This window comes from Danio rerio, chromosome 18 (genome assembly GCF_052040795.2).
Source record: "Danio rerio strain M-AB ecotype USA chromosome 18, GRCz13ab, whole genome shotgun sequence".
Taxonomy (NCBI): Eukaryota; Metazoa; Chordata; class Actinopteri; order Cypriniformes; family Danionidae; genus Danio; species Danio rerio.
In genome coordinates, this window is record NC_141038.1 from 34,294,530 (window position 1) to 34,411,175 (window position 116,646).

A 116,646-nucleotide genomic window follows, 5' to 3' on the forward strand; every position below is an offset into this window, starting at 1 on the left:
CAGCTACTAAAATGCATCATTCTTTTTGTTTTAGACAACATTTCATGCACTGTTAAACATGTTAAAGCAAGTTGCAAGTGAAAATCTATGTCTCTGACTGAGTTTGCAATACTGCTTATTTTGACCTCTGCTGGCTGAGAACAGTTCATTTTCAACGTTCAATTCAGAATGTGATAAAACCAGATCCAGCCACAAAAATGCATCATTCGTTTTGTTTTAGACAACATTTCATGCACTGTTAAACATGTTAAAGCAAGTTGCAAGTGAAAATCTATGTCTCTGACTGAGTTTGCATTACTGCTTATTTTGACCTCTGCTGGCTTTGAAAAGCTCATTTTCAACGTTCAAATCAGAATGTGATAAAACCAGATCCAGCCACAAAAATGCATCATTCTTTTTGTTTTAGACAACATTTCATGCACTGTTAAACATGTTAAAGCAAGTTGCAAGTGAAAATCTATGTCTCTGACTGAGTTTGCATTACTGCTTATTTTGACCTCTGCTGGCTGAGAACAGCTCATTTTCAACGTTCAATTCAGAATGTGATAAAACCAGATCCAGCCACAAAAATGCATCATTCTTTTTGTTTTAGACAACATTTCATGCACTGTTAAATATGTGTAAGAAAGTTGCAAGTGAAAATCTATGTCTCTGACTGAGTTTGCATTACTGCTTATTTTGACCTCTGCTGGCTGAGTAAAGCTCATTTTCAACGTCCAATGCAGAATGTGATCAACCCAGATCCAGCCACAAAAATGCATCATTCTTTTTGTTTTAGACAACATTTCATGCACTGTTAAATATGTTTAAGAAAGTTGCAAGTGAAAATCTATGTCTATGACTGAGTTTGCATTACTGCTTATTTTGACCTCTGCTGGCTCTGAAAAGCTAATTTTCAACGTTCAATTCAGAATGTGATAAAACCAGATCCAGCCACTAAAAAGCATTTTCTTTTTGCTTTAGACAACATTTCATGCACTGTTAAATATGTTTAAGAAAGTTGCAAGTGAAAATCTATGTCTCTGACTGAGTTTGCATTACTGCTTGTTTTGACCTCTGCTGGCTGAGTAAAGCTCATTTTCAACGTCCAATGCAGAATGTGATAAAACCAGATCCAGCTACTAAAATGCATTATTCTTTTTGTTTTAGACAACATTTCATGCACTGTTAAACATGTTAAAGCAAGTTGCAAGTGAAAATCTATGTCTCTGACTGAGTTTGCATTACTGCTTATTTTGACCTCTGCTGGCTCTGAAAAGCTCATTTTCAACGTCCAATGCAGAATGTGATAAAACCAGATCCAGCTACTAAAATGCATCATTCTTTTTGTTTTAGACAACATTTCATGCTCTGTTAAACATGTTAAAGCAAGTTGCAAGTGAAAATCTATGTCTCTGACTGAGTTTGCATTACTGCTTATTTTGACCTCTGCTGGCTGAGAACAGCTCATTTTCAACGTTCAATTCAGAATGTGATAAAACCAGATCCAGCCACAAAAATGCATCATTCTTTTTGTTTTAGACAACATTTCATGCACTGTTAAACTTGTTAAAGCAAGTTGCAAGTGAAAATCTATGTCTATGACTGAGTTTGCATTACTGCTTATTTTGACCTCTGCTGGCTCTGAAAAGCTCATTTTCAACGTTCAATTCAGAATGTGATAAAACCAGATCCAGCCACTAAAAAGCATTTTCTTTTTGCTTTAGACAACATTTCATGCACTGTTAAACATGTTTAAGAAAGTTGCAAGTGAAAATCTATGTCTCTGACTGAGTTTGCATTACTGCTTGTTTTGACCTCTGCTGGCTGAGTAAAGCTCATTTTCAACGTCCAATGCAGAATGTGATAAAACCAGATCCAGCTACTAAAATGCATCATTCTTTTTGTTTTAGACAACATTTCATGCACTGTTAAATATGTTTAAGAACGTTGCAAGTGAAAATCTATGTCTATGACTGAGTTTGCATTACTGCTTATTTTGACCTCTGCTGACTCTGAAAAGCTCATTTTCAACGTTCAATTCAGAATGTGATAAAACCAGATCCAGCCACTAAAAAGCATTTTCTTTTTGCTTTAGACAACATTTCATGCACTGTTAAATATGTTCAAGAAATTTGCAAGTGAAAATCTATGTCTATTACTGAGTTTGCATTACTGCTTATTTTGACCTCTGCTGGCTGAGTAAAGCTCATTTTCAACGTCCAATGCAGAATGTGATAAAACCAGATCCAGCTACTAAAATGCATCATTCTTTTTGATTTAGACAACATTTCATGCACTGTTAGACATGTTAAAGCAAGTTGCAAGTGAAAATCTATGTCTCTGACTGAGTTTGCATTATTGCTTATTTTGACCTCTGCTGGCTGAGAACAGCTCATTTTCAACGTTCAATGCAGAATGTGATAAAACCAGATCCAGCTACTAAAATTCATCATTCTTTTTGTTTTAGACAACATTTCATGCACTGTTAAACATGTTAAAGCAAGTTGCAAGTGAAAATCTATGTCTCTGACTGAGTTTGCATTACTGCTTATTTTGACCTGTGCTGGCTGAGAAAAGCTCATTTTCAACGTTCAATTCAGAATGTGATAAAACCAGATCCAGCCACAAAAATGCATCATTTTTTTTGTTTTAGACAACATTTCATGCACTGTTAAACTTGTTAAAGCAAGTTGCAAGTGAAAATCTATGTCTATGACTGAGTTTGCATTACTGCTTATTTTGACCTCTGCTGGCTCTGAAAAGCTCATTTTCAATGTTCAATTCAGAATGTGATAAAACCAGATCCAGCCACTAAAAAGCATTTACTTTTTGCTTTAGACAACATTTCATGCACTGTTAAATATGTTTAAGAAAGTTGCAAGTGAAAATCTATGTCTCTGACTGAGTTTGCATTACTGCTTGTTTTGACCTCTGCTGGCTGAGTAAAGCTCATTTTCAACGTCCAATGCAGAATGTGATAAAACCAGATCCAGCTACTAAAATGCATCATTCTTTTTGTTTTAGACAACATTTCATGCACTGTTAAACATGTTAAAGCAAGTTGCAAGTGAAAATCTATGTCTCTGACTGAGTTTGCATTACTGCTTATTTTGACCTCTGCTGGCTCTGAAAAGCTCATTTTCAACGTTCAATTCAGAATGTGATAAAACCAGATCCAGCCACTAAAAAGCATTTTCTTTTTATTTTAGACAACATTTCATGCACTGTTAAATATGTTTAAGAAAGTTGCAAGTGAAAATCTATGTCTATGACTGAGTTTGGATTACTGCTTATTTTGACCTCTGCTGGCTCTGAAAAGCTCATTTTCAACGTTCAATTCAGAATGTGATAAAACCAGATCCAGCCACTAAAAAGCATTTTCTTTTTGCTTTAGACAACATTTCATGCACTGTTAAATATGTTTAAGAAAGTTGCAAGTGAAAATCTATGTCTCTGACTGAGTTTGCATTACTGCTTGTTTTGACCTCTGCTGGCTGAGTAAAGCTCATTTTCAACGTCCAATGCAGAATGTGATAAAACCAGATCCAGCTACTAAAATGCATCATTCTTTTTGTTTTAGACAACATTTCATGCACTGTTAAACATGTTAAAGCAAGTTGCAAGTGAAAATCTATGTTTCTGACTGAGTTTGCATTACTGCTTATTTTGACCTCTGCTGGCTCTGAAAAGCTCATTTTCAACGTTCAAATCAGAATGTGATAAAACCAGATCCAGCCACTAAAAAGCATTTTCTTTTTGTTTTAGACAACATTTCATGCACTGTTAAACATGTTAAAGCAAGTTGCAAGTGAAAATCTATGTCTCTGACTGAGTTTGCATTACTGCTTGTTTTGACCTCTGCTGGCTGAGTAAAGCTCATTTTCAACGTCCAATGCAGAATGTAATAAAACCAGATCCAGCTACTAAAATGCATCATTCTTTTTGTTTTAGACAACATTTCATGCACTGTTAAATATGTTAAAGCAAGTTGCAAGTGAAAATCTATGTCTCTGACTGAGTTTGCATTACTGCTTGTTTTGACCTCTGCTGGCTGAGTAAAGCTCATTTTCAACGTCCAATGCAGAATGTGATAAAACCAGATCCAGCTACTAAAATGCATCATTCTTTTTGTTTTAGACAACATTTCATGCACTGTTAAACATGCTTGCAAGTTGCAAGTGAAAATCTATGTCTCTGACTGAGTTTGCATTACTGCTTATTTTGACCTGTGCTGGCTGAGAACAGCTCATTTTCAACGTTCAATTCAGAATGTGATAAAACCAGATCCAGCCACTAAAAAGCATTTTCGTTTTGCTTTAGACAACATTTCATGCACTGTTAAATATGTTTAAGAAAGTTGCAAGTGAAAATCTATGTCTCTGACTGAGTTTGCATTACTGCTTGTTTTGACCTCTGCTGGCTGAGTAAAGCTCATTTTCAACGTCCAATGCAGAATGTGATAAAACCAGATCCAGCTACTAAAATGCATCATTCTTTTTGTTTTAGACAACATTTCATGCACTGTTAAACATGTTAAAGCAAGTTGCAAGTGAAAATCTATGTCTCTGACTGAGTTTGCATTACTGCTTATTTTGACCTCTGCTGGCTGAGAACAGCTCATTTTCAACGTTCAATTCAGAATGTGATAAAACCAGATCCAGCCACAAAAATGCATCATTCTTTTTGTTTTAGACAACATTTCATGCACTGTTAAACATGTTAAAGCAAGTTGCAAGTGAAAATCTATGTCTCTGACTGAGTTTGCATTACTGCTTATTTTGACCTCTGCTGGCTCTGAAAAGCTCATTTTCAACGTTCAATTCAGAATGTGATAAAACCAGATCCAGCCACTAAAAAGCATTTTCTTTTTGTTTTAGACAACATTTCATGCACTGTTAAACATGTTAAAGCAAGTTGCAAGTGAAAATCTATGTCTCTGACTGAGTTTGCATTACTGCTTATTTTGACCTCTGCTGGCTCTGAAAAGCTCATTTTCAACGTTCAATTCAGAATGTGATAAAACCAGATCCAGCCACTAAAAAGCATTTTCTTTTTGCTTTAGACAACATTTCATGCACTGTTAAATATGTTTAAGAAAGTTGCAAGTGAAAATCTATGTCTCTGACTGAGTTTGCATTACTGCTTATTTTGACCTCTGCTGGCTGAGAACAGCTCATTTTCAACGTTCAATTCAGAATGTGATAAAACCAGATCCAGCCACAAAAATTCATCATTCTTTTTGTTTTAGACAACATTTCATGCACTGTTAAACATGTTAAAGCAAGTTGCAAGTGAAAATCTATGTCTCTGACTGAGTTTGCATTACTGCTTATTTTGACCTCTGCTGGCTGAGAACAGCTCATTTTCAACGTTCAATTCAGAATGTGATAAAACCAGATCCAGCCACAAAAATGCATCATTCTTTTTGTTTTAGACAACATTTCATGCTCTGTTAAACATGTTAAAGCAAGTTGCAAGTGAAAATCTATGTCTCTGACTGAGTTTGCATTACTGCTTGTTTTGACCTCTGCTGGCTGAGTAAAGCTCATTTTCAACGTCCAATGCAGAATGTGATAAAACCAGATCCAGCTACTAAAATGCATCATTCTTTTTGTTTTAGACAACATTTCATGCACTGTTAAACATGTTAAAGCAAGTTGCAAGTGAAAATCTATGTCTCTGACTGAGTTTGCATTACTGCTTATTTTGACCTCTGCTGGCTCTGAAAAGCTCATTTTCAACGTTCAATTCAGAATGTGATAAAACCAGATCCAGCCACTAAAAAGCATTTTCTTTTTATTTTAGACAACATTTCATGCACTGTTAAATATGTTTAAGAAAGTTGCAAGTGAAAATCTATGTCTATGACTGAGTTTGGATTACTGCTTATTTTGACCTCTGCTGGCTCTGAAAAGCTCATTTTCAACGTTCAATTCAGAATGTGATAAAACCAGATCCAGCCACTAAAAAGCATTTTCTTTTTGCTTTAGACAACATTTCATGCACTGTTAAATATGTTTAAGAAAGTTGCAAGTGAAAATCTATGTCTCTGACTGAGTTTGCATTACTGCTTGTTTTGACCTCTGCTGGCTGAGTAAAGCTCATTTTCAACGTCCAATGCAGAATGTGATAAAACCAGATCCAGCTACTAAAATGCATCATTCTTTTTGTTTTAGACAACATTTCATGCACTGTTAAACATGTTAAAGCAAGTTGCAAGTGAAAATCTATGTCTCTGACTGAGTTTGCATTACTGCTTATTTTGACCTCTGCTGGCTCTGAAAAGCTCATTTTCAACGTTCAATTCAGAATGTGATAAAACCAGATCCAGCCACTAAAAAGCATTTTCTTTTTGTTTTAGACAACATTTCATGCACTGTTAAACATGTTAAAGCAAGTTGCAAGTGAAAATCTATGTCTCTGACTGAGTTTGCATTACTGCTTGTTTTGACCTCTGCTGGCTGAGTAAAGCTCATTTTCAACGTCCAATGCAGAATGTAATAAAACCAGATCCAGCTACTAAAATGCATCATTCTTTTTGTTTTAGACAACATTTCATGCACTGTTAAATATGTTAAAGCAAGTTGCAAGTGAAAATCTATGTCTCTGACTGAGTTTGCATTACTGCTTGTTTTGACCTCTGCTGGCTGAGTAAAGCTCATTTTCAACGTCCAATGCAGATTGTGATAAAACCAGATCCAGCTACTAAAATGCATCATTCTTTTTGTTTTAGACAACATTTCATGCACTGTTAAACATGCTTGCAAGTTGCAAGTGAAAATCTATGTCTCTGACTGAGTTTGCATTACTGCTTATTTTGACCTCTGCTGGCTCTGAAAAGCTCATTTTCAACGTTCAATTCAGAATGTGATAAAACCAGATCCAGCCACTAAAAAGCATTTTCTTTTTGTTTTAGACAACATTTCATGCACTTTTAAATATGTTTAAGAAAGTTGCAAGTGAAAATCTATGTCTATTACTGAGTTTGCATTACTGCTTATTTTGACCTCTGCTGGCTCTGAAAAGCTCATTTTCAACGTTCAATTCAGAATGTGATAAAACCAGATCCAGCCACTAAAAAGCATTTTCTTTTTGCTTTAGACAACATTTCATGCACTGTTAAATATGTTTAAGAAAGTTGCAAGTGAAAATCTATGTCTCTGACTGAGTTTGCATTACTGCTTATTTTGACCTCTGCTGGCTGAGAACAGCTCATTTTCAACGTTCAATTCAGAATGTGATAAAACCAGATCCAGCCACAAAAATTCATCATTCTTTTTGTTTTAGACAACATTTCATGCACTGTTAAACATGTTAAAGCAAGTTGCAAGTGAAAATCTATGTCTCTGACTGAGTTTGCATTACTGCTTATTTTGACCTCTGCTGGCTGAGAACAGCTCATTTTCAACGTTCAATTCAGAATGTGATAAAACCAGATCCAGCCACAAAAATGCATCATTCTTTTTGTTTTAGACAACATTTCATGCTCTGTTAAACATGTTAAAGCAAGTTGCAAGTGAAAATCTATGTCTCTGACTGAGTTTGCATTACTGCTTGTTTTGACCTCTGCTGGCTGAGTAAAGCTCATTTTCAACGTCCAATGCAGAATGTGATAAAACCAGATCCAGCTACTAAAATGCATCATTCTTTTTGTTTTAGACAACATTTCATGCACTGTTAAACATGTTAAAGCAAGTTGCAAGTGAAAATCTATGTCTCTGACTGAGTTTGCATTACTGCTTATTTTGACCTCTGCTGGCTCTGAAAAGCTCATTTTCAACGTTCAATTCAGAATGTGATAAAACCAGATCCAGCCACTAAAAAGCATTTTCTTTTTATTTTAGACAACATTTCATGCACTGTTAAATATGTTTAAGAAAGTTGCAAGTGAAAATCTATGTCTATGACTGAGTTTGGATTACTGCTTATTTTGACCTCTGCTGGCTCTGAAAAGCTCATTTTCAACGTTCAATTCAGAATGTGATAAAACCAGATCCAGCCACTAAAAAGCATTTTCTTTTTGCTTTAGACAACATTTCATGCACTGTTAAATATGTTTAAGAAAGTTGCAAGTGAAAATCTATGTCTCTGACTGAGTTTGCATTACTGCTTGTTTTGACCTCTGCTGGCTGAGTAAAGCTCATTTTCAACGTCCAATGCAGAATGTGATAAAACCAGATCCAGCTACTAAAATGCATCATTCTTTTTGTTTTAGACAACATTTCATGCACTGTTAAACATGTTAAAGCAAGTTGCAAGTGAAAATCTATGTCTCTGACTGAGTTTGCATTACTGCTTATTTTGACCTCTGCTGGCTCTGAAAAGCTCATTTTCAACGTTCAATTCAGAATGTGATAAAACCAGATCCAGCCACTAAAAAGCATTTTCTTTTTGTTTTAGACAACATTTCATGCACTGTTAAACATGTTAAAGCAAGTTGCAAGTGAAAATCTATGTCTCTGACTGAGTTTGCATTACTGCTTGTTTTGACCTCTGCTGGCTGAGTAAAGCTCATTTTCAACGTCCAATGCAGAATGTAATAAAACCAGATCCAGCTACTAAAATGCATCATTCTTTTTGTTTTAGACAACATTTCATGCACTGTTAAATATGTTAAAGCAAGTTGCAAGTGAAAATCTATGTCTCTGACTGAGTTTGCATTACTGCTTGTTTTGACCTCTGCTGGCTGAGTAAAGCTCATTTTCAACGTCCAATGCAGATTGTGATAAAACCAGATCCAGCTACTAAAATGCATCATTCTTTTTGTTTTAGACAACATTTCATGCACTGTTAAACATGCTTGCAAGTTGCAAGTGAAAATCTATGTCTCTGACTGAGTTTGCATTACTGCTTATTTTGACCTGTGCTGGCTGAGAACAGCTCATTTTCAACGTTCAATTCAGAATGTGAGAAAACCAGATCCAGCCACTAAAAAGCATTTTCGTTTTGCTTTAGACAACATTTCATGCACTGTTAAATATGTTTAAGAAAGTTGCAAGTGAAAATCTATGTCTCTGACTGAGTTTGCATTACTGCTTGTTTTGACCTCTGCTGGCTGAGTAAAGCTCATTTTCAACGTCCAATGCAGAATGTGATAAAACCAGATCCAGCTACTAAAATGCATCATTCTTTTTGTTTTAGACAACATTTCATGCACTGTTAAACATGTTAAAGCAAGTTGCAAGTGAAAATCTATGTCTCTGACTGAGTTTGCATTACTGCTTATTTTGACCTCTGCTGGCTGAGAACAGCTCATTTTCAACGTTCAATTCAGAATGTGATAAAACCAGATCCAGCCACAAAAATGCATCATTCTTTTTGTTTTAGACAACATTTCATGCACTGTTAAACATGTTAAAGCAAGTTGCAAGTGAAAATCTATGTCTCTGACTGAGTTTGCATTACTGCTTATTTTGACCTCTGCTGGCTCTGAAAAGCTCATTTTCAACGTTCAATTCAGAATGTGATAAAACCAGATCCAGCCACTAAAAAGCATTTTCTTTTTGTTTTAGACAACATTTCATGCACTGTTAAACATGTTAAAGCAAGTTGCAAGTGAAAATCTATGTCTCTGACTGAGTTTGCATTACTGCTTATTTTGACCTCTGCTGGCTCTGAAAAGCTCATTTTCAACGTTCAATTCAGAATGTGATAAAACCAGATCCAGCCACTAAAAAGCATTTTCTTTTTGTTTTAGACAACATTTCATGCACTGTTAAATATGTTTAAGAAAGTTGCAAGTGAAAATCTATGTCTATGACTGAGTTTGCATTACTGCTTATTTTGACCTCTGCTGGCTCTGAAAAGCTCATTTTCAACGTTCAATTCAGAATGTGATAAAACCAGATCCAGCCACTAAAAAACATTTTCTTTTTGCTTTAGACAACATTTCATGCACTGTTAAATATGTTTAAGAAAGTTGCAAGTGAAAATCTATGTCTCTGACTGAGTTTGCATTACTGCTTGTTTTGACCTGTGCTGGCTGAGTAAAGCTCATTTTCAACGTCCAATGCAGAATGTGATAAAACCAGATCCAGCTACTAAAATGCATCATTCTTTTTGTTTTAGACAACATTTCATGCACTGTTAAACATGTTAAAGCAAGTTGCAAGTGAAAATCTATGTCTCTGACTGAGTTTGCATTACTGCTTATTTTGACCTCTGCTGGCTCTGAAAAGCTCATTTTCAACGTTCAATTCAGAATGTGATAAAACCAGATCCAGCCACTAAAAAGCATTTTCTTTTTGTTTTAGACAACATTTCATGCACTTTTAAATATGTTTAAGAAAGTTGCAAGTGAAAATCTATGTCTATTACTGAGTTTGCATTACTGCTTATTTTGACCTCTGCTGGCTCTGAAAAGCTCATTTTCAACGTTCAATTCAGAATGTGATAAAACCAGATCCAGCCACTAAAAAGCATTTTCTTTTTGCTTTAGACAACATTTCATGCACTGTTAAATATGTTTAAGAAAGTTGCAAGTGAAAATCTATGTCTCTGACTGAGTTTGCATTACTGCTTATTTTGACCTCTGCTGGCTGAGAACAGCTCATTTTCAACGTTCAATTCAGAATGTGATAAAACCAGATCCAGCCACAAAAATTCATCATTCTTTTTGTTTTAGACAACATTTCATGCACTGTTAAACATGTTAAAGCAAGTTGCAAGTGAAAATCTATGTCTCTGACTGAGTTTGCATTACTGCTTATTTTGACCTCTGCTGGCTGAGAACAGCTCATTTTCAACGTTCAATTCAGAATGTGATAAAACCAGATCCAGCCACAAAAATGCATCATTCTTTTTGTTTTAGACAACATTTCATGCTCTGTTAAACATGTTAAAGCAAGTTGCAAGTGAAAATCTATGTCTCTGACTGAGTTTGCATTACTGCTTGTTTTGACCTCTGCTGGCTGAGTAAAGCTCATTTTCAACGTCCAATGCAGAATGTGATAAAACCAGATCCAGCTACTAAAATGCATCATTCTTTTTGTTTTAGACAACATTTCATGCACTGTTAAACATGTTAAAGCAAGTTGCAGGTGAAAATCTATGTCTCTGACTGAGTTTGCATTACTGCTTATTTTGACCTCTGCTGGCTGAGAACAGCTCATTTTCAACGTTCAATTCAGAATGTGATAAAACCAGATCCAGCCACAAAAATGCATCATTCTTTTTGTTTTAGACAACATTTCATGCACTGTTAAACATGCTTGCAAGTTGCAAGTGAAAATCTATGTCTCTGACTGAGTTTGCATTACTGCTTATTTTGACCTGTGCTGGCTGAGAACGTTCGAGGTTACAGAAGTAACCCTTCGTTCCCCGAGGAGGGGAACGGAAGTGCCATGAATGGGAGGATTCGGATCAGAAGCCGCTTATCTGGAGAGTATTGAACGGGCCAATGAATGAAATTAATTGGCAGCGTAAGCTTGCGCAGGTGTGCGACATCTGCAATCATCTCAGCATATAAGCACACCTGAAGCCAGCAGACGCCATCCTTTTAAGCTGAAGAGACTTTCAAACAGCTAAGGGACAGTCATTATGGCGACGGAATATGGCACTTCCGTTCCCCTCCTCGGGGAACGAAGGGTTACTTCTGTAACCTCGAACGTTCCCCTTCGGTTGGGGAACTTCAGTGCCATGAATGGGAGAATATGGAAAGCGCCATAATGACTGCACCTTACCAACACCCCCGATGAGGAGATAGTCAAGCAAGCGTGACGCACCCACATCATGGGGGGCGCGGTCCTCCAACGTGTCCCTGGCCCTAATTTATCCTACTTCAACAGAAGTTTTACGGATTTAGATATATTTTTTGGGAAGTCGTGAGCATCTAGATAATTCTAGGAAATACGACAGTACGTTGGGAAGCGTGCAATCCCGATAGGGAGGACGCTGCGGAGGCCATCCGTTACCCAAGGGGGGGATAGATGGCAGAATTACCTATGGACTAGCCCTAAAAGGGGGAGTACGCATAGCAAAGAGTGGTTAGCGGAGAGGGAAGACACGGGTCCGCCCAGGGGGGGGACTTAACCGTGGCGGAATAAGCATATGGGATCGCCTAGTGGGGATCACGCATAGCAGGCACCTATACCCAAAACGCGGGCTGACCAGCGGGCAGACCTACAACGTAGTGGACCAGCAAGTGACTCCTCCGCTGAGTCAGTGCTGGGGGCCACGGAGGAATCTGCAGGGCTCACCTGACGGGGAACTTTACTGACAGATAAAAAAGGCGCACGTACCTCCGTGTTAGGGAGAATGGCGCAGCAAGCGTGTTTCAACACCCTACCGAGTTGTCTCCTCAATCACCAAAGGGTTACCTAATACCCTTGAGGAAACCGGCTCCACTCGCAGATTGTAAAACCTTGCAAATGTGTTGGGTGTCGCCCAGCCCGCAGCTCTACAGATGTCTGTTAGAGAGGCGCCGCGTGCACGCGCCCAAGAGGATGCAACGCTCCGAGTGGAGTGTGCACGTACTCCCGGGGGACACGGCTGACCTCGACTCGAATAAGCGAGTGAAATGGCATCCACAATCCAGTGGGATAATCTTTGTTTCGATACGGCACTTCCCTGCTGCCGACCGCCATAACAGACAAAGAGCTGCTCAGATGATCTAAAATTCTGAGTACGGTCCACATAAATGCGCAGAGCGCGAACTGGACAAAGTAAAGAAAGGGCTGGGTCTGCCTCCTCCGGGGGCAGCGCTTGCAGGTTCACTACCTGATCTCTAAAGGGGGTGGTAGGAACCTTGGGCACATAACCGGGGCGGGGTCTCAGGATAACGTGAGAGTAATCCGGCCCGAATTCCAGGCACGAGTCACTGACCGAAAATGCCTCCAGGTCCCCGACCCTCTTGATGGAGGCCAACGCAACCAGCAGAGCTGTCTTCAGGGACAGAAATCTTAGAGATACTGATTCGAGTGGCTCAAAGGGATCGGATCGCAGACTCGTGAGAACGAGGGCGAGATCCCAAGAGGGCATGAGAGGGGGGCGAGATGGATTAATTCGCCTAGCACCCCTAAGGAACTGGATGACCAGGTTATGCTTTCCCACGGTGCCGCCAGCTACCGCGCTATGATAAGCGGAGATGGCGGCCACGTAAACCTTGAGAGTGGAGGGCGACAGCCTGCTGTCCAACTTCTCTTGAAGGAAAGAGAGCACAACACTAATCTGGCAATTTCGGGGGTCTTCTCTGCGAGAGACGCACCATTCAGTGAATAGACTCCACTTCAGGGCGTAGGCGCGCCTCGTGGAGGGGGCTCTAGCCTGAGTGATGGTATTAACCACCGCAGTCGGTAGGTTACCTAAGTCTTCCTCGCGTCTAGGGACCACACGTGGAGGTTCCAAAGATCGGGGCGAGGGTGCCAGATGGTGCCCTGTCCCTGAGAGAGTAGGTCCTCTCTCAAAGGGATCCGCCAGGGGAGGGCCGTCGCGAGGAGTGAGAGCTCTGATATCCAGGTCCGGTTGGGCCAAAGGGGCGCAACTAGCAGAACCTGTTCCTCGTCCTCCCTGACCTTGCACAGAAACTGCGCGAGCAGGCTCACTGGGGGAAACGCATACTTGCGCATGCCCCGAGGCCAGCTGTGGGCCAGTGCATCCGTGCCGAGAGAGCCCTCGGTCAGGGAAAAAAACAACTGGCAGTGAGCGTTCTCGGGGGAAGCAAACAGATCGATCTGGGCCTCCCCGAATCGCGCCCATATCAGCTGAACAGACTCGGGGTGGAGTCTCCATTCTCCAGGGCGTAACAGCTGTCGTGAGAGCGCATCGGCTGCACGATTGAGCGTGCCTGGGACGTGAATGGCGCGCAGCGATTTCAGCCGCGGGTGACTCCAGAGGAGCAGACGGCGGGCGAGCTGAGACATGCGGCGAGAGCGCATACCCCCCATGCGGTTGATATACGCCGCCGCCGCCGTACTGTCCGTCCTGACCAGCACGTGTTGCTGCTCCAGCACCGGTAAAAAGCGGTGGAGAGCGAGGAACACTGCCAACAGCTCTAGGCGATTGATATGCCAATGCAGCTGGGCACCCTTCCAGAGGCCCGCAGCCGCATGCCCGCGACACACGGCCCCCCAACCCGTGTTGGAAGCGTCTGTTGAAACAACAACATGGCTGGACGCCTGTCCTAGAGGCACACCGGCCTGTAGGAACGAGGGGTCGTTCCAAGGGCTGAGGGCGCGGCGACACAGCGCAGTAACCGAGACCCGGTGTGTGCCCGCGTGCCATGCGCGTCTGGGGACCCGATCGTGAAGCCAGTGCTGAAGTGGTCTCATATGGAGCAACCCGAGCGGCGTGACGGCGGCTGCGGATGCCATATGCCCCAGGAGCCTCTGAAAGAACTTCAGTGGGACCACTAGTTTGCTGTCGAGCTCCCTCAGACAGTTCAGCAACAGGCGAGCGCGTTCCTCGGAGAGGTGCGCTACCATGGTGATCGAGTCCAGCTCCATCCCGAGAAAAGAAATCCTCTGCACGGGGGCGAGTTTGCTCTTTTCTCGGTTGACCTGAAGCCCCAGTAGGCGGAGATGCCGAAGCACCTCGTCCCTGTGCATAATCAATTGCTCCCGCGAGTGGGCTAAAATCAGCCAGTCGTCGAGATAATTGAGTATGCGAATGCCCGCGAGCCGAAGGGGCGCTAGGGCACCCTCCGCGAGTTTGGTGAAGACCCGCGGAGACAGAGAGAGCCCGAAGGGGAGGACCTTGTACTGCCACGCTCGACCCTCGAACGCAAACCGCAGAAATTGGCGGTGGCGTGGAAGAATGGAGACATGGAAATACGCGTCCTTCAGGTCTATGGCTGCAAACCAATCCCGAGGACGAACGCATTGGAGAATGCGCCTCTGCGTGAGCATTCTGAACGGCAGCTTGTGCAGACAGCGGTTCAAAACGCGCAGATCTAGGATTGGCCGTGACCCACCGCTCTTTTTGGGTACGATGAAGTATGGGCTGTAAAACCCACTCTCCATCTCGGCTGGAGGAACCGGCTCGATTGCACCCTTCGCCAGGAGGGCAGCAATCTCCTCTCGCAAGACAGGGGCGGACAGGGGGTTGACCCTGGAGAAATACACGCCCGTAAACTTGGGGGGCCGTTTCGCGAACTGAATCGCGTAACCGAGTCTGATTGTGCGTATGAGCCACCGCGAGGGGCTGGCCCGCGCTAACCAGGCAGGCAGAGCCCTCGCTAATGGAGTCATCGCTACAATCGCTGACGTACCAGCGGTGGGGCAGCGCGGAGTGGGTGTGCTGATCCGGGAAGCACGAGGGTCCCGCGGAAAAGCTGGAGGAGAGCGATTCGCTCTGGCTCCGCACCCTGACTCCGGAGAGGGGGCTGGAGGGCTGAGGGAAGGGAGACCGTCCCCCCAGCGCTTGTGAGCCACTGGCGAAGCACGTAGAGTCTGCGAGCCGGAAGGCAGCGCGTCCCGGACTGGCAGAACTCGTGCAGTCACATCCGGGGAAGGGGAAAAGTGCTCTTTTACTGATGTTTTGGTGGCACTGAAAAGTACCGTTGTAATCGGGGCCCCGCCCTCCAGCGGGGAAAGAGCAAGTTTCCTCTTCTCCGGATGGCCTGTCTCAGGGACGCTTCGCGGTCCGTTTACCGGACTTAACGGCGCCCTGGGCAGGAGGGGCTGCCTGCTTTCGAGGTGAACGCCGCGCCCGCTTGGCCGGAGGCGCAGGCGGGGGCGGGGCAGCACTCGTTGGCGGGCGCCCTCGGCGAGGAACAGCGGAGGTGGATGGCTCGGCGGGCGGAGCGGGCTTACGGCCACGCCGATAGATGACATTGCCCATCGCATCCGACTGCTCTTTCACCGCCTTGAATTCCTGGGTGAATTCACCGACGGTGTCGCCGAACAGGCCAGCCTGGGATATGGGCGAATCAAGAAAGCGAACTTTGTCAACGTCGCGCATATCGGCCAGGTTTAGCCAGAGGTGGCGTTCCTGAACCACAAGTGTGGACATCGTCCTCCCCAGCGCACACGCGGCGGACTTAGTAGTCCGAAGAGCATAGTCGGTCGCGGTGCGCAGCTCATGTAATAAGCTTGGGTTGGACCCGCCCTCGTGCAGCTCGGCCAGCGCCTGCGCTTGGTAGCGCTGGTAGGTGGCCATCGCGTGCAAAGCAGAAGCAGCCTGGCCCGCAGCCTTATAAGCTCTGGCTCCGAGGGAGGCAGACAACCTACAGGCTTTGGACGGGAGGCGGGGCAAACCCCGCCACGTAGAGGCGCCGCGCGGACAAAGATTGACCGCGATAGCGCGCTCCACTGACGGGATCGCCTCATACCCCCTGGCAGCTCCGCCGTCAAGGGCGGTGAGGGCGGAGGCACTCGCAGCACGGGCAGAGAAAGGTGCCCTCCAGGACTGCGTGAGCTTACTGTGCACTTCCGGGAAGAAGGGGACGAGAGGCTTCGAAGGCTTCGCCTTCTGGTCCTCTACGTAGCACCCATCTAGTCGGTCCGGCCGCGGAGCTGGGGGATAAACCATCTCCAACCCCACGGCCGAAGCAGCCCGGGAAAGCACGGCTAACATGTCCGCTTCAGGATCCGATTTGACAGCGCTCACCTGCCCGGAGGGGGCGAGCGGGTCCGGATCTTCGTCAGACAGTGAAAGCCCACCCTCCGATGCCGCGGAGGACATCTGATCTCCGGTGTCAGCGAGTGTGAGAGCTACCATCTGGTTAGACGGATCACTCTCACCACCCGAAGCTTGGATGGAGCGCCGTGAGGAGCGAGAGGTCCGCGAGCCCGTGGGCGGCGGATTAGCTCCCGCTGAAACCCTCAGATCTGCCCGAGCGCCCGCTGCTTTTTTAGAACAGGAGGCAACTGGGGTGGCTCGCTCTCTTGCGAAAGTTAGCCGTGATCTTAGCTGTGCAACGGTCATGGCATCGCAATGACGACATGAACCGCCCGCGAGCACCGCATTAACATGCTGGACCCCCAAACATGCAATGCAGTGATCGTGTCCATCATCCGGAGACAGGAAACCCCCGCATCCAGAAACGCACAGTCGGAGCGCCATCCTGAAAAGGACGTGCTGCACGACTGTGTTGCTCTTTTAGGAAAGTTGCAACTATACGCACCGCTCTGGAGGACCGGACCCAAAGAACCGCAGGCAAGGGAGTAACCCAGCTCGACCGTCTGCCACCGCGAAGACCCACTCTGGACCGGGAGACACACTCGTTCGCTCTGAAGTGCTGATCAGCAAGAGGAACCCTCATCGACTCACTCAGAAAGGATCTGAAGCGAAAAGGATGGCGTCTGCTGGCTTCAGGTGTGCTTATATGCTGAGATGATTGCAGATGTCGCACACCTGCGCAAGCTTACGCTGCCAATTAATTTCATTCATTGGCCCGTTCAATACTCTCCAGATAAGCGGCTTCTGATCCGAATCCTCCCATTCATGGCACTGAAGTTCCCCAACCGAAGGGGAACAGCTCATTTTCAACGTTCAATTCAGAATGTGATAAAACCAGATCCAGCCACAAAAATGCATCATTCTTTTTGTTTTAGACAACATTTCATGCACTGTTAAACTTGTTAAAGCAAGTTGCAAGTGAAAATCTATGTCTATGACTGAGTTTGCATTACTGCTTATTTTGACCTCTGCTGGCTCTGAAAAGCTCATTTTCAACGTTCAATTCAGAATGTGATAAAACCAGATCCAGCCACTAAAAAGCATTTTCGTTTTGCTTTAGACAACATTTCATGCACTGTTAAATATGTTTAAGAAAGTTGCAAGTGAAAATCTATGTCTCTGACTGAGTTTGCATTACTGCTTGTTTTGACCTCTGCTGGCTGAGTAAAGCTCATTTTCAACGTCCAATGCAGAATGTGATAAAACCAGATCCAGCTACTAAAATGCATCATTCTTTTTGTTTTAGACAACATTTCATGCACTGTTAAACATGTTAAAGCAAGTTGCAAGTGAAAATCTATGTCTCTGACTGAGTTTGCATTACTGCTTATTTTGACCTCTGCTGGCTGAGAACAGCTCATTTTCAACGTTCCATTCAGAATGTGATAAAACCAGATCCAGCCACAAAAATGCATCATTCTTTTTGTTTTAGACAACATTTCATGCACTGTTAAACATGTTAAAGCAAGTTGCAAGTGAAAATCTATGTCTCTGACTGAGTTTGCATTACTGCTTATTTTGACCTCTGCTGGCTCTGAAAAACTCATTTTCAACGTTCAATTCAGAATGTGATAAAACCAGATCCAGCCACTAAAAAGCATTTTCTTTTTGTTTTAGACAACATTTCATGCACTGTTAAACATGTTAAAGCAAGTTGCAAGTGAAAATCTATGTCTCTGACTGAGTTTGCATTACTGCTTATTTTGACCTCTGCTGGCTCTGAAAAGCTCATTTTCAACGTTCAATTCAGAATGTGATAAAACCAGATCCAGCCACTAAAAAGCATTTTCTTTTTGTTTTAGACAACATTTCATGCACTGTTAAATATGTTTAAGAAAGTTGCAAGTGAAAATCTATGTCTATGACTGAGTTTGCATTACTGCTTATTTTGACCTCTGCTGGCTCTGAAAAGCTCATTTTCAACGTTCAATTCAGAATGTGATAAAACCAGATCCAGCCACTAAAAAACATTTTCTTTTTGCTTTAGACAACATTTCATGCACTGTTAAATATGTTTAAGAAAGTTGCAAGTGAAAATCTATGTCTCTGACTGAGTTTGCATTACTGCTTGTTTTGACCTGTGCTGGCTGAGTAAAGCTCATTTTCAACGTCCAATGCAGAATGTGATAAAACCAGATCCAGCTACTAAAATGCATCATTCTTTTTGTTTTAGACAACATTTCATGCACTGTTAAACATGTTAAAGCAAGTTGCAAGTGAAAATCTATGTCTCTGACTGAGTTTGCATTACTGCTTATTTTGACCTCTGCTGGCTCTGAAAAGCTCATTTTCAACGTTCAATTCAGAATGTGATAAAACCAGATCCAGCCACTAAAAAGCATTTTCTTTTTGTTTTAGACAACATTTCATGCACTTTTAAATATGTTTAAGAAAGTTGCAAGTGAAAATCTATGTCTATTACTGAGTTTGCATTAATGCTTATTTTGACCTCTGCTGGCTCTGAAAAGCTCATTTTCAACGTTCAATTCAGAATGTGATAAAACCAGATCCAGCCACTAAAAAGCATTTTCTTTTTGCTTTAGACAACATTTCATGCACTGTTAAATATGTTTAAGAAAGTTGCAAGTGAAAATCTATGTCTCTGACTGAGTTTGCATTACTGCTTATTTTGACCTCTGCTGGCTGAGAACAGCTCATTTTCAACGTTCAATTCAGAATGTGATAAAACCAGATCCAGCCACAAAAATTCATCATTCTTTTTGTTTTAGACAACATTTCATGCACTGTTAAACATGTTAAAGCAAGTTGCAAGTGAAAATCTATGTCTCTGACTGAGTTTGCATTACTGCTTATTTTGACCTCTGCTGGCTGAGAACAGCTCATTTTCAACGTTCAATTCAGAATGTGATAAAACCAGATCCAGCCACAAAAATGCATCATTCTTTTTGTTTTAGACAACATTTCATGCACTGTTAAATATGTTTAAGAAAGTTGCAAGTGAAAATCTATGTCTCTGACTGAGTTTGCATTACTGCTTATTTTGACCTCTGCTGGCTGAGAACAGCTCATTTTCAACGTTCAATTCAGAATGTGATAAAACCAGATCCAGCCACAAAAATTCATCATTCTTTTTGTTTTAGACAACATTTCATGCACTGTTAAACATGTTAAAGCAAGTTGCAAGTGAAAATCTATGTCTCTGACTGAGTTTGCATTACTGCTTATTTTGACCTCTGCTGGCTGAGAACAGCTCATTTTCAACGTTCAATTCAGAATGTGATAAAACCAGATCCAGCCACAAAAATGCATCATTCTTTTTGTTTTAGACAACATTTCATGCTCTGTTAAACATGTTAAAGCAAGTTGCAAGTGAAAATCTATGTCTCTGACTGAGTTTGCATTACTGCTTGTTTTGACCTCTGCTGGCTGAGTAAAGCTCATTTTCAACGTCCAATGCAGAATGTGATAAAACCAGATCCAGCTACTAAAATGCATCATTCTTTTTGTTTTAGACAACATTTCATGCACTGTTAAACATGTTAAAGCAAGTTGCAGGTGAAAATCTATGTCTCTGACTGAGTTTGCATTACTGCTTATTTTGACCTCTGCTGGCTGAGAACAGCTCAATTTCAACGTTCAATTCAGAATGTGATAAAACCAGATCCAGCCACAAAAATGCATCATTCTTTTTGTTTTAGACAACATTTCATGCACTGTTAAACATGTTAAAGCAAGTTGCAAGTGAAAATCTATGTCTCTGACTGAGTTTGCATTACTGCTTATTTTGACCTGTGCTGGCTGAGAACAGCTCATTTTCAACGTTCAATTCAGAATGTGATAAAACCAGATCCAGCCACAAAAATGCATCATTCTTTTTGTTTTAGACAACATTTCATGCACTGTTAAACATGTTAAAGCAAGTTGCAAGTGAAAATCTATGTCTCTGACTGAGTTTGCATTACTGCTTATTTTGACCTCTGCTGGCTCTGAAAAGCTCATTTTCAACGTTCAATTCAGAATGTGATAAAACCAGATCCAGCCACTAAAAAGCATTTTCTTTTTGTTTTAGACAACATGTCATGCACTGTTAAACATGTTAAAGCAAGTTGCAAGTGAAAATCTATGTCTCTGACTGAGTTTGCATTACTGCTTGTTTTGACCTCTGCTGGCTGAGTAAAGCTCATTTTCAACGTCCAATGCAGAATGTAATAAAACCAGATCCAGCTACTAAAATGCATCATTCTTTTTGTTTTAGACAACATTTCATGCACTGTTAAACATGCTTGCAAGTTGCAAGTGAAAATCTATGTCTCTGACTGAGTTTGCATTACTGCTTATTTTGACCTCTGCTGGCTCTGAAAAGCTCATTTTCAACGTTCAATTCAGAATGTGATAAAACCAGATCCAGCCACTAAAAAGCATTTTCTTTTTGTTTTAGACAACATTTCATGCACTGTTAAATATGTTTAAGAAAGTTGCAAGTGAAAATCTATGTCTATGACTGAGTTTGCATTACTGCTTATTTTGACCTCTGCTGGCTCTGAAAAGCTCATTTTCAACGTTCAATTCAGAATGTGATAAAACCAGATCCAGCCACTAAAAAACATTTTCTTTTTGCTTTAGACAACATTTCATGCACTGTTAAATATGTTTAAGAAAGTTGCAAGTGAAAATCTATGTCTCTGACTGAGTTTGCATTACTGCTTGTTTTGACCTGTGCTGGCTGAGTAAAGCTCATTTTCAACGTCCAATGCAGAATGTGATAAAACCAGATCCAGCTACTAAAATGCATCATTCTTTTTGTTTTAGACAACATTTCATGCACTGTTAAACATGTTAAAGCAAGTTGCAAGTGAAAATCTATGTCTCTGACTGAGTTTGCATTACTGCTTATTTTGACCTCTGCTGGCTCTGAAAAGCTCATTTTCAACGTTCAATTCAGAATGTGATAAAACCAGATCCAGCCACTAAAAAGCATTTTCTTTTTGTTTTAGACAACATTTCATGCACTTTTAAATATGTTTAAGAAAGTTGCAAGTGAAAATCTATGTCTATTACTGAGTTTGCATTAATGCTTATTTTGACCTCTGCTGGCTCTGAAAAGCTCATTTTCAACGTTCAATTCAGAATGTGATAAAACCAGATCCAGCCACTAAAAAGCATTTTCTTTTTGCTTTAGACAACATTTCATGCACTGTTAAATATGTTTAAGAAAGTTGCAAGTGAAAATCTATGTCTCTGACTGAGTTTGCATTACTGCTTATTTTGACCTCTGCTGGCTGAGAACAGCTCATTTTCAACGTTCAATTCAGAATGTGATAAAACCAGATCCAGCCACAAAAATTCATCATTCTTTTTGTTTTAGACAACATTTCATGCACTGTTAAACATGTTAAAGCAAGTTGCAAGTGAAAATCTATGTCTCTGACTGAGTTTGCATTACTGCTTATTTTGACCTCTGCTGGCTGAGAACAGCTCATTTTCAACGTTCAATTCAGAATGTGATAAAACCAGATCCAGCCACAAAAATGCATCATTCTTTTTGTTTTAGACAACATTTCATGCACTGTTAAATATGTTTAAGAAAGTTGCAAGTGAAAATCTATGTCTCTGACTGAGTTTGCATTACTGCTTATTTTGACCTCTGCTGGCTGAGAACAGCTCATTTTCAACGTTCAATTCAGAATGTGATAAAACCAGATCCAGCCACAAAAATTCATCATTCTTTTTGTTTTAGACAACATTTCATGCACTGTTAAACATGTTAAAGCAAGTTGCAAGTGAAAATCTATGTCTCTGACTGAGTTTGCATTACTGCTTATTTTGACCTCTGCTGGCTGAGAACAGCTCATTTTCAACGTTCAATTCAGAATGTGATAAAACCAGATCCAGCCACAAAAATGCATCATTCTTTTTGTTTTAGACAACATTTCATGCTCTGTTAAACATGTTAAAGCAAGTTGCAAGTGAAAATCTATGTCTCTGACTGAGTTTGCATTACTGCTTGTTTTGACCTCTGCTGGCTGAGTAAAGCTCATTTTCAACGTCCAATGCAGAATGTGATAAAACCAGATCCAGCTACTAAAATGCATCATTCTTTTTGTTTTAGACAACATTTCATGCACTGTTAAACATGTTAAAGCAAGTTGCAGGTGAAAATCTATGTCTCTGACTGAGTTTGCATTACTGCTTATTTTGACCTCTGCTGGCTGAGAACAGCTCAATTTCAACGTTCAATTCAGAATGTGATAAAACCAGATCCAGCCACAAAAATGCATCATTCTTTTTGTTTTAGACAACATTTCATGCACTGTTAAACATGTTAAAGCAAGTTGCAAGTGAAAATCTATGTCTCTGACTGAGTTTGCATTACTGCTTATTTTGACCTGTGCTGGCTGAGAACAGCTCATTTTCAACGTTCAATTCAGAATGTGATAAAACCAGATCCAGCCACAAAAATGCATCATTCTTTTTGTTTTAGACAACATTTCATGCACTGTTAAACATGTTAAAGCAAGTTGCAAGTGAAAATCTATGTCTCTGACTGAGTTTGCATTACTGCTTATTTTGACCTCTGCTGGCTCTGAAAAGCTCATTTTCAACGTTCAATTCAGAATGTGATAAAACCAGATCCAGCCACTAAAAAGCATTTTCTTTTTGTTTTAGACAACATGTCATGCACTGTTAAACATGTTAAAGCAAGTTGCAAGTGAAAATCTATGTCTCTGACTGAGTTTGCATTACTGCTTGTTTTGACCTCTGCTGGCTGAGTAAAGCTCATTTTCAACGTCCAATGCAGAATGTAATAAAACCAGATCCAGCTACTAAAATGCATCATTCTTTTTGTTTTAGACAACATTTCATGCACTGTTAAACATGCTTGCAAGTTGCAAGTGAAAATCTATGTCTCTGACTGAGTTTGCATTACTGCTTATTTTGACCTCTGCTGGCTCTGAAAAGCTCATTTTCAACGTTCAATTCAGAATGTGATAAAACCAGATCCAGCCACTAAAAAGCATTTTCTTTTTGTTTTAGACAACATTTCATGCACTGTTAAATATGTTTAAGAAAGTTGCAAGTGAAAATCTATGTCTATTACTGAGTTTGCATTACTGCTTATTTTGACCTCTGCTGGCTCTGAAAAGCTCATTTTCAACGTTCAATTCAGAATGTGATAAAACCAGATCCAGCCACTAAAAAGCATTTTCGTTTTGCTTTAGACAACATTTCATGCACTGTTAAATATGTTTAAGAAAGTTGCAAGTGAAAATCTATGTCTCTGACTGAGTTTGCATTACTGCTTGTTTTGACCTCTGCTGGCTGAGTAAATCTCATTTTCAACGTCCAATGCAGAATGTGATAAAACCAGATCCAGCTACTAAAATGCATCATTTTTTTATTTTAGACAACATTTCATGCACTGTTAAACATGTTAAAGCAAGTTGCAAGTGAAAATCTATGTCTCTGACTGAGTTTGCATTACTGCTTGTTTTGACCTCTGCTGGCTGAGTAAAGCTCATTTTCAACGTCCAATGCAGAATGTAATAAAACCAGATCCAGCCACAAAAATGCATCATTCTTTTTGTTTTAGACAACATTTCATGCACTGTTAAACATGTTAAAGCAAGTTGCAAGTGAAAATCTATGTCTCTGACTGAGTTTGCATTACTGCTTATTTTGACCTCTGCTGGCTGAGAACAGCTCATTTTCAACGTTCAATTCAGAATGTGATAAAACCAGATCCAGCCACAAAAATTCATCATTCTTTTTGTTTTAGACAACATTTCATGCACTGTTAAACATGTTAAAGCAAGTTGCAAGTGAAAATCTATGTCTCTGACTGAGTTTGCATTACTGCTTATTTTGACCTCTGCTGGCTGAGAACAGCTCATTTTCAACGTTCAATTCAGAATGTGATAAAACCAGATCCAGCCACAAAAATGCATCATTCTTTTTGTTTTAGACAACATTTCATGCTCTGTTAAACATGTTAAAGCAAGTTGCAAGTGAAAATCTATGTCTCTGACTGAGTTTGCATTACTGCTTGTTTTGACCTCTGCTGGCTGAGTAAAGCTCATTTTCAACGTCCAATGCAGAATGTGATAAAACCAGATCCAGCTACTAAAATGCATCATTCTTTTTGTTTTAGACAACATTTCATGCACTGTTAAACATGTTAAAGCAAGTTGCAGGTGAAAATCTATGTCTCTGACTGAGTTTGCATTACTGCTTATTTTGACCTCTGCTGGCTGAGAACAGCTCAATTTCAACGTTCAATTCAGAATGTGATAAAACCAGATCCAGCCACAAAAATGCATCATTCTTTTTGTTTTAGACAACATTTCATGCACTGTTAAACATGTTAAAGCAAGTTGCAAGTGAAAATCTATGTCTCTGACTGAGTTTGCATTACTGCTTATTTTGACCTGTGCTGGCTGAGAACAGCTCATTTTCAACGTTCAATTCAGAATGTGATAAAACCAGATCCAGCCACAAAAATGCATCATTCTTTTTGTTTTAGACAACATTTCATGCACTGTTAAACATGTTAAAGCAAGTTGCAAGTGAAAATCTATGTCTCTGACTGAGTTTGCATTACTGCTTATTTTGACCTCTGCTGGCTCTGAAAAGCTCATTTTCAACGTTCAATTCAGAATGTGATAAAACCAGATCCAGCCACTAAAAAGCATTTTCTTTTTGTTTTAGACAACATGTCATGCACTGTTAAACATGTTAAAGCAAGTTGCAAGTGAAAATCTATGTCTCTGACTGAGTTTGCATTACTGCTTGTTTTGACCTCTGCTGGCTGAGTAAAGCTCATTTTCAACGTCCAATGCAGAATGTAATAAAACCAGATCCAGCTACTAAAATGCATCATTCTTTTTGTTTTAGACAACATTTCATGCACTGTTAAACATGTTAAAGCAAGTTGCAGGTGAAAATCTATGTCTCTGACTGAGTTTGCATTACTGCTTATTTTGACCTCTGCTGGCTGAGAACAGCTCAATTTCAACGTTCAATTCAGAATGTGATAAAACCAGATCCAGCCACAAAAATGCATCATTCTTTTTGTTTTAGACAACATTTCATGCACTGTTAAACATGTTAAAGCAAGTTGCAAGTGAAAATCTATGTCTCTGACTGAGTTTGCATTACTGCTTATTTTGACCTGTGCTGGCTGAGAACAGCTCATTTTCAACGTTCAATTCAGAATGTGATAAAACCAGATCCAGCCACAAAAATGCATCATTCTTTTTGTTTTAGACAACATTTCATGCACTGTTAAACATGTTAAAGCAAGTTGCAAGTGAAAATCTATGTCTCTGACTGAGTTTGCATTACTGCTTATTTTGACCTCTGCTGGCTCTGAAAAGCTCATTTTCAACGTTCAATTCAGAATGTGATAAAACCAGATCCAGCCACTAAAAAGCATTTTCTTTTTGTTTTAGACAACATGTCATGCACTGTTAAACATGTTAAAGCAAGTTGCAAGTGAAAATCTATGTCTCTGACTGAGTTTGCATTACTGCTTGTTTTGACCTCTGCTGGCTGAGTAAAGCTCATTTTCAACGTCCAATGCAGAATGTAATAAAACCAGATCCAGCTACTAAAATGCATCATTCTTTTTGTTTTAGACAACATTTCATGCACTGTTAAACATGCTTGCAAGTTGCAAGTGAAAATCTATGTCTCTGACTGAGTTTGCATTACTGCTTATTTTGACCTCTGCTGGCTCTGAAAAGCTCATTTTCAACGTTCAATTCAGAATGTGATAAAACCAGATCCAGCCACTAAAAAGCATTTTCTTTTTGTTTTAGACAACATTTCATGCACTGTTAAATATGTTTAAGAAAGTTGCAAGTGAAAATCTATGTCTATTACTGAGTTTGCATTACTGCTTATTTTGACCTCTGCTGGCTCTGAAAAGCTCATTTTCAACGTTCAATTCAGAATGTGATAAAACCAGATCCAGCCACTAAAAAGCATTTTCGTTTTGCTTTAGACAACATTTCATGCACTGTTAAATATGTTTAAGAAAGTTGCAAGTGAAAATCTATGTCTCTGACTGAGTTTGCATTACTGCTTGTTTTGACCTCTGCTGGCTGAGTAAATCTCATTTTCAACGTCCAATGCAGAATGTGATAAAACCAGATCCAGCTACTAAAATGCATCATTTTTTTTATTTTAGACAACATTTCATGCACTGTTAAACATGTTAAAGCAAGTTGCAAGTGAAAATCTATGTCTCTGACTGAGTTTGCATTACTGCTTGTTTTGACCTCTGCTGGCTGAGTAAAGCTCATTTTCAACGTCCAATGCAGAATGTAATAAAACCAGATCCAGCTACTAAAATGCATCATTCTTTTTGTTTTAGACAACATTTCATGCACTGTTAAATATGTTAAAGCAAGTTGCTGGTGAAAATCTATGTCTCTGACTGAGTTTGCATTACTGCTTATTTTGACCTCTGCTGGCTGAGAACAGCTCATTTTCAACGTTCAATTCAGAATGTGATAAAACCAGATCCAGCCACAAAAATGCATCATTCTTTTTGTTTTAGACAACATTTCATGCACTGTTAAACATGTTAAAGCAAGTTGCAAGTGAAAATCTATGTCTCTGACTGAGTTTGCATTACTGCTTATTTTGACCTCTGCTGGCTCTGAAAAGCTCATTTTTAACGTTCAATTCAGAATGTGATAAAACCAGATCCAGCCACTAAAAAGCATTTTCTTTTTGTTTTAGACAACATTTCATGCACTGTTAAATATGTTTAAGAAAGTTGCAAGTGAAAATCTATGTCTATTACTGAGTTTGCATTACTGCTTATTTTGACCTCTGCTGGCTCTGAAAAGCTCATTTTCAACGTTCAATTCAGAATGTGATAAAACCAGATCCAGCCACTAAAAAGCATTTTCGTTTTGCTTTAGACAACATTTCATGCACTGTTAAATATGTTTAAGAAAGTTGCAAGTGAAAATCTATGTCTCTGACTGAGTTTGCATTACTGCTTGTTTTGACCTCTGCTGGCTGAGTAAAGCTCATTTTCAACGTCCAATGCAGAATGTGATAAAACCAGATCCAGGTACTAAAATGCATCATTTTTTTTTATTTTAGACAACATTTCATGCACTGTTAAATATGTTAAAGCAAGTTGCTAGTGAAAATCTATGTCTCTGACTGAGTTTGCAGTACTGCTTATTTTGACCTCTGCTGGCTGAGAACAGCTCATTTTCAACGTTCAATTCAGAATGTGATAAAACCAGATCCATTCACAAAAATGCATCATTCTTTTTGTTTTAGACAACATTTCATGCACTGTTAAACATGTTAAAGCAAGTTGCAAGTGAAAATCTATGTCTCTGACTGAGTTTGCATTACTGCTTGTTTTGACCTGTGCTGGCTGAGTAAAGCTCATTTTCAACGTCCAATGCAGAATGTGATAAAACCAGATCCAGCTACTAAAATGCATCATTCTTTTTGTTTTAGACAACATTTCATGCACTGTTAAACATGTTAAAGCAAGTTGCAAGTGAAAATCTATGTCTCTGACTGAGTTTGCATTACTGCTTATTTTGACCTCTGCTGGCTCTGAAAAGCTCATTTTCAACGTTCAATTCAGAATGTGATAAAACCAGATCCAGCCACTAAAAAGCATTTTCTTTTTGTTTTAGACAACATTTCATGCACTGTTAAATATGTTTAAGAAAGTTGCAAGTGAAAATCTATGTCTATGACTGAGTTTGCATTACTGCTTATTTTGACCTCTGCTGGCTCTGAAAAGCTCATTTTCAACGTTCAATTCAGAATGTGATAAAACCAGATCCAGCCACTAAAAAACATTTTCTTTTTGCTTTAGACAACATTTCATGCACTGTTAAATATGTTTAAGAAAGTTGCAAGTGAAAATCTATGTCTCTGACTGAGTTTGCATTACTGCTTGTTTTGACCTGTGCTGGCTGAGTAAAGCTCATTTTCAACGTCCAATGCAGAATGTGATAAAACCAGATCCAGCTACTAAAATGCATCATTCTTTTTGTTTTAGACAACATTTCATGCACTGTTAAACATGTTAAAGCAAGTTGCAAGTGAAAATCTATGTCTCTGACTGAGTTTGCATTACTGCTTATTTTGACCTCTGCTGGCTCTGAAAAGCTCATTTTCAACGTTCAATTCAGAATGTGATAAAACCAGATCCAGCCACTAAAAAGCATTTTCTTTTTGCTTTAGACAACATTTCATGCACTGTTAAATATGTTTAAGAAAGTTGCAAGTGAAAATCTATGTCTCTGACTGAGTTTGCATTACTGCTTATTTTGACCTCTGCTGGCTGAGAACAGCTCATTTTCAACGTTCAATTCAGAATGTGATAAAACCAGATCCAGCCACAAAAATGCATCATTCTTTTTGTTTTAGACAACATTTCATGCACTGTAAAACATGTTAAAGCAAGTTGCAAGTGAAAATCTATGTCTCTGACTGAGTTTGCATTACTGCTTATTTTGACCTCTGCTGGCTCTGAATAGCTCATTTTCAACGTTCAATTCAGAATGTGATAAAACCAGATCCAGCCACTAAAAAGCATTTTCTTTTTGTTTTAGACAACATTTCATGCACTGTTAAACATGTTAAAGCAAGTTGCAAGTGAAAATCTATGTCTCTGACTGAGTTTGCATTACTGCTTATTTTGACCTCTGCTGGCTCTGAAAAGCTCATTTTCAACGTTCAATTCAGAATGTGATAAAACCAGATCCAGCCACTAAAAAGCATTTTCTTTTTGTTTTAGACAACATTTCATGCACTGTTAAATATGTTTAAGAAAGTTGCAAGTGAAAATCTATGTCTATGACTGAGTTTGCATTACTGCTTGTTTTGACCTCTGCTGGCTCTGAAAAGCTCATTTTCAACGTTCAATTCAGAATGTGATAAAACCAGATCCATTCACTAAAAAACATTTTCTTTTTGCTTTAGACAACATTTCATGCACTGTTAAATATGTTTAAGAAAGTTGCAAGTGAAAATCTATGTCTATTACTGAGTTTGCATTACTGCTTATTTTGACCTCTGCTGGCTGAGAACAGCTCATTTTCAACGTTCAATTCAGAATGTGATAAAACCAGATCCAGCCACAAAAATGCATCATTCTTTTTGTTTTAGACAACATTTCATGCACTGTTAAACATGTTAAAGCAAGTTGCAAGTGAAAATCTATGTCTCTGACTGAGTTTGCATTACTGCTTATTTTGACCTCTGCTGGCTGAGAACAGCTCATTTTCAACGTTCAATTCAGAATGTGATAAAACCAGATCCAGCCACAAAAATGCATCATTCTTTTTGTTTTAGACAACATTTCATGCTCTGTTAAACATGTTAAAGCAAGTTGCAAGTGAAAATCTATGTCTCTGACTGAGTTTGCATTACTGCTTGTTTTGACCTCTGCTGGCTGAGTAAAGCTCATTTTCAACGTCCAATGCAGAATGTGATAAAACCAGATCCAGCTACTAAAATGCATCATTCTTTTTGTTTTAGACAACATTTCATGCACTGTTAAACATGTTAAAGCAAGTTGCAAGTGAAAATCTATGTCTCTGACTGAGTTTGCATTACTGCTTATTTTGACCTCTGCTGGCTGAGAACAGCTCATTTTCAACGTTCAATTCAGAATGTGATAAAACCAGATCCAGCCACAAAAATGCATCATTCTTTTTGTTTTAGACAACATTTCTTGCACTGTTAAACATGTTAAAGCAAGTTGCAAGTGAAAATCTATGTCTCTGACTGAGTTTGCATTACTGCTTATTTTGACCTCTGCTGGCTCTGAAAAGCTCATTTTCAACGTTCAATTCAGAATGTGATAAAACCAGATCCAGCCACTAAAAAGCATTTTCTTTTTGTTTTAGACAACATTTCATGCACTGTTAAATATGTTTAAGAAAGTTGCAAGTGAAAATCTATGTCTATGACTGAGTTTGCATTACTGCTTATTTTGACCTCTGCTGGCTCTGAAAAGCTCATTTTCAACGTTCAATTCAGAATGTGATAAAACCAGATCCAGCCACTAAAAAGCATTTTCTTTTTGCTTTAGACAACATTTCATGCACTGTTAAATGTGTTTAAGAAAGTTGCAAGTGAAAATCTATGTCTCTGACTGAGTTTGCATTACTGCTTGTTTTGACCTCTGCTGGCTGAGTAAAGCTCATTTTCAACATCCAATGCAGAATGTGATAAAACCAGATCCAGCTACTAAAATGCATCATTCTTTTTGTTTTAGACAATATTTCATGCACTGTTAAACATGTTAAAGCAAGTTGCAAGTGAAAATCTATGTCTCTGACTGAGTTTGCAGTACTGCTTATTTTGACCTCTGCTGGCTGAGAACAGCTCATTTTCAACGTTCAATTCAGAATGTGATAAAACCAGATCCATTCACAAAAATGCATCATTCTTTTTGTTTTAGACAACATTTCATGCACTGTTAAACATGTTAAAGCAAGTTGCAAGTGAAAATCTATGTCTCTGACTGAGTTTGCATTACTGCTTATTTTGACCTCTGCTGGCTCTGAAAAGCTCATTTTCAACGTTCAATTCAGAATGTGATAAAACCAGATCCAGCCACTAAAAAGCATTTTCTTTTTGTTTTAGACAACATTTCATGCACTGTTAAACATGTTAAAGCAAGTTGCAAGTGAAAATCTATGTCTCTGACTGAGTTTGCATTACTGCTTATTTTGACCTCTGCTGGCTCTGAAAAGCTCATTTTCAACGTTCAATTCAGAATGTGATAAAACCAGATCCATTCACAAAAATGCATCATTCTTTTTGTTTTAGACAACATTTCATGCACTGTTAAACATGTTAAAGCAAGTTGCAAGTGAAAATCTATGTCTCTGACTGAGTTTGCATTACTGCTTATTTTGACCTCTGCTGGCTCTGAAAAGCTCATTTTCAACGTTCAATTCAGAATGTGATAAAACCAGATCCAGCCACTAAAAAACATTTTCTTTTTGCTTTAGACAACATTTCATGCACTGTTAAATATGTTTAAGAAAGTTGCAAGTGAAAATCTATGTCTCTGACTGAGTTTGTATTACTGCTTGTTTTGACCTCTGCTGGCTGAGTAAAGCTCATTTTCAACGTCTAATGCAGAATGTGATAAAACCAGATCCAGCTACTAAAATGCATCATTCTTTTTGTTTTAGACAACATTTCATGCACTGTTAAACAATTTAAAGCAAGTTGCAAGTGAAAATCTATGTCTATTACTGAGTTTGCATTACTGCTTATTTTGACCTCTGCTGGCTCTGAAAAGCTCATTTTCAACGTTCAATTCAGAATGTGATAAAACCAGATCCAGCCACTAAAAAGCATTTTCTTTTTGTTTTAGACAACATTTCATGCACTTTTAAATATGTTTAAGAAAGTTGCAAGTGAAAATCTATGTCTATTACTGAGTTTGCATTACTGCTTATTTTGACCTCTGCTGGCTCTGAAAAGCTCATTTTCAACGTTCAATTCAGAATGTGATAAAACCAGATCCAGCCACAAAAATGCATCATTCTTTTTGTTTTAGACAACATTTCATGCACTGTAAAACATGTTAAAGCAAGTTGCAAGTGAAAATCTATGTCTCTGACTGAGTTTGCATTACTGCTTATTTTGACCTCTGCTGGCTCTGAATAGCTCATTTTCAACGTTCAATTCAGAATGTGATAACACCAGATCCAGCCACTAAAAAGCATTTTCTTTTTGCTTTAGACAACATTTCATGCACTGTTAAATATGTTTAAGAAAGTTGCAAGTGAAAATCTATGTCTCTGACTGAGTTTGCATTACTGCTTATTTTGACCTCTGCTGGCTGAGAACAGCTCATTTTCAACGTTCAATTCAGAATGTGATAAAACCAGATCCAGCCACTAAAAAGCATTTTCTTTTTGTTTTAGACAACATTTCATGCACTGTTAAACATGTTAAAGCAAGTTGCAAGTGAAAATCTATGTCTCTGACTGAGTTTGCATTACTGCTTGTTTTGACCTCTGCTGGCTCTGAAAAGCTCATTTTCAACGTTCAATTCAGAATGTGATAAAACCAGATCCAGCCACTAAAAAGCATTTTCTTTTTGTTTTAGACAACATTTCATACACTGTTAAATATGTTTAAGAAAGTTGCAAGTGAAAATCTATGTCTCTGACTGAGTTTGCATTACTGCTTGTTTTGACCTCTGCTGGCTGAGTAAAGCTCATTTTCAACATCCAATGCAGAATGTGATTAAACCAGATCCAGCTACTAAAATGCATCATTCTTTTTGTTTTAGACAATATTTCATGCACTGTTAAACATGTTAAAGCAAGTTGCAAGTGAAAATCTATGTCTCTGACTGAGTTTGCAGTACTGCTTATTTTGACCTCTGCTGGCTGAGTAAAGCTCATTTTTAACATCCAATGCAGAATGTGATAAAACCAGATCCAGCCACTAAAAAGCATTTTCTTTTTGTTTTAGACAACATTTCATGCACTGTTAAATATGTTTAAGAAAGTTGCAAGTGAAAATCTATGTCTATGACTGAGTTTGCATTACTGCTTATTTTGACCTCTGCTGGCTCTGAAAAGCTCATTTTCAACGTTTAATTCAGAATGTGATAAAACCAGATCCAGCCACTAAAAAACATTTTCTTTTTGCTTTAGACAACATTTCATGCACTGTTAAATATGTTTAAGAAAGTTGCAAGTGAAAATCTATGTCTCTGACTGAGTTTGCATTACTGCTTGTTTTGACCTGTGCTGGCTGAGTAAAGCTCATTTTCAACGTCCAATGCAGAATGTGATAAAACCAGATCCAGCTACTAAAATGCATCATTCTTTTTGTTTTAGACAACATTTCATGCACTGTTAAACATGTTAAAGCAAGTTGCAAGTGAAAATCTATGTCTCTGACTGAGTTTGCATTACTGCTTATTTTGACCTCTGCTGGCTCTGAAAAGCTCATTTTCAACGTTCAATTCAGAATGTGATAAAACCAGATCCAGCCACTAAAAAGCATTTTCTTTTTGCTTTAGACAACATTTCATGCACTGTTAAATATGTTTAAGAAAGTTGCAAGTGAAAATCTATGTCTCTGACTGAGTTTGCATTACTGCTTATTTTGACCTCTGCTGGCTGAGAACAGCTCATTTTCAACGTTCAATTCAGAATGTGATAAAACCAGATCCAGCCACAAAAATGCATCATTCTTTTTGTTTTAGACAACATTTCATGCACTGTAAAACATGTTAAAGCAAGTTGCAAGTGAAAATCTATGTCTCTGACTGAGTTTGCATTACTGCTTATTTTGACCTCTGCTGGCTCTGAATAGCTCATTTTCAACGTTCAATTCAGAATGTGATAAAACCAGATCCAGCCACTAAAAAGCATTTTCTTTTTGTTTTAGACAACATTTCATGCACTGTTAAACATGTTAAAGCAAGTTGCAAGTGAAAATCTATGTCTCTGACTGAGTTTGCATTACTGCTTATTTTGACCTCTGCTGGCTCTGAAAAGCTCATTTTCAACGTTCAATTCAGAATGTGATAAAACCAGATCCAGCCACTAAAAAGCATTTTCTTTTTGTTTTAGACAACATTTCATGCACTGTTAAATATGTTTAAGAAAGTTGCAAGTGAAAATCTATGTCTATGACTGAGTTTGCATTACTGCTTGTTTTGACCTCTGCTGGCTCTGAAAAGCTCATTTTCAACGTTCAATTCAGAATGTGATAAAACCAGATCCATTCACTAAAAAACATTTTCTTTTTGCTTTAGACAACATTTCATGCACTGTTAAATATGTTTAAGAAAGTTGCAAGTGAAAATCTATGTCTCTGACTGAGTTTGCATTACTGCTTGTTTTGACCTCTGCTGGCTGAGTAAAGCTCATTTTCAACGTCCAATGCAGAATGTGATAAAACCAGATCCAGCTACTAAAATGCATCATTCTTTTTGTTTTAGACAACATTTCATGCACTGTTAAACATGTTAAAGCAAGTTGCAAGTGAAAATCTATGTCTCTGACTGAGTTTGCATTACTGCTTATTTTGACCTCTGCTGGCTCTGAAAAGCTCATTTTCAACGTTCAATTCAGAATGTGATAAAACCAGATCCAGCCACTAAAAAGCATTTTCTTTTTGTTTTAGACAATATTTCATGCACTTTTAAATATGTTTAAGAAAGTTGCAAGTGAAAATTTATGTCTATTACTGAGTTTGCATTACTGCTTATTTTGACCTCTGCTGGCTCTGAAAAGCTCATTTTCAACGTTCAATTCAGAATGTGATAAAACCAGATCCAGCCACTAAAAAGCATTTTCTTTTTGCTTTAGACAACATTTCATGCACTGTTAAATATGTTTAAGAAAGTTGCAAGTGAAAATCTATGTCTCTGACTGAGTTTGCATTACTGCTTATTTTGACCTCTGCTGGCTGAGAACAGCTCATTTTCAACGTTCAATTCAGAATGTGATAAAACCAGATCCAGCCACAAAAATGCATCATTCTTTTTGTTTTAGACAACATTTCATGCACTGTTAAACATGTTAAAGCAAGTTGCAAGTGAAAATCTATGTCTCTGACTGAGTTTGCATTACTGCTTATTTTGACCTCTGCTGGCTGAGAACAGCTCATTTTCAACGTTCAATTCAGAATGTGATAAAACCAGATCCAGCCACAAAAATGCATCATTCTTTTTGTTTTAGACAACATTTCATGCTCTGTTAAACATGTTAAAGCAAGTTGCAAGTGAAAATCTATGTCTCTGACTGAGTTTGCATTACTGCTTGTTTTGACCTCTGCTGGCTGAGTAAAGCTCATTTTCAACGTCCAATGCAGAATGTGATAAAACCAGATCCAGCTACTAAAATGCATCATTCTTTTTGTTTTAGACAACATTTCATGCACTGTTAAACATGTTAAAGCAAGTTGCAAGTGAAAATCTATGTCTCTGACTGAGTTTGCATTACTGCTTATTTTGACCTCTGCTGGCTGAGAACAGCTCATTTTCAACGTTCAATTCAGAATGTGATAAAACCAGATCCAGCCACAAAAATGCATCATTCTTTTTGTTTTAGACAACATTTCTTGCACTGTTAAACATGTTAAAGCAAGTTGCAAGTGAAAATCTATGTCTCTGACTGAGTTTGCATTACTGCTTATTTTGACCTCTGCTGGCTCTGAAAAGCTCATTTTCAACGTTCAATTCAGAATGTGATAAAACCAGATCCAGCCACTAAAAAGCATTTTCTTTTTGTTTTAGACAACATTTCATGCACTGTTAAATATGTTTAAGAAAGTTGCAAGTGAAAATCTATGTCTATGACTGAGTTTGCATTACTGCTTATTTTGACCTCTGCTGGCTCTGAAAAGCTCATTTTCAACGTTCAATTCAGAATGTGATAAAACCAGATCCAGCCACTAAAAAGCATTTTCTTTTTGCTTTAGACAACATTTCATGCACTGTTAAATGTGTTTAAGAAAGTTGCAAGTGAAAATCTATGTCTCTGACTGAGTTTGCATTACTGCTTGTTTTGACCTCTGCTGGCTGAGTAAAGCTCATTTTCAACATCCAATGCAGAATGTGATAAAACCAGATCCAGCTACTAAAATGCATCATTCTTTTTGTTTTAGACAATATTTCATGCACTGTTAAACATGTTAAAGCAAGTTGCAAGTGAAAATCTATGTCTCTGACTGAGTTTGCAGTACTGCTTATTTTGACTTCTGCTGGCTGAGAACAGCTCATTTTCAACGTTCAATTCAGAATGTGATAAAACCAGATCCATTCACAAAAATGCATCATTCTTTTTGTTTTAGACAACATTTCATGCACTGTTAAACATGTTAAAGCAAGTTGCAAGTGAAAATCTATGTCTCTGACTGAGTTTGCATTACTGCTTATTTTGACCTCTGCTGGCTCTGAAAAGCTCATTTTCAACGTTCAATTCAGAATGTGATAAAACCAGATCCAGCCACTAAAAAGCATTTTCTTTTTGTTTTAGACAACATTTCATGCACTGTTAAACATGTTAAAGCAAGTTGCAAGTGAAAATCTATGTCTCTGACTGAGTTTGCATTACTGCTTATTTTGACCTCTGCTGGCTCTGAAAAGCTCATTTTCAACGTTCAATTCAGAATGTGATAAAACCAGATCCATTCACAAAAATGCATCATTCTTTTTGTTTTAGACAACATTTCATGCACTGTTAAACATGTTAAAGCAAGTTGCAAGTGAAAATCTATGTCTCTGACTGAGTTTGCATTACTGCTTATTTTGACCTCTGCTGGCTCTGAAAAGCTCATTTTCAACGTTCAATTCAGAATGTGATAAAACCAGATCCAGCCACTAAAAAACATTTTCTTTTTGCTTTAGACAACATTTCATGCACTGTTAAATATGTTTAAGAAAGTTGCAAGTGAAAATCTATGTCTCTGACTGAGTTTGTATTACTGCTTGTTTTGACCTCTGCTGGCTGAGTAAAGCTCATTTTCAACGTCTAATGCAGAATGTGATAAAACCAGATCCAGCTACTAAAATGCATCATTCTTTTTGTTTTAGACAACATTTCATGCACTGTTAAACAATTTAAAGCAAGTTGCAAGTGAAAATCTATGTCTCTGACTGAGTTTGCATTACTGCTTATTTTGACCTCTGCTGGCTCTGAATAGCTCATTTTCAACGTTCAATTCAGAATGTGATAAAACCAGATCCAGCCACTAAAAAGCATTTTCTTTTTGTTTTAGACAACATTTCATGCACTGTTAAACATGTTAAAGCAAGTTGCAAGTGAAAATCTATGTCTCTGACTGAGTTTGCATTACTGCTTATTTTGACCTCTGCTGGCTCTGAAAAGCTCATTTTCAACGTTCAATTCAGAATGTGATAAAACCAGATCCAGCCACTAAAAAGCATTTTCTTTTTGTTTTAGACAACATTTCATGCACTGTTAAATATGTTTAAGAAAGTTGCAAGTGAAAATCTATGTCTCTGACTGAGTTTGCATTACTGCTTATTTTGACCTCTGCTGGCTGAGAACAGCTCATTTTCAACGTTCAATTCAGAATGTGATAAAACCAGATCCAGCCACAAAAATGCATCATTCTTTTTGTTTTAGACAACATTTCATGCACTGTAAAACATGTTAAAGCAAGTTGCAAGTGAAAATCTATGTCTCTGACTGAGTTTGCATTACTGCTTATTTTGACCTCTGCTGGCTCTGAATAGCTCATTTTCAACGTTCAATTCAGAATGTGATAAAACCAGATCCAGCCACTAAAAAGCATTTTCTTTTTGTTTTAGACAACATTTCATGCACTGTTAAACATGTTAAAGCAAGTTGCAAGTGAAAATCTATGTCTCTGACTGAGTTTGCATTACTGCTTATTTTGACCTCTGCTGGCTCTGAAAAGCTCATTTTCAACGTTCAATTCAGAATGTGATAAAACCAGATCCAGCCACTAAAAAGCATTTTCTTTTTGTTTTAGACAACATTTCATGCACTGTTAAATATGTTTAAGAAAGTTGCAAGTGAAAATCTATGTCTATGACTGAGTTTGCATTACTGCTTGTTTTGACCTCTGCTGGCTCTGAAAAGCTCATTTTCAACGTTCAATTCAGAATGTGATAAAACCAGATCCATTCACTAAAAAACATTTTCTTTTTGCTTTAGACAACATTTCATGCACTGTTAAATATGTTTAAGAAAGTTGCAAGTGAAAATCTATGTCTCTGACTGAGTTTGCATTACTGCTTGTTTTGACCTCTGCTGGCTGAGTAAAGCTCATTTTCAACGTCCAATGCAGAATGTGATAAAACCAGATCCAGCTACTAAAATGCATCATTCTTTTTGTTTTAGACAACATTTCATGCACTGTTAAACATGTTAAAGCAAGTTGCAAGTGAAAATCTATGTCTCTGACTGAGTTTGCATTACTGCTTATTTTGACCTCTGCTGGCTCTGAAAAGCTCATTTTCAACGTTCAATTCAGAATGTGATAAAACCAGATCCAGCCACTAAAAAGCATTTTCTTTTTGTTTTAGACAACATTTCATGCACTTTTAAATATGTTTAAGAAAGTTGCAAGTGAAAATCTATGTCTATTACTGAGTTTGCATTACTGCTTATTTTGACCTCTGCTGGCTCTGAAAAGCTCATTTTCAACGTTCAATTCAGAATGTGATAAAACCAGATCCAGCCACTAAAAAGCATTTTCTTTTTGCTTTAGACAACATTTCATGCACTGTTAAATATGTTTAAGAAAGTTGCAAGTGAAAATCTATGTCTCTGACTGAGTTTGCATTACTGCTTATTTTGACCTCTGCTGGCTGAGAACAGCTCATTTTCAACGTTCAATTCAGAATGTGATAAAACCAGATCCAGCCACAAAAATGCATCATTCTTTTTGTTTTAGACAACATTTCATGCACTGTTAAACATGTTAAAGCAAGTTGCAAGTGAAAATCTATGTCTCTGACTGAGTTTGCATTACTGCTTATTTTGACCTCTGCTGGCTGAGAACAGCTCATTTTCAACGTTCAATTCAGAATGTGATAAAACCAGATCCAGCCACAAAAATGCATCATTCTTTTTGTTTTAGACAACATTTCATGCTCTGTTAAACATGTTAAAGCAAGTTGCAAGTGAAAATCTATGTCTCTGACTGAGTTTGCATTACTGCTTGTTTTGACCTCTGCTGGCTGAGTAAAGCTCATTTTCAACGTCCAATGCAGAATGTGATAAAACCAGATCCAGCTACTAAAATGCATCATTCTTTTTGTTTTAGACAACATTTCATGCACTGTTAAACATGTTAAAGCAAGTTGCAAGTGAAAATCTATGTCTCTGACTGAGTTTGCATTACTGCTTATTTTGACCTCTGCTGGCTGAGAACAGCTCATTTTCAACGTTCAATTCAGAATGTGATAAAACCAGATCCAGCCACAAAAATGCATCATTCTTTTTGTTTTAGACAACATTTCTTGCACTGTTAAACATGTTAAAGCAAGTTGCAAGTGAAAATCTATGTCTCTGACTGAGTTTGCATTACTGCTTATTTTGACCTCTGCTGGCTCTGAAAAGCTCAGGTAACGCTTTCTTTTACAACCCGCAAAGTACCGCGTAAGTACAGTGAAATTACAGTGTACTTTTCTGTACGTACTGTGTAAGTATAATGAACGTATGTGTAGGTATAAGGGAACAAACCGTAATGCTTGGGTAAAAAGGGGGTAACAGCCAGATGTTCATCACGAAAATTACCGCGTAAGTACAGTGAGATAACGGTGTACTTTTCTTTAAATTGCAAAAGAACAAACCATAATGTTTGCGTAATAGGGGAGTAACAATAAGATATTCATCACGCAAAGAAGTATATTACGTTTAAGATGCACTTTTCTTCAAGTATTGTATACATATAAAGAATTATGCAAGGATGGTGGCAACCTATTGCTATCTGCAAATGTACTGTACATGCACCTGCATGAGTACATTAGTACTCTTATTCAGTGCTTGGGTTTTATATGGGGTGTTTAATGAATAAAAGGTTTACAACCTGTGAAATTATGAACCCTTATAGTATACTGTATGTATTTTAAATCTGCAATTCAATATAAAATATATTTCCATACACTACTTACCTTATGTTTACTCGTCGATCTCACCAAAGTCATCAATGTCTCCATAACTCACTATCAACAAATAACTTTGCATGATATAGGCCTACCGTCAGGGTTCAATGCAGATTAAAACAGGCTCGCATCTTTACTGCTGTTTGCACAGGGGGGCTAACCGTTGCATTTCAGTAAATATATAGCTGATGCTTTATAGAAAAATCTAGTAATTTGGTCTTCAATCAATAAAAACTGCTGCTGTAGTTTACTCTGTTCTTAGTGTTCAAGTATACACTAGTGTGTTAAAGTTCAGCTTCTTCCCTCTTTGTTCCCTGTAGTTAAAGGGTAAATACAGTATTTGTTCCCTCCTTGTTCCCTGTACTTACAGGGTAAATACCACATTTGAGGGTTGTAAATTAAAGTGAAGCATTGTTCCTCCATTGTTACCCCCTTGTTCCCTGTACTTACAGGGTAAATACCACATTTGAGGGTTGTAAATTAAAGTGAAGCATTGTTCCTCCATTGTTACCCCCTTGTTCCCTGTACTTACAGGGTAAATACCACATTTGAGGGTTGTAAATTAAAGTGAAGCATTGTTCCTCCATTGTTACCCCCTTGTTCCCTGTACTTACAAGGTAAATACCACATTTGAGGGTTGTAAATTAAAGTGAAGCATTGTTCCTCCATTGTTACCCCCTTGTTCCCTGTACTTACAGAGTAAATACCACATTTGAGGGTTGTAAATTAAAGTGAAGCATTGTTCCTCCCTTGTTACCTGTAGTTTAAGGGTAAATACAACATTTGTTCCCCCCTTGTTCCCTTTAGTTTACAATGTAAAATCTTGAAGGCAGTAAAATAAATAAACAAACACACAATATATTTCTTCCTTACTTTGTAACCTTTATTTTAATTAATAAGCATTTTAAAACACTTCATCTTAATCAAACATTGTCTTGTCTTTCATTGCCTATACTCATTAATTTTCTCTTCGGCTTTGTCCTTTTGTTAATCTGGGGTCGTCACAGTGGAATGAACCACCAACTTATCCAGCATATGTTTTACGCAGTGGATGCACTTCCAGCTGCAACCCATCTTTGGGAAACATCCATACACACCCATTCACACTCATTCACTTTGGACAATTTAGTCTACCCAATTCACCTGTACCGCATGTCTTTGGACTGTGAGGGAAGCCGGAGCACCCGGAGGAAACCCACGCGAACGCAGGGAGAACTCCACGCAGAAACGCCAATTGACCCAGCCGAGGCTCGAACCAGCAACCTTCTTGGTGTGAGGAAACAGCACTACCTACTGTGCCACTGTGTTGCCACCCAGCTGCAACCCATCACTGGGAAACATCCATCCACACTCATTCACACACATACACTACGGACAATTTTAGCTTACCCAATGTCACCACATATTTTTGGACTTGTGGGAGCACCCGGAGGAAACCCACGCTAACATGGGGAGAACATGCAAACTCCACACAGAAATGCCAACTGACCCAGCCGAGGCTCGAACCAGCGACCTTCTTGCTGTGAGGCGATTGTGCTACCCACTGCGCCTGCCTATACTCAAACAGCAAAATAACACATTATTTCCTTCCCCCTTTTTTTCTGGCATCTCTTGCTTGGCTTCCTCTTCTGCTCTTCTCAGCTTCCAATGAGGACTCTGATGGTGAGTGGCTGATGAAATCCCATGGGTCTTGCTGCTCTGCATTTATATAAAATATATGAACAGACATAAAGGCTTTTAGTAAGCTATAGACATGTTTATTTTCCTGTTTAATGTGTGTGTGGTGGTTGTCCAACAATTTCACACTCTAAACATTTACAGATACCATACAGACACTATACATTACTATCGAACAAAAGTACTATCATCAGATCATATGGGAGATTGTGATCATTTTTTAGTGATAATAATTAAAGCACAAAGGGGAAAAGGCTTAAATAGTAGGCTACTGTGCTTAAGTCCTAGGCTAACGTTACTAGTAATTGGGGGGGGGGGGGGGGTGTATGTGTATTCATATATTAAACTGGCATGCTACAGAAAATATCAATTTACATTTCCAAACATTGTTTTTGTCATTAACTTTGCTGTAATTAACGTATACAGGGAGAAAATAGTCTGCACAGTGAGTATGACAGCAGCCACAGAGATCTGACCTAATCATCATCCAGTCTGTCTAGAATGAAATGAAAAAACTTAATCCAGAGGAACTTTGGCAACATCTATAAGATGTGCAAAGTAAACGACAGTAAACATTGGTAAATATTCGCTGCTGGCCGTTTAGATTCGGCCATGAACTAACGTTAATGTTACGCTAAAACAAATGAAACAAAATAAATATAATCTAGTTAATGCACAACTTCTAATCGTAACAATAGCCTTATTTACTAACGATTTACTCACATGTGTTACATGGTTACGAGACGGAGGAATTCCAAACGTCCCAAAAGTCTGAGCAAAACCTCGTGGGGTGCTGCTGCAGTTTGATTCGGATCTTTAGAGGCTTCTTGATTCACAACTCGTTTGAATCAACGAATCAGTAGGCGCAGACCTGAAGTGATACAATATCGCGAGATGGATTCAAATGCACACGGAGCTGTCTGTTGTTCTCGCGATGTTTTGATGTCACACTGATCGGTTTGTTGAAGACGAATCGATTCAACTCTCCGTCCTCCATTCCCAGAATTTCCTGTTCACGGCAGTACAAGGACGGCAGCGCGAGGTAAATAAAACAAGTATTTTTTATGACGTTATGTACATAGAAGTGTTTGTGTAGGTTTTTGTTTCTATCTGATGTTTGTACCTATTTTTAACGATAACGTTACACCCTTTTCACAATACTGTTATGACGCGTTTAACGATCATCAGCATCTAAAATCCTTGAGTTTTTATATAATTATTTTTATAAAATAACATTTGTTTGTATTTACGTATGTATTATATAATATGATTAACGTTACATGTGCGAGGTGTTTCAAACAGTGTCTATGGACATGAGTAAATTAGATGTTATTCTCTCTTCTTGCTGGCGTTATCAGTTTCACAATATTTTTTTTTTCTTTTTCTAATTGTCAAGACAACACCGTCATAAAGTTTTCATTTTATTTGAGCAAAGTAGATTGTTATAAAATGTGTTGTACTTTCCCATTCACTGCACTGAAATGTAAAAAGGGTCCATAACAGTAAATCAGTAAACAGTAAAAGTATTATGTTATCTTTCACTTTATTTAGGACTAATAATGGGTTAAGACATGTACATAATCAAAAACTAACCTTAGGGGTAGTTCACCCAAACCTTACATTTACTTACCATTTAATTTATAACACAGAATTTAAATATGTACACTGAACTGCAAATAATCTTTACTTCAAAGTCTATACTGCCTTCACATATATTTAAGCCTTTTCCCCTCTGCGCTTTAATTATTATCACTAAAAAATGATCACAATCTCCCATATGATCTGATGATAGTACTTTTGTTTGATAGTAATGTATAGTGTCTGTATGGTATCTGTAAATGTTTAGAGTGTGAAATTGTTGGACAACCACCACACACACATTAAACAGGAAAATAAACATGTCTATAGCTTACTAAAAGCCTTTATTTCTGTTCATATATTTTATATAAATGCAGAGCAGCAAGACCCATGGGATTTCATCAGCCACTCACCATCAGAGTCCTCATTGGAAGCTGAGAAGAGCAGAAGAGGAAGCCAAGCAAGAGATGCCAGAAAAAAAGGGGGAAGGAAATAATGTGTTATTTTGCTGTTTGAGTATAGGCAGGCGCAGTGGGTAGCACAATCGCCTCACAGCAAGAAGGTCGCTGGTTCGAGCCTCGGCTGGGTCAGTTGGCATTTCTGTGTGGAGTTTGCATGTTCTCCCCATGTTAGCGTGGGTTTCCTCCGGGTGCTCCCACAAGTCCAAAAATATGTGGTGACATTGGGTAAGCTAAAATTGTCCGTAGTGTATGTGTGTGAATGAGTGTGGATGGATGTTTCCCAGTGATGGGTTGCAGCTGGGTGGCAACACAGTGGCACAGTAGGTAGTGCTGTTTCCTCACACCAAGAAGGTTGCTGGTTCGAGCCTCGGCTGGGTCAATTGGCGTTTCTGCGTGGAGTTCTCCCTGCGTTCGCGTGGGTTTCCTCCGGGTGCTCCGGCTTCCCTCACAGTCCAAAGACATGCGGTACAGGTGAATTGGGTAGACTAAATTGTCCAAAGTGAATGAGTGTGAATGGGTGTGTATGGATGTTTCCCAAAGATGGGTTGCAGCTGGAAGTGCATCCACTGCGTAAAACATATGCTGGATAAGTTGGTGGTTCATTCCACTGTGACGACCCCAGATTAACAAAAGGACAAAGCCGAAGAGAAAATTAATGAGTATAGGCAATGAAAGACAAGACAATGTTTGATTAAGATGAAGTGTTTTAAAATGCTTATTAATTAAAATAAAGGTTACAAAGTAAGGAAGAAATATATTGTGTGTTTGTATATTTATTTTACTGCCTTCAATATTTTACATTGTAAACTAAAGGGAACAAGGGGGGAACAAATGTTGTATTTACCCTTAAACTACAGGTAACAAGGGAGGAACAATGCTTCACTTTAATTTACAACCCTCAAATGTGGTATTTACCCTGTAAGTACAGGGAACAAGGGGGTAACAATGGAGGAACAATGCTTCACTTTAATTTACAACCCTCAAATGTGGTATTTACCTTGTAAGTACAGGGAACAAGGGGGTAACAATGGAGGAACAATGCTTCACTTTAATTTACAACCCTCAATGGTGGTATTTACCCTGTAAGTACAGGGAACAAGGGGGTAACAATGGAGGAACAATGCTTCACTTTAATTTACAACCCTCAAATGTATTTACCCTGTAAGTACAGGGAACAAGGGGGTAACAATGGAGGAACAATGCTTCACTTTAATTTACAACCCTCAAATGTGGTATTTACCCTGTAAGTACAGGGAACAAGGAGGGAACAAATACTGTATTTACCCTTTAACTACAGGGAACAAAGAGGGAAGAAGCTGAACTTTAACACACTAGTGTATACTTGAACACTAAGAACAGAGTAAACTACAGCAGCAGTTTTTATTGATTGAAGACCAAATTACTAGATTTTTCTATAAAGCATCAGCTATACATTTACTGAAATGCAACAGTTAGCCCCCCTGTGCAACAGCAGTAAAGATGCGAGCCTGTTTTAATCTGCATTGAACCCTGACGGTAGGCCTATGTCATGCAAAGTTATTTGTTGATAGTGAGTTATGGAGACATTGATGGCTTTGGTGAGATCGACGAGTAAACATAAGGTAAGTAGTGTATGGAAATATATTTTATATTGAATTGCAGATTTAAAATACATACAGTATACAATAAGGGTTCATAATTTCACAGGTTGTAAACCTTTTATTCATTAAACACCCCATATAAAACCCAAGCACTGAATAAGAGTACTAATGTACTCACGCAGGTGCATATACAGTACATTTGCAGATAGCAATAGGTTGCCACCATCCTTGCATAATTCTTTATATGTATACAATACTTAAAGAAAAGTGCATCTTAAACGTAATATACTTCTTTGCGTGATGAATATCTTATTGTTACTCCCCTATTACGCAAACATTATGGTTTGTTCTTTTGCAATTTAAAGAAAAGTACACCGTTATCTCACTGTACTTACGCGGTAATTTTCGTGATGAACATCTGGCTGTTACCCCCTTTTTACCCAAGCATTACGGTTTGTTTCCTTATACCTACACATACGTTCATTATACTTACACAGTACGTACAGAAAAGTACACTGTAATTTCACTGTACTTACGCGGTAATTTGCGGGTTGTAAAAGAAAGCGTTACCAAAGCTCATTTTCAACGTTCAATTCAGAATGTGATAAAACCAGATCCAGCCACTAAAAAGCATTTTCTTTTTGTTTTAGACAACATTTCATGCACTGTTAAATATGTTTAAGAAAGTTGCAAGTGAAAATCTATGTCTATGACTGAGTTTGCATTACTGCTTATTTTGACCTCTGCTGGCTCTGAAAAGCTCATTTTCAACGTTCAATTCAGAATGTGATAAAACCAGATCCAGCCACTAAAAAGCATTTTCTTTTTGCTTTAGACAACATTTCATGCACTGTTAAATGTGTTTAAGAAAGTTGCAAGTGAAAATCTATGTCTCTGACTGAGTTTGCATTACTGCTTGTTTTGACCTCTGCTGGCTGAGTAAAGCTCATTTTCAACATCCAATGCAGAATGTGATAAAACCAGATCCAGCTACTAAAATGCATCATTCTTTTTGTTTTAGACAATATTTCATGCACTGTTAAACATGTTAAAGCAAGTTGCAAGTGAAAATCTATGTCTCTGACTGAGTTTGCAGTACTGCTTATTTTGACTTCTGCTGGCTGAGAACAGCTCATTTTCAACGTTCAATTCAGAATGTGATAAAACCAGATCCATTCACAAAAATGCATCATTCTTTTTGTTTTAGACAACATTTCATGCACTGTTAAACATGTTAAAGCAAGTTGCAAGTGAAAATCTATGTCTCTGACTGAGTTTGCATTACTGCTTATTTTGACCTCTGCTGGCTCTGAAAAGCTCATTTTCAACGTTCAATTCAGAATGTGATAAAACCAGATCCAGCCACTAAAAAGCATTTTCTTTTTGTTTTAGACAACATTTCATGCACTGTTAAACATGTTAAAGCAAGTTGCAAGTGAAAATCTATGTCTCTGACTGAGTTTGCATTACTGCTTATTTTGACCTCTGCTGGCTCTGAAAAGCTCATTTTCAACGTTCAATTCAGAATGTGATAAAACCAGATCCATTCACAAAAATGCATCATTCTTTTTGTTTTAGACAACATTTCATGCACTGTTAAACATGTTAAAGCAAGTTGCAAGTGAAAATCTATGTCTCTGACTGAGTTTGCATTACTGCTTATTTTGACCTCTGCTGGCTCTGAAAAGCTCATTTTCAACGTTCAATTCAGAATGTGATAAAACCAGATCCAGCCACTAAAAAACATTTTCTTTTTGCTTTAGACAACATTTCATGCACTGTTAAATATGTTTAAGAAAGTTGCAAGTGAAAATCTATGTCTCTGACTGAGTTTGTATTACTGCTTGTTTTGACCTCTGCTGGCTGAGTAAAGCTCATTTTCAACGTCTAATGCAGAATGTGATAAAACCAGATCCAGCTACTAAAATGCATCATTCTTTTTGTTTTAGACAACATTTCATGCACTGTTAAACAATTTAAAGCAAGTTGCAAGTGAAAATCTATGTCTATTACTGAGTTTGCATTACTGCTTATTTTGACCTCTGCTGGCTCTGAAAAGCTCATTTTCAACGTTCAATTCAGAATGTGATAACACCAGATCCAGCCACTAAAAAGCATTTTCTTTTTGCTTTAGACAACATTTCATGCACTGTTAAATATGTTTAAGAAAGTTGCAAGTGAAAATCTATGTCTCTGACTGAGTTTGCATTACTGCTTATTTTGACCTCTGCTGGCTGAGAACAGCTCATTTTCAACGTTCAATTCAGAATGTGATAAAACCAGATCCAGCCACAAAAATGCATCATTCTTTTTGTTTTAGACAACATTTCATGCACTGTAAAACATGTTAAAGCAAGTTGCAAGTGAAAATCTATGTCTCTGACTGAGTTTGCATTACTGCTTATTTTGACCTCTGCTGGCTCTGAATAGCTCATTTTCAACGTTCAATTCAGAATGTGATAAAACCAGATCCAGCCACTAAAAAGCATTTTCTTTTTGTTTTAGACAACATTTCATGCACTGTTAAACATGTTAAAGCAAGTTGCAAGTGAAAATCTATGTCTCTGACTGAGTTTGCATTACTGCTTATTTTGACCTCTGCTGGCTCTGAAAAGCTCATTTTCAACGTTCAATTCAGAATGTGATAAAACCAGATCCAGCCACTAAAAAGCATTTTCTTTTTGTTTTAGACAACATTTCATGCACTGTTAAATATGTTTAAGAAAGTTGCAAGTGAAAATCTATGTCTATGACTGAGTTTGCATTACTGCTTGTTTTGACCTCTGCTGGCTCTGAAAAGCTCATTTTCAACGTTCAATTCAGAATGTGATAAAACCAGATCCATTCACTAAAAAACATTTTCTTTTTGCTTTAGACAACATTTCATGCACTGTTAAATATGTTTAAGAAAGTTGCAAGTGAAAATCTATGTCTATTACTGAGTTTGCATTACTGCTTATTTTGACCTCTGCTGGCTGAGAACAGCTCATTTTCAACGTTCAATTCAGAATGTGATAAAACCAGATCCAGCCACAAAAATGCATCATTCTTTTTGTTTTAGACAACATTTCATGCACTGTTAAACATGTTAAAGCAAGTTGCAAGTGAAAATCTATGTCTCTGACTGAGTTTGCATTACTGCTTATTTTGACCTCTGCTGGCTGAGAACAGCTCATTTTCAACGTTCAATTCAGAATGTGATAAAACCAGATCCAGCCACAAAAATGCATCATTCTTTTTGTTTTAGACAACATTTCATGCTCTGTTAAACATGTTAAAGCAAGTTGCAAGTGAAAATCTATGTCTCTGACTGAGTTTGCATTACTGCTTGTTTTGACCTCTGCTGGCTGAGTAAAGCTCATTTTCAACGTCCAATGCAGAATGTGATAAAACCAGATCCAGCTACTAAAATGCATCATTCTTTTTGTTTTAGACAACATTTCATGCACTGTTAAACATGTTAAAGCAAGTTGCAAGTGAAAATCTATGTCTCTGACTGAGTTTGCATTACTGCTTATTTTGACCTCTGCTGGCTGAGAACAGCTCATTTTCAACGTTCAATTCAGAATGTGATAAAACCAGATCCAGCCACAAAAATGCATCATTCTTTTTGTTTTAGACAACATTTCTTGCACTGTTAAACATGTTAAAGCAAGTTGCAAGTGAAAATCTATGTCTCTGACTGAGTTTGCATTACTGCTTATTTTGACCTCTGCTGGCTCTGAAAAGCTCATTTTCAACGTTCAATTCAGAATGTGATAAAACCAGATCCAGCCACTAAAAAGCATTTTCTTTTTGTTTTAGACAACATTTCATGCACTGTTAAATATGTTTAAGAAAGTTGCAAGTGAAAATCTATGTCTATGACTGAGTTTGCATTACTGCTTATTTTGACCTCTGCTGGCTCTGAAAAGCTCATTTTCAACGTTCAATTCAGAATGTGATAAAACCAGATCCAGCCACTAAAAAGCATTTTCTTTTTGCTTTAGACAACATTTCATGCACTGTTAAATGTGTTTAAGAAAGTTGCAAGTGAAAATCTATGTCTCTGACTGAGTTTGCATTACTGCTTGTTTTGACCTCTGCTGGCTGAGTAAAGCTCATTTTCAACATCCAATGCAGAATGTGATAAAACCAGATCCAGCTACTAAAATGCATCATTCTTTTTGTTTTAGACAATATTTCATGCACTGTTAAACATGTTAAAGCAAGTTGCAAGTGAAAATCTATGTCTCTGACTGAGTTTGCAGTACTGCTTATTTTGACCTCTGCTGGCTGAGAACAGCTCATTTTCAACGTTCAATTCAGAATGTGATAAAACCAGATCCATTCACAAAAATGCATCATTCTTTTTGTTTTAGACAACATTTCATGCACTGTTAAACATGTTAAAGCAAGTTGCAAGTGAAAATCTATGTCTCTGACTGAGTTTGCATTACTGCTTATTTTGACCTCTGCTGGCTCTGAAAAGCTCATTTTCAACGTTCAATTCAGAATGTGACAAAACCAGATCCAGCCACTAAAAAGCATTTTCTTTTTGTTTTAGACAACATTTCATGCACTGTTAAACATGTTAAAGCAAGTTGCAAGTGAAAATCTATGTCTCTGACTGAGTTTGCATTACTGCTTATTTTGACCTCTGCTGGCTCTGAAAAGCTCATTTTCAACGTTCAATTCAGAATGTGATAAAACCAGATCCATTCACAAAAATGCATCATTCTTTTTGTTTTAGACAACATTTCATGCACTGTTAAACATGTTAAAGCAAGTTGCAAGTGAAAATCTATGTCTCTGACTGAGTTTGCATTACTGCTTATTTTGACCTCTGCTGGCTCTGAAAAGCTCATTTTCAACGTTCAATTCAGAATGTGATAAAACCAGATCCAGCCACTAAAAAACATTTTCTTTTTGCTTTAGACAACATTTCATGCACTGTTAAATATGTTTAAGAAAGTTGCAAGTGAAAATCTATGTCTCTGACTGAGTTTGTATTACTGCTTGTTTTGACCTCTGCTGGCTGAGTAAAGCTCATTTTCAACGTCTAATGCAGAATGTGATAAAACCAGATCCAGCTACTAAAATGCATCATTCTTTTTGTTTTAGACAACATTTCATGCACTGTTAAACAATTTAAAGCAAGTTGCAAGTGAAAATCTATGTCTATTACTGAGTTTGCATTACTGCTTATTTTGACCTCTGCTGGCTCTGAAAAGCTCATTTTCAACGTTCAATTCAGAATGTGATAAAACCAGATCCAGCCACTAAAAAGCATTTTCTTTTTGTTTTAGACAACATTTCATGCACTTTTAAATATGTTTAAGAAAGTTGCAAGTGAAAATCTATGTCTATTACTGAGTTTGCATTACTGCTTATTTTGACCTCTGCTGGCTCTGAAAAGCTCATTTTCAACGTTCAATTCAGAATGTGATAAAACCAGATCCAGCCACAAAAATGCATCATTCTTTTTGTTTTAGACAACATTTCATGCACTGTAAAACATGTTAAAGCAAGTTGCAAGTGAAAATCTATGTCTCTGACTGAGTTTGCATTACTGCTTATTTTGACCTCTGCTGGCTCTGAATAGCTCATTTTCAACGTTCAATTCAGAATGTGATAACACCAGATCCAGCCACTAAAAAGCATTTTCTTTTTGCTTTAGACAACATTTCATGCACTGTTAAATATGTTTAAGAAAGTTGCAAGTGAAAATCTATGTCTCTGACTGAGTTTGCATTACTGCTTATTTTGACCTCTGCTGGCTGAGAACAGCTCATTTTCAACGTTCAATTCAGAATGTGATAAAACCAGATCCAGCCACTAAAAAGCATTTTCTTTTTGTTTTAGACAACATTTCATGCACTGTTAAACATGTTAAAGCAAGTTGCAAGTGAAAATCTATGTCTCTGACTGAGTTTGCATTACTGCTTGTTTTGACCTCTGCTGGCTCTGAAAAGCTCATTTTCAACGTTCAATTCAGAATGTGATAAAACCAGATCCAGCCACTAAAAAGCATTTTCTTTTTGTTTTAGACAACATTTCATACACTGTTAAATATGTTTAAGAAAGTTGCAAGTGAAAATCTATGTCTCTGACTGAGTTTGCATTACTGCTTGTTTTGACCTCTGCTGGCTGAGTAAAGCTCATTTTCAACATCCAATGCAGAATGTGATTAAACCAGATCCAGCTACTAAAATGCATCATTCTTTTTGTTTTAGACAATATTTCATGCACTGTTAAACATGTTAAAGCAAGTTGCAAGTGAAAATCTATGTCTCTGACTGAGTTTGCAGTACTGCTTATTTTGACCTCTGCTGGCTGAGTAAAGCTCATTTTTAACATCCAATGCAGAATGTGATAAAACCAGATCCAGCCACTAAAAAGCATTTTCTTTTTGTTTTAGACAACATTTCATGCACTGTTAAATATGTTTAAGAAAGTTGCAAGTGAAAATCTATGTCTATGACTGAGTTTGCATTACTGCTTATTTTGACCTCTGCTGGCTCTGAAAAGCTCATTTTCAACGTTCAATTCAGAATGTGATAAAACCAGATCCAGCCACTAAAAAACATTTTCTTTTTGCTTTAGACAACATTTCATGCACTGTTAAATATGTTTAAGAAAGTTGCAAGTGAAAATCTATGTCTCTGACTGAGTTTGCATTACTGCTTGTTTTGACCTGTGCTGGCTGAGTAAAGCTCATTTTCAACGTCCAATGCAGAATGTGATAAAACCAGATCCAGCTACTAAAATGCATCATTCTTTTTGTTTTAGACAACATTTCATGCACTGTTAAACATGTTAAAGCAAGTTGCAAGTGAAAATCTATGTCTCTGACTGAGTTTGCATTACTGCTTATTTTGACCTCTGCTGGCTCTGAAAAGCTCATTTTCAACGTTCAATTCAGAATGTGATAAAACCAGATCCAGCCACTAAAAAGCATTTTCTTTTTGCTTTAGACAACATTTCATGCACTGTTAAATATGTTTAAGAAAGTTGCAAGTGAAAATCTATGTCTCTGACTGAGTTTGCATTACTGCTTATTTTGACCTCTGCTGGCTGAGAACAGCTCATTTTCAACGTTCAATTCAGAATGTGATAAAACCAGATCCAGCCACAAAAATGCATCATTCTTTTTGTTTTAGACAACATTTCATGCACTGTAAAACATGTTAAAGCAAGTTGCAAGTGAAAATCTATGTCTCTGACTGAGTTTGCATTACTGCTTATTTTGACCTCTGCTGGCTCTGAATAGCTCATTTTCAACGTTCAATTCAGAATGTGATAAAACCAGATCCAGCCACTAAAAAGCATTTTCTTTTTGTTTTAGACAACATTTCATGCACTGTTAAACATGTTAAAGCAAGTTGCAAGTGAAAATCTATGTCTCTGACTGAGTTTGCATTACTGCTTATTTTGACCTCTGCTGGCTCTGAAAAGCTCATTTTCAACGTTCAATTCAGAATGTGATAAAACCAGATCCAGCCACTAAAAAGCATTTTCTTTTTGTTTTAGACAACATTTCATGCACTGTTAAATATGTTTAAGAAAGTTGCAAGTGAAAATCTATGTCTATGACTGAGTTTGCATTACTGCTTGTTTTGACCTCTGCTGGCTCTGAAAAGCTCATTTTCAACGTTCAATTCAGAATGTGATAAAACCAGATCCATTCACTAAAAAACATTTTCTTTTTGCTTTAGACAACATTTCATGCACTGTTAAATATGTTTAAGAAAGTTGCAAGTGAAAATCTATGTCTCTGACTGAGTTTGCATTACTGCTTGTTTTGACCTCTGCTGGCTGAGTAAAGCTCATTTTCAACGTCCAATGCAGAATGTGATAAAACCAGATCCAGCTACTAAAATGCATCATTCTTTTTGTTTTAGACAACATTTCATGCACTGTTAAACATGTTAAAGCAAGTTGCAAGTGAAAATCTATGTCTCTGACTGAGTTTGCATTACTGCTTATTTTGACCTCTGCTGGCTCTGAAAAGCTCATTTTCAACGTTCAATTCAGAATGTGATAAAACCAGATCCAGCCACTAAAAAGCATTTTCTTTTTGTTTTAGACAACATTTCATGCACTTTTAAATATGTTTAAGAAAGTTGCAAGTGAAAATCTATGTCTATTACTGAGTTTGCATTACTGCTTATTTTGACCTCTGCTGGCTCTGAAAAGCTCATTTTCAACGTTCAATTCAGAATGTGATAAAACCAGATCCAGCCACTAAAAAGCATTTTCTTTTTGCTTTAGACAACATTTCATGCACTGTTAAATATGTTTAAGAAAGTTGCAAGTGAAAATCTATGTCTCTGACTGAGTTTGCATTACTGCTTATTTTGACCTCTGCTGGCTGAGAACAGCTCATTTTCAACGTTCAATTCAGAATGTGATAAAACCAGATCCAGCCACAAAAATGCATCATTCTTTTTGTTTTAGACAACATTTCATGCACTGTTAAACATGTTAAAGCAAGTTGCAAGTGAAAATCTATGTCTCTGACTGAGTTTGCATTACTGCTTATTTTGACCTCTGCTGGCTGAGAACAGCTCATTTTCAACGTTCAATTCAGAATGTGATAAAACCAGATCCAGCCACAAAAATGCATCATTCTTTTTGTTTTAGACAACATTTCATGCTCTGTTAAACATGTTAAAGCAAGTTGCAAGTGAAAATCTATGTCTCTGACTGAGTTTGCATTACTGCTTGTTTTGACCTCTGCTGGCTGAGTAAAGCTCATTTTCAACGTCCAATGCAGAATGTGATAAAACCAGATCCAGCTACTAAAATGCATCATTCTTTTTGTTTTAGACAACATTTCATGCACTGTTAAACATGTTAAAGCAAGTTGCAAGTGAAAATCTATGTCTCTGACTGAGTTTGCATTACTGCTTATTTTGACCTCTGCTGGCTGAGAACAGCTCATTTTCAACGTTCAATTCAGAATGTGATAAAACCAGATCCAGCCACAAAAATGCATCATTCTTTTTGTTTTAGACAACATTTCTTGCACTGTTAAACATGTTAAAGCAAGTTGCAAGTGAAAATCTATGTCTCTGACTGAGTTTGCATTACTGCTTATTTTGACCTCTGCTGGCTCTGAAAAGCTCATTTTCAACGTTCAATTCAGAATGTGATAAAACCAGATCCAGCCACTAAAAAGCATTTTCTTTTTGTTTTAGACAACATTTCATGCACTGTTAAATATGTTTAAGAAAGTTGCAAGTGAAAATCTATGTCTATGACTGAGTTTGCATTACTGCTTATTTTGACCTCTGCTGGCTCTGAAAAGCTCATTTTCAACGTTCAATTCAGAATGTGATAAAACCAGATCCAGCCACTAAAAAGCATTTTCTTTTTGCTTTAGACAACATTTCATGCACTGTTAAATGTGTTTAAGAAAGTTGCAAGTGAAAATCTATGTCTCTGACTGAGTTTGCATTACTGCTTGTTTTGACCTCTGCTGGCTGAGTAAAGCTCATTTTCAACATCCAATGCAGAATGTGATAAAACCAGATCCAGCTACTAAAATGCATCATTCTTTTTGTTTTAGACAATATTTCATGCACTGTTAAACATGTTAAAGCAAGTTGCAAGTGAAAATCTATGTCTCTGACTGAGTTTGCAGTACTGCTTATTTTGACTTCTGCTGGCTGAGAACAGCTCATTTTCAACGTTCAATTCAGAATGTGATAAAACCAGATCCATTCACAAAAATGCATCATTCTTTTTGTTTTAGACAACATTTCATGCACTGTTAAACATGTTAAAGCAAGTTGCAAGTGAAAATCTATGTCTCTGACTGAGTTTGCATTACTGCTTATTTTGACCTCTGCTGGCTCTGAAAAGCTCATTTTCAACGTTCAATTCAGAATGTGATAAAACCAGATCCAGCCACTAAAAAGCATTTTCTTTTTGTTTTAGACAACATTTCATGCACTGTTAAACATGTTAAAGCAAGTTGCAAGTGAAAATCTATGTCTCTGACTGAGTTTGCATTACTGCTTATTTTGACCTCTGCTGGCTCTGAAAAGCTCATTTTCAACGTTCAATTCAGAATGTGATAAAACCAGATCCATTCACAAAAATGCATCATTCTTTTTGTTTTAGACAACATTTCATGCACTGTTAAACATGTTAAAGCAAGTTGCAAGTGAAAATCTATGTCTCTGACTGAGTTTGCATTACTGCTTATTTTGACCTCTGCTGGCTCTGAAAAGCTCATTTTCAACGTTCAATTCAGAATGTGATAAAACCAGATCCAGCCACTAAAAAACATTTTCTTTTTGCTTTAGACAACATTTCATGCACTGTTAAATATGTTTAAGAAAGTTGCAAGTGAAAATCTATGTCTCTGACTGAGTTTGTATTACTGCTTGTTTTGACCTCTGCTGGCTGAGTAAAGCTCATTTTCAACGTCTAATGCAGAATGTGATAAAACCAGATCCAGCTACTAAAATGCATCATTCTTTTTGTTTTAGACAACATTTCATGCACTGTTAAACAATTTAAAGCAAGTTGCAAGTGAAAATCTATGTCTATTACTGAGTTTGCATTACTGCTTATTTTGACCTCTGCTGGCTCTGAAAAGCTCATTTTCAACGTTCAATTCAGAATGTGATAACACCAGATCCAGCCACTAAAAAGCATTTTCTTTTTGCTTTAGACAACATTTCATGCACTGTTAAATATGTTTAAGAAAGTTGCAAGTGAAAATCTATGTCTCTGACTGAGTTTGCATTACTGCTTATTTTGACCTCTGCTGGCTGAGAACAGCTCATTTTCAACGTTCAATTCAGAATGTGATAAAACCAGATCCAGCCACTAAAAAGCATTTTCTTTTTGTTTTAGACAACATTTCATGCACTGTTAAACATGTTAAAGCAAGTTGCAGGTGAAAATCTATGTCTCTGACTGAGTTTGCATTACTGCTTGTTTTGACCTCTGCTGGCTCTGAAAAGCTCATTTTCAACGTTCAATTCAGAATGTGATAAAACCAGATCCAGCCACTAAAAAGCATTTTCTTTTTGTTTTAGACAACATTTCATACACTGTTAAATATGTTTAAGAAAGTTGCAAGTGAAAATCTATGTCTCTGACTGAGTTTGCATTACTGCTTATTTTGACCTCTGCTGGCTCTGAAAAGCTCATTTTCAACGTCCAATGCAGAATGTGATAAAACCAGATCCAGCTACTAAAATGCATCATTCTTTTTGTTTTAGACAATATTTCATGCACTGTTAAACATGTTAAAGCAAGTTGCAAGTGAAAATCTATGTCTCTGACTGAGTTTGCAGAACTGCTTATTTTGACCTCTGCTGGCTGAGAACAGCTCATTTTCAACGTTCAATTCAGAATGTGGTAAAACCAGATCCAGCCACTAAAAAGCATTTTCTTTTTGTTTTAGACAACATTTCATGCACTGTTAAACATGTTAAAGCAAGTTGCAAGTGAAAATCTATGTCTCTGACTGAGTTTGCATTACTGCTTATTTTGACCTCTGCTGGCTCTGAAAAGCTCATTTTCAACGTTCAATTCAGAATGTGATAAAACCAGATCCATTCACAAAAATGCATCATTCTTTTTGTTTTAGACAACATTTCATGCACTGTTAAACATGTTAAAGCAAGTTGCAAGTGAAAATCTATGTCTCTGACTGAGTTTGCATTACTGCTTATTTTGACCTCTGCTGGCTCTGAAAAGCTCATTTTCAACGTTCAATTCAGAATGTGATAAAACCAGATCCAGCCACTAAAAAGCATTTTCTTTTTGTTTTAGACAACATTTCATGCACTGTTAAACATGTTAAAGCAAGTTGCAAGTGAAAATCTATGTCTCTGACTGAGTTTGCATTACTGCTTATTTTGACCTCTGCTGGCTCTGAAAAGCTCATTTTCAACGTTCAATTCAGAATGTGATAAAACCAGATCCAGCCACTAAAAAACATTTTCTTTTTGCTTTAGACAACATTTCATGCACTGTTAAATATGTTTAAGAAAGTTGCAAGTGAAAATCTATGTCTCTGACTGAGTTTGCATTACTGCTTGTTTTGACCTCTGCTGGCTGAGTAAAGCTCATTTTCAACGTCTAATGCAGAATGTGATAAAACCAGATCCAGCTACTAAAATGCATCATTCTTTTTGTTTTAGACAACATTTCATGCACTGTTAAACATGTTAAAGCAAGTTGCAAGTGAAAATCTATGTCTCTGACTGAGTTTGCATTACTGCTTATTTTGACCTCTGCTGGCTCTGAAAAGCTCATTTTCAACGTTCAATTCAGAATGTGATAAAACCAGATCCAGCCACTAAAAAGCATTTTCTTTTTGTTTTAGACAACATTTCATGCACTTTTAAATATGTTTAAGAAAGTTGCAAGTGAAAATCTATGTCTATTACTGAGTTTGCATTACTTCTTATTTTGACCTCTGCTGGCTCTGAAAAGCTCATTTTCAACGTTCAATTCAGAATGTGATAAAACCAGATCCAGCCACTAAAAAGCATTTTCTTTTTGTTTTAGACAACATTTCATGCACTGTTAAATATGTTTAAGAAAGTTGCAAGTGAAAATCTATGTCTATGACTGAGTTTGCATTACTGCTTATTTTGACCTCTGCTGGCTCTGAAAAGCTCATTTTCAACGTTCAATTCAGAATGTGATAAAACCAGATCCAGCCACTAAAAAGCATTTTCTTTTTGCTTTAGACAACATTTCATGCACTGTTAAATATGTTTAAGAAAGTTGCAAGTGAAACTCTATGTCTCTGACTGAGTTTGCATTACTGCTTGTTTTGACCTCTGCTGGCTGAGTAAAGCTCATTTTCAACATCCAATGCAGAATGTGATAAAACCAGATCCAGCTACTAAAATGCATCATTCTTTTTGTTTTAGACAATATTTCATGCACTGTTAAACATGTTAAAGCAAGTTGCAAGTGAAAATCTATGTCTCTGACTGAGTTTGCAGTACTGCTTATTTTGACCTCTGCTGGCTGAGAACAGCTCATTTTCAACGTTCAATTCAGAATGTGATAAAACCAGATCCATTCACAAAAATGCATCATTCTTTTTGTTTTAGACAACATTTCATGCACTGTTAAACATGTTAAAGCAAGTTGCAAGTGAAAATCTATGTCTCTGACTGAGTTTGCATTACTGCTTATTTTGACCTCTGCTGGCTCTGAAAAGCTCATTTTCAACGTTCAATTCAGAATGTGATAAAACCAGATCCAGCCACTAAAAAGCATTTTCTTTTTGTTTTAGACAACATTTCATGCACTGTTAAACATGTTAAAGCAAGTTGCAAGTGAAAATCTATGTCTCTGACTGAGTTTGCATTACTGCTTATTTTGACCTCTGCTGGCTCTGAAAAGCTCATTTTCAACGTTCAATTCAGAATGTGATAAAACCAGATCCAGCCACTAAAAAGCATTTTCTTTTTGTTTTAGACAACATTTCATGCACTGTTAAATATGTTTAAGAAAGTTGCAAGTGAAAATCTATGTCTCTGACTGAGTTTGCATTACTGCTTGTTTTGACCTCTGCTGGCTGAGTAAAGCTCATTTTCAACGTCTAATGCAGAATGTGATAAAACTAGATCCAGCTACTAAAATGCATCATTCTTTTTGTTTTAGACAACATTTCATGCACTGTTAAACATGTTAAAGCAAGTTGCAATTGAAAATCTATGTCTCTGACTGAGTTTGCATTACTGCTTATTTTGACCTCTGCTGGCTCTGAAAAGCTCATTTTCAACGTTCAATTCAGAATGTGATAAAACCAGATCCAGCCACTAAAAAGCATTTTCTTTTTGTTTTAGACAACATTTCATGCACTTTTAAATATGTTTAAGAAAGTTGCAAGTGAAAAGCTATGTCTCTGTCTGAGTTTGCATTACTGCTTATTTTGACCTCTGCTGGCTGAGTAAAGCTCATTTTCAACGTCCAATGCAGAATGTGATAAAACCAGATCCAGCTACTAAAATGCATCATTCTTTTTGTTTTAGACAACATTTCATGCACTGTTAAACATGCTTGCAAGTTGCAAGTGAAAATCTATGTCTCTGACTGAGTTTGCATTACTGCTTATTTTGACCTCTGCTGGCTCTGAAAAGCTCATTTTCAACGTTCAATTCAGAATGTGATAAAACCAGATCCAGCCACTAAAAAGCATTTTCTTTTTGTTTTAGACAACATTTCATGCACTGTTAAATATGTTTAAGAAAGTTGCAAGTGAAAATCTATGTCTATTACTGAGTTTGCATTACTGCTTATTTTGACCTCTGCTGGCTCTGAAAAGCTCATTTTCAACGTTCAATTCAGAATGTGATAAAACCAGATCCAGCCACTAAAAAGCATTTTCGTTTTGCTTTAGACAACATTTCATGCACTGTTAAATATGTTTAAGAAAGTTGCAAGTGAAAATCTATGTCTCTGACTGAGTTTGCATTACTGCTTGTTTTGACCTCTGCTGGCTGAGTAAAGCTCATTTTCAACGTCCAATGCAGAATGTGATAAAACCAGATCCAGCTACTAAAATGCATCATTCTTTTTATTTTAGACAACATTTCATGCACTGTTAAACATGTTAAAGCAAGTTGCAAGTGAAAATCTATGTCTCTGACTGAGTTTGCATTACTGCTTGTTTTGACCTCTGCTGGCTGAGTAAAGCTCATTTTCAACGTCCAATGCAGAATGTAATAAAACCAGATCCAGCTACTAAAATGCATCATTCTTTTTGTTTTAGACAACATTTCATGCACTGTTAAACATGTTAAAGCAAGTTGCAAGTGAAAATCTATGTCTCTGACTGAGTTTGCATTACTGCTTATTTTGACCTCTGCTGGCTCTGAAAAGCTCATTTTCAACGTTCAATTCAGAATGTGATAAAACCAGATCCAGCCACTAAAAAGCATTTTCTTTTTGTTTTAGACAACATTTCATGCACTTTTAAATATGTTTAAGAAAGTTGCAAGTGAAAATCTATGTCTATTACTGAGTTTTCATTACTGCTTATTTTGACCTCTGCTGGCTCTGAAAAGCTAATTTTCAACGTTCAATTCAGAATGTGATAAAACCAGATCCAGCCACTAAAAAGCATTTTCTTTTTGTTTTAGACAACATTTCATGCACTGTTAAATATGTTTAAGAAAGTTGCAAGTGAAAATCTATGTCTATGACTGAGTTTGCATTACTGCTTTATTTTGACCTCTGCTGGCTCTGAAAAGCTCATTTTCAACGTTCAATTCAGAATGTGATAAAACCAGATCCAGCCACTAAAAAGCATTTTCTTTTTGCTTTAGACAACATTTCATGCACTGTTAAATATGTTTAAGAAAGTTGCAAGTGAAAATCTATGTCTCTGACTGAGTTTGCATTACTGCTTGTTTTGACCTCTGCTGGCTGAGTAAAGCTCATTTTCAACATCCAATGCAGAATGTGATAAAACCAGATCCAGCTACTAAAATGCATCATTCTTTTTGTTTTAGACAATATTTCATGCACTGTTAAACATGTTAAAGCAAGTTGCAAGTGAAAATCTATGTCTCTGACTGAGTTTGCAGTACTGCTTATTTTGACCTCTGCTGGCTGAGAACAGCTCATTTTCAACGTTCAATTCAGAATGTGATAAAACCAGATCCATTCACAAAAATGCATCATTCTTTTTGTTTTAGACAACATTTCATGCACTGTTAAACATGTTAAAGCAAGTTGCAAGTGAAAATCTATGTCTCTGACTGAGTTTGCATTACTGCTTATTTTGACCTCTGCTGGCTCTGAAAAGCTCATTTTCAACGTTCAATTCAGAATGTGATAAAACCAGATCCAGCCACTAAAAAGCATTTTCTTTTTGTTTTAGACAACATTTCATGCACTGTTAAACATGTTAAAGCAAGTTGCAAGTGAAAATCTATGTCTCTGACTGAGTTTGCATTACTGCTTATTTTGACCTCTGCTGGCTCTGAAAAGCTCATTTTCAACGTTCAATTCAGAATGTGATAAAACCAGATCCATTCACAAAAATGCATCATTCTTTTTGTTTTAGACAACATTTCATGCACTGTTAAACATGTTAAATCAAGTTGCAAGTGAAAATCTATGTCTCTGACTGAGTTTGCATTACTGCTTGTTTTGACCTCTGCTGGCTGAGTAAAGCTCATTTTCAACGTCTAATGCAGAATGTGATAAAACTAGATCCAGCTACTAAAATGCATCATTCTTTTTGTTTTAGACAACATTTCATGCACTGTTAAACATGTTAAAGCAAGTTGCAATTGAAAATCTATGTCTCTGACTGAGTTTGCATTACTGCTTATTTTGACCTCTGCTGGCTCTGAAAAGCTCATTTTCAACGTTCAATTCAGAATGTGATAAAACCAGATCCAGCCACTAAAAAGCATTTTCTTTTTGTTTTAGACAACATTTCATGCACTTTTAAATATGTTTAAGAAAGTTGCAAGTGAAAATCTATGTCTCTGACTGAGTTTGCATTACTGCTTATTTTGACCTCTGCTGGCTGAGTAAAGCTCATTTTCAACGTTCAATTCAGAATGTGATAAAACCAGATCCAGCTACTAAAAAGCATTTTCTTTTTGCTTTAGACAACATTTCATGCACTGTTAAATATGTTTAAGAAAGTTGCAAGTGAAAATCTATGTCTCTGACTGAGTTTGCATTACTGCTTGTTTTGACCTCTGCTGGCTGAGAACAGCTCATTTTCAACGTCCAATGCAGAATGTGATAAAACCAGATCCAGCTACTAAAATGCATCATTCTTTTTGTTTTAGACAACATTTCATGCACTGTTAAACATGCTTGCAAGTTGCAAGTGAAAATCTATGTCTCTGACTGAGTTTGCATTACTGCTTATTTTGACCTCTGCTGGCTCTGAAAAGCTCATTTTCAACGTTCAATTCAGAATGTGATAAAACCAGATCCAGCCACTAAAAAGCATTTTCTTTTTGTTTTAGACAACATTTTATGCACTGTTAAATATGTTTAAGAAAGTTGCAAGTGAAAATCTATGTCTATTACTGAGTTTGCATTACTGCTTATTTTGACCTCTGCTGGCTCTGAAAAGCTCATTTTCAACGTTCAATTCAGAATGTGATAAAACCAGACCCAGCCACTAAAAAGCATTTTCGTTTTGCTTTAGACAACATTTCATGCACTGTTAAATATGTTTAAGAAAGTTGCAAGTGAAAATCTATGTCTCTGACTGAGTTTGCATTACTGCTTGTTTTGACCTCTGCTGGCTGAGTAAAGCTCATTTTCAACGTCCAATGCAGAATGTGATAAAACCAGATCCAGCTACTAAAATGCATCATTCTTTTTATTTTAGACAACATTTCATGCACTGTTAAACATGTTAAAGCAAGTTGCAAGTGAAAATCTATGTCTCTGACTGAGTTTGCATTACTGCTTGTTTTGACCTCTGCTGGCTGAGTAAAGCTCATTTTCAACGTCCAATGCAGAATGTAATAAAACCAGATCCAGCTACTAAAATGCATCATTCTTTTTGTTTTAGACAACATTTCATGCACTGTTAAATATGTTTAAGCAAGTTGCTAGTGAAAATCTATGTCTCTGACTGAGTTTGCATTACTGCTTATTTTGACCTCTGCTGGCTGAGAACAGCTCATTTTCAACGTTCAATTCAGAATGTGATAAAACCAGATCCAGCCACAAAAATGCATCATTCTTTTTGTTTTAGACAACATTTCATGCACTGTTAAACATGTTAAAGCAAGTTGCAAGTGAAAATCTATGTCTCTGACTGAGTTTGCATTACTGCTTATTTTGACCTCTGCTGGCTTTGAAAAGCTCATTTTCAACGTTCAATTCAGAATGTGATAAAACCAGATCCAGCCACTAAAAAACATTTTCTTTTTGTTTTAGACAACATTTCATGCACTGTTAAACATGTTAAAGCAAGTTGCAAGTGAAAATCTGTCTATGACTGAGTTTGCATTACTGCTTATTTTGACATCTGCTGGCTTTGAAAAGCTCATTTTCAACGTTCAAATCAGAATGTGATAAAACCAGATCCAGCCACTAAAATGCATCATTCTTTTTGTTTTAGACAACATTTCATGCACTGTTAAACATGTTAAAGCAAGTTGCAAGTGAAAATCTATGTCTCTGACTGAGTTTGCATTACTGCTTATTTTGACCTCTGCTGGCTGAGTAAAGCTCATTTTCAACGTCCAATACCGAATGTGATAAAACCAGATCCAGCCACTAAAATGCATCTTTCTTTTTGTTTTAGACAACATTTCATGCACTGTTAAATATGTTTAAGAAAGTTGCAAGTGAAAATCTATGTCTCTGACTGAGTTTGCATTACTGCTTGTTTTGACCTCTGCTAGCTGAGTAAAGCTCATTTTCAACGTCCAATGCAGAATGTGATAAAACCAGATCCAGCTACTAAAATGCATCATTCTTTTTGTTTTAGACAACATTTCATGCACTGTTAAACATGTTAAAGCAAGTTGCAAGCGAAAATCTATGTCTCTGACTGAGTTTGCAATACTGCTTATTTTGACCTCTGCTGGCTGAGAACAGTTCATTTTCAACGTTCAATTCAGAATGTGATAAAACCAGATCCAGCCACAAAAAGGCATCATTCTTTTTGTTTTAGACAACATTTCATGCACTGTTAAACATGTTAAAGCAAGTTGCAAGTGAAAATCTACGTCTCTGACTGAGTTTGCATTACTGCTTATTTTGACCTCTGCTGGCTGAGTGAAGCTCATTTTCAACGTCCAATACAGAATGTGATAAAACCAGATCCAGCTACTAAAATACATCATTCTTTTTGTTTTAGACAACATTTCATGCACTGTTAAACATGTTAAAGCAAGTTGCAAGTTAAAATCTATGTCTCTGACTGAGTTTGCATTACTGCTTATTTTGACCTCTGCTGGCTGACAACAGCTCATTTTCAACGTTCAATTCAGAATGTGATAAAACCAGATCCAGCCACTAAAATGCATCATTCTTTTTGCATTAGACAACATTTCATGCACTGTTAAACATGTTTAAGAAAGTTGCAAGTGAAAATCTATGTCTCTGACTGAGTTTGCAATACTGCTTATTTTGACCTCTGCTGGCTGAGAACAGTTCATTTTCAACGTTCAATTCAGAATGTGATAAAACCAGATCCAACCACAAAAAGGCATCATTCTTTTTGTTTTAGACAACATTTCATGCACTGTTAAACATGTTAAAGCAAGTTGCAAGTGAAAATCTATGTCTCTGACTGAGTTTGCATTATTGCTTATTTTGACCTCTGCTGGCTGAGAACAGCTCATTTTCAACGTTCAATTCAGAATGTGATAAAACCAGATCCAGCCACAAAAATGCATCATTCTTTTTGTTTTAGACAACATTTCATGCACTGTTAAACATGTTAAAGCAAGTTGCAAGTGAAAATCTATGTCTCTGACTGAGTTTGCATTACTGCTTATTTTGACCTCTGCTGGCTGAGTGCAGCTCATTTTCAACGTCCAATACAGAATGTGATAAAACCAGATCCAGCTACTAAAATGCATCATTCTTTTTGTTTTAGACAACATTTCATGCACTGTTAAACATGTTAAAGCAAGTTGCAAGTGAAAATCTATGTCTCTGACTGAGTTTGCATTACTGCTTATTTTGACCTCTGCTGGCTGAGAACAGCTCATTTTCAACGTTCAATTCAGAATGTGATAAAACCAGATCCAGCCACTAAAATGCATCATTCTTTTTGTTTTAGACAATATTTCATGCACTGTTAAACATGTTTAAGCAAGTTGCAAGTGAAAATCTATGTCTCTGACTGAGTTTGCATTACTGCTTATTTTGACCTCTGCTGGCTCTGAAAAGCTAATTTTCAACGTTCAATTCAGAATGTGATAAAACCAGATCCAGCCACTAAAAAGCATTTTCTTTTTGCTTTAGACAACATTTCATACACTGTTAAATATGTTAAAGCAAGTTGCAAGTGAAAATCTATGTCTCTGACTGAGTTTGCATTACTGCTTATTTTGACCTCTGCTGGCTCTGAAAAGCTCATTTTCAACGTTCAATTCAGAATGTGATAAAACCAGATCCAGCCACTAAAAAGCATTTTCTTTTTGTTTTAGACAACATTTCATGCACTTTTAAATATGTTTAAGAAAGTTGCAAGTGAAAATCTATGTCTATTACTGAGTTTGCATTACTGCTTATTTTGACCTCTGCTGGCTCTGAAAAGCTCATTTTCAACGTTCAATTCAGAATGTGATAAAACCAGATCCAGCCACTAAAAAGCATTTTCTTTTTGCTTTAGACAACATTTCATGCACTGTTAAATATGTTTAAGAAAGTTGCAAGTGAAAATCTATGTCTCTGACTGAGTTTGCATTACTGCTTATTTTGACCTCTGCTGGCTGAGAACAGCTCATTTTCAACGTTCAATTCAGAATGTGATAAAACCAGATCCAGCCACAAAAATGCACCATTCTTTTTGTTTTAGACAACATTTCATGCACTGTTAAACATGTTAAAGCAAGTTGCAAGTGAAAATCTATGTCTCTGACTGAGTTTGCATTACTGCTTATTTTGACCTCTGCTGGCTGAGAACAGCTCATTTTCAACGTTCAATTCAGAATGTGATAAAACCAGATCCAGCCACAAAAATGCATCATTCTTTTTGTTTTAGACAACATTTCATGCTCTGTTAAACATGTTAAAGCAAGTTGCAAGTGAAAATCTATGTCTCTGACTGAGTTTGCATTACTGCTTGTTTTGACCTCTGCTGGCTGAGTAAAGCTCATTTTCAACGTCCAATGCAGAATGTGATAAAACCAGATCCAGCTACTAAAATGCATCATTCTTTTTGTTTTAGACAACATTTCATGCACTGTTAAACATGTTAAAGCAAGTTGCAGGTGAAAATCTATGTCTCTGACTGAGTTTGCATTACTGCTTATTTTGACCTCTGCTGGCTGAGAACAGCTCATTTTCAACGTTCAATTCAGAATGTGATAAAACCAGATCCAGCCACAAAAATGCATCATTCTTTTTGTTTTAGACAACATTTCATGCACTGTTAAACTTGTTAAAGCAAGTTGCAAGTGAAAATCTATGTCTATGACTGAGTTTGCATTACTGCTTATTTTGACCTCTGCTGGCTCTGAAAAGCTCATTTTCAACGTTCAATTCAGAATGTGATAAAACCAGATCCAGCCACTAAAAAGCATTTTCTTTTTGCTTTAGACAACATTTCATGCACTGTTAAATATGTTTAAGAAAGTTGCAAGTGAAAATCTATGTCTCTGACTGAGTTTGCATTACTGCTTGTTTTGAACTCTGCTGGCTGAGTAAAGCTCATTTTCAACGTCCAATGCAGAATGTGATAAAACCAGATCCAGCTACTAAAATGCATCATTCTTTTTGTTTTAGACAACATTTCATGCACTGTTAAACATGTTAAAGCAAGTTGCAAGTGAAAATCTATGTCTCTGACTGAGTTTGCATTACTGCTTATTTTGACCTCTGCTGGCTGAGAACAGCTCATTTTCAACGTTCAATTCAGAATGTGATAAAACCAGATCCAGCCACAAAAATGCATCATTCTTTTTGTTTTAGACAACATTTCATGCACTGTTAAACATGTTAAAGCAAGTTGCAAGTGAAAATCTATGTCTCTGACTGAGTTTGCATTACTGCTTATTTTGACCTCTGCTGGCTCTGAAAAGCTCATTTTCAACGTTCAATTCAGAATGTGATAAAACCAGATCCAGCCACTAAAAAGCATTTTCTTTTTGTTTTAGACAACATTTCATGCACTGTTAAATATGTTTAAGAAAGTTGCAAGTGAAAATCTATGTCTATGACTGAGTTTGCATTACTGCTTATTTTGACCTCTGCTGGCTCTGAAAAGCTCATTTTCAACGTTCAATTCAGAATGTGATAAAACCAGATCCAGCCACTAAAAAGCATTTTCTTTTTGCTTTAGACAACATTTCATGCACTGTTAAATGTGTTTAAGAAAGTTGCAAGTGAAAATCTATGTCTCTGACTGAGTTTGCATTACTGCTTGTTTTGACCTCTGCTGGCTGAGTAAAGCTCATTTTCAACATCCAATGCAGAATGTGATAAAACCAGATCCAGCCACAAAAATGCATCATTCTTTTTGTTTTAGACAATATTTCATGCACTGTTAAACATGTTTAAGCAAGTTGCAAGTGAAAATCTATGTCTCTGACTGAGTTTGCATTACTGCTTATTTTGACCTGTGCTGGCTGAGAACAGCTCATTTTCAACGTTCAAATCAGAATGTGATAAAACCAGATCCAGCCACTAAAATGCATCATTCTTTTTGTTTTAGACAACATTTCATGCACTGTTAAACATGTTAAAGCAAGTTGCAAGTGAAAATCTATGTCTCTGACTGAGTTTGCATTACTGCTTATTTTGACCTCTGCTGGCTGAGTAAAGCTCATTTTCAACGTCCAATACCGAATGTGATAAAACCAGATCCAGCCACTAAAATGCATCTTTCTTTTTGTTTTAGACAACATTTCATGCACTGTTAAATATGTTTAAGAAAGTTGCAAGTGAAAATCTATGTCTCTGACTGAGTTTGCATTACTGCTTGTTTTGACCTCTGCTAGCTGAGTAAAGCTCATTTTCAACGTCCAATGCAGAATGTGATAAAACCAGATCCAGCTACTAAAATGCATCATTCTTTTTGTTTTAGACAACATTTCATGCACTGTTAAACATGTTAAAGCAAGTTGCAAGCGAAAATCTATGTCTCTGACTGAGTTTGCAATACTGCTTATTTTGACCTCTGCTGGCTGAGAACAGTTCATTTTCAACGTTCAATTCAGAATGTGATAAAACCAGATCCAGCCACAAAAAGGCATCATTCTTTTTGTTTTAGACAACATTTCATGCACTGTTAAACATGTTAAAGCAAGTTGCAAGTGAAAATCTATGTCTCTGACTGAGTTTGCATTACTGCTTATTTTGACCTCTGCTGGCTGAGTGAAGCTCATTTTCAACGTCCAATACAGAATGTGATAAAACCAGATCCAGCTACTAAAATACATCATTCTTTTTGTTTTAGACAACATTTCATGCACTGTTAAACATGTTAAAGCAAGTTGCAAGTTAAAATCTATGTCTCTGACTGAGTTTGCATTACTGCTTATTTTGACCTCTGCTGGCTGACAACAGCTCATTTTCAACGTTCAATTCAGAATGTGATAAAACCAGATCCAGCCACTAAAATGCATCATTCTTTTTGCATTAGACAACATTTCATGCACTGTTAAACATGTTTAAGAAAGTTGCAAGTGAAAATCTATGTCTCTGACTGAGTTTGCAATACTGCTTATTTTGACCTCTGCTGGCTGAGAACAGTTCATTTTCAACGTTCAATTCAGAATGTGATAAAACCAGATCCAACCACAAAAAGGCATCATTCTTTTTGTTTTAGACAACATTTCATGCACTGTTAAACATGTTAAAGCAAGTTGCAAGTGAAAATCTATGTCTCTGACTGAGTTTGCATTATTGCTTATTTTGACCTCTGCTGGCTGAGAACAGCTCATTTTCAACGTTCAATTCAGAATGTGATAAAACCAGATCCAGCCACAAAAATGCATCATTCTTTTTGTTTTAGACAACATTTCATGCACTGTTAAACATGTTAAAGCAAGTTGCAAGTGAAAATCTATGTCTCTGACTGAGTTTGCATTACTGCTTATTTTGACCTCTGCTGGCTGAGTGCAGCTCATTTTCAACGTCCAATACAGAATGTGATAAAACCAGATCCAGCTACTAAAATGCATCATTCTTTTTGTTTTAGACAACATTTCATGCACTGTTAAACATGTTAAAGCAAGTTGCAAGTGAAAATCTATGTCTCTGACTGAGTTTGCATTACTGCTTATTTTGACCTCTGCTGGCTGAGAACAGCTCATTTTCAACGTTCAATTCAGAATGTGATAAAACCAGATCCAGCCACTAAAATGCATCATTCTTTTTGTTTTAGACAATATTTCATGCACTGTTAAACATGTTTAAGCAAGTTGCAAGTGAAAATCTATGTCTCTGACTGAGTTTGCATTACTGCTTATTTTGACCTCTGCTGGCTCTGAAAAGCTAATTTTCAACGTTCAATTCAGAATGTGATAAAACCAGATCCAGCCACTAAAAAGCATTTTCTTTTTGCTTTAGACAACATTTCATACACTGTTAAATATGTTAAAGCAAGTTGCAAGTGAAAATCTATGTCTCTGACTGAGTTTGCATTACTGCTTATTTTGACCTCTGCTGGCTCTGAAAAGCTCATTTTCAACGTTCAATTCAGAATGTGATAAAACCAGATCCAGCCACTAAAAAGCATTTTCTTTTTGTTTTAGACAACATTTCATGCACTTTTAAATATGTTTAAGAAAGTTGCAAGTGAAAATCTATGTCTATTACTGAGTTTGCATTACTGCTTATTTTGACCTCTGCTGGCTCTGAAAAGCTCATTTTCAACGTTCAATTCAGAATGTGATAAAACCAGATCCAGCCACTAAAAAGCATTTTCTTTTTGCTTTAGACAACATTTCATGCACTGTTAAATATGTTTAAGAAAGTTGCAAGTGAAAATCTATGTCTCTGACTGAGTTTGCATTACTGCTTATTTTGACCTCTGCTGGCTGAGAACAGCTCATTTTCAACGTTCAATTCAGAATGTGATAAAACCAGATCCAGCCACAAAAATGCACCATTCTTTTTGTTTTAGACAACATTTCATGCACTGTTAAACATGTTAAAGCAAGTTGCAAGTGAAAATCTATGTCTCTGACTGAGTTTGCATTACTGCTTATTTTGACCTCTGCTGGCTGAGAACAGCTCATTTTCAACGTTCAATTCAGAATGTGATAAAACCAGATCCAGCCACAAAAATGCATCATTCTTTTTGTTTTAGACAACATTTCATGCTCTGTTAAACATGTTAAAGCAAGTTGCAAGTGAAAATCTATGTCTCTGACTGAGTTTGCATTACTGCTTGTTTTGACCTCTGCTGGCTGAGTAAAGCTCATTTTCAACGTCCAATGCAGAATGTGATAAAACCAGATCCAGCTACTAAAATGCATCATTCTTTTTGTTTTAGACAACATTTCATGCACTGTTAAACATGTTAAAGCAAGTTGCAAGTGAAAATCTATGTCTCTGACTGAGTTTGCATTACTGCTTATTTTGACCTCTGCTGGCTGAGAACAGCTCATTTTCAACGTTCAATTCAGAATGTGATAAAACCAGATCCAGCCACAAAAATGCATCATTCTTTTTGTTTTAGACAACATTTCATGCACTGTTAAACATGTTAAAGCAAGTTGCAAGTGAAAATCTATGTCTCTGACTGAGTTTGCATTACTGCTTATTTTGACCTCTGCTGGCTCTGAAAAGCTCATTTTCAACGTTCAATTCAGAATGTGATAAAACCAGATCCAGCCACTAAAAAGCATTTTCTTTTTGTTTTAGACAACATTTCATGCACTGTTAAATATGTTTAAGAAAGTTGCAAGTGAAAATCTATGTCTATGACTGAGTTTGCATTACTGCTTATTTTGACCTCTGCTGGCTCTGAAAAGCTCATTTTCAACGTTCAATTCAGAATGTGATAAAACCAGATCCAGCCACTAAAAAGCATTTTCTTTTTGCTTTAGACAACATTTCATGCACTGTTAAATGTGTTTAAGAAAGTTGCAAGTGAAAATCTATGTCTCTGACTGAGTTTGCATTACTGCTTGTTTTGACCTCTGCTGGCTGAGTAAAGCTCATTTTCAACATCCAATGCAGAATGTGATAAAACCAGATCCAGCCACAAAAATGCATCATTATTTTTGTTTTAGACAATATTTCATGCACTGTTAAACATGTTTAAGCAAGTTGCAAGTGAAAATCTATGTCTCTGACTGAGTTTGCATTACTGCTTATTTTGACCTGTGCTGGCTGAGAACAGCTCATTTTCAACGTTCAATTCAGAATGTGATAAAACCAGATCCAGCCACAAAAATGCATCATTCTTTTTGTTTTAGACAACATTTCATGCACTGTTAAACTTGTTAAAGCAAGTTGCAAGTGAAAATCTATGTCTATGACTGAGTTTGCATTACTGCTTGTTTTGACCTCTGCTGGCTCTGAAAAGCTCATTTTCAACGTTCAATTCAGAATGTGATAAAACCAGATCCAGCCACTAAAAAGCATTTTCTTTTTGCTTTAGACAACATTTCATGCACTGTTAAATATGTTTAAGAAAGTTGCAAGTGAAAATCTATGTCTCTGACTGAGTTTGCATTACTGCTTGTTTTGACCTCTGCTGGCTGAGTAAAGCTCATTTTCAATGTCCAATGCAGAATGTGATAAAACCAGATCCAGCTACTAAAATGCATCATTCTTTTTGTTTTAGACAACATTTCATGCACTGTTAAACATGTTAAAGCAAGTTGCAAGTGAAAATCTATGTCTCTGACTGAATTTGCATTACTGCTTATTTTGACCTCTGCTGGCTGAGAACAGCTCATTTTCAACGTTCAATTCAGAATGTGATAAAACCAGATCCAGCCACAAAAATGCATCATTCTTTTTGTTTTAGACAACATTTCTTGCACTGTTAAACATGTTAAAGCAAGTTGCAAGTGAAAATCTATGTCTCTGACTGAGTTTGCATTACTGCTTATTTTGACCTCTGCTGGCTCTGAAAAGCTCATTTTCAACGTTCAATTCAGAATGTGATAAAACCAGATCCAGCCACTAAAAAGCATTTTCTTTTTGTTTTAGACAACATTTCATGCACTGTTAAATATGTTTAAGAAAGTTGCAAGTGAAAATCTATGTCTATGACTGAGTTTGCATTACTGCTTATTTTGACCTCTGCTGGCTCTGAAAAGCTCATTTTCAACGTTCAATTCAGAATGTGATAAAACCAGATCCAGCCACTAAAAAGCATTTTCTTTTTGCTTTAGACAACATTTCATGCACTGTTAAATGTGTTTAAGAAAGTTGCAAGTGAAAATCTATGTCTCTGACTGAGTTTGCATTACTGCTTGTTTTGACCTCTGCTGGCTGAGTAAAGCTCATTTTCAACATCCAATGCAGAATGTGATAAAACCAGATCCAGCTACTAAAATGCATCATTCTTTTTGTTTTAGACAATATTTCATGCACTGTTAAACATGTTAAAGCAAGTTGCAAGTGAAAATCTATGTCTCTGACTGAGTTTGCATTACTGCTTATTTTGACCTCTGCTGGCTGAGAGCAGCTCATTTTCAACGTTCAGTTCAGAATGTGATAAAACCAGATCCATTCACAAAAATGCATCATTCTTTTTGTTTTAGACAACATTTCATGCACTGTTAAACATGTTAAAGCAAGTTGCAAGTGAAAATCTATGTCTCTGACTGAGTTTGCATTACTGCTTATTTTGACCTCTGCTGGCTCTGAAAAGCTCATTTTCAACGTTCAATTCAGAATGTGATAAAACCAGATCCAGCCACTAAAAAGCATTTTCTTTTTGCTTTAGACAACATTTCATGCACTGTTAAATATGTTTAAGAAAGTTGCAAGTGAAAATCTATGTCTCTGACTGAGTTTGCATTACTGCTTGTTTTGACCTCTGCTGGCTGAGTAAAGCTCATTTTCAACGTCCAATGCAGAATGTGATAAAACCAGATCCAGCTACTAAAATGCATCATTCTTTTTATTTTAGACAACATTTCATGCACTGTTAAACATGTTAAAGCAAGTTGCAAGTGAAAATCTATGTCTCTGACTGAGTTTGCATTACTGCTTGTTTTGACCTCTGCTGGCTGAGTAAAGCTCATTTTCAACGTCCAATGCAGAATGTAATAAAACCAGATCCAGCTACTAAAATGCATCATTCTTTTTGTTTTAGACAACATTTCATGCACTGTTAAACATGTTAAAGCAAGTTGCAAGTGAAAATCTATGTCTCTGACTGAGTTTGCATTACTGCTTATTTTGACCTCTGCTGGCTCTGAAAAGCTCATTTTCAACGTTCAATTCAGAATGTGATAAAACCAGATCCAGCCACTAAAAAGCATTTTCTTTTTGTTTTAGACAACATTTCATGCACTTTTAAATATGTTTAAGAAAGTTGCAAGTGAAAATCTATGTCTATTACTGAGTTTGCATTACTGCTTATTTTGACCTCTGCTGGCTCTGAAAAGCTAATTTTCAACGTTCAATTCAGAATGTGATAAAACCAGATCCAGCCACTAAAAAGCATTTTCTTTTTGTTTTAGACAACATTTCATGCACTGTTAAATATGTTTAAGAAAGTTGCAAGTGAAAATCTATGTCTATGACTGAGTTTGCATTACTGCTTTATTTTGACCTCTGCTGGCTCTGAAAAGCTCATTTTCAACGTTCAATTCAGAATGTGATAAAACCAGATCCAGCCACTAAAAAGCATTTTCTTTTTGCTTTAGACAACATTTCATGCACTGTTAAATATGTTTAAGAAAGTTGCAAGTGAAAATCTATGTCTCTGACTGAGTTTGCATTACTGCTTGTTTTGACCTCTGCTGGCTGAGTAAAGCTCATTTTCAACATCCAATGCAGAATGTGATAAAACCAGATCCAGCTACTAAAATGCATCATTCTTTTTGTTTTAGACAATATTTCATGCACTGTTAAACATGTTAAAGCAAGTTGCAAGTGAAAATCTATGTCTCTGACTGAGTTTGCAGTACTGCTTATTTTGACCTCTGCTGGCTGAGAACAGCTCATTTTCAACGTTCAATTCAGAATGTGATAAAACCAGATCCATTCACAAAAATGCATCATTCTTTTTGTTTTAGACAACATTTCATGCACTGTTAAACATGTTAAAGCAAGTTGCAAGTGAAAATCTATGTCTCTGACTGAGTTTGCATTACTGCTTATTTTGACCTCTGCTGGCTCTGAAAAGCTCATTTTCAACGTTCAATTCAGAATGTGATAAAACCAGATCCAGCCACTAAAAAGCATTTTCTTTTTGTTTTAGACAACATTTCATGCACTGTTAAACATGTTAAAGCAAGTTGCAAGTGAAAATCTATGTCTCTGACTGAGTTTGCATTACTGCTTATTTTGACCTCTGCTGGCTCTGAAAAGCTCATTTTCAACGTTCAATTCAGAATGTGATAAAACCAGATCCATTCACAAAAATGCATCATTCTTTTTGTTTTAGACAACATTTCATGCACTGTTAAACATGTTAAAGCAAGTTGCAAGTGAAAATCTATGTCTCTGACTGAGTTTGCATTACTGCTTGTTTTGACCTCTGCTGGCTGAGTAAAGCTCATTTTCAACGTCTAATGCAGAATGTGATAAAACTAGATCCAGCTACTAAAATGCATCATTCTTTTTGTTTTAGACAACATTTCATGCACTGTTAAACATGTTAAAGCAAGTTGCAATTGAAAATCTATGTCTCTGACTGAGTTTGCATTACTGCTTATTTTGACCTCTGCTGGCTCTGAAAAGCTCATTTTCAACGTTCAATTCAGAATGTGATAAAACCAGATCCAGCCACTAAAAAGCATTTTCTTTTTGTTTTAGACAACATTTCATGCACTTTTAAATATGTTTAAGAAAGTTGCAAGTGAAAATCTATGTCTCTGACTGAGTTTGCATTACTGCTTATTTTGACCTCTGCTGGCTGAGTAAAGCTCATTTTCAACGTTCAATTCAGAATGTGATAAAACCAGATCCAGCTACTAAAAAGCATTTTCTTTTTGCTTTAGACAACATTTCATGCACTGTTAAATATGTTTAAGAAAGTTGCAAGTGAAAATCTATGTCTCTGACTGAGTTTGCATTACTGCTTGTTTTGACCTCTGCTGGCTGAGAACAGCTCATTTTCAACGTCCAATGCAGAATGTGATAAAACCAGATCCAGCTACTAAAATGCATCATTCTTTTTGTTTTAGACAACATTTCATGCACTGTTAAACATGCTTGCAAGTTGCAAGTGAAAATCTATGTCTCTGACTGAGTTTGCATTACTGCTTATTTTGACCTCTGCTGGCTCTGAAAAGCTCATTTTCAACGTTCAATTCAGAATGTGATAAAACCAGATCCAGCCACTAAAAAGCATTTTCTTTTTGTTTTAGACAACATTTTATGCACTGTTAAATATGTTTAAGAAAGTTGCAAGTGAAAATCTATGTCTATTACTGAGTTTGCATTACTGCTTATTTTGACCTCTGCTGGCTCTGAAAAGCTCATTTTCAACGTTAAATTCAGAATGTGATAAAACCAGACCCAGCCACTAAAAAGCATTTTCGTTTTGCTTTAGACAACATTTCATGCACTGTTAAATATGTTTAAGAAAGTTGCAAGTGAAAATCTATGTCTCTGACTGAGTTTGCATTACTGCTTGTTTTGACCTCTGCTGGCAAAGTAAAGCTCATTTTCAACGTCCAATGCAGAATGTGATAAAACCAGATCCAGCTACTAAAATGCATCATTCTTTTTATTTTAGACAACATTTCATGCACTGTTAAACATGTTAAAGCAAGTTGCAAGTGAAAATCTATGTCTCTGACTGAGTTTGCATTACTGCTTGTTTTGACCTCTGCTGGCTGAGTAAAGCTCATTTTCAACGTCCAATGCAGAATGTAATAAAACCAGATCCAGCTACTAAAATGCATCATTCTTTTTGTTTTAGACAACATTTCATGCACTGTTAAATATGTTTAAGCAAGTTGCTAGTGAAAATCTATGTCTCTGACTGAGTTTGCATTACTGCTTATTTTGACCTCTGCTGGCTGAGAACAGCTCATTTTCAACGTTCAATTCAGAATGTGATAAAACCAGATCCAGCCACAAAAATGCATCATTCTTTTTGTTTTAGACAACATTTCATGCACTGTTAAACATGTTAAAGCAAGTTGCAAGTGAAAATCTATGTCTCTGACTGAGTTTGCATTACTGCTTATTTTGACCTCTGCTGGCTTTGAAAAGCTCATTTTCAACGTTCAATTCAGAATGTGATAAAACCAGATCCAGCCACTAAAAAACATTTTCTTTTTGTTTTAGACAACATTTCATGCACTGTTAAACATGTTAAAGCAAGTTGCAAGTGAAAATCTGTCTATGACTGAGTTTGCATTACTGCTTATTTTGACATCTGCTGGCTTTGAAAAGCTCATTTTCAACGTTCAAATCAGAATGTGATAAAACCAGATCCAGCCACTAAAATGCATCATTCTTTTTGTTTTAGACAACATTTCATGCACTGTTAAACATGTTAAAGCAAGTTGCAAGTGAAAATCTATGTCTCTGACTGAGTTTGCATTACTGCTTATTTTGACCTCTGCTGGCTGAGTAAAGCTCATTTTCAACGTCCAATACCGAATGTGATAAAACCAGATCCAGCCACTAAAATGCATCTTTCTTTTTGTTTTAGACAACATTTCATGCACTGTTAAATATGTTTAAGAAAGTTGCAAGTGAAAATCTATGTCTCTGACTGAGTTTGCATTACTGCTTGTTTTGACCTCTGCTAGCTGAGTAAAGCTCATTTTCAACGTCCAATGCAGAATGTGATAAAACCAGATCCAGCTACTAAAATGCATCATTCTTTTTGTTTTAGACAACATTTCATGCACTGTTAAACATGTTAAAGCAAGTTGCAAGCGAAAATCTATGTCTCTGACTGAGTTTGCAATACTGCTTATTTTGACCTCTGCTGGCTGAGAACAGTTCATTTTCAACGTTCAATTCAGAATGTGATAAAACCAGATCCAGCCACAAAAAGGCATCATTCTTTTTGTTTTAGACAACATTTCATGCACTGTTAAACATGTTAAAGCAAGTTGCAAGTGAAAATCTATGTCTCTGACTGAGTTTGCATTACTGCTTATTTTGACCTCTGCTGGCTGAGTGAAGCTCATTTTCAACGTCCAATACAGAATGTGATAAAACCAGATCCAGCTACTAAAATACATCATTCTTTTTGTTTTAGACAACATTTCATGCACTGTTAAACATGTTAAAGCAAGTTGCAAGTTAAAATCTATGTCTCTGACTGAGTTTGCATTACTGCTTATTTTGACCTCTGCTGGCTGACAACAGCTCATTTTCAACGTTCAATTCAGAATGTGATAAAACCAGATCCAGCCACTAAAATGCATCATTCTTTTTGCATTAGACAACATTTCATGCACTGTTAAACATGTTTAAGAAAGTTGCAAGTGAAAATCTATGTCTCTGACTGAGTTTGCAATACTGCTTATTTTGACCTCTGCTGGCTGAGAACAGTTCATTTTCAACGTTCAATTCAGAATGTGATAAAACCAGATCCAACCACAAAAAGGCATCATTCTTTTTGTTTTAGACAACATTTCATGCACTGTTAAACATGTTAAAGCAAGTTGCAAGTGAAAATCTATGTCTCTGACTGAGTTTGCATTATTGCTTATTTTGACCTCTGCTGGCTGAGAACAGCTCATTTTCAACGTTCAATTCAGAATGTGATAAAACCAGATCCAGCCACAAAAATGCATCATTCTTTTTGTTTTAGACAACATTTCATGCACTGTTAAACATGTTAAAGCAAGTTGCAAGTGAAAATCTATGTCTCTGACTGAGTTTGCATTACTGCTTATTTTGACCTCTGCTGGCTGAGTGCAGCTCATTTTCAACGTCCAATACAGAATGTGATAAAACCAGATCCAGCTACTAAAATGCATCATTCTTTTTGTTTTAGACAACATTTCATGCACTGTTAAACATGTTAAAGCAAGTTGCAAGTGAAAATCTATGTCTCTGACTGAGTTTGCATTACTGCTTATTTTGACCTCTGCTGGCTGAGAACAGCTCATTTTCAACGTTCAATTCAGAATGTGATAAAACCAGATCCAGCCACTAAAATGCATCATTCTTTTTGTTTTAGACAATATTTCATGCACTGTTAAACATGTTTAAGCAAGTTGCAAGTGAAAATCTATGTCTCTGACTGAGTTTGCATTACTGCTTATTTTGACCTCTGCTGGCTCTGAAAAGCTAATTTTCAACGTTCAATTCAGAATGTGATAAAACCAGATCCAGCCACTAAAAAGCATTTTCTTTTTGCTTTAGACAACATTTCATACACTGTTAAATATGTTAAAGCAAGTTGCAAGTGAAAATCTATGTCTCTGACTGAGTTTGCATTACTGCTTATTTTGACCTCTGCTGGCTCTGAAAAGCTCATTTTCAACGTTCAATTCAGAATGTGATAAAACCAGATCCAGCCACTAAAAAGCATTTTCTTTTTGTTTTAGACAACATTTCATGCACTTTTAAATATGTTTAAGAAAGTTGCAAGTGAAAATCTATGTCTATTACTGAGTTTGCATTACTGCTTATTTTGACCTCTGCTGGCTCTGAAAAGCTCATTTTCAACGTTCAATTCAGAATGTGATAAAACCAGATCCAGCCACTAAAAAGCATTTTCTTTTTGCTTTAGACAACATTTCATGCACTGTTAAATATGTTTAAGAAAGTTGCAAGTGAAAATCTATGTCTCTGACTGAGTTTGCATTACTGCTTATTTTGACCTCTGCTGGCTGAGAACAGCTCATTTTCAACGTTCAATTCAGAATGTGATAAAACCAGATCCAGCCACAAAAATGCACCATTCTTTTTGTTTTAGACAACATTTCATGCACTGTTAAACATGTTAAAGCAAGTTGCAAGTGAAAATCTATGTCTCTGACTGAGTTTGCATTACTGCTTATTTTGACCTCTGCTGGCTGAGAACAGCTCATTTTCAACGTTCAATTCAGAATGTGATAAAACCAGATCCAGCCACAAAAATGCATCATTCTTTTTGTTTTAGACAACATTTCATGCTCTGTTAAACATGTTAAAGCAAGTTGCAAGTGAAAATCTATGTCTCTGACTGAGTTTGCATTACTGCTTGTTTTGACCTCTGCTGGCTGAGTAAAGCTCATTTTCAACGTCCAATGCAGAATGTGATAAAACCAGATCCAGCTACTAAAATGCATCATTCTTTTTGTTTTAGACAACATTTCATGCACTGTTAAACATGTTAAAGCAAGTTGCAGGTGAAAATCTATGTCTCTGACTGAGTTTGCATTACTGCTTATTTTGACCTCTGCTGGCTGAGAACAGCTCATTTTCAACGTTCAATTCAGAATGTGATAAAACCAGATCCAGCCACAAAAATGCATCATTCTTTTTGTTTTAGACAACATTTCATGCACTGTTAAACTTGTTAAAGCAAGTTGCAAGTGAAAATCTATGTCTATGACTGAGTTTGCATTACTGCTTATTTTGACCTCTGCTGGCTCTGAAAAGCTCATTTTCAACGTTCAATTCAGAATGTGATAAAACCAGATCCAGCCACTAAAAAGCATTTTCTTTTTGCTTTAGACAACATTTCATGCACTGTTAAATATGTTTAAGAAAGTTGCAAGTGAAAATCTATGTCTCTGACTGAGTTTGCATTACTGCTTGTTTTGACCTCTGCTGGCTGAGTAAAGCTCATTTTCAACGTCCAATGCAGAATGTGATAAAACCAGATCCAGCTACTAAAATGCATCATTCTTTTTGTTTTAGACAACATTTCATGCACTGTTAAACATGTTAAAGCAAGTTGCAAGTGAAAATCTATGTCTCTGACTGAGTTTGCATTACTGCTTATTTTGACCTCTGCTGGCTGAGAACAGCTCATTTTCAACGTTCAATTCAGAATGTGATAAAACCAGATCCAGCCACAAAAATGCATCATTCTTTTTGTTTTAGACAACATTTCATGCACTGTTAAACATGTTAAAGCAAGTTGCAAGTGAAAATCTATGTCTCTGACTGAGTTTGCATTACTGCTTATTTTGACCTCTGCTGGCTCTGAAAAGCTCATTTTCAACGTTCAATTCAGAATGTGATAAAACCAGATCCAGCCACTAAAAAGCATTTTCTTTTTGTTTTAGACAACATTTCATGCACTGTTAAATATGTTTAAGAAAGTTGCAAGTGAAAATCTATGTCTATGACTGAGTTTGCATTACTGCTTATTTTGACCTCTGCTGGCTCTGAAAAGCTCATTTTCAACGTTCAATTCAGAATGTGATAAAACCAGATCCAGCCACTAAAAAGCATTTTCTTTTTGCTTTAGACAACATTTCATGCACTGTTAAATGTGTTTAAGAAAGTTGCAAGTGAAAATCTATGTCTCTGACTGAGTTTGCATTACTGCTTGTTTTGACCTCTGCTGGCTGAGTAAAGCTCATTTTCAACATCCAATGCAGAATGTGATAAAACCAGATCCAGCCACAAAAATGCATCATTCTTTTTGTTTTAGACAATATTTCATGCACTGTTAAACATGTTTAAGCAAGTTGCAAGTGAAAATCTATGTCTCTGACTGAGTTTGCATTACTGCTTATTTTGACCTGTGCTGGCTGAGAACAGCTCATTTTCAACGTTCAATTCAGAATGTGATAAAACCAGATCCAGCCACAAAAATGCATCATTCTTTTTGTTTTAGACAACATTTCATGCACTGTTAAACTTGTTAAAGCAAGTTGCAAGTGAAAATCTATGTCTATGACTGAGTTTGCATTACTGCTTGTTTTGACCTCTGCTGGCTCTGAAAAGCTCATTTTCAACGTTCAATTCAGAATGTGATAAAACCAGATCCAGCCACTAAAAAGCATTTTCTTTTTGCTTTAGACAACATTTCATGCACTGTTAAATATGTTTAAGAAAGTTGCAAGTGAAAATCTATGTCTCTGACTGAGTTTGCATTACTGCTTGTTTTGACCTCTGCTGGCTGAGTAAAGCTCATTTTCAATGTCCAATGCAGAATGTGATAAAACCAGATCCAGCTACTAAAATGCATCATTCTTTTTGTTTTAGACAACATTTCATGCACTGTTAAACATGTTAAAGCAAGTTGCAAGTGAAAATCTATGTCTCTGACTGAATTTGCATTACTGCTTATTTTGACCTCTGCTGGCTGAGAACAGCTCATTTTCAACGTTCAATTCAGAATGTGATAAAACCAGATCCAGCCACAAAAATGCATCATTCTTTTTGTTTTAGACAACATTTCTTGCACTGTTAAACATGTTAAAGCAAGTTGCAAGTGAAAATCTATGTCTCTGACTGAGTTTGCATTACTGCTTATTTTGACCTCTGCTGGCTCTGAAAAGCTCATTTTCAACGTTCAATTCAGAATGTGATAAAACCAGATCCAGCCACTAAAAAGCATTTTCTTTTTGTTTTAGACAACATTTCATGTACTGTTAAATATGTTTAAGAAAGTTGCAAGTGAAAATCTATGTCTATGACTGAGTTTGCATTACTGCTTATTTTGACCTCTGCTGGCTCTGAAAAGCTCATTTTCAACGTTCAATTCAGAATGTGATAAAACCAGATCCAGCCACTAAAAAGCATTTTCTTTTTGCTTTAGACAACATTTCATGCACTGTTAAATGTGTTTAAGAAAGTTGCAAGTGAAAATCTATGTCTCTGACTGAGTTTGCATTACTGCTTGTTTTGACCTCTGCTGGCTGAGTAAAGCTCATTTTCAACATCCAATGCAGAATGTGATAAAACCAGATCCAGCTACTAAAATGCATCATTCTTTTTGTTTTAGACAATATTTCATGCACTGTTAAACATGTTAAAGCAAGTTGCAAGTGAAAATCTATGTCTCTGACTGAGTTTGCAGTACTGCTTATTTTGACCTCTGCTGGCTGAGAACAGCTCATTTTCAACGTTCAATTCAGAATGTGATAAAACCAGATCCATTCACAAAAATGCATCATTCTTTTTGTTTTAGACAACATTTCATGCACTGTTAAACATGTTAAAGCAAGTTGCAAGTGAAAATCTATGTCTCTGACTGAGTTTGCATTACTGCTTATTTTGACCTCTGCTGGCTCTGAAAAGCTCATTTTCAACGTTCAATTCAGAATGTGATAAAACCAGATCCAGCCACTAAAAAGCATTTTCTTTTTGCTTTAGACAACATTTCATGCACTGTTAAATATGTTTAAGAAAGTTGCAAGTGAAAATCTATGTCTCTGACTGAGTTTGCATTACTGCTTGTTTTGACCTCTGCTGGCTGAGTAAAGCTCATTTTCAACATCCAATGCAGAATGTTATAAAACCAGATCCAGCTACTAAAATGCATCATTCTTTTTGTTTTAGACAATATTTCATGCACTTTTAAACATGTTAAAGCAAGTTGCAAGTGAAAATCTATGTCTCTGACTGAGTTTGCAGTACTGCTTATTTTGACCTCTGCTGGCTGAGAACAGCTCATTTTCAACGTTCAATTCAGAATGTGATAAAACCAGATCCATTCACAAAAATGCATCATTCTTTTTGTTTTAGACAACATTTCATGCACTGTTAAACATGTTAAAGCAAGTTGCAAGTGAAAATCTATGTCTCTGACTGAGTTTGCATTACTGCTTATTTTGACCTCTGCTGGCTCTGAAAAGCTCATTTTCAACGTTCAATTCAGAATGTGATAAAACCAGATCCATTCACAAAAATGCATCATTCGTTTTGTTTTAGACAACATTTCATGCACTGTTAAATATGTTTAAGAAAGTTGCAAGTGAAAATCTATGTCTATGACTGAGTTTGCATTACTGCTTATTTTGACCTCTGCTGGCTCTGAAAAGCTCATTTTCAACGTTCAATTCAGAATGTGATAAAACCAGATCCAGCCACTAAAAAGCATTTTCTTTTTGCTTTAGACAACATTTCATGCACTGTTAAATATGTTTAAGAAAGTTGCAAGTGAAAATCTATGTCTCTGACTGAGTTTGCATTACTGCTTGTTTTGACCTCTGCTGGCTGAGTAAAGCTCATTTTCAACATCCAATGCAGAATGTTATAAAACCAGATCCAGCTACTAAAATGCATCATTCTTTTTGTTTTAGACAATATTTCATGCACTGTTAAACATGTTAAAGCAAGTTGCAAGTGAAAATCTATGTCTCTGACTGAGTTTGCATTACTGCTTATTTTGACCTCTGCTGGCTCTGAAAAGCTCATTTTCAACGTTCAATTCAGAATGTGATAAAACCAGATCCAGCCACTAAAAAGCATTTTCTTTTTGTTTTAGACAACATTTCATGCACTGTTAAACATTTTAAAGCAAGTTGCAAGTGAATATCTATGTCTATGACTGAGTTTGCATTACTGCTTATTTTGACCTCTGCTGGCTTTGAAAAGCTCATTTTCAACCTTCAAATCAGAATGTGATAAAACCAGATCCAGCAACAAAAATGCATCATTCTTTTTGTTTTAGACAACATTTCATGCACTGGTAAACATGTTAAAGCAAGTTGCAAGTGAAAATCTATGTCTCTGACTGAGTTTGCATTACTGCTTATTTGGACCTCTGCTGGCTGAGAACAGCTCATTTTCAACGTTCAATTCAGAATGTGATAAAACCAGATCCAGCCACAAAAATGCATCATTCTTTTTGTTTTAGACAACATTTCATGCACTGTTAAATATGTGTAAGAAAGTTGCAAGTGAAAATCTATGTCTCTGACTGAGTTTGCATTACTGCTTATTTTGACCTCTGCTGGCTGAGTAAAGCTCATTTTCAACGTCCAATGCAGAATGTGATCAACCCAGATCCAGCCACAAAAATGCATCATTCTTTTTGTTTTAGACAACATTTCATGCACTGTTAAACATGTTAAAACAAGTTGCAAGTGAAAATCTATGTCTCTGACTGAGTTTACATTACTGCTTATTTTGACCTCTGCTGGCTCTGAAAAGCTCATTTTCAACGTTCATTTCAGAATGTGATAAAACCAGATCCAGCCACTAAAAAGCATTTTCTTTTTGTTTTAGACAACATTTCATGCACTGTTAAATATGTTTAAGAAAGTTGCAAGTGAAAATCTATGTCTATGACTGAGTTTGCATTACTGCTTATTTTGACCTCTGCTGGCTCTGAAAAGCTAATTTTCAACGTTCAATTCAGAATGTGATAAAACCAGATCCAGCCACTAAAAAGCATTTTCTTTTTGCTTTAGACAACATTTCATGCACTGTTAAATATGTTTAAGAAAGTTGCAAGTGAAAATCTATGTCTCTGACTGAGTTTGCATTACTGCTTGTTTTGACCTCTGCTGGCTGAGTAAAGCTCATTTTCAACGTCCAATGCAGAATGTGATAAAACCAGATCCAGCTACTAAAATGCATTATTCTTTTTGTTTTAGACAACATTTCATGCACTGTTAAACATGTTAAAGCAAGTTGCAAGTGAAAATCTATGTCTCTGACTGAGTTTGCATTACTGCTTGTTTTGACCTCTGCTGGCTGAGTAAAGCTCATTTTCAACGTCCAATGCAGAATGTGATAAAACCAGATCCAGCTACTAAAATGCATCATTCTTTTTGTTTTAGACAACATTTCATGCACTGTTAAACATGTTAAAGCAAGTTGCAAGTGAAAATCTATGTCTCTGACTGAGTTTGCATTACTGCTTGTTTTGACCTCTGCTGGCTGAGTAAAGCTCATTTTCAACGTCCAATGCAGAATGTGATAAAACCAGATCCAGCTACTAAAATGCATCATTCTTTTTGTTTTAGACAACATTTCATGCACTGTTAAACATGTTAAAGCAAGTTGCAAGTGAAAATCTATGTCTCTGACTGAGTTTGCATTACTGCTTATTTTGACCTCTGCTGGCTGAGAACAGCTCATTTTCAACGTTCAATTCAAAATGTGATAAAACCAGATCCAGCCACAAAAATGCATCATTCGTTTTGTTTTAGACAACATTTCATGCACTGTTAAACATGTTAAAGCAAGTTGCAAGTGAAAATCTATGTCTCTGACTGAGTTTGCATTACTGCTTATTTTGACCTCTGCTGGCTCTGAAAAGCTCATTTTCAACGTTCAATTCAGAATGTGATAAAACCAGATCCAGCCACAAAAATGCATCATTCGTTTTGTTTTAGACAACATTTCATGCACTGTTAAACATGTTAAAGCAAGTTGCAAGTGAAAATCTATGTCTCTGACTGAGTTTGCATTACTGCTTATTTTGACCTCTGCTGGCTCTGAAAAGCTCATTTTCAACGTTCAATTCAGAATGTGATAAAACCAGATCCAGCCACTAAAAAGCATTTTCTTTTTGTTTTAGACAACATTTCATGCACTGTTAAACATGTTAAAGCAAGTTGCAAGTGAAAATCTATGTCTCTGACTGAGTTTGCATTACTGCTTGTTTTGACCTCTGCTGGCTGAGTAAAGCTCATTTTCAACGTCCAATGCAGAATGTGATAAAACCAGATCCAGCTACTAAAATGCATCATTCTTTTTGTTTTAGACAACATTTCATGCACTGTTAAACATGTTAAAGCAAGTTGCAAGTGAAAATCTATGTCTCTGACTGAGTTTGCATTACTGCTTATTTTGACCTCTGCTGGCTGAGAACAGCTCATTTTCAACGTTCAATTCAGAATGTGATAAAACCAGATCCAGCCACAAAAATGCATCATTCTTTTTGTTTTAGACAACATTTCATGCACTGTTAAACATGTTAAAGCAAGTTGCAAGTGAAAATCTATGTCTCTGACTGAGTTTGCATTACTGCTTATTTTGACCTCTGCTGGCTCTGAAAAGCTTATTTTCAACGTTCAATTCAGAATGTGATAAAACCAGATCCTGCCACTAAAAAGCATTTTCTTTTTGTTTTAGACAACATTTCATGCACTGTTAAATATGTTTAAGAAAGTTGCAAGTGAAAATCTATGTCTATGACTGAGTTTGCATTACTGCTTATTTTGACCTCTGCTGGCTCTGAAAAGCTCATTTTCAACGTTTAATTCAGAATGTGATAAAACCAGATCCAGCCACTAAAAAGCATTTTCTTTTTGCTTTAGACAACATTTCATGCACTGGTAAATATGTTTAAGAAAGTTGCAAGTGAAAATCTATGTCTCTGACTGAGTTTGCATTACTGCTTGTTTTGACCTCTGCTGGCTCTGAAAAGCTCATTTTCAACGTTCAATTCAGAATGTTATAAAACCAGATCCAGCTACTAAAATGCATCATTCTTTTTGTTTTAGACAATATTTCATGCACTGTTAAACATGTTAAAGCAAGTTGCAAGTGAAAATCTATGTCTCTGACTGAGTTTGCATTACTGCTTATTTTGACCTCTGCTGGCTCTGAAAAGCTCATTTTCAACGTTCAATTCAGAATGTGATAAAACCAGATCCAGCCACTAAAAAGCATTTTCTTTTTGTTTTAGACAACATTTCATGCACTGTTAAACATGTTAAAGCAAGTTGCAAGTGAATATCTATGTCTATGACTGAGTTTGCATTACTGCTTATTTTGACCTCTGCTGGCTTTGAAAAGCTCATTTTCAACCTTCAAATCAGAATGTGATAAAACCAGATCCAGCAACAAAAATGCATCATTCTTTTTGTTTTAGACAACATTTCATGCACTGGTAAACATGTTAAAGCAAGTTGCAAGTGAAAATCTATGTCTCTGACTGAGTTTGCATTACTGCTTATTTGGACCTCTGCTGGCTGAGAACAGCTCATTTTCAACGTTCAATTCAGAATGTGATAAAACCAGATCCAGCTACTAAAATGCATCATTCTTTTTGTTTTAGACAACATTTCATGCACTGTTAAACATGTTAAAGCAAGTTGCAAGTGAAAATCTATGTCTCTGACTGAGTTTGCATTACTGCTTATTTTGACCTCTGCTGGCTGAGAACAGCTCATTTTCAACGTTCAATTCAGAATGTGATAAAACCAGATCCAGCCACAAAAATGCATCATTCTTTTTGTTTTAGACAACATTTCATGCACTGTTAAACATGTTAAAGCAAGTTGCAAGTGAAAATCTATGTCTCTGACTGAGTTTGCATTACTGCTTATTTTGACCTCTGCTGGCTCTGAAAAGCTCATTTTCAACGTTCAATTCAGAATGTGATAAAACCAGATCCAGCCACTAAAAAGCATTTTCTTTTTGTTTTAGACAACATTTCATGCACTGTTAAATATGTTTAAGAAAGTTGCAAGTGAAAATCTATGTCTATGACTGAGTTTGCATTACTGCTTATTTTGACCTCTGCTGGCTCTGAAAAGCTCATTTTCAACGTTCAATTCAGAATGTGATAAAACCAGATCCAGCCACTAAAAAGCATTTTCTTTTTGCTTTAGACAACATTTCATGCACTGTTAAATGTGTTTAAGAAAGTTGCAAGTGAAAATCTATGTCTCTGACTGAGTTTGCATTACTGCTTGTTTTGACCTCTGCTGGCTGAGTAAAGCTCATTTTCAACATCCAATGCAGAATGTGATAAAACCAGATCCAGCCACAAAAATGCATCATTCTTTTTGTTTTAGACAATATTTCATGCACTGTTAAACATGTTTAAGCAAGTTGCAAGTGAAAATCTATGTCTCTGACTGAGTTTGCATTACTGCTTATTTTGACCTGTGCTGGCTGAGAACAGCTCATTTTCAACGTTCAATTCAGAATGTGATAAAACCAGATCCAGCCACAAAAATGCATCATTCTTTTTGTTTTAGACAACATTTCATGCACTGTTAAACTTGTTAAAGCAAGTTGCAAGTGAAAATCTATGTCTATGACTGAGTTTGCATTACTGCTTGTTTTGACCTCTGCTGGCTCTGAAAAGCTCATTTTCAACGTTCAATTCAGAATGTGATAAAACCAGATCCAGCCACTAAAAAGCATTTTCTTTTTGCTTTAGACAACATTTCATGCACTGTTAAATATGTTTAAGAAAGTTGCAAGTGAAAATCTATGTCTCTGACTGAGTTTGCATTACTGCTTGTTTTGACCTCTGCTGGCTGAGTAAAGCTCATTTTCAATGTCCAATGCAGAATGTGATAAAACCAGATCCAGCTACTAAAATGCATCATTCTTTTTGTTTTAGACAACATTTCATGCACTGTTAAACATGTTAAAGCAAGTTGCAAGTGAAAATCTATGTCTCTGACTGAATTTGCATTACTGCTTATTTTGACCTCTGCTGGCTGAGAACAGCTCATTTTCAACGTTCAATTCAGAATGTGATAAAACCAGATCCAGCCACAAAAATGCATCATTCTTTTTGTTTTAGACAACATTTCTTGCACTGTTAAACATGTTAAAGCAAGTTGCAAGTGAAAATCTATGTCTCTGACTGAGTTTGCATTACTGCTTATTTTGACCTCTGCTGGCTCTGAAAAGCTCATTTTCAACGTTCAATTCAGAATGTGATAAAACCAGATCCAGCCACTAAAAAGCATTTTCTTTTTGTTTTAGACAACATTTCATGCACTGTTAAATATGTTTAAGAAAGTTGCAAGTGAAAATCTATGTCTATGACTGAGTTTGCATTACTGCTTATTTTGACCTCTGCTGGCTCTGAAAAGCTCATTTTCAACGTTCAATTCAGAATGTGATAAAACCAGATCCAGCCACTAAAAAGCATTTTCTTTTTGCTTTAGACAACATTTCATGCACTGTTAAATGTGTTTAAGAAAGTTGCAAGTGAAAATCTATGTCTCTGACTGAGTTTGCATTACTGCTTGTTTTGACCTCTGCTGGCTGAGTAAAGCTCATTTTCAACATCCAATGCAGAATGTGATAAAACCAGATCCAGCTACTAAAATGCATCATTCTTTTTGTTTTAGACAATATTTCATGCACTGTTAAACATGTTAAAGCAAGTTGCAAGTGAAAATCTATGTCTCTGACTGAGTTTGCAGTACTGCTTATTTTGACCTCTGCTGGCTGAGAACAGCTCATTTTCAACGTTCAATTCAGAATGTGATAAAACCAGATCCATTCACAAAAATGCATCATTCTTTTTGTTTTAGACAACATTTCATGCACTGTTAAACATGTTAAAGCAAGTTGCAAGTGAAAATCTATGTCTCTGACTGAGTTTGCATTACTGCTTATTTTGACCTCTGCTGGCTCTGAAAAGCTCATTTTCAACGTTCAATTCAGAATGTGATAAAACCAGATCCAGCCACTAAAAAGCATTTTCTTTTTGCTTTAGACAACATTTCATGCACTGTTAAATATGTTTAAGAAAGTTGCAAGTGAAAATCTATGTCTCTGACTGAGTTTGCATTACTGCTTGTTTTGACCTCTGCTGGCTGAGTAAAGCTCATTTTCAACATCCAATGCAGAATGTTATAAAACCAGATCCAGCTACTAAAATGCATCATTCTTTTTGTTTTAGACAATATTTCATGCACTTTTAAACATGTTAAAGCAAGTTGCAAGTGAAAATCTATGTCTCTGACTGAGTTTGCAGTACTGCTTATTTTGACCTCTGCTGGCTGAGAACAGCTCATTTTCAACGTTCAATTCAGAATGTGATAAAACCAGATCCATTCACAAAAATGCATCATTCTTTTTGTTTTAGACAACATTTCATGCACTGTTAAACATGTTAAAGCAAGTTGCAAGTGAAAATCTATGTCTCTGACTGAGTTTGCATTACTGCTTATTTTGACCTCTGCTGGCTCTGAAAAGCTCATTTTCAACGTTCAATTCAGAATGTGATAAAACCAGATCCATTCACAAAAATGCATCATTCGTTTTGTTTTAGACAACATTTCATGCACTGTTAAATATGTTTAAGAAAGTTGCAAGTGAAAATCTATGTCTATGACTGAGTTTGCATTACTGCTTATTTTGACCTCTGCTGGCTCTGAAAAGCTCATTTTCAACGTTCAATTCAGAATGTGATAAAACCAGATCCAGCCACTAAAAAGCATTTTCTTTTTGCTTTAGACAACATTTCATGCACTGTTAAATATGTTTAAGAAAGTTGCAAGTGAAAATCTATGTCTCTGACTGAGTTTGCATTACTGCTTGTTTTGACCTCTGCTGGCTGAGTAAAGCTCATTTTCAACATCCAATGCAGAATGTTATAAAACCAGATCCAGCTACTAAAATGCATCATTCTTTTTGTTTTAGACAATATTTCATGCACTGTTAAACATGTTAAAGCAAGTTGCAAGTGAAAATCTATGTCTCTGACTGAGTTTGCATTACTGCTTATTTTGACCTCTGCTGGCTCTGAAAAGCTCATTTTCAACGTTCAATTCAGAATGTGATAAAACCAGATCCAGCCACTAAAAAGCATTTTCTTTTTGTTTTAGACAACATTTCATGCACTGTTAAACATTTTAAAGCAAGTTGCAAGTGAATATCTATGTCTATGACTGAGTTTGCATTACTGCTTATTTTGACCTCTGCTGGCTTTGAAAAGCTCATTTTCAACCTTCAAATCAGAATGTGATAAAACCAGATCCAGCAACAAAAATGCATCATTCTTTTTGTTTTAGACAACATTTCATGCACTGGTAAACATGTTAAAGCAAGTTGCAAGTGAAAATCTATGTCTCTGACTGAGTTTGCATTACTGCTTATTTGGACCTCTGCTGGCTGAGAACAGCTCATTTTCAACGTTCAATTCAGAATGTGATAAAACCAGATCCAGCCACAAAAATGCATCATTCTTTTTGTTTTAGACAACATTTCATGCACTGTTAAATATGTGTAAGAAAGTTGCAAGTGAAAATCTATGTCTCTGACTGAGTTTGCATTACTGCTTATTTTGACCTCTGCTGGCTGAGTAAAGCTCATTTTCAACGTCCAATGCAGAATGTGATCAACCCAGATCCAGCCACAAAAATGCATCATTCTTTTTGTTTTAGACAACATTTCATGCACTGTTAAACATGTTAAAACAAGTTGCAAGTGAAAATCTATGTCTCTGACTGAGTTTACATTACTGCTTATTTTGACCTCTGCTGGCTCTGAAAAGCTCATTTTCAACGTTCATTTCAGAATGTGATAAAACCAGATCCAGCCACTAAAAAGCATTTTCTTTTTGTTTTAGACAACATTTCATGCACTGTTAAATATGTTTAAGAAAGTTGCAAGTGAAAATCTATGTCTATGACTGAGTTTGCATTACTGCTTATTTTGACCTCTGCTGGCTCTGAAAAGCTAATTTTCAACGTTCAATTCAGAATGTGATAAAACCAGATCCAGCCACTAAAAAGCATTTTCTTTTTGCTTTAGACAACATTTCATGCACTGTTAAATATGTTTAAGAAAGTTGCAAGTGAAAATCTATGTCTCTGACTGAGTTTGCATTACTGCTTGTTTTGACCTCTGCTGGCTGAGTAAAGCTCATTTTCAACGTCCAATGCAGAATGTGATAAAACCAGATCCAGCTACTAAAATGCATTATTCTTTTTGTTTTAGACAACATTTCATGCACTGTTAAACATGTTAAAGCAAGTTGCAAGTGAAAATCTATGTCTCTGACTGAGTTTGCATTACTGCTTGTTTTGACCTCTGCTGGCTGAGTAAAGCTCATTTTCAACGTCCAATGCAGAATGTGATAAAACCAGATCCAGCTACTAAAATGCATCATTCTTTTTGTTTTAGACAACATTTCATGCACTGTTAAACATGTTAAAGCAAGTTGCAAGTGAAAATCTATGTCTCTGACTGAGTTTGCATTACTGCTTGTTTTGACCTCTGCTGGCTGAGTAAAGCTCATTTTCAACGTCCAATGCAGAATGTGATAAAACCAGATCCAGCTACTAAAATGCATCATTCTTTTTGTTTTAGACAACATTTCATGCACTGTTAAACATGTTAAAGCAAGTTGCAAGTGAAAATCTATGTCTCTGACTGAGTTTGCATTACTGCTTATTTTGACCTCTGCTGGCTGAGAACAGCTCATTTTCAACGTTCAATTCAAAATGTGATAAAACCAGATCCAGCCACAAAAATGCATCATTCGTTTTGTTTTAGACAACATTTCATGCACTGTTAAACATGTTAAAGCAAGTTGCAAGTGAAAATCTATGTCTCTGACTGAGTTTGCATTACTGCTTATTTTGACCTCTGCTGGCTCTGAAAAGCTCATTTTCAACGTTCAATTCAGAATGTGATAAAACCAGATCCAGCCACAAAAATGCATCATTCGTTTTGTTTTAGACAACATTTCATGCACTGTTAAACATGTTAAAGCAAGTTGCAAGTGAAAATCTATGTCTCTGACTGAGTTTGCATTACTGCTTATTTTGACCTCTGCTGGCTCTGAAAAGCTCATTTTCAACGTTCAATTCAGAATGTGATAAAACCAGATCCAGCCACTAAAAAGCATTTTCTTTTTGTTTTAGACAACATTTCATGCACTGTTAAACATGTTAAAGCAAGTTGCAAGTGAAAATCTATGTCTCTGACTGAGTTTGCATTACTGCTTGTTTTGACCTCTGCTGGCTGAGTAAAGCTCATTTTCAACGTCCAATGCAGAATGTGATAAAACCAGATCCAGCTACTAAAATGCATCATTCTTTTTGTTTTAGACAACATTTCATGCACTGTTAAACATGTTAAAGCAAGTTGCAAGTGAAAATCTATGTCTCTGACTGAGTTTGCATTACTGCTTATTTTGACCTCTGCTGGCTGAGAACAGCTCATTTTCAACGTTCAATTCAGAATGTGATAAAACCAGATCCAGCCACAAAAATGCATCATTCTTTTTGTTTTAGACAACATTTCATGCACTGTTAAACATGTTAAAGCAAGTTGCAAGTGAAAATCTATGTCTCTGACTGAGTTTGCATTACTGCTTATTTTGACCTCTGCTGGCTCTGAAAAGCTTATTTTCAACGTTCAATTCAGAATGTGATAAAACCAGATCCTGCCACTAAAAAGCATTTTCTTTTTGTTTTAGACAACATTTCATGCACTGTTAAATATGTTTAAGAAAGTTGCAAGTGAAAATCTATGTCTATGACTGAGTTTGCATTACTGCTTATTTTGACCTCTGCTGGCTCTGAAAAGCTCATTTTCAACGTTTAATTCAGAATGTGATAAAACCAGATCCAGCCACTAAAAAGCATTTTCTTTTTGCTTTAGACAACATTTCATGCACTGGTAAATATGTTTAAGAAAGTTGCAAGTGAAAATCTATGTCTCTGACTGAGTTTGCATTACTGCTTGTTTTGACCTCTGCTGGCTCTGAAAAGCTCATTTTCAACGTTCAATTCAGAATGTTATAAAACCAGATCCAGCTACTAAAATGCATCATTCTTTTTGTTTTAGACAATATTTCATGCACTGTTAAACATGTTAAAGCAAGTTGCAAGTGAAAATCTATGTCTCTGACTGAGTTTGCATTACTGCTTATTTTGACCTCTGCTGGCTCTGAAAAGCTCATTTTCAACGTTCAATTCAGAATGTGATAAAACCAGATCCAGCCACTAAAAAGCATTTTCTTTTTGTTTTAGACAACATTTCATGCACTGTTAAACATGTTAAAGCAAGTTGCAAGTGAATATCTATGTCTATGACTGAGTTTGCATTACTGCTTATTTTGACCTCTGCTGGCTTTGAAAAGCTCATTTTCAACCTTCAAATCAGAATGTGATAAAACCAGATCCAGCAACAAAAATGCATCATTCTTTTTGTTTTAGACAACATTTCATGCACTGGTAAACATGTTAAAGCAAGTTGCAAGTGAAAATCTATGTCTCTGACTGAGTTTGCATTACTGCTTATTTGGACCTCTGCTGGCTGAGAACAGCTCATTTTCAACGTTCAATTCAGAATGTGATAAAACCAGATCCAGCTACTAAAATGCATTATTCTTTTTGTTTTAGACAACATTTCATGCACTGTTAAACATGTTAAAGCAAGTTGCAAGTGAAAATCTATGTCTCTGACTGAGTTTGCATTACTGCTTGTTTTGACCTCTGCTGGCTGAGTAAAGCTCATTTTCAACGTCCAATGCAGAATGTGATAAAACCAGATCCAGCTACTAAAATGCATCATTCTTTTTGTTTTAGACAACATTTCATGCACTGTTAAACATGTTAAAGCAAGTTGCAAGTGAAAATCTATGTCTCTGACTGAGTTTGCATTACTGCTTGTTTTGACCTCTGCTGGCTGAGTAAAGCTCATTTTCAACGTCCAATGCAGAATGTGATAAAACCAGATCCAGCTACTAAAATGCATCATTCTTTTTGTTTTAGACAACATTTCATGCACTGTTAAACATGTTAAAGCAAGTTGCAAGTGAAAATCTATGTCTCTGACTGAGTTTGCATTACTGCTTATTTTGACCTCTGCTGGCTGAGAACAGCTCACTTTCAACGTTCAATTCAAAATGTGATAAAACCAGATCCAGCCACAAAAATGCATCATTCGTTTTGTTTTAGACAACATTTCATGCACTGTTAAACATGTTAAAGCAAGTTGCAAGTGAAAATCTATGTCTCTGACTGAGTTTGCATTACTGCTTATTTTGACCTCTGCTGGCTCTGAAAAGCTCATTTTCAACGTTCAATTCAGAATGTGATAAAACCAGATCCAGCCACTAAAAAGCATTTTCTTTTTGTTTTAGACAACATTTCATGCACTGTTAAATATGTTTAAGAAAGTTGCAAGTGAAAATCTATGTCTATGACTGAGTTTGCATTACTGCTTATTTTGACCTCTGCTGGCTCTGAAAAGCTCATTTTCAACGTTCAATTCAGAATGTGATAAAACCAGATCCAGCCACTAAAAAGCATTTTCTTTTTGCTTTAGACAACATTTCATGCACTGTTAAATATGTTTAAGAAAGTTGCAAGTGAAAATCTATGTCTCTGACTGAGTTTGCATTACTGCTTGTTTTGACCTCTGCTGGCTGAGTAAAGCTCATTTTCAACATCCAATGCAGAATGTTATAAAACCAGATCCAGCTACTAAAATGCATCATTCTTTTTGTTTTAGACAATATTTCATGCACTGTTAAACATGTTAAAGCAAGTTGCAAGTGAAAATCTATGTCTCTGACTGAGTTTGCATTACTGCTTATTTTGACCTCTGCTGGCTCTGAAAAGCTCATTTTCAACGTTCAATTCAGAATGTGATAAAACCAGATCCAGCCACTAAAAAGCATTTTCTTTTTGTTTTAGACAACATTTCATGCACTGTTAAACATGTTAAAGCAAGTTGCAAGTGAATATCTATGTCTATGACTGAGTTTGCATTACTGCTTATTTTGACCTCTGCTGGCTTTGAAAAGCTCATTTTCAACCTTCAAATCAGAATGTGATAAAACCAGATCCAGCAACAAAAATGCATCATTCTTTTTGTTTTAGACAACATTTCATGCACTGGTAAACATGTTAAAGCAAGTGGCAAGTGAAAATCTATGTCTCTGACTGAGTTTGCATTACTGCTTATTTGGACCTCTGCTGGCTGAGAACAGCTCATTTTCAACGTTCAATTCAGAATGTGATAAAACCAGATCCAGCCACAAAAATGCATCATTCTTTTTGTTTTAGACAACATTTCATGCACTGTTAAATATGTGTAAGAAAGTTGCAAGTGAAAATCTATGTCTCTGACTGAGTTTGCATTACTGCTTATTTTGACCTCTGCTGGCTGAGTAAAGCTCATTTTCAACGTCCAATGCAGAATGTGATCAACCCAGATCCAGCCACAAAAATGCATCATTCTTTTTGTTTTAGACAACATTTCATGCACTGTTAAACATGTTAAAGCAAGTTGCAAGTGAAAATCTATGTCTCTGACTGAGTTTACATTACTGCTTATTTTGACCTCTGCTGGCTCTGAAAAGCTCATTTTCAACGTTCATTTCAGAATGTGATAAAACCAGATCCAGCCACTAAAAAGCATTTTCTTTTTGTTTTAGACAACATTTCATGCACTGTTAAATATGTTTAAGAAAGTTGCAAGTGAAAATCTATGTCTATGACTGAGTTTGCATTACTGCTTATTTTGACCTCTGCTGGCTCTGAAAAGCTAATTTTCAACGTTCAATTCAGAATGTGATAAAACCAGATCCAGCCACTAAAAAGCATTTTCTTTTTGCTTTAGACAACATTTCATGCACTGTTAAATATGTTTAAGAAAGTTGCAAGTGAAAATCTATGTCTCTGACTGAGTTTGCATTACTGCTTGTTTTGACCTCTGCTGGCTGAGTAAAGCTCATTTTCAACGTCCAATGCAGAATGTGATAAAACCAGATCCAGCTACTAAAATGCATTATTCTTTTTGTTTTAGACAACATTTCATGCACTGTTAAACATGTTAAAGCAAGTTGCAAGTGAAAATCTATGTCTCTGACTGAGTTTGCATTACTGCTTGTTTTGACCTCTGCTGGCTGAGTAAAGCTCATTTTCAACGTCCAATGCAGAATGTGATAAAACCAGATCCAGCTACTAAAATGCATCATTCTTTTTGTTTTAGACAACATTTCATGCACTGTTAAACATGTTAAAGCAAGTTGCAAGTGAAAATCTATGTCTCTGACTGAGTTTGCATTACTGCTTGTTTTGACCTCTGCTGGCTGAGTAAAGCTCATTTTCAACGTCCAATGCAGAATGTGATAAAACCAGATCCAGCTACTAAAATGCATCATTCTTTTTGTTTTAGACAACATTTCATGCACTGTTAAACATGTTAAAGCAAGTTGCAAGTGAAAATCTATGTCTCTGACTGAGTTTGCATTACTGCTTATTTTGACCTCTGCTGGCTCTGAAAAGCTCATTTTCAACGTTCAATTCAGAATGTGATAAAACCAGATCCAGCCACAAAAATGCATCATTCGTTTTGTTTTAGACAACATTTCATGCACTGTTAAACATGTTAAAGCAAGTTGCAAGTGAAAATCTATGTCTCTGACTGAGTTTGCATTACTGCTTATTTTGACCTCTGCTGGCTCTGAAAAGCTCATTTTCAACGTTCAATTCAGAATGTGATAAAACCAGATCCAGCCACTAAAAAGCATTTTCTTTTTGTTTTAGACAACATTTCATGCACTGTTAAACATGTTAAAGCAAGTTGCAAGTGAAAATCTATGTCTCTGACTGAGTTTGCATTACTGCTTGTTTTGACCTCTGCTGGCTGAGTAAAGCTCATTTTCAACGTCCAATGCAGAATGTGATAAAACCAGATCCAGCTACTAAAATGCATCATTCTTTTTGTTTTAGACAACATTTCATGCACTGTTAAACATGTTAAAGCAAGTTGCAAGTGAAAATCTATGTCTCTGACTGAGTTTGCATTACTGCTTATTTTGACCTCTGCTGGCTGAGAACAGCTCATTTTCAACGTTCAATTCAGAATGTGATAAAACCAGATCCAGCCACAAAAATGCATCATTCTTTTTGTTTTAGACAACATTTCATGCACTGTTAAACATGTTAAAGCAAGTTGCAAGTGAAAATCTATGTCTCTGACTGAGTTTGCATTACTGCTTATTTTGACCTCTGCTGGCTCTGAAAAGCTTATTTTCAACGTTCAATTCAGAATGTGATAAAACCAGATCCTGCCACTAAAAAGCATTTTCTTTTTGTTTTAGACAACATTTCATGCACTGTTAAATATGTTTAAGAAAGTTGCAAGAGAAAATCTATGTCTATGACTGAGTTTGCATTACTGCTTATTTTGACCTCTGCTGGCTCTGAAAAGCTCATTTTCAACGTTTAATTCAGAATGTGATAAAACCAGATCCAGCCACTAAAAAGCATTTTCTTTTTGCTTTAGACAACATTTCATGCACTGTTAAATATGTTTAAGAAAGTTGCAAGTGAAAATCTATGTCTCTGACTGAGTTTGCATTACTGCTTGTTTTGACCTCTGCTGGCTCTGAAAAGCTCATTTTCAACGTTCAATTCAGAATGTTATAAAACCAGATCCAGCTACTAAAATGCATCATTCTTTTTGTTTTAGACAATATTTCATGCACTGTTAAACATGTTAAAGCAAGTTGCAAGTGAAAATCTATGTCTCTGACTGAGTTTGCATTACTGCTTATTTTGACCTCTGCTGGCTCTGAAAAGCTCATTTTCAACGTTCAATTCAGAATGTGATAAAACCAGATCCAGCCACTAAAAAGCATTTTCTTTTTGTTTTAGACAACATTTCATGCACTGTTAAACATGTTAAAGCAAGTTGCAAGTGAATATCTATGTCTATGACTGAGTTTGCATTACTGCTTATTTTGACCTCTGCTGGCTTTGAAAAGCTCATTTTCAACCTTCAAATCAGAATGTGATAAAACCAGATCCAGCAACAAAAATGCATCATTCTTTTTGTTTTAGACAACATTTCATGCACTGGTAAACATGTTAAAGCAAGTTGCAAGTGAAAATCTATGTCTCTGACTGAGTTTGCATTACTGCTTATTTGGACCTCTGCTGGCTGAGAACAGCTCATTTTCAACGTTCAATTCAGAATGTGATAAAACCAGATCCAGCTACTAAAATGCATTATTCTTTTTGTTTTAGACAACATTTCATGCACTGTTAAACATGTTAAAGCAAGTTGCAAGTGAAAATCTATGTCTCTGACTGAGTTTGCATTACTGCTTGTTTTGACCTCTGCTGGCTGAGTAAAGCTCATTTTCAACGTCCAATGCAGAATGTGATAAAACCAGATCCAGCTACTAAAATGCATCATTCTTTTTGTTTTAGACAACATTTCATGCACTGTTAAACATGTTAAAGCAAGTTGCAAGTGAAAATCTATGTCTCTGACTGAGTTTGCATTACTGCTTGTTTTGACCTCTGCTGGCTGAGTAAAGCTCATTTTCAACGTCCAATGCAGAATGTGATAAAACCAGATCCAGCTACTAAAATGCATCATTCTTTTTGTTTTAGACAACATTTCATGCACTGTTAAACATGTTAAAGCAAGTTGCAAGTGAAAATCTATGTCTCTGACTGAGTTTGCATTACTGCTTATTTTGACCTCTGCTGGCTGAGAACAGCTCATTTTCAACGTTCAATTCAAAATGTGATAAAACCAGATCCAGCCACAAAAATGCATCATTCGTTTTGTTTTAGACAACATTTCATGCACTGTTAAACATGTTAAAGCAAGTTGCAAGTGAAAATCTATATCTCTGACTGAGTTTGCATTACTGCTTATTTTGACCTCTGCTGGCTCTGAAAAGCTCATTTTCAACGTTCAATTCAGAATGTGATAAAACCAGATCCAGCCACAAAAATGCATCATTCGTTTTGTTTTAGACAACATTTCATGCACTGTTAAACATGTTAAAGCAAGTTGCAAGTGAAAATCTATGTCTCTGACTGAGTTTGCATTACTGCTTATTTTGACCTCTGCTGGCTCTGAAAAGCTCATTTTCAACGTTCAATTCAGAATGTGATAAAACCAGATCCAGCCACTAAAAAGCATTTTCTTTTTGTTTTAGACAACATTTCATGCACTGTTAAATATGTTTAAGAAAGGTGCAAGTGAAAATCTATGTCTCTGACTGAGTTTGCATTACTGCTTGTTTTGACCTCTGCTGGCTGAGTAAAGCTCATTTTCAACGTCCAATGCAGAATGTGATAAAACCAGATCCAGCTACTAAAATGCATCATTCTTTTTGTTTTAGACAACATTTCATGCACTGTTAAACATGTTAAAGCAAGTTGCAAGTGAAAATCTATGTCTCTGACTGAGTTTGCATTACTGCTTATTTTGACCTCTGCTGGCTGAGAACAGCTCATTTTCAACGTTCAATTCAGAATGTGATAAAACCAGATCCAGCCACAAAAATGCATCATTCTTTTTGTTTTAGACAACATTTCATGCACTGTTAAACATGTTAAAGCAAGTTGCAAGTGAAAATCTATGTCTCTGACTGAGTTTGCATTACTGCTTATTTTGACCTCTGCTGGCTCTGAAAAGCTTATTTTCAACGTTCAATTCAGAATGTGATAAAACCAGATCCTGCCACTAAAAAGCATTTTCTTTTTGTTTTAGACAACATTTCATGCACTGTTAAATATGTTTAAGAAAGTTGCAAGTGAAAATCTATGTCTATGACTGAGTTTGCATTACTGCTTATTTTGACCTCTGCTGGCTCTGAAAAGCTCATTTTCAACGTTTAATTCAGAATGTGATAAAACCAGATCCAGCCACTAAAAAGCATTTTCTTTTTGCTTTAGACAACATTTCATGCACTGTTAAATATGTTTAAGAAAGTTGCAAGTGAAAATCTATGTCTCTGACTGAGTTTGCATTACTGCTTGTTTTGACCTCTGCTGGCTCTGAAAAGCTCATTTTCAACGTTCAAATCAGAATGTGATAAAACCAGATCCAGCCACTAAAAAGCATTTTCTTTTTGATTTAGACAACATTTCATATACTGTTAAATATGTTTAAGAAAGTTGCAAGTGAAAATCTATGTCTATGACTGAGTTTGCATTACTGCTTATTTTGACCTCTGCTGGCTCTGAAAAGCTCATTTTCACCGTTCAATTCAGAATGTGATAAAACCAGATCCAGCCACTAAAAAGCATTTTCTTTTTGCTTTAGACAACATTTCATGCACTGTTAAATATGTTTAAGAAAGTTGCAAGTGAAAATCTATGTCTCTGACTGAGTTTGCATTACTGCTTGTTTTGACCTCTGCTGGCTGAGTAAAGCTCATTTTCAACGTCCAATGCAGAATGTGATAAAACTAGATCCAGCTACTAAAATGCATCATTCTTTTTGTTTTAGACAACATTTCATGCACTGTTAAACTTGTTTAAGAAAGTTGCAAGTGAAAATCTATGTCTCTGACTGAGTTTGCATTACTGCTTATTTTGACCTCTGCTGGCTCTGAAAAGCTCATTTTCAACGTTCAATTCAGAATGTGATAAAACCAGATCCAGCCACAAAAATGCATCATTCGTTTTGTTTTAGACAACATTTCATGCACTGTTAAACATGTTAAAGCAAGTTGCAAGTGAAAATCTATGTCTCTGACTGAGTTTGCATTACTGCTTATTTTGACCTCTGCTGGCTCTGAAAAGCTCATTTTCAACGTTCAATTCAGAATGTGATAAAACCAGATCCAGCCACTAAAAAGCATTTTCTTTTTGTTTTAGACAACATTTCATGCACTGTTAAATATGTTTAAGAAAGGTGCAATTGAAAATCTATGTCTCTGACTGAGTTTGCATTACTGCTTATTTTGACCTCTGCTGGCTGAGTAAAGCTCATTTTCAACGTCCAATGCAGAATGTGATAAAACCAGATCCAGCTACTAAAATGCATCATTCTTTTTGTTTTAGACAACATTTCATGCACTGTTAAACATGTTAAAGCAAGTTGCAAGTGAAAATCTATGTCTCTGACTGAGTTTGCATTACTGCTTATTTTGACCTCTGCTGGCTCTGAAAAGCTCATTTTCAACGTTCAATTCAGAATGTGATAAAACCAGATCCAGCCACAAAAATGCATCATTCGTTTTGTTTTAGACAACATTTCATGCACTGTTAAATATGTTTAAGAAAGTTGCAAGTGAAAATCTATGTCTCTGACTGAGTTTGCATTACTGCTTGTTTTGACCTCTGCTGGCTGAGTAAAGCTCATTTTCAACGTCCAATGCAGAATGTGATAAAACCAGATCCAGCTACTAAATCGCATTATTCTTTTTGTTTTAGACAACATTTCATGCACTGTTAAACATGTTAAAGCAAGTTGCAAGTGAAAATCTATGTCTCTGACTGAGTTTGCATTACTGCTTGTTTTGACCTCTGCTGGCTGAGTAAAGCTCATTTTCAACGTCCAATGCAGAATGTGATAAAACCAGATCCAGCTACTAAAATGCATCATTCTTTTTGTTTTAGACAACATTTCATGCACTGTTAAACATGTTAAAGCAAGTTGCAAGTGAAAATCTATGTCTCTGACTGAGTTTGCATTACTGCTTGTTTTGACCTCTGCTGGCTGAGTAAAGCTCATTTTCAACGTCCAATGCAGAATGTGATAAAACCAGATCCAGCTACTAAAATGCATCATTCTTTTTGTTTTAGACAACATTTCATGCACTGTTAAACATGTTAAAGCAAGTTGCAAGTGAAAATCTATGTCTCTGACTGAGTTTGCATTACTGCTTATTTTGACCTCTGCTGGCTCTGAAAAGCTCATTTTCAACGTTCAATTCAGAATGTGATAAAACCAGATCCAGCCACAAAAATGCATCATTCGTTTTGTTTTAGACAACATTTCATGCACTGTTAAACATGTTAAAGCAAGTTGCAAGTGAAAATCTATGTCTCTGACTGAGTTTGCATTACTGCTTATTTTGACCTCTGCTGGCTCTGAAAAGCTCATTTTCAACGTTCAATTCAGAATGTGATAAAACCAGATCCAGCCACTAAAAAGCATTTTCTTTTTGTTTTAGACAACATTTCATGCACTGTTAAATATGTTTAAGAAAGGTGCAAGTGAAAATCTATGTCTCTGACTGAGTTTGCATTACTGCTTGTTTTGACCTCTGCTGGCTGAGTAAAGCTCATTTTCAACGTCCAATGCAGAATGTGATAAAACCAGATCCAGCTACTAAAATGCATCATTCTTTTTGTTTTAGACAACATTTCATGCACTGTTAAACATGTTAAAGCAAGTTGCAAGTGAAAATCTATGTCTCTGACTGAGTTTGCATTACTGCTTATTTTGACCTCTGCTGGCTGAGAACAGCTCATTTTCAACGTTCAATTCAGAATGTGATAAAACCAGATCCAGCCACAAAAATACATCATTCTTTTTGTTTTAGACAACATTTCATGCACTGTTAAACATGTTAAAGCAAGTTGCAAGTGAAAATCTATGTCTCTGACTGAGTTTGCATTACTGCTTATTTTGACCTCTGCTGGCTCTGAAAAGCTCATTTTCAACGTTCAATTCAGAATGTGATAAAACCAGATCCTGCCACTAAAAAGCATTTTCTTTTTGTTTTAGACAACATTTCATGCACTGTTAAATATGTTTAAGAAAGTTGCAAGTGAAAATCTATGTCTATGACTGAGTTTGCATTACTGCTTATTTTGACCTCTGCTGGCTCTGAAAAGCTCATTTTCAACGTTCAATTCAGAATGTGATAAAACCAGATCCAGCCACTAAAAAGCATTTTCTTTTTGCTTTAGACAACATTTCATGCACTGTTAAATATGTTTAAGAAAGTTGCAAGTGAAAATCTATGTCTCTGACTGAGTTTGCATTACTGCTTGTTTTGACCTCTGCTGGCTCTGAAAAGCTCATTTTCAACGTTCAAATCAGAATGTGATAAAACCAGATCCAGCCACTAAAAAGCATTTTCTTTTTGATTTAGACAACATTTCATATACTGTTAAATATGTTTAAGAAAGTTGCAAGTGAAAATCTATGTCTATGACTGAGTTTGCATTACTGCTTGTTTTGACCTCTGCTGGCTCTGAAAAGCTCATTTTCACCGTTCAATTCAGAATGTGATAAAACCAGATCCAGCCACTAAAAAGCATTTTCTTTTTGCTTTAGACAACATTTCATGCACTGTTAAATATGTTTAAGAAAGTTGCAAGTGAAAATCTATGTCTCTGACTGAGTTTGCATTACTGCTTGTTTTGACCTCTGCTGGCTGAGTAAAGCTCATTTTCAACGTCCAATGCAGAATGTGATAAAACTAGATCCAGCTACTAAAATGCATCATTCTTTTTGTTTTAGACAACATTTCATGCACTGTTAAACTTGTTTAAGAAAGTTGCAAGTGAAAATCTATGTCTCTGACTGAGTTTGCATTACTGCTTGTTTTGACCTTTGCTGGCTGAGTAAAGCTCATTTTCAACGTCCAATGCAGAATGTGATAAAACCAGATCCAGCTACTAAAATGCATCATTCTTTTTGTTTTAGACAACATTTCATGCACTGTTAAACATGTTAAAGCAAGTTGCAAGTGAAAATCTATGTCTCTGACTGAGTTTGCATTACTGCTTATTTTGACCTCTGCTGGCTGAGAACAGCTCATTTTCAACGTTCAATTCAGAATGTGATAAAACCAGATCCAGCCACAAAAATGCATCATTCGTTTTGTTTTAGACAACATTTCATGCACTGTTAAACATGTTAAAGCAAGTTGCAAGTGAAAATCTATGTCTCTGACTGAGTTTGCATTACTGCTTATTTTGACCTCTGCTGGCTCTGAAAAGCTCATTTTCAACGTTCAATTCAGAATGTGATAAAACCAGATCCAGCCACAAAAATGCATCATTCGTTTTGTTTTAGACAACATTTCATGCACTGTTAAACATGTTAAAGCAAGTTGCAAGTGAAAATCTATGTCTCTGACTGAGTTTGCATTACTGCTTATTTTGACCTCTGCTGGCTCTGAAAAGCTCATTTTCAACGTTCAATTCAGAATGTGATAAAACCAGATCCAGCCACTAAAAAGCATTTTCTTTTTGTTTTAGACAACATTTCATGCACTGTTAAATATGTTTAAGAAAGGTGCAATTGAAAATCTATGTCTCTGACTGAGTTTGCATTACTGCTTATTTTGACCTCTGCTGGCTGAGTAAAGCTCATTTTCAACGTCCAATGCAGAATGTGATAAAACCAGATCCAGCTACTAAAATGCATCATTCTTTTTGTTTTAGACAACATTTTATGCACTGTTAAACATGTTAAAGCAAGTTGCAAGTGAAAATCTATGTCTCTGACTGAGTTTGCATTACTGCTTATTTTGACCTCTGCTGGCTCTGAAAAGCTCATTTTCAACGTTCAATTCAGAATGTGATAAAACCAGATCCAGCCACAAAAATGCATCATTCGTTTTGTTTTAGACAACATTTCATGCACTGTTAAATATGTTTAAGAAAGTTGCAAGTGAAAATCTATGTCTCTGACTGAGTTTGCATTACTGCTTGTTTTGACCTCTGCTGGCTGAGTAAAGCTCATTTTCAACGTCCAATGCAGAATGTGATAAAACCAGATCCAGCTACTAAAATGCATTATTCTTTTTGTTTTAGACAACATTTCATGCACTGTTAAACATGTTAAAGCAAGTTGCAAGTGAAAATCTATGTCTCTGACTGAGTTTGCATTACTGCTTGTTTTGACCTCTGCTGGCTGAGTAAAGCTCATTTTCAACGTCCAATGCAGAATGTGATAAAACCAGATCCAGCTACTAAAATGCATCATTCTTTTTGTTTTAGACAACATTTCATGCACTGTTAAACATGTTAAAGCAAGTTGCAAGTGAAAATCTATGTCTCTGACTGAGTTTGCATTACTGCTTGTTTTGACCTCTGCTGGCTGAGTAAAGCTCATTTTCAACGTCCAATGCAGAATGTGATAAAACCAGATCCAGCTACTAAAATGCATCATTCTTTTTGTTTTAGACAACATTTCATGCACTGTTAAACATGTTAAAGCAAGTTGCAAGTGAAAATCTATGTCTCTGACTGAGTTTGCATTACTGCTTATTTTGACCTCTGCTGGCTCTGAAAAGCTCATTTTCAACGTTCAATTCAGAATGTGATAAAACCAGATCCAGCCACAAAAATGCATCATTCGTTTTGTTTTAGACAACATTTCATGCACTGTTAAACATGTTAAAGCAAGTTGCAAGTGAAAATCTATGTCTCTGACTGAGTTTGCATTACTGCTTATTTTGACCTCTGCTGGCTCTGAAAAGCTCATTTTCAACGTTCAATTCAGAATGTGATAAAACCAGATCCAGCCACTAAAAAGCATTTTCTTTTTGTTTTAGACAACATTTCATGCACTGTTAAATATGTTTAAGAAAGGTGCAAGTGAAAATCTATGTCTCTGACTGAGTTTGCATTACTGCTTGTTTTGACCTCTGCTGGCTGAGTAAAGCTCATTTTCAACGTCCAATGCAGAATGTGATAAAACCAGATCCAGCTACTAAAATGCATCATTCTTTTTGTTTTAGACAACATTTCATGCACTGTTAAACATGTTAAAGCAAGTTGCAAGTGAAAATCTATGTCTCTGACTGAGTTTGCATTACTGCTTATTTTGACCTCTGCTGGCTGAGAACAGCTCATTTTCAACGTTCAATTCAGAATGTGATAAAACCAGATCCAGCCACAAAAATGCATCATTCTTTTTGTTTTAGACAACATTTCATGCACTGTTAAACATGTTAAAGCAAGTTGCAAGTGAAAATCTATGTCTCTGACTGAGTTTGCATTACTGCTTATTTTGACCTCTGCTGGCTCTGAAAAGCTCATTTTCAACGTTCAATTCAGAATGTGATAAAACCAGATCCTGCCACTAAAAAGCATTTTCTTTTTGTTTTAGACAACATTTCATGCACTGTTAAATATGTTTAAGAAAGTTGCAAGTGAAAATCTATGTCTATGACTGAGTTTGCATTACTGCTTATTTTGACCTCTGCTGGCTCTGAAAAGCTCATTTTCAACGTTCAATTCAGAATGTGATAAAACCAGATCCAGCCACTAAAAAGCATTTTCTTTTTGCTTTAGACAACATTTCATGCACTGTTAAATATGTTTAAGAAAGTTGCAAGTGAAAATCTATGTCTCTGACTGAGTTTGCATTACTGCTTGTTTTGACCTCTGCTGGCTCTGAAAAGCTCATTTTCAACGTTCAAATCAGAATGTGATAAAACCAGATCCAGACACTAAAAAGCATTTTCTTTTTGATTTAGACAACATTTCATATACTGTTAAATATGTTTAAGAAAGTTGCAAGTGAAAATCTATGTCTATGACTGAGTTTGCATTACTGCTTATTTTGACCTCTGCTGGCTCTGTAAAGCTCATTTTCACCGTTCAATTCAGAATGTGATAAAACCAGATCCAGCCACTAAAAAGCATTTTCTTTTTGCTTTAGACAACATTTCATGCACTGTTAAATATGTTTAAGAAAGTTGCAAGTGAAAATCTATGTCTCTGACTGAGTTTGCATTACTGCTTGTTTTGACCTCTGCTGGCTGAGTAAAGCTCATTTTCAACGTCCAATGCAGAATGTGATAAAACTAGATCCAGCTACTAAAATGCATCATTCTTTTTGTTTTAGACAACATTTCATGCACTGTTAAACATGTTAAAGCAAGTTGCAAGTGAAAATCTATGTCTCTGACTGAGTTTGAATTACTGCTTATTTTGACCTCTGCTGGCTGAGAACAGCTCATTTTCAACGTTCAATTCAGAATGTGATAAAACCAGATCCAGCCACAAAAATGCATCATTCTTTTTGTTTTAGACAACATTTCATGCACTGTTAAACTTGTTTAAGAAAGTTGCAAGTGAAAATCTATGTCTCTGACTGAGTTTGCATTACTGCTTGTTTTGACCTTTGCTGGCTGAGTAAAGCTCATTTTCAACGTCCAATGCAGAATGTGATAAAACCAGATCCAGCTACTAAAATGCATCATTCTTTTTGTTTTAGACAACATTTCATGCCCTGTTAAACATGTTAAAGCAAGTTGCAAGTGAAAATCTATGTCTCTGACTGAGTTTGCATTACTGCTTATTTTGTCCTCTGCTGGCTCTGAAAAGCTCATTTTCAACGTTCAATTCAGAATGTGATAAAACCAGATCCAGCCACAAAAATGCATAATTCTTTTTGTTTTACACAACATTTCATGCACTGTTAAACATGTTAAAGCAAGTTGCAAGTGAAAATCTATGTCTCTGACTGAGTTTGCATTACTGCTTATTTTGACCTCTGCTGGCTGAGAACAGCTCATTTTCAACGTTCAATTCAGAATGTGATAAAACCAGATCCAGCCACAAAAATGCATCATTCGTTTTGTTTTAGACAACATTTCATGCACTGTTAAACATGTTAAAGCAAGTTGCAAGTGAAAATCTATGTCTCTGACTGAGTTTGCATTACTGCTTATTTTGACCTCTGCTGGCTCTGAAAAGCTCATTTTCAACGTTCAATTCAGAATGTGATAAAACCAGATCCAGCCACAAAAATGCATCATTCGTTTTGTTTTAGACAACATTTCATGCACTGTTAAACATGTTAAAGCAAGTTGCAAGTGAAAATCTATGTCTCTGACTGAGTTTGCATTACTGCTTATTTTGACCTCTGCTGGCTCTGAAAAGCTCATTTTCAACGTTCAATTCAGAATGTGATAAAACCAGATCCAGCCACTAAAAAGCATTTTCTTTTTGTTTTAGACAACATTTCATGCACTGTTAAATATGTTTAAGAAAGGTGCAATTGAAAATCTATGTCTCTGACTGAGTTTGCATTACTGCTTATTTTGACCTCTGCTGGCTGAGTAAAGCTCATTTTCAACGTCCAATGCAGAATGTGATAAAACCAGATCCAGCTACTAAAATGCATCATTCTTTTTGTTTTAGACAACATTTCATGCACTGTTAAACATGTTAAAGCAAGTTGCAAGTGAAAATCTATGTCTCTGACTGAGTTTGCATTACTGCTTATTTTGACCTCTGCTGGCTCTGAAAAGCTCATTTTCAACGTTCAATTCAGAATGTGATAAAACCAGATCCAGCCACAAAAATGCATCATTCGTTTTGTTTTAGACAACATTTCATGCACTGTTAAACATGTTAAAGCAAGTTGCAAGTGAAAATCTATGTCTCTGACTGAGTTTGCATTACTGCTTATTTTGACCTCTGCTGGCTGAGAACAGCTCATTTTCAACGTTCAATTCAGAATGTGATAAAACCAGATCCAGCTACTAAAATGCATCATTCTTTTTGTTTTAGACAACATTTCATGCACTGTTAAACATGTTAAAGCAAGTTGCAAGTGAAAATCTATGTCTCTGACTGAGTTTGCATTACTGCTTATTTTGACCTCTGCTGGCTGAGAACAGCTCATTTTCAACGTTCAATTCAGAATGTGATAAAACCAGATCCAGCCACAAAAATGCATTATTCTTTTTGTTTTAGAAAACATTTCATGCACTGTTAAACATGTTAAAGCAAGTTGCAAGTGAAAATCTATGTCTCTGACTGAGTTTGCATTACTGCTTATTTTGACCTCTGCTGGCTCTGAAAAGCTCATTTTCAACGTTCAATTCAGAATGTGATAAAACCAGATCCAGCCACTAAAAAGCATTTTCTTTTTGCTTTAGACAACATCTCATGCACTGTTAAATATGTTTAAGAAAGTTGCAAGTGAAAATCTATGTCTCTGACTGAGTTTGCATTACTGCTTGTTTTGACCTCTGCTGGCTGAGCAAAGCTCATTTTCAACGTCCAATGCAGAATGTGATAAAACCAGATCCAGCTACTAAAATGCATCATTCTTTTTGTTTTAGACAACATTTCATGCACTGTTAAACATGTTAAAGCAAGTTGCAAGTGAAAATCTATGTCTCTGACTGAGTTTGCATTACTGTGATTTGACCTCTGCTGGCTCTGAAAAGCTCATTTTCAACGTTCAATTCAGAATGTGATAAAACCAGATCCAGCCACTAAAAAGCATTTTCTTTTTGATTTAGACAACATTTCATATACTGTTAAATATGTTTAAGAAAGTTGCAAGTGAAAATCTATGTCTATGACTGAGTTTGCATTACTGCTTATTTTGACCTCTGCTGGCCCTGAAAAGCTCATTTTCAACGTTCAATTCAGAATGTGATAAAACCAGATCCAGCCACTAAAAAGCATTTTCTTTTTGCTTTAGACAACATTTCATGCACTGTTAAATATGTTTAAGAAAGTTGCAAGTGAAAATCTATGTCTCTGATTGAGTTTGCATTACTGCTTGTTTTGACCTCTGCTGGCTGAGTAAAGCTCATTTTCAACGTCCAATGCAGAATGTGATAAAACTAGATCCAGCTACTAAAATGCATCATTCTTTTTGTTTTAGACAACATTTCATGCACTGTTAAACATGTTAAAGCAAGTTGCAAGTGAAAATCTATGTCTCTGACTGAGTTTGCAATACTGCTTATTTTGACCTCTGCTGGCTGAGAACAGTTCATTTTCAACGTTCAATTCAGAATGTGATAAAACCAGATCCAGCCACTAAAAAGCATTTTCTTTTTGCTTTAGACAACATTTCATGCACTGTTAAATATGTTTAAGAAAGTTGCAAGTGAAAATCTATGTCTCTGATTGAGTTTGCATTACTGCTTGTTTTGACCTCTGCTGGCTGAGTAAAGCTCATTTTCAACGTCCAATGCAGAATGTGATAAAATCAGATCCAGCTACTAAAATGCATCATTCTTTTTATTTTAGACAACATTTCATGCACTGTTAAACATGTTAAAGCAAGTTGCAAGTGAAAATCTATGTCTCTGACTGAGTTTGCATTACTGCTTGTTTTGACCTCTGCTGGCTGAGTAAAGCTCATTTTCAACGTCCAATGCAGAATGTAATAAAACCAGATCCAGCTACTAAAATGCATCATTCTTTTTGTTTTAGACAACATTTCATGCACTGTTAAACATGTTAAAGCAAGTTGCAAGTGAAAATCTATGTCTCTGACTGAGTTTGCATTACTGCTTATTTTGACCTCTGCTGGCTCTGAAAAGCTCATTTTCAACGTTCAATTCAGAATGTGATAAAACCAGATCCAGCCACTAAAAAGCATTTTCTTTTTGTTTTAGACAACATTTCATGCACTGTTAAACATGTTAAAGCAAGTTGCAAGTGAAAATCTATGTCTCTGACTGAGTTTGCATTACTGCTTGTTTTGACCTCTGCTGGCTGAGTAAAGCTCATTTTCAACGTCCAATGCAGAATGTGATAAAACCAGATCCAGCTACTAAAATGCATCATTCTTTTTGTTTTAGACAACATTTCATGCACTGTTAAACATGTTAAAGCAAGTTGCAAGTGAAAATCTATGTCTCTGACTGAGTTTGCATTACTGCTTATTTTGACCTCTGCTGGCTGAGAACAGCTCATTTTCAACGTTCAATTCAGAATGTGATAAAACCAGATCCAGCCACAAAAATGCATCATTCTTTTTGTTTTAGACAACATTTCATGCACTGTTAAACATGTTAAAGCAAGTTGCAAGTGAAAATCTATGTCTCTGACTGAGTTTGCATTACTGCTTATTTTGACCTCTGCTGGCTCTGAAAAGCTTATTTTCAACGTTCAATTCAGAATGTGATAAAACCAGATCCTGCCACTAAAAAGCATTTTCTTTTTGTTTTAGACAACATTTCATGCACTGTTAAATATGTTTAAGAAAGTTGCAAGTGAAAATCTATGTCTATGACTGAGTTTGCATTACTGCTTATTTTGACCTCTGCTGGCTCTGAAAAGCTCATTTTCAACGTTTAATTCAGAATGTGATAAAACCAGATCCAGCCACTAAAAAGCATTTTCTTTTTGCTTTAGACAACATTTCATGCACTGGTAAATATGTTTAAGAAAGTTGCAAGTGAAAATCTATGTCTCTGACTGAGTTTGCATTACTGCTTGTTTTGACCTCTGCTGGCTCTGAAAAGCTCATTTTCAACGTTCAATTCAGAATGTTATAAAACCAGATCCAGCTACTAAAATGCATCATTCTTTTTGTTTTAGACAATATTTCATGCACTGTTAAACATGTTAAAGCAAGTTGCAAGTGAAAATCTATGTCTCTGACTGAGTTTGCATTACTGCTTATTTTGACCTCTGCTGGCTCTGAAAAGCTCATTTTCAACGTTCAATTCAGAATGTGATAAAACCAGATCCAGCCACTAAAAAGCATTTTCTTTTTGTTTTAGACAACATTTCATGCACTGTTAAACATGTTAAAGCAAGTTGCAAGTGAATATCTATGTCTATGACTGAGTTTGCATTACTGCTTATTTTGACCTCTGCTGGCTTTGAAAAGCTCATTTTCAACCTTCAAATCAGAATGTGATAAAACCAGATCCAGCAACAAAAATGCATCATTCTTTTTGTTTTAGACAACATTTCATGCACTGGTAAACATGTTAAAGCAAGTTGCAAGTGAAAATCTATGTCTCTGACTGAGATTGCATTACTGCTTATTTGGACCTCTGCTGGCTGAGAACAGCTCATTTTCAACGTTCAATTCAGAATGTGATAAAACCAGATCCAGCTACTAAAATGCATTATTCTTTTTGTTTTAGACAACATTTCATGCACTGTTAAACATGTTAAAGCAAGTTGCAAGTGAAAATCTATGTCTCTGACTGAGTTTGCATTACTGCTTGTTTTGACCTCTGCTGGCTGAGTAAAGCTCATTTTCAACGTCCAATGCAGAATGTGATAAAACCAGATCCAGCTACTAAAATGCATCATTCTTTTTGTTTTAGACAACATTTCATGCACTGTTAAACATGTTAAAGCAAGTTGCAAGTGAAAATCTATGTCTCTGACTGAGTTTGCATTACTGCTTGTTTTGACCTCTGCTGGCTGAGTAAAGCTCATTTTCAACGTCCAATGCAGAATGTGATAAAACCAGATCCAGCTACTAAAATGCATCATTCTTTTTGTTTTAGACAACATTTCATGCACTGTTAAACATGTTAAAGCAAGTTGCAAGTGAAAATCTATGTCTCTGACTGAGTTTGCATTACTGCTTATTTTGACCTCTGCTGGCTGAGAACAGCTCACTTTCAACGTTCAATTCAAAATGTGATAAAACCAGATCCAGCCACAAAAATGCATCATTCGTTTTGTTTTAGACAACATTTCATGCACTGTTAAACATGTTAAAGCAAGTTGCAAGTGAAAATCTATGTCTCTGACTGAGTTTGCATTACTGCTTATTTTGACCTCTGCTGGCTCTGAAAAGCTCATTTTCAACGTTCAATTCAGAATGTGATAAAACCAGATCCAGCCACTAAAAAGCATTTTCTTTTTGTTTTAGACAACATTTCATGCACTGTTAAATATGTTTAAGAAAGTTGCAAGTGAAAATCTATGTCTATGACTGAGTTTGCATTACTGCTTATTTTGACCTCTGCTGGCTCTGAAAAGCTCATTTTCAACGTTCAATTCAGAATGTGATAAAACCAGATCCAGCCACTAAAAAGCATTTTCTTTTTGCTTTAGACAACATTTCATGCACTGTTAAATATGTTTAAGAAAGTTGCAAGTGAAAATCTATGTCTCTGACTGAGTTTGCATTACTGCTTGTTTTGACCTCTGCTGGCTGAGTAAAGCTCATTTTCAACATCCAATGCAGAATGTTATAAAACCAGATCCAGCTACTAAAATGCATCATTCTTTTTGTTTTAGACAATATTTCATGCACTGTTAAACATGTTAAAGCAAGTTGCAAGTGAAAATCTATGTCTCTGACTGAGTTTGCATTACTGCTTATTTTGACCTCTGCTGGCTCTGAAAAGCTAATTTTCAACGTTCAATTCAGAATGTGATAAAACCAGATCCAGCCACTAAAAAGCATTTTCTTTTTGTTTTAGACAACATTTCATGCACTGTTAAACATGTTAAAGCAAGTTGCAAGTGAATATCTATGTCTATGACTGAGTTTGCATTACTGCTTATTTTGACCTCTGCTGGCTTTGAAAAGCTCATTTTCAACCTTCAAATCAGAATGTGATAAAACCAGATCCAGCAACAAAAATGCATCATTCTTTTTGTTTTAGACAACATTTCATGCACTGGTAAACATGTTAAAGCAAGTTGCAAGTGAAAATCTATGTCTCTGACTGAGTTTGCATTACTGCTTATTTGGACCTCTGCTGGCTGAGAACAGCTCATTTTCAACGTTCAATTCAGAATGTGATAAAACCAGATCCAGCCACAAAAATGCATCATTCTTTTTGTTTTAGACAACATTTCATGCACTGTTAAATATGTGTAAGAAAGTTGCAAGTGAAAATCTATGTCTCTGACTGAGTTTGCATTACTGCTTATTTTGACCTCTGCTGGCTGAGTAAAGCTCATTTTCAACGTCCAATGCAGAATGTGATCAACCCAGATCCAGCCACAAAAATGCATCATTCTTTTTGTTTTAGACAACATTTCATGCACTGTTAAACATGTTAAAGCAAGTTGCAAGTGAAAATCTATGTCTCTGACTGAGTTTACATTACTGCTTATTTTGACCTCTGCTGGCTCTGAAAAGCTCATTTTCAACGTTCATTTCAGAATGTGATAAAACCAGATCCAGCCACTAAAAAGCATTTTCTTTTTGTTTTAGACAACATTTCATGCACTGTTAAATATGTTTAAGAAAGTTGCAAGTGAAAATCTATGTCTATGACTGAGTTTGCATTACTGCTTATTTTGACCTCTGCTGGCTCTGAAAAGCTAATTTTCAACGTTCAATTCAGAATGTGATAAAACCAGATCCAGCCACTAAAAAGCATTTTCTTTTTGCTTTAGACAACATTTCATGCACTGTTAAATATGTTTAAGAAAGTTGCAAGTGAAAATCTATGTCTCTGACTGAGTTTGCATTACTGCTTGTTTTGACCTCTGCTGGCTGAGTAAAGCTCATTTTCAACGTCCAATGCAGAATGTGATAAAACCAGATCCAGCTACTAAAATGCATTATTCTTTTTGTTTTAGACAACATTTCATGCACTGTTAAACATGTTAAAGCAAGTTGCAAGTGAAAATCTATGTCTCTGACTGAGTTTGCATTACTGCTTGTTTTGACCTCTGCTGGCTGAGTAAAGCTCATTTTCAACGTCCAATGCAGAATGTGATAAAACCAGATCCAGCTACTAAAATGCATCATTCTTTTTGTTTTAGACAACATTTCATGCACTGTTAAACATGTTAAAGCAAGTTGCAAGTGAAAATCTATGTCTCTGACTGAGTTTGCATTACTGCTTGTTTTGACCTCTGCTGGCTGAGTAAAGCTCATTTTCAACGTCCAATGCAGAATGTGATAAAACCAGATCCAGCTACTAAAATGCATCATTCTTTTTGTTTTAGACAACATTTCATGCACTGTTAAACATGTTAAAGCAAGTTGCAAGTGAAAATCTATGTCTCTGACTGAGTTTGCATTACTGCTTATTTTGACCTCTGCTGGCTCTGAAAAGCTCATTTTCAACGTTCAATTCAGAATGTGATAAAACCAGATCCAGCCACAAAAATGCATCATTCGTTTTGTTTTAGACAACATTTCATGCACTGTTAAACATGTTAAAGCAAGTTGCAAGTGAAAATCTATGTCTCTGACTGAGTTTGCATTACTGCTTATTTTGACCTCTGCTGGCTCTGAAAAGCTCATTTTCAACGTTCAATTCAGAATGTGATAAAACCAGATCCAGCCACTAAAAAGCATTTTCTTTTTGTTTTAGACAACATTTCATGCACTGTTAAACATGTTAAAGCAAGTTGCAAGTGAAAATCTATGTCTCTGACTGAGTTTGCATTACTGCTTGTTTTGACCTCTGCTGGCTGAGTAAAGCTCATTTTCAACGTCCAATGCAGAATGTGATAAAACCAGATCCAGCTACTAAAATGCATCATTCTTTTTGTTTTAGACAACATTTCATGCACTGTTAAACATGTTAAAGCAAGTTGCAAGTGAAAATCTATGTCTCTGACTGAGTTTGCATTACTGCTTATTTTGACCTCTGCTGGCTGAGAACAGCTCATTTTCAACGTTCAATTCAGAATGTGATAAAACCAGATCCAGCCACAAAAATGCATCATTCTTTTTGTTTTAGACAACATTTCATGCACTGTTAAACATGTTAAAGCAAGTTGCAAGTGAAAATCTATGTCTCTGACTGAGTTTGCATTACTGCTTATTTTGACCTCTGCTGGCTCTGAAAAGCTTATTTTCAACGTTCAATTCAGAATGTGATAAAACCAGATCCTGCCACTAAAAAGCATTTTCTTTTTGTTTTAGACAACATTTCATGCACTGTTAAATATGTTTAAGAAAGTTGCAAGAGAAAATCTATGTCTATGACTGAGTTTGCATTACTGCTTATTTTGACCTCTGCTGGCTCTGAAAAGCTCATTTTCAACGTTTAATTCAGAATGTGATAAAACCAGATCCAGCCACTAAAAAGCATTTTCTTTTTGCTTTAGACAACATTTCATGCACTGTTAAATATGTTTAAGAAAGTTGCAAGTGAAAATCTATGTCTCTGACTGAGTTTGCATTACTGCTTGTTTTGACCTCTGCTGGCTCTGAAAAGCTCATTTTCAACGTTCAATTCAGAATGTTATAAAACCAGATCCAGCTACTAAAATGCATCATTCTTTTTGTTTTAGACAATATTTCATGCACTGTTAAACATGTTAAAGCAAGTTGCAAGTGAAAATCTATGTCTCTGACTGAGTTTGCATTACTGCTTATTTTGACCTCTGCTGGCTCTGAAAAGCTCATTTTCAACGTTCAATTCAGAATGTGATAAAACCAGATCCAGCCACTA

At 36.6% G+C, this 116,646-nt stretch overlaps 4 long non-coding RNA genes across 4 annotated transcripts; 1 reads left to right on the top strand and 3 right to left on the bottom strand.

The window, feature by feature from the left end:
* Window positions 1-5,414: 5,414 nt before the first annotated feature.
* On the bottom strand, window positions 5,415-11,252 carry LOC147839776 (uncharacterized). The gene is made up of 3 exons (XR_015515085.1): window positions 10,142-11,252; window positions 6,051-8,843; window positions 5,415-5,679 (listed from the first exon to the last, which is right to left on the bottom strand). It is a non-coding gene; the product is annotated as an uncharacterized LOC147839776 (long non-coding RNA).
* Window positions 11,253-41,063: 29,811 nt separating this feature from the next.
* On the bottom strand, window positions 41,064-43,074 carry LOC141378701 (uncharacterized). Its single transcript, XR_015515089.1, has 2 exons — window positions 42,605-43,074; window positions 41,064-41,902 (listed from the first exon to the last, which is right to left on the bottom strand). It is a non-coding gene; the product is annotated as an uncharacterized LOC141378701 (long non-coding RNA).
* Window positions 42,877-44,675, top strand: LOC141378700 (uncharacterized). Its single transcript, XR_015515088.1, has 2 exons — window positions 42,877-42,923; window positions 43,837-44,675. It is a non-coding gene; the product is annotated as an uncharacterized LOC141378700 (long non-coding RNA).
* Window positions 44,676-104,229: 59,554 nt separating this feature from the next.
* LOC148679554 (uncharacterized) lies at window positions 104,230-109,142 on the bottom strand. Its single transcript, XR_015945126.1, has 3 exons — window positions 107,965-109,142; window positions 106,728-107,591; window positions 104,230-106,541 (listed from the first exon to the last, which is right to left on the bottom strand). It is a non-coding gene; the product is annotated as an uncharacterized LOC148679554 (long non-coding RNA).
* Between the last annotated feature and the right edge of the window lie 7,504 nt (window positions 109,143-116,646).